The 144,179-nt window shown below is 39.1% G+C and overlaps 1 protein-coding gene across 2 annotated transcripts; it reads right to left on the bottom strand.

The window, feature by feature from the left end:
- Positions 1–17,483: 17,483 nt before the first annotated feature.
- Positions 17,484–121,277, bottom strand: HIBADH (3-hydroxyisobutyrate dehydrogenase). Of its 2 annotated transcripts, none has more exons than XM_065883929.1 (8): positions 121,086–121,277; positions 111,322–111,482; positions 99,894–100,003; positions 97,303–97,424; positions 31,973–32,106; positions 30,321–30,397; positions 23,097–23,253; positions 17,484–18,445 (listed from the first exon to the last, which is right to left on the bottom strand). In XM_065883929.1, the coding sequence occupies exons 1-8, from the start codon at positions 121,174–121,176 to the stop codon at positions 18,287–18,289; spliced, it is 1,011 nt and encodes a 336-aa protein (XP_065740001.1). In that variant the 5' UTR covers positions 121,177–121,277; the 3' UTR covers positions 17,484–18,286. The 2 variants fall into 2 exon arrangements, with proteins under 2 accessions (XP_065740001.1, XP_065740002.1); XM_065883930.1 differs by having other exon boundaries at positions 111,322–111,472; positions 121,086–121,234.
- Positions 121,278–144,179: the final 22,902 nt, after the last annotated feature.

Consider the following 144,179-nt stretch of genomic DNA (forward strand, 5'->3'; position numbering starts at 1 on the left):
CACCAAGCCTGTGAGGTGGGTTCAATTCTTGTCTTCCTTGACGGATCTGGAAGCTGAGTCTGGGAGAGGCCAGTGACTTTTCCAAAGCTACGCATACCACAGCGAGTGAGTCCACCAGGAGTGTGAATTCTGGCAGAAGTCGGAGTCCAGATGCTACAGGCCTTACTCTACCCCTCCAGTTTCCTACCATGCACGCTCCATGTGAGGCTTAAGGTCCCCACTCTCAAGGGACTTCTGACCCAACAGGAAAGGAATGTCATTTTTTGAGTTAAAGTTGAACAACCCACAGAACCCAAAAGGGAAGTGACGTGTGAGAGTCACAGCTGCTGAGAGGAAGAAAACCAGGAGGGGGATCTTGAAGGGGCAGCATCGGAGACCCGCTTTGAAAGGGGGCAGCATTTGGGTAGATGAAGATCAGAGGAGATTCTAGGCAGGGACATGCGACATCGGGGCTGGAAGCCCTTCAGAATGACAGGGGCTGTGGTCAGGTGAGCAGAGGTGGGATCGTGGCTGGCCTGGGGCAGTGGAAACGCCTGCTGCTGCCTGGCAACCTCTGAAGGCTGAGCAGGTCAGGTCCAAGTTACGGCTGTGCTCCAGGAAGGCCGCAGGGGCGACCATGGGTGGGATAGGCGGAGGGGAGAGAGCGCAGGAAGCAGGATCAGTTCTGCTGCCATCCTGGTCCAGGCTGAGCCAGGAGGGAGGAGGGGCCCAACCAGCAAAGAGATGCCCCACAAACCAAATCACCCCCGTTCTTGGAGCCTGTAACCAACTCCAGGCGGTGCCTTTAAAATGAGACTGCAGGGCTTCCGCGAAGTCATGTTACCTTGTTACGGCGTCAAAGGGGTTAATTTTTGGTCCCCAGATGGCTGACATATCTGCTCTGGGATTTACAAATTTTCTAGAAATACTCAAGTTCCTGGAATTCTTAAAGATTTCAAATCCTTCAGTAATAACTTTTTTTTTTTTTTTTGGTACGCGGGCCTCTCACTGCTGTGGCCTCTCCCATTGCGGAGCACAGGCTCCGGATGCGCAGGCTCAGCGGCCATGGCTCACAGGCCCAGCCACTCCGCGGCATATGGGATCTTCCCGGACCGGGGCACGAACCCATGTCCCCTGCATCGGCAGGCGGACTCCCAACCACTGCGCCACCAGGGAAGCCCTTTCAGTAATAATTTTTAAACATTAAAATTTTCTCCGGCAATTTCTTCCAGGCTTCATAAAGTCAGCTATGCTATTAGGCTCTCGGAAGAGATATAAGGGGATGGCCTGTCTTCTGAATAATCACCCAGCAAATCTCAACCAGTGCGACTGTCTCTCACCAGGCTCCCATGTACATAGTTTTGTATCTTGTCATGATATGTCTCTAAAATGAACTGGCCCACAGAAGATCTTAAAATTAATGCTCAGTTCCCCATACACATCTTTCCCTCCTTCCTACCCTAGAACAGGTCTGGCAATAGATGACTTAGGAAAGTTTTCTATCGTCTTGGCTCAGACTGACATTTGCCTTGTGAAGCAGGTAAGTGCTTTTTTCCAAGATGCATTCAGAATTTCATGCTGTGTTTCTTAAAAGCTGTGATTAGATTGATGGGTGGTCAGGAGACCACCTCTCAGGACTCTCTCCCTGCCTGCCGGTCAAGGAGCAGCCTTTATGCAGACCATTTGCCTCCCATTGAGCTGATCAAAGAGTCCAGTCCATAGGCTGGCCAGTGACTACGGGTGGCTGGGAGCAGAACACTGAACTGGGCCAATCAGATTCTAGCTCTTGAGAATTTGATCTGGCAAATATGGAGGAAATCAGGCACCAATATGAGCTGAAGTTGAAAGGACGTGATGATGGAACAAAGTATTCGGAGAGGGACCATGATGGGCCAAGTGGAAGACAAAGTTACAAGGCAGCAGAAGCAGAGGGCAGCCCACTCCCTACAGCTGCCTTGGGTCTTGATTTCAGATTCCAGCTCGGGTCCATGTATATCCCATCAGTAAACCTTCTGCTTTTGGAAGTGCTCTCAGTCTGTGTTTTCTGCTCCCAAAGAATACCCCTTCAAACTAAAAGCTTACTAATTATAACCTAACACAGTATCCCCTAACACAGCATGGGCTGAGCCCTACTCAGTCACCAGCTCTTCTCAGACCTGAATGTGAAAAGATCCTGTTATCTTGCAGATTCTGATTCAGCAGGTCTGGGCTGGGTGCGGCTGGGGTTCTGCTCCCGGGTGATGCCATTCCTGCTGGTCCTAGGGTCCACAAGAGCCAGGGGATAGGTAACTGTTGTTACTTATTTGGAAAGAAAGAAAAACCTAAACCAAACAAAGCCAGCAAAGACTGGGTTTCCAAGCTGTCCAAAAGTTAGGCAGTAAAGAAGCAAAATCAGTGATACTTCCTAGCCCTTTTCCTTTCTATGGCATTTAGAAAGAGAGTGGATGTAGATGGTCAAAAGTGACACGACTAAGGGCCTCTGAAGTTTCAGGATGCTGTAATATTTGAGGCAATCTTTTTTTCTTTAATTTTTTTTTTAGAGCAGAACTCTTGGGTTTTTAAATAAATCTGTTCTCTGGCATCAATAAATTCCATCATTTGCTAAACGGATTGGTTTTGAATAATGTCTATGACTCTTACAAGAAACTGTTACATTTCACTAGAAGGGAGTATGATGGAAGTTGGTAATCATTCTAAACTCAGCAAGTAAGTTTCCTGCTGCGTCGTTTCCAGCAATGCTGCTTTCCACTGCCGCGGAAGTTTGGGATACATATTTTGTTATCGAAATTAGAAGGCTAATTCTTGACTGAATGCAAACATCATCTTCCTCACAGGTATTTTCCTGTTCTAACTGCAAGATGGACCAAACTGCACACCCTCTTCCAACACCAAAAAGCCCCGCTGGGGTAGAGGTAATAGTGAGATGGGAAATAAAGGGAAGACAAGGGGTACATTACTGCAAACATGAACGTCAACCTTGGAGCTGGTTTAATGAAATCCAAAAGCATAATATAAAAATGTGAGCTCTAAAAATATCCAGTAGACTACATACTTATCTTAAGGGGAAAAAAAGGACTTTGCCTCGGTGGTATCTTGGGCAATGGCTCTTTTAGTCCATTACAGTTTGTGAGCCTTTACTGCCTGTGATAAGCTGGAGCCTCACCATGAATTTTTAGTGCTGCAGGTAGGGTGATCACAGCTTTCCAAACTGTAAATTACTTTAGCAAATACTCTGGACAGAGGAAGTAAAACAGAAGACTGAAGCTGAGAGGACCATTTTTTATACTCCCTCAACCCTGCTGCTTATCTGCATGGGACATTTGGGTAAAAGCAGGTTTTACGCCACCCCCAATCCCTAATCTGAGCAGCCTTTTCAGTTGGATTTTGAGTAAACTTCAAAGCCCTCTGTCAGTCATGCAATAGATGTGAACATAACTCACCACGATGATAAACACAAGTGCATACTGCAGGCCTAACTAAGCACCACCTTTCATGAGATCACATTTTTAAAATGTTTCTCTTGGCCTTACTAATCTACTTCTTCACTATTCAACCAACTTCTGCTTGAATCAATCAACAACAGGGTCTTTAATCGACAAGGTTAGTACAAGGGTAAATGCTTTAAAATCTCACTAGGATAATGAAAAGTATGCAAACTATATAAACCAGACCATTCACATCTGGGACATAAAATAATTTTAAAGATGTTACATTGATCATGTCCTCTGAATTTGAAATCAACGCACATTGTACAGCACACAGTTTTCTTGAGGGGACAACAGGACCAAATATTTGAAAGTGGAACTGAGTTTTATCGAGTATCTTCCATGGGTCAGATGCTTTATATATACTCTTTCATCTCATTTATTTCTCCCGAAAGCTCTATGAACTGCTTTTCCATTTCAAATATAAGAAAACTAAACTTTAGAAATGTTAGTGTGCTAATGCCATGCTGGTTTTCAAACATAAGTCTGCCATACTCCAAAGCCACTATTCTTTCCCCTGTCTCTCTAGCTGCCAAATAAAGGCAGCTCTCTCTTTACTTCTCTCTTCTCCCCTGTTCCTGACCCCGTCTTCTCCTGGCTGCGCACAGTAGCTCTATTTTATTTTCTATGGCTCTATTATTTATTCTAGGATGTTTGTCTGCCTATGTACAATCATTTGTACTCCCTCTCCAATAGCCAGGAGGGCTATAGGTAGCTAGAAGCAAGGATGGATGGATAATTTTCACTGGCCATGCTGTGCCTCCATTGACAATTTAACAGATGTAGGGAGCATTCAGGGGTTCCTATAGTCCTGTGGTAGCTCTTCATACCTTTCTCCCACCTCCAAAGCCAAACCTCTTCACCAGCTGACTCTGGGCCTGACAAAGCTTGGCTGGAAAGAGCCCGAGAAGGAGGCTAAAGCACAGAAAAGGCACCGAACCACTTGTCAACACTATAAAAACAAGCTAAGGGGCTTCCCTGGTGGCGCAGTGGTTGAGAGTCCACCTGCTGATGCAGGGGACACGGGTTCGTGCCCCGGTCTGGGAAGATCCCACGTGCCGCGGAGCGGCTGGGCCCGTGAGCCATGGCCGCTGAGCCTGCGCGTCCGGAGCCTGTGCTCCGCAACGGGAGAGGCCGCAACAGAGAGAGGCCCACGTACCGCAAAAAAAAAAAAAAAAAAAAAACAAGCTAAGATGAAGCAGTACACTTGTAAATATATCTCTGTGTGCTCAATTACAAACAAATGTTTCATTATTTCTTTAAGAGGCATTACTAGGAATGAAATGACTGGGTCAAAGCGTTTACTCTGTGGCAGGCACTGTGCCACGCGCTGCACATATATTGTCTTTTTAAAGCCTTTCAACTCCCCCATAAGGTAGGTAATGTTAGCATCCCTATTTTAAGATGAGAAAACTGAGACTGAGGGAGGCTGTCGCCTGTCCAAGGTCACATACTAGGAGATGGTAAAGCAGGGATTCACGCTCAGGCCTGACCTCTTTATGGCCCAACCATCCTGCTTCAACGTTGCCATGTTAAAAGATGCAGGAGGTGAGTGAGGGAATGAAGGGTGGCTTTCATCATTATTTTCCAAAGTTTGATTACAAGTTTGTAAAATAAAGGTGGGTTTTTAAACCTAAGTCACTCATGTATATAAACCCAGGAAAACGAGAATAAGCAAAGCTTCTGGCTTTCTGCTACGATGTTTCCATGTTCCCTAAGCTTGGTGATTAGCCAAGCAGCATTTCAACAAAACGGGCCTGTGAGTCCAGTCGAAGCTTTTACCTGCCAGCATCCAGATACAGCCGTACCAGGACAGGGACATTTACTGAGTATCTGCTGTAGATCAGAGGCTGGGCTAGTGGTTTTACATGTGTAATCCTGATGCCTTGGAATTGGCCTTGGGGCCCTTAATAACAGGGGCTAAGCATTGTTGCTAACTCAGGAGAGCTTCCCAAGCTTGGGGCAGCACCCAGATGGCGCCCCCTCAGGCTTCCTGAGACCTGGCAAACCTGCCCCACCACAGCCAGTCCGCTTCCCTCCAACCCCTCCAATCCCTCGTGCTCAGAGCCCAGGGCAGCAGAGCCCACAGGAGCTTTGGCTTTGGCTCTGTTCCTGGTGTTCCAAAGGAGGGGGAGTGTCAGAGTATTACTAATAAAAACTGGGGATGCTTATAACAAAAAACTGGTATCTCATTAATTCATTCATTCTCCCAACAAATGCAGTATCTAGTGAGTCTATACTATGCGTCAGGCACTGCACTGGGTGCTTGGGACACATGTAACCACAACGGACCTTGTCCACATGGAGCTGCATCTGGACATCTGCTCAGGCACTGGTCTTGCTGATCTGCCTCAGGCTGTTCTGAGCTGGGAAGAAGTGAGCTGGAGAGAGATGTCTATAGAAAGAGGGAGAGGAGCCAGGATTCCCACTGTTGCGCGTCTAGGATGCAGGTGTTGCCACGTGTCAAAGACTCCTGAATGGCAGGTTGGAGCCTTCTTGTCAGTAACCACGTAGAGGGCTCCCCCCAGGCAAGTGCACCTGCCTGAAAGACGCCATCAGGTGTATTCCCCCATGGAAGCTGAGAGAGATGTAGAAAAGGGCAAGTTGGAGGGGGATCTCCCTATGAGGAAATACTGTGTGTGTGTATGTGTGCGGGTGCGGGGGACGGGAGTGTCAGAAAAGGGACCTGTAAGGCCCTCCAAGGCCTCATGTGTGTTCCCTTGAGAGATACAGAATGCACGTGACCCAGCTTTCCTAAGGAGTACAGGTGTCTTGCTTGGTCGCAAATGGATTTCACTGGAACCCTCTCCCTAGCAATCTTCACAAGCAGGCAACTCAACAAGACGTCCTCTTCCTCCTCAGCCTAATCAAACCCATCTGGAGAAACACAGGGCACGGCCTCCCTTTACACCCCCTATCCATCTGAATTACCTGGACAGGACCTGGAGTCCTGGCCAAGTCAGTATGAAATTGTCCCCGGCCTTTTTTCTAACACTTCCCAGAGCTGGAACTTTTTTTTTTTCAGAGTGGAATGTCTCCAAGGTGACATTTATACGAGTGTGCTGATTTGATCCGGCTTCTAGGAAGCAGGGTAAGGATGAGGTCCTTGGCCTTGACAAGGCCAGACACAGAGGCTGAAGGTTATTATTTAAACCCAAGTTCCCAAATGAGCAAGTTAGTGTCACCAATGTTTACAATGCTTAAAAGCATCTCTCATAAGCAGAACGGCGCTGCTGCAAGCCAAAGAAATAGACCACTGCCCACCATCAGTTCACTGCCCTTTTGGAAGGTCAGAGCTGAAAGCTTCCGATATCATTTCATTTTCTTGAGAAACTGTTTATTTTCAGAGTTCTCAGTTGTCTCTACTGAGCTGCCCATTTGTTATCTATTCAAGGGTCAGAGTAAGCAAAGGTTTTCTCTTGACATTTTCTTCACTCCAAAATTTAAGGAGAGAAGATATTCTTGATTTCTGATAGCAAGGCAATTACTAGTTATTCCCAAAATCAAAAATAAAAGTGCAGTTAGGCTGATCAGAGGATCTTTTCTCTCTGGGAATACTGGTCTTGCCATCTCTCAAGCAAAGGGCTGCTAACTAGCGGAGATTTTAGAACATGTGTTTCCTTTCCTCTACTGTTCCCATTTCACCATGATGGTAGGCTCTAGAAGGTAGGCTCCGTGAGGGCAGGGCTTCTGTCTGCCTTGAGCACTGAGGGAGGGAAGCCCGGCCCATAGAACACAGCCTGGCTCCAAAGAGGTCCTCCAGAAACTTTTGAAGGTAGATAAATATTTGTGGTCTGAGTCTGCAGCCCCATGTTACCTTTTCTGTGATAATTCAGATTAATCCTCCTTTATCTCTCAAATAACATAGAAAGGGAGAAAAGCCTTTTTGTAACCCAATTTTAAACTCATAACCTACATCCTTCATTATATCCTTCACCATTTGGAGCAAGCAAAACAGGTCATCATTTTCCCATTAGCTGCAGACAGCAAGGGTTCACTTTATATGAATATTCTTTCCCTTTCCCACAAAATAATTACCTAAGATTTCTAGCTAGAAAAAAAAAATGGTGTAATTTCTAACCTGAAACGGCATTGCTCATTAAGGTTGAAAAAGTGACTGGGGCTTGCTGAATCCTATGCAAATCAGTCCTGATGAGCCCTTAACTAATCTGTTTACAAACCAGACCTGCTAGACAGGCCTCAGTGATTTTCTATCAAAGCAAAGCACTGCTCTTTATGGGCATCTGGCTGTCCCTGAATAGGGAGTTTAAACATAGACTCTTTCCTTCAAAGTAAGATCAAAGGCTTTATTACTCTTAAATGAGTGCATTATTTCCACTTACTACCTTCTTGTTTGTAATCTGTGTTTATTAACAGCACTGTCTCAGGTTTACTTTGTGAATTACTAGTTTTTGAAAACAGTATGGCAGTTTTATGGACCACAGTATACATTGGTGGAGATTGGGTAGCATATAATACATAGAATGGTCCATCAGATAGGACATTACGCAAAGAAAATTCTCTGCAAAGATGACAATACCTGACCATGCAGAATTCATTTATGATTTCTTTTTTTAAGAGGAAACCATCTGGGGACTTCCCTGGTGGCGCAGTGGTTAAGAATCCGCCTGCCAATGCAGGGGACATGGGTTCGATCCCTGGTCTGGAAAGATCCCACATGCCGCGGAGCAACTAAGCCCATGCGCCACAACTACTGAGCCCACGTTCTGCAACTACTGAAGCCTGTGCGCCTAGAGCCCGTGCTCCGCAACAAGAGAAGCCACCGCAATGAGAAGCACACACACTGCAACGAAGAGTAGCCCCTGCTCGTTGCAACTAGAGAAAGCCCGCGCACAGCAATGAAGACCCAACACAGCCAAAACTCAATCAATCAGTCAATAAAATTAAAAAAAAAAAAAAAAAGAGGAAACCACCTGGCATAACAGGGCTAACATAAGAAAAGATTCCCCAACTCTAAAGAGCTGGAGATTAGGTAACTCTTTGACTGCCTTGAGGAGAATTTTCTTTGAAGTTTTATTTCTTCCGAAGAGAGCAAGTATGCCAAGCTGTACCATAGATGAGGGATGCTATCAGTACTGTTCCAGGAGAAGCACAACCAGGTATTTTCAAAAGATAACATGCAGATTGTTTTTAAAAACCAAAAATACCAGTGTGTGACTAATATCACTAATGGAATCCTTCTTTCAGAGAGTCCTTCAAGCCAGCAGTCTCCCCAGGGCCCGAGTGAGGGAGGACAGAGGCATCTGCCCTCCCTGGTCTTAACTTCACTCCTACCCTCCAATTCATCTTAGGAGGATGAAGCTGCCAAGAAAATTGCATCTTTTAAGATTTGTGGTGACACAGGTATACAAGGTGTCACTGGGTGTTGAGGGTGTCATTGACCTACAAAAGGGGCCAGACTAAACTGCTATGAGCACAGCGCAACTCAAGGAACATGCAACGTCAGAAGAGGCAGCTTTTAATGCCGCTAGTTGGACCAGCCAGAAATTAAATGGGATGGCCGGGAAAGGCCATAATCAGGGATCAAGCCACTGTTCAAAGTCATATCAATTTTTAATAGTGTTTTGTTTTGGACACTGAAGCAAGCATAAATTCACAAGGATAAAAATACATTTGTCAGAACCCCATGGTCAGACCCCTACCAACCCAAAATGAGTTGGGCTGAAAGTGGAGAGGCGGACAACAGGGGAACTAAACCTATTGTAAATCTCTTTAAAAGTCTCTTCCTGCTTATCACTTTCCAAGCGTCCTTGATGGCCCATGTATGCCGCTGCAAAATTGAAAAAAAAATCAGATAATATGTATTAAAACCATGTCAAAAAAGCATTCCCGGGCTTCCCTGGTGGCGCAGTGATTGAGAGTCCGCCTGCCGATGCAGGGGACACGGGTTCGTGCCCCGGTCCGGGAGGATCCCACATGCCGCGGAGCGGCTGGGCCCGTGAGCCATGGCCGCTGAGCCTGCACATCCGGAGCCTGTGCTCCGCAATGGGAGAGGCCACAACAGTGAGAGGCCCGCGTACCGCAAAAAAAAAATAAAATAAAAAGTAAAAAAGCATTCCTGCACACACAAACAGGATCAGAAATTACGTTACAGAGACTGGAGAAATAAGACATTCAGACCGCAAAGTCGCAAGCACAAAATTATTTAACCTGGAGACATGACTCCTACAACTCAGAAGAGGAAAGTGGTTCTGTGAAACAGCACATTAGGGCGTAACTGCACAATAAATATGTTCTTAATGAACGTTTGTACTGTTATCTATAACATGGTACACATATTTGTGTGCAGAGGCACAGAATACAAAGACTCCCTCCTTCTCCAGCAGTTTGCTTTATCTTTCATTCCTGGGTAGTGTCTGTCTCCTGACTGGCTTGTTAATGTTAACTGTTTGCATCTCCTTTGTCTAAAATATGGACTTTTCATCTCTGAGACAAAGGGTCAATTCTAGGCAAAAGTAAAAGCCAAATAAATGAGTTAGAAGTTAACTAGTAGAGCATACTTATATTAGCACAAATAAGCTATCAGGTCTCCCCTGGTCATCTTGGCTCATTAAAGGGACAAAACTAAATCAAGCAAGGAGAATGAATCATGTTTGGCACTTATAGAGAGCAGGCTTGGGGTCAGGGTTAAGGTCATTAAGAGGAGAGAGGGATTAAAGCTACATTTGCCCTTAGGGTCTCTGAGATTGGAACTCTAATGTGAAATTTCTGGAGAAAGGCTTCAAATTGTCTAAAATTACCATAGACTATTTCAAGTTCTATCCATAAATGGAATGAAAATTAAGTTCAACAGGCATAAAACAAATGCAAAAGAATAGCGAAATTGATATCATCTGAGCTCTGCTCAGAGGGGCTGAGAAGCTCCATCTGGAGGTGAGTTAACCCTTTCAGGGCACAAAGCTATCTCTTCTTAGAGTCAGGAGGAGTAATCCACCTCCAAAAGGGCCAGACTGTACATTTTTATAAGGAGAACTGGTGACAATTATGCCCAATTTCCTATGATTTAAAGGGAAAATTATGAAGGATTTTTTATTTTCTGATTTGACAATGTCAGTGAGGAGTTTTCTACCGTAGGATAGCGTTTGGTCCTGAAACAATATTTGTTCTAACCTACAATAATCCCAACTCTCAAGCATTTTAGGCATTTATCATTTTTAATGACTATAGCAAATGCCAAATTTTGTCCTTTTGAAGATAAAATGCTACACTCAAAAAGTCACAGGATTTGCATATACAGCCAAGGCTAAGAAACACACCCCAAACCTGCCCTTTGATTTTATGAGTCTGGCTGTGAGGAAGGTTTCCATAGTCTCTCCCTCTGCCAATGTCATTATTTTACAGAGAGGCCTGCCAAAATGCAGCTCGGAGCTAAGCGTGTGTGTCAGGTTTATTCAAGTGGCTCATTCTAGATGAGCTCTCTTGCCATCTCTTTACCAGGCATGACGGACTATCATTAATAAAAATGTATTGATCTCTGAATCTATTCCCAGCTATATATAAAAAAAAACCCTAATACATGAAATGGCTATATGATCAATAAATAATCCCTAACCAGACAGAGTCCAAAAACTGTCAGAAGCACATGCCTCACATTTTCTTAAACCCTTAACTAAGAGGAATAAGAATTTTAAGCTAAAACAAACCTCGGAGATCAGTGCAATGCCCTCATTTTCAACAGAAGGAAACGGACCCATGATATTGGACAGGCGAGTGCTGACCCAGGGCTAGAACGCAGGTCTCCTGTCTCCCAGCCAGGGGCAACTCTGGGAACCAGGACACTTGAAGTCACTCCCTACAGGCTGCTTGCAAAGCGCCTCAGCTTTACTGTATTTTCCTGTTAACATTCTGAGAGAGTCAAATTCTAGTCTGAATGAAGAAGTCTTCATCCCTTTTAGGTATTCTTGAATTATTAAATGATGAATACAATTAAATAGTAAAAGGTCATCTTCAATCTCTCTGCCACCGACGAGAGACGATTCCCCGTGCACATCGGCGCGATGGACGTGCTGGTTTATGGGCCTGACACCTTGCATGGAATGTTACAAATCCCTATGATGTCCTTAAGCTCCCTCTTCAATTGAACTAAAGATGGCTAAAAACCCTACTCAGGCAGATGACTCCCCATTGGCTGGCCATCTGAGAATGCTCAAGGGGTCAGTTACTGCAGCTGAGGCTGGTGGTAACCTGTGCGCTTTTCCTGAGCAGCAGAAGGCTTCTGACAGTAGCCTGGGTAGGATTTATGCACCTGGATAACACCGCCCCCCATTCTCTGCCCGCGTTTGCCTTTCTCTCTCACCCCACCCCCACCCACCATAGGAAGCAGACAGACCGCACACATTTCTGAGTGCTTAGAAAACAAGTCAAGATCAAAATCCCTGCAATGAGAAGAATGGCCAAAGAGTAGACCCAAACCATCTGGGGTTCCCTTACATATGTACCCAGCTGTGCCTGAGCATATGCTCCATCAACATGGTGTCAGATCACTAGGATGGCAAAAGAGTCTCTCAAACACCTAAGTATTCACAGAACCCCTTGAATAAATCAAACTTGTGTTATTATGAAATTTACCTTATGCCTCAAGGCCTAGGCAGCACGGTATAAAAGATCCCATTCGGAACTGCTGTGCTCCTTAAAGGGGAATACTTTATCTGCACGTAAGTTGACGTTTAAAGTACATAAAAACATGAGACTAAAGCTTGCTATCAAAAATGTGTATTTTGACCCCGTAAGTTTCTTCAAACAGCATATGCTAACCTTTTGACTAAGAAACCTTTGTAAAAGATCCACACTCTGCAAGACTTCTGTGTCTAGCAAACCGCATCATTTATAACCCAAAGGAAAATAAACTTGATCTGCTAAGGAAGCATCTTTCAGGGAAAAGTTCATGCAGTTTGTAGTTGACCTAACACAGATGCAATGCCGCCGCTTCCACTCACTTGGTCATTTATTGAGCTCTTCTTCAATGCCAGCTGCTGTCCTCAACAGGGGGACTCAAAGCTGAATAAGACACATTCTGTGCCCTCAAAGAGCTCACAGTCTTTTATAGAAGACAGATGAACGTAATGCAAACATAATGCAAGAAGTCCTATGATGCAGGCTTGTATCAACAAAGAGCTATGGAAACATAGGGGAAGTGACTCAGCCTGAGGTGGCCGAAGAAGGCCTTTCAGATGATATGGTGCCTGAGCCAGTCGGCCAGGAGTGGAGGAGAAGGGTGTTTCAGGTGAAGGAAGCAGCACGTGCAAAGGTCCTGAGGTGTGAGACGCATGGCATGCTTGGGAAATGGCAAGTACTGTGATTCACAACCTGTTGCCCACAGGGTACCACAGAGGAAGCAAAGGGCAACAGCGTTGGTGAAGTAAAACAGGAGCCAGAGCGTGAAATTGAGGGGTTCACACTGCACCTGAGACTAAAGCTTGATGCACGTGAATTTCAGCCTTCCACTTTCCTTGCAGCGGGGTGAAAAATGAATTGTGGAAGAACCAGACTGGTGCCCAAGAAGCAGCTGCGAATCTACAGAGGCAGAAAGATCAGTGGTTGCCTGTAGCTTCGGGGTTGGGGGAGGGAGAGAATGCGAGTGACTAAATGAGACTTTTCAGGGAGGGGGTGGCAGTGATGGAAAACTGGATTGTGGTGATGACTGAAAGTCACAAAATCATACATTTAAAATGAGCAAATTTTACTGTATGTAAAATTATACCTCAGCGAAGCTCTTAGGAAAAAAAGAAGCAACAACAAAGAGAAAGAAGTATTCTAGACAGGAATCCATGAGGGTGTGAAGTAGGCACCAGAGATTTAGAATTCACTTTGGAGAGTGGGTGGAGGAGAGAGCAGAGTCAGGGATGGCTCCTGGGAACCTGGATGGGACAGGGACCAGGAGGAAAAGCAGGTCTGCTGGGGAGGATGCAGAGCTTGGGTTCTGACACACTGAGTTTAAGATACTTGTGGAATATACACCTGAGCAAGGTTTCTCAAACTCCCTGTTATTGACATTATTCTGATTGAGGGGGCCTGTCGTGTGCACTGCAGGATGTTTAGCTGCATCCCTGGCTTCTACACCACTAGATGCCAGTAGAATCCCCTCCCCCAATGTCTCCAGACATTGCTGTATGTCACCCAGGGCAAAACCTGGTTGAGAACCACTTATCAATAGAGAAGGATCTTAACTCATGACTTTTCCTTAGTCTTTCTTTTTCAAAGTTATTTCACACACCATAAAACTCACCATTTAAAGTGTACAATTCCGTGGTTTTCAATGCATTTGCTAAGTTGTGCAACCATCACTACTAATTCCAGAACATTTTCATCACCCCAGAAACCCCATACCTAGTAGCAGTCACTTCCCATAGTCCCTCTCCCCTAGTCCCTGGAAACCACTAATCTACTTTGTCCCTGCAGATTCACCTTTTCCCCGACAGTTCATATAGAATCACAGTATGTGGCCTTTTGTGACTGGCTTCTTTCACTTGGCATCTGTTTTCACAGTTGATCCATGTTGTAGCGTGTATCAGTACTTCAATAAATTTATTTTTTATTTTTGGCTGTGTTGGGCCTTTGTTGCTGCATGAGGGCTTCCTCTAGTTGTGGCGAGCGGGGGCTACTCTTCGTTGCAGTGCACGGGCTTCTCATTGCTGTGGCTTCTCTTGTTGAGGAGCATGGGCTCTAGGCGCGGGCTTCAGTAGTTGTGGCACGCGGGCTCAGTAGTTGTGGCTTGCAGGCTCTCAAGCGCAGGCTCAGTAGTTGTGGCGCATGGGCTTAGCTGCTCCGCGGCATGTGGGATCTTCCCAGACCAGGGCTCGAACCTGTGTCTCCAGCACTGGCAGGCGGATTCTTAACCACTGCGCCAACAGGGAAGTCCCTTCATTCCTTTTTATGGCCAACCTTCCATCGTATGGGTATACCACGGTTTGTTTATGCAATCGTCAGTTGAGGGATGTTTGGATTGGTTTCCACTTTTTGGCTATTTTGAATAATGTTGCTATGAACATTCATGTACAAGTTTTTGTGCAGATGTATATTTTCATTTTTCTTGAGCACTTTCTAGGAGCAGAACTGCTGGATCATATGGTAACTCCATGTTTAACCTTTCGACGAACTGCCAAACTATTTTCCAAAGTGGATGCACTGTTTTACATTCCTGGCAGCAATGTATGAGGGTTCCACTTTCTCCACATGCTTGCCAACACCTGTGATTGTCTTTGACTCATGTTTTGTTTCAAGTTTCCAAAAGAGCACTTAATATTAGGCTACACTGTTTATGATAACTTTATACATGAGAAAACTAATGGTCAGGAGGGTGACCTACAGGGGTAAGGCTTAGAGGTCAGTAAAGTACTTTCCAGCACTAAGATTTATTATTCTCTGTTGAAAAACTGTATAATTAATTACAATACCACTCTATCATTCATATAAGATGCTGGCAGCTTGACATATGATGTCTGTGCCGGGTTTTAGTTTTTAAAGCTCCATCCATGCTTCTACCCTTCCTCTCTCTACTCAAAGATACCACTTAGCAAGTATCCTCTTTTGTGCATCATTGCTTTTTCCCTCTGTGATCATTCCACCTCCATCAGCATAACCCCATAACATCTCCCATCCTAAAAATATAATTAAACTTCCCTTGACCCCATGTTCCCTACCAGTATCTATCCCATTTGTCTGTTTTCTTTTTACAGCAAAACTTGAAATTTGTCTCTATTCACTTCTTCCAGTTTCTCTCCTCCCATTCATTCCCAATCTCGTTTCTAACACTCCACCAAAGCACCTGTCAGAGTCAACGACTTCTATTTCACCAAATCCAAATGACTGATTCTCAGCCCTTATATTACTCAACTTATCAGTAGCTTTTGATACAAACTTGCATTCAAGCCCTCCTTAAAGCCTGTCTTCATTTGGCTTCTAGGACACTGTTCCTAGAACTGTTTTTTACCTACCTTACTGGTCACTGAGTCTCATCTGCTGGTTCTGCCTCATGTTCCCAACCATTAAAAGCTAGAGTAACACAGGGCTTGGTCCTTGGACCTGTTTTTCTCTACCACACGTCTATTAGGCACCTCAAATAAACCCCTCATTTTTTTCTCCTATACCTCCCCCGATCCTCCCTCAATTCTTCTCCTACAATCTTGCTCTCACAGAAGATGGTCTCCTTTCTTCCACCTTCTCCACCAACCTTGGAGTCGTCCTTGACTCTTCCTTTTCTCTCTCTCCTCATCCATCAGTTAGTGGCTCTATCTTTTATGTTCAGAATCTGACGACTTCTCGCCTCCCATCTTTATCATTCTGGTCCCAGCCACCATCACGTCTCACCTAGATTATTATAACTGCCTCCTACCTGGCCTCCTGGCTTCCACCCTTGCCCCAGGGTCTATTCTCCACACCACAGCCAGAGTGATCCCTCTAAAAAGTAGCTCAGGGGGCTTCCCTGGTGGCTCAGTGGTTGAGAGTCCGCCTGCCGATGCAGGGGGCACGGGTTCGTGCCCTGGTCCGGGAAGATCCCACGTGCCGCGGAGCGGCTGGGCCCGTGAGCCGTGGCCGCTGGGCCTGCGCGTCCGGAGCCTGTGCTCCGCGACGGGAGGGGCCGCGGCAGTGAGAGGCCCACGTACCGCCAAAAAAAAAAAAAAAAAAGTAGCTCAGGGCACATCAATCCTCTGAACAAAATCTTCCATGGGCTGACTATGATATTACAGTGTTTGCAAAATCGCCCCCCTACTGCCCCCTCTGTGTCCACACTCTTACGTAATCCCTGTCCCATGCTAACTCTGGACTTGGCTAGGTGACTTACTTTGACCAATGGGACAATACAGCCATAAAGCAAGCAGAGGCTTAAAAAGCACTTGTTCATTTGGTCTTGTTCTATGTTGCTGCTGGGAACCTTCTGCCACCAGGTCAGCAAACTTGGTTAGCTTCCTGAAGGATGGGTGACCATGTGGACAGAAGCCCCAACCATTCCAGCTGTCCCTGCTGAGTGAGGCCAAACTAGATAGACCCTTCAGCTCCAAATGAGTTAGCCTAGTCAGATGAATAACACGGCCCATCTTGAGAATCTTGAAAAATAATAAACGTTTGTTATTTTAAACCACCAAACTTGGGGTGTGGCAGTGTATCAGTTAGCTTTTGCTTTTGGTAACTGACACACTGCCTGTTTCACTCAGAATAAAAGCCAACATCCTAACATGGCCTCCAAGGTCCTACACGATCTGGCCTCCCTCATTTTATGACACTTCACTAACAGCCTCGTTGGTCCTCATATCTAGTATTATCCTACCTCAATGCCTTTGTACTTTCTGTTCCCTATGCCTACAGTGTTCTTTCCCCAGATATCTACATGGCTTGTTCCCTCACTTCCTTCCTATCTCTGCTCAAATGCCACCTTACAAAGATAACTTCCCTTACCACCCTAATAAAATACCCCAGGACTCCCCATCCATCCCCCTTACCCTGCTTTATTTCTCCTTTTAGTCCTGATTATTACCTGACATACACATTAAACATTTATTTCTTGTCTGTCACACCTCCTCACACACACACATGCGAGACACCAGAATTTATGGTCTACAAGGGCAGGATTTTATCTGTTTTGCTTATCACTGCAGCCCCAGCACTTATACTAATGCCTGGAATTTTTGATCACCACGAAAATGATGGACATAGCAGTCCTTCTGCTAAATCTGGTATCTAGGCCTATCGCCTGAAGTATTTCTAGGGGCTGTGGTGAGGAAAGTGGCGACTATGCTCCCTACTGGGACATATTTCATTTATTGCAGGCCAAATTCCTACAGCACCCACAACCCAGAAAACACTGAAACAAATTCTTGTTAAGGATGCAGGCAGAGCAGTAGGATGAGGGCTGGCCACCGGTCAGTTCACACTCGGTTCCTCTCGACCTCCCCCCTCCCTTCCCTTCCTTCTCATCCTTTCCCCATTAGTCTGCAACACCAGTTTGTCAGATCATCTGACTGTTCACCAAATGGTTAGGAAGACACAAAAACTCCAAGAAAGTATCAGCATAGAAATTTATTTGAATTCAAAATAATATGGTTATATTTAGGATAATATAATAATTATCTAAAGCACATATCATCGTAGGCTCTGAAACAGTTCTAAGGATGTCATTCTTTTGAAGTCAAAAAATATGTAGTAAGAATGTACAAGGAAGCAAAAATATAAAAAATAAGTTTGCTGAGTATTGGGAGTCGTTACAAGAGCGGCACACCATGGTAATGTAACAGAGTCCAAATTACACAGCATGCGGCAAGGAGTTCTCTTGCTTTATCAAGTCCTGGAAAATAAACCAGTAACCTCAGAATGCAAGAATACCACCACTGGGTTAACAGGGCAAACTTTCTGAGGGACACAGGGAGTAATTCACTATACTTCCCCTTTCTCTAACTCCTTTCCTCACACCCATTTCTTTTCTTTCCTCCAGAAGAGGTTTTATCCTGTGGAAAAAAAAAACTGGTTTTATTTGTAAAGTGGAGTAAACAATATCCTGATTGAAGTAGGCAATATTTTAGCTAATGATGCTCAGGAATCAAACTTCTGAAAAAGGTCAATCAGCTAGCTAGCAGAGACCATCAGTGGCTTGCAGGAAAAAAAAAAAAATTCAGATAATATGTGTTTGCTAAATAGGTAAAAAGAATAAGCAGTTAAAAATGGGTGAAAAATCCCAGGGTTTATTGTAAACTAGACAAACAAAAGCAGACAGGTGACCTTTGATTAAGCCCATTTACTTGTGGAGTGAGCTATAAGAGGCTCCAAGATAGAGTTTGGTTCCCAACAGTGTCCACAGCCAAAGGGCAAACTCAGAACGTCTCCTCCTCTCGTAGAAACTGGAACACGGATGAGAAGTCTTTTTTGGAGTAGCCCTTCGCACACATCATCCTGTAGATCTGATGGGCCTGACTGCCCAGAAGGATTGGGCTCTTCGTGCTGGTAGCAGAGTCTTGTGCTAATCCCAGATCCTAAGTCAAACAAGGGCGGAGGGAATACATTGAGGTTGGTAGTTAAGGCTCACTTCAGAACTGTGGCTCCTAATGCTTGGGTTTCAAAGAAGAAAAAATGAAGCCTGAAAAAATAAGATACTTACAAGCACGATGTTAAGTTATATATATATATTTTTATACGCCCTTTCTTATAGCTGCAAAACTGCTCCAGAGAGAAACCTTGATTTCTGAGTGGCCTCTCCACTCCTCCACCCTCCACAAAACCTATCTGTTTTGTTTTGACTTCGGCCAGGTGTTCCTATCCAGGTGAGATCCCACAGAGAAATGCTTTTTCAAATCTACAGAAGCCTGTAAGCCTAAGACAAACCCCATTATGAAATTAAGCATGATGAAATTATCAATGATGAAAATATCCATTCAATCTCTTAAGTCAACACATATTTAACAACTGCTATGTGCTGGGCACTGTTCTAAGTCCTGGTGATATGCAGTCATGATAATAAAACCAAGTCACTGTTCTCAGGAACTTACTATCCAGCGTGTAAGATAGACAGTAAAACAAATACTAAACTTCCAGACAATGACAAGTGCTCTGAAGAGAAATAAAGCAGGGTAAGGGGTCAGAAAGTCATATATAGCAAGGGGTGGGGTGGAAGGAAGAGAGTTCTGATTGATGAGATGTTTAGGGAAGACCTCCCGAGGCAAAGACACTTGACCTAAGATCTGAATGTGAGGGGGCAGTGAGTTCTTTGGAGAGCTGGGGGAAGAGAGTTTCAGGTGGGTGGAAGAGCAAGGGAAAGGCCCCCTGGGGGGGGCATGGCTTGGATGCTCAAGAAACAGTAAGAAGGCCAATGAGGCTGAACTAGAATAAGCAAGGGGCTGGGGAGGGAAATGAGACTGGGGATGGCAGAGGTGCAACACGGAAGCTTTATGATGTCTGGAGACGAAGCTGGATTTTCTTTCAAGTGCAACAGACAATCAGCTTCACAACAACACTTTAACATCTCTGAGAGCTAATGTTTCATTCAGAGAGTTTTGGAAAACTTATTATTGTCTATTGTTTAAGAATAGACAAAAGTTAACATTATGAATCTTTTATAGTTAAACTGTAGTTAATGGTATCCTCTACTATAAGAATGGAATCTTGTCCAACCTTGAAATATCTAGGGGTAGATGGAAGACAATGGAGGCATGGTTAACTGAAACAATATTCCCCACATTTCACTTGTGATTAAATAAGTGCTGCAAACAAGTGGCAAAACCAAGACTTCCTTCTTACCATTACCATCTTCATTTCCTCCACCAATGGAAAAGCCAGCAAGCCATGAAAGAGGAAGACAAGAAGCAAGACGAGGCCTCTTTGTATTCTTTGAGGAACACCCTTGATAACGGAGTAGACTGATACCATCCACTCAAAGGAGGAAATGATTCAAGGGAAAAATAAGCCAAGTTTAAAGAATGGATTAAATCTCTAGCCTCTTGGATATCTATGATGCTATAGGTGTTAACAGTATTTTGTGCTTACTTGTAGAATTTTCACATGTAAACCCACAGATCTGGAAAATCTACTTAACCTTAAAGTCTTCTATAGCTTCCACTAAAAAGCGAGTTTAATGATTACCCACACACGTCACAAATGTGGACAGCTACATTATTGCTCATACCCAGACAAGCAGATAAGCCTCTTTTGTCAACATCATTCTACTGCATATCTGCAAGATGCATTTATTTAAAAATGACAGAAAATCTACATAGAAAGACTGCCTATAATTTTTAACCTAGTAGTATAACTAGAATATAAGAACGTAGAGTAAGCACAACATATCGAGGAGAAGACAGTGCTATTGAGAAGAAAAGGCTATTAGAGGTTTTCAAAGGGGCAAGTAAATATCCCAAATAAGAGCTAATAAAACCAAAAAGGGGAAGCTAAAATAGCTTTGGTGGCTGCTACCTTAAAGGGTGGACATTCTAAAAAAGGAAAGGTGATTTAGTCTATAAAATCCTAAGTGGCTTGTCAATCCTGAAATGTTAGAAAAGAAGGTATCCTTTGAAGCTTGTAACATATAATTTAAAATAAACAAACACCCCACTTCACTAATCAAATAAAAATATTTATGAATTCATGAGCTCAGTGGGTGGTTCAGGAAAAAAATACAAAACAATTGCAAAAGGTTTCAACAAATTAATGGAGGACCAAATCGTTTCGTATTACAAGGACACAGGTACACTGGGTGAGTAATAAGAGTGGTCATAATTTTCCATAATTTGTTCCTTAGTGGCCATCAGAAACAGACTTCTAGGTTGTGGGGTTTAGAAGAAAGATCTAGTTTTTGTATTGATTATGTTCTGATTATATACACACAATATATTAGAACTTTATGATGTTAAGACCTAGAAATAGGGCTTCCCTGGTGGCGCAGTGGTTGGGAGTCCGCCTGCCGATGCAGGGGACACGGGTTCGTGCCCCGGTGTGGGAAGATCCCACATGCCGCGGAGCGGCTGGGCCCATGAGCCATGGCTGCTGAGCCTGCGCATCCGGAGCCTGTGCTCTGCGATGGGAGAGGCCACAACAGTGAGAAGCCTGCGTACCGCAAAAAAAAAAAAAAAAAAGACCTAGAAATAAATGTATAAGCCTCTACTTCAAGGACACATTAACATCATCTCCCCCAACACAATGAGATCTAATGGTAGTTGAGCAAAATATCTCCTAGTAAGTAAAGGCCTGATCTGCCCAAGCAGGTATGATTGCTTTAATCAATGTAGCACTGTTGGGGACTTCTTTAATCTCTATCAATTTCTGTACACAAGTCTAATTAGTTATGGTATGTTTTGCTAACAGCTATCTGAGGTGATGAAAGCGTTTTTAAAGTTCCTTTCTAAATGCTTTCATTTTAAGCAAAATTCAGAAATCCTGCTCTTTATAAGGGAAATGACAACTTATAAAGAGCAAAAGAGAACAGGAATGTCCATATGTTTTACTACTGTACTGTCTTATGCTACCTTTTATTATCAAGAAAATAATTTTAAAGGACCTCAACAGGAGCAGATTCTTCCTGGGCAGGGACACTGGAGAAAATGATGGAAGTAAAGGTGTGACGTAGAGGAGAGTCCCCAAATAAAGCCAGCACTGCTTACACGTTACTTGTTAGCTGCTTCCTCTGTTGGAGACATTAGCAGTATTGTAGGAACCAAATAAGCTAACAGGTCACAACTCACTTCATACATGTACATAAAGCAAACTGGGCATAAATGCGATTCTTTCACTCTTCTGTGTGCCCTAATAAACGACCCTGCAGCTTTGTGAAAACAGTCCACTTAAGGAGCTACTTTCTGTTTGCAACAAAAGCAACACAGCACAACTTACAAAAGCCTGTGTGGAGGATACGCAAACCTAAATACAAGGTACAGATCGGCATAAAAATAAATATTTTCTTAAATGAAACACGAGGAGAAATAAAACTACAAAATAAGAAACATAGTTTCAAACATTGCTTCATCCAATAAATATTTAAAGAGAGCCAACAATGTGCCAGGGGTCTGGCTGGAGGGGCAAGGAAGGAAGAGGCAGGCTGAGGGAAGAGCAGGCGTCGAGGGCTGCCAGGGAGAAGGGACAAGAGGCCAAACGAGTTCAGTGTGGCTGAAGCAGAGGCGGGTGGGAAGGCAGAAATGAGCTGGTGAGGAGAGCAAAGGCCTTTAAGACAATGTGCAGAGATGGACTTTAGTCTACAAGTAACTGGAAACCATGAAAGAGACTTAACAGGAGAGATGACATAATCAGGGTTTTACATTTTAGGAAGTCCACTCTTTACCACAGAAAATGAACTGGAGAAGAAGATGAGAATGAAAGGCCAGGAGACCAGTTAAGGGCAGATGTTGTTGAATCTAAACAAGGTTCAGCCAGGGTACTGGTAGTGGTAGAGAGGGCAAGTGGGTGAATCCGAGGCACAGCCGAGAAGTAGAATGGATGAAACATCCTGAGAAATGAAGGAGAGTAAGCTGAATACGGTATACAACTGTACATATTATTACTTCTGTCAAAAAGTAAATGGCAGGGGTGTGGGGAGTGGGGTAGGGAATAAGCTCTACACAAAATCTGCAAGTCGTTTGTCTAAAAAGTATTTTCTAACGTTGAGATCACAAATGAGAGGAGGCCAACAATTTGCTTTTCAAATGACTTTACACATAAATGTATATATTCTTAAAGTAGGAAGATGTATTTAGATATCTAGCATCATGCGAAAGGTCCTCTTTTTGTGATATGTATATCCAATGTCATTACATTATTAACCGTCGGAAAATGCTTATTACTGCTTCCATTCTAAGGGCTTGGTAAATTAATGTAAATTTATGATGAAGAACAACATTTTACCGGCTCACATTACAAACAAACCCAAGCACAAAAGAAAAATCCCAGCCTATTGTTCTCATCTGAAAGGCCAGGATTAAAAATGAACAAGATAAAAGGTTTTTATCCACGCTAAGTTTTAAATAATTTCCAGTGACTGGGTCACTAGTTTAGTAATCTTGCCTTCTAGGATAGACATATGCTTTGTTACGAGAGGGGAGAAGTGGGGGTAGGCTGAGGTGGGGAGAGAGAGAAAGGAGGGAAGGAGAACGAAACAACTCAACATTTCCCCGCTCTCTTGGGTAGTCTCTGCATTTACCATACCTTAGCCATGAGTGTTGTTCCGAATCCACCCTGATAGTTATTAGCCGAGGGAACTCCATCCATCACCCCAGGTACAGGATTATAGGTGTCACTTGACCAACATCGTCCTGAGCTCATATTTAGGATTTTAGCCAAGAGTTTTGGGTCAAGCCCTAACCTGTCAAAGAAGGTCAAAGAAAAGAAGTGTTAAATGTCAAAATATACAAGTCACGTGTGATTATTTATGTGTGAGGATGCTCCATCTTCTCTCTCCATTTATGATATGTCTTCAAATATCTAAGCAGACTGACTAGAATGAAGAATCCAATCTTAAATTATAGGGTATTAAAAGCTAGTGATTGAACATTTCTGAGCCAGGACATTTTGCACTGAGAGAAAACCTTCTGCACTACCCAGCTTTTAAGAAATAACATACGACTACATAAAAGTATTGTTGGTTTACCACACACATGGGTTTTCTAGTCTTTTGGACATTATTGCATTTATGTGTCACGTCAGAACCTTAAGCCAAGATGATCATCTAAATTCTACAGTCTTTACTCACAAGTGATGTATTTCAGAAAGAAATACTGACAGTTAAATTATGTATCATGGGAGTCCATGTGGATGCATTTATATGTATGTTTATTCCTTTAGCTCTTATGAGAGAATAAATGCAAGAGATGAACCACAAGCAGTAAAATGAGCTTCAGGGAAGTTATCGTTATCAAAGAAGACATTTCTTGCTGGAAACTTTTCCTTATTTATTAAATCTTCATTAGACATTCTTGCTTATGAAGCAAGTCTGCACCGAGTTGTGACATATGCTATCTATTCAGAGACATGCATTATAGTTCTGGGTCAACTGCTGATAAGGTTACTGATCCTGATAAAACAAAGCTTGCCCAAGCGGAAACATCATTTGTTCTATCACTGAGCTGATGGCATAAACGGCTGTTCAATGTGGACCCAGAAAAAAAGTAGAATTAAAATGCTCTATTACTTTATTCCAAGTATCTTAGTGAAGCCTGGGAAGCACAGTTTTGCTACGTATCTTTGAATCAAGTTTCAGATAAAACTTTCTGCTTTTTCTTAAAACCAATCCCTTCCAGAATTAAAAAAAAAAAAAAGATTAAACAGAGACACATGTAAATATTAAACGAACTGTGCATTTTGAGGTGCGGCTTAGTACTTGTGTGTTCAAAATTGTCTGTCTACTTCCAGATCAGAATAGAATGACCAGTAAAACCTTTTTCCAATGCTTGAGCAGGGTCTAGGGCTAATAGCAAGGATGTGTACGGACTTACCACATAATACAACTGTTATGTAATCAGGCTTTCAAGGAGAAGTTGTGGTTCAAGGAATACTATATGGCATGCCATGAAGATGAACTCACATGGTAGCCCGTGTTATAATGAGCGGTTTTTACTAAAGATTATAACAGATAAAGATTCCATCTAAATCAGCTGTCATACATTCTGTTCAACTGTACACTGCTGGAAAGAAACCTGATGGTTTCATTCATTCTTTTATAAAGATCCAAGTTTGTTACATGTATAATTTGCTACTGATGCTTCCTTTCCCCTTTCAAATATAATTAGGCTATCAGGATGCTATGGTAACAGATGACTTAGGAAAAGATAAAGCCAATGCACTTAGGCAAAAACTGTGAAAAGTAAAATCACAAATGAACAACTAGTTAATTTGCTATAACTGCAAATATATTGTCTAAGCACAAATATGCAAGAATGTATATGTCTAATGTGCTCTAGGAGCAGGGGATATTTTTAAAGACCCCAAAACACTGTCTTTACCTTCCATTTGGAATATAATTCAGGCTTCCTAATTTAGATTTTCTTTTAAAATGGCTCATTACATTCAAAGCAGCAGAGATACTCCCCCTCCTTATAACCTACCACGTTAGACTCAACAGTGCCTCACAACACTCTTTATTGCTAAAGAAATTCATACTCTGTCTTTAATACTCACCAAAATGGGAGCAAAGCTTATTATCCTTTGTAAAACGCTACATTTCATTTTTCTTGAATGTCAAGGAAAAATACTGGCGCTGATTTATGGAACCTTTTTTGGTGAACATGTTACTATTTAGAAGCATCCTGAGGGGCACACACAAAAATGAGGTGGCAGTTGTTATGTGCTCACTTTTCAAATCTGATGCTTCCCCACCATGCTGATTCTCTTTAGGAGATGGCTACTCCCTCTCCAGTCCTCCCCAACCCCCCAACAGCAAAGTGTATCATTAAAAAGAGCAAGTTAGAAGTGTTTTGCATTTCATCTTTCTGAGGATTCTTTCACTGGCATATATATAACTGACAGTTAAAATTAGACATGATATTAAAATCAGTTACTGAAGTCCTCTGTCTTCCACTGTGCCCAAGGCTTGTAATGGTCTGAAACCAGCTAGAATACACAGTAATTGTCATTCAGGGAGTCTATCCTAGAACGTCATGCTTCACTGGAGAAGACTGAGTTTCATTTGAAATCAACAAATTAATCCAAGACAGGTATCTGAAAGGGCAAGTTTAATAGGAAGCAGCTACTGGGCTCTCAACCATGATAAAATGTTATTGCTGTTTCCCTGTAAATTGGCTGGGAACATATGATACTTTCTGCATAAGAGCCCCATTGCTGTTCAGGAGATATACAGCTCAAGCCATCAAAAGGATGACAGTCTGTCAGTCCCCATAATAACTTGCCACTGGATGTGGTTCGAGAGTGTGTGCATGCATGCATGTGGCTTTACAATTGCTGGAATGTTCTCTGATATAAAGAGAATGAATTCATTGCTCTGACTGCATATATAACGCAACTCAAATAAACGTCACTGTGTCAAATCTACTCACCTTTAAAACACAAGAATTTTAAATGAACTTTTGGGAGAAGTAAAAATGATGCATAAACTATGAGAAAAATTAAAGAGAAGCCAAGTGTTTGCCTTCACTGTAACCAAGGCTTTTAAGGGCCAAAAAAGTTTGTTCACCTTATAGTCTCTGTAAGTATCTATACTGTCTGGTTTTATGTAAGAACAAAGCAAACAATGTCCCTAAACTGAGATGTTTGTATCACAGGAACCGATCTGAGAATGAAACATCTAAGACTATGTCAACTTAAATCAATCATTCCGTTATTCACCAATGTCTACACAGACCTGCCATCTAAGAAGAGGCTGTGCCTGCCCTCCAGGAGTGGGCCAGTTAAGACACCTGCCCAGTAACGTTTACCTGAGGCAGGGGAAGAGCCCCCCGACCCCCACCTCATTCGTCTGACAAATCTTCATTGAGTGCCTATTACATGCCTGGGATGTTCTTAAGATAAAGTGGTGAGGGACTTCCCTGGTGGCGCAGTGGTTAAGAATCCGCCTGCCAATGCAGGAGACATGGGTTCGAGACCTGGTCCAGGAAGATCCCACATGCCACAGAGCAACTAAGCCCATGCACCACAACTACTGAGCCTGCGCTCTAGAGCCCACGAGCCACAACTACTGAGCCCACGTGCCACAACTACTAAAGCCCGCACACCTAGAGCCTGTGCTCCGCAACATGAGAAGCCACCACAGTGAGAAGCCTGAACACCTCAACGAAGAGCAGCCCCCATTCTCCGCAACTAGAGAAAGCCCGCGTGCAGCAACAAAGACCCAATGCAGCCAAAAATAAATAAGTAAATTTATTAAAAAAAAAAAGATACAGTGGTGAGCAGACAAAGCTCATAGAGCCTGCATTCTAGTTGGGGAGACAGACAATAAACAAACAAATAAATATATAATGCTAGCCAGTGAGAAGTGTTATAAAGAAAAAAACATTAACGTACAATTCAATTCAAATACCAACCACCACCACCATCATGTCAATAACTACCATGTATTGAGCACCTACTATGTATCAGGCACTGTTTTAAAAGATTTACATGGATGACTTAATTTACTCTTCACAACAGATACTACTGCTACTGTGGATAGATACTATTATTTTTGTCATTTTACAGATGAGAAAAGCTTAAGTCTGTGGCAGAGCTGGGATGTGGTCATCAACAGACACCCACACTCACTGCCCTGAGTCTCACTGGGTCATATGGGTAGTCACTTAATCAGCCAACATGATGGCATCCTATCAGTTTAATAAGAAATTTGGCCAAACCTTTATTATAAACCTTTTGCCATATGTTATATCTATCAGGGTATACAACTAAGAGGTTTCAGTCATCACCTAAATGAAACGGCAACGCCTTCTTAGGGAAGTAACCAGGAAGCTAAAATTATGCTTGTGGGAAAGTTCTCATCTTGAACGGCCTTCTAGAAGTTTGACTGTTTTAAGCTTCTTTTGGTGGAAGGAGACAATATGGCTGTTGCTAGAGAGGCCTGGGCCCTGTTGGCAATGCATACAACTTGTTATACCACCCATATTGAAAAAAAAAGCAAACCAAACAAAAAACATAATTTCCGGCAGAACAAAAATGAAAACAAAAAAACAAAACTCGTATTACCAACGTTATTCTTATGTGGTGCACGGGAATAAAACCTCTCTAACGCAAGTAAGGCCCTTTCAGTACCATAAAACTATGTTCTGAGTCCTAAATAGATCCCAATTAGAAGGCAGAAAGTTCTAGTAAAAAAGAATTTCTAAATATGTTGTATACCAGTATTTTTTATGCTTTACTTTTTATAGCATTTAAAAATCTCACTAATATCCATAAACACTCATTGTAAAAGATCATAGGGTCAACAGTTTAAAACTATAAGGTTTTATTCTTCTATTTATAAAAGGGAAACGTCAGTGTTCAAGAAAAGACACTGACTTATGAGAATGAAATTAGTCAGAAACGATCACTTCATGGGAATAGGTAACTCAATTTGTAAATGTTGACATTAATTCTCTAAAAAAATTTTTACTTCAGAGTGAACAGAATATAAATGTGGCTGAACCACTTTGATGCTATTACTACTTTGTGGGAATTTACTACTTGGGAATTTATGCTTGCTGATGCCAATTTTCTCTTTCACCTTGCAATGCTCAATAAATCGTGGCCGCTCTCTATACTCTATTAGAGAACATTCCTGTCATTTTAAACCATGTCTGTAAACCATGGAGAAAAGACAATAGCAGAAGCAATCATTTTTAGGACTTTCAAACCACTGAGAATCTCTGTAAGATAAACCGATAAAATCCTAATGTCATGAAAATAAGCAATTCATTAGTACAATGTAGAGCACCATAAACTTACAAATTATTGTAACCATTAAGTAAAAACAATGAGTTCCTGCTTTGTGTTCAGACGTGTGTGTGTGTGTGTAAATATTTCATTTACACACATATACATCAGTAACAATAATAGAGTTTTGGGAAAATTAAACATTGAAAGTTTCATATTTCTAAATATTGTTTTTGTTATAGTGGATCAAGGCCAACAATAAGGGAAAATCTATTTATTGCTCCTGCTCTTAATATTGCTGTTTGGAATTTTATCACTTTCTTTTCTCTTTGATAATAAACTTACTCTAGTAGCCAATGTATACATTTCATTGTATACATTTTATTCATTTGATTCAACTGATTTTCATACTATTCTTTATTAGCTGGCTTTTGGAGTTAGACTTCCATAAGCACTTATTGTACGAAAACTTCATTTTAGAATGATCATCTAATAAGACTTTTGCTAGGAAAATTATTTGAGGAATGCTAGAGGATGCCTAAGGAACATTCGGATCCAGTGACGTTTAAAGTAAGCAGCAGAATATAAAATAAACTGGCAAAAAGAGGGAAACTTCAGTATAGTATAACCTAGGCTTTTACTTTTTTTATTATATACTCATTTATATCCAGAAAAATGAAAATAAAATTCTAAAGATGCAAATGCATACTAATGCTCTAATCCTACTGTCAACACCAATTAATTTTGTATGCAATTTTGGTTCCAGAAATTTACATTTTCCTCCTCCATAAAATTAATCTAGAGGATGAACATAAAAACAAGTTACTAGTAACCGACCCATAGCCTAAACTACAGACATAACATTCTGAACAGCTTCTTATATACCACCAGTTTTATTAAGGCTTTGTACAAATATGCCTTACCATCTTACAGACATTCAATTTTAAAATGTAAATGGTACAGGATATTGATAAACCAATTAGCGCTGATGCAAAGCAAATTCCTCTTTTGTCTCAATTACAACATGACAACTTAATAGGTCAAGACAGTTTAACATCTGAGACAAGGGCAATTCAATAAAACAACAGCATCTTGATATGGTAATTAAGAGGAAATGTGAATCCATTACTGTGTTTTAAAAAATATCTCAAGCACTTTGGCTCTTTTTATTGCTTTCATCAAAAGCTATGGTATGAAACACTACTCTGATTTGTGATATATTTGGCAAGCAGTTTGGGGATGTGTGAAGAAAACACCTCAGTAAAAGCATCTTTCTCATTAAGCATTTTCTAAAGTAAGAAATGTATATTTATTATATTCATGAAATGCAAAACACCCCAAAAATTAATTAGGTGATTAATCATATGTAGCATTCCTAACCCAAAAGATTAAAGGTTAAAATTAAGACATTAACCTTAAGCATTCTAAAGGATGATCACCATTGTAGGAAAAACTGAATTCCTGAATCACTTTCAGCAAAGTATGAATGCCATTTTATTTCAATGAAAAGATATATCCTTAATGTAAAGTAACAGAACGCTAGGGAAGTTAAAATGAAAAGAGTTATGCATACGAGTTGCAGCTTTATGAATGCCATCCAGTTTATCCTGAGAATAAACAACCAAGAACCCTTTTAGTGTAGATTTTGGGGACTATATTTAAAATAGATACATAAAACCAGTCACATGGTAGCATAACACCTGAATTCACTATACATTAAAACTGTGTTTTATACAAATGTGTCCTACACTGCCAGAGATTGTTTAAATTGTATAGTAAAAGTGTCTCTTGCATTTCGACATAATAGAAGAAATGGAGCTCCCATATAAAAAGGATAATGTAACTTCAAATATAAAGCACAATACATTTTATGGCTTATGGCAGAGAGCATTCATGCTCTCCAGGGTCCTATTGGTCGTCCAATAAGCAAAGTCTATTAAAGTTCAATAATGAAATACTTTCACAATGTTCCTGGATCAACTGATTTATCTCTCATGAACATTTGTTTTCAACATCAGAAAATCAAAACGGAAAGCTCATAAAAACTGTTAGTATATGAAAATGTACTATTCAACAAACCTGATTCCCAGATTCATAGCTTCAGCGGTTCCAATCATACTAATAGCTAACAGCAAGTTGTTGCAGATCTTCGCAGCCTGAAAATAAATTGAGTACATATTAAATATCTTTATTTTCAAGCTATAACTCACAGGAAGATTTCTTCACCCTATTCCACGTTTCCAAAAGTAAGAGCATTCAACTGTTGATTCTTTCAAAGGAGGAAAGGCACTTGGTGCTGCAAGCCTCCCTCTGAGCCTAACACAAGATCCCAGAGCAGACTGGGAGGGGGTCCTCTTCCCCTAGGGAAGAGCTCTGCAGTGTGGCGACTGAGCTACTCCTGTGGGCGCAAGCACAACAGGGAATACTGATTGATGTGGCACAACTGCTCCTTCAGGAATGAGGCTGACATTCTAACTGGGGAAACAGGAGTAACACACCAAATGAAAAGGCAATGAACAAGCAAACACAACTAAGTGGTAAACTGTATGGTACAAACTGTAAGACAGAGACAGTTAGGAGTTCAGAGAAACCAGATCACTGAGGGCAGGTGCAGAGAGGAAGCAGAACCTGAAACCATCTCTCAGAAGGCCAGGCAGGATTTAAATAGGCAAGAGAGGGAAAGAAGGAGAGCAGGGAAAAAAATAAATACGCAAGGGCATGAGATATTCCTGAGAACAGTAAGAAAATGGACTCATGTGCACTGGTTTTAAGGAATGAGGAGAAGTTTGATAGTTAAGACTAGGTCAAGAGCTACGGAAGCTAGTGTCCACATTTGACGTGGTACGAAACAGGGATCTGTGCAAAGTATCAGAACTGGGAAACCTATGATGATACAAGCATCTTGATGGAGTTGGCTTTGGTTACAATGTTGGCAAAGTGGTAAACCTGGTATCCAGAGATTTACTAGGCCCTGTGAACAGTAAACAAGGTGTGAGATAATGAAAGATTGAACCAGGTAATGCATGGAATGAACAAGATAGCCAACAATGAGAGCCACTGAAGCAAAAATCAATAGAACCTGGAGACTGACTGGACCAGGGAATGGAGACAACAGATATAGCAAAGATCATACCAAAGTCCTGAATAAGATAAAGCTGGTACCAGTGACCAGGACAAAGCAGGAAGAGGAGTGAGTGATAGTGTGTGTGTGTTGGGTGGGAGGGGGACAACCAGTTTGATTTCGGAGTTCATTGTAGTCATTCACCTCTACCTGATCAGAGAATCGATATAACACATTTCTTAATGAAAATGATCTGGTTTTTTAAGAAAAAGATTAAAGTGCATAGGTTACTTCTACCCGACAGTACTACAAATAGAGCTGTGGAGAGCAGTTACAAAATTAGAGGGAAGATAACAGCAAATCAGATAACACAAGCACTTCATATAGAAGCTGTTTTAAGGATAATTTCTGTGGTCACTGGGATAAGGATGTCAAAGTCTGAAACGATGGAACTTTTGATGTCTTTTTAAATTACCGGTTTATCTCTGCTTACTTCCAACAGGAATGATGGAAAACTAACTCATTTCAAATTAATTTTAGAAAATCTGAGCAAACAAAGAATCCACAGATTGACCAGAGTAAGGAGGAATCAAATTGTGATCAGGAAAGAAAAATGAACATTAGCTGATTCTACATCATCAAGTCAGTGTCACTGCTGTGCAAACGTTACCTGCCCAGTCCCGACGGCTCCACAATGCACCACATTGGAGCCCATGCACCCCAGAAGCTCTTGGGCAGCAGCAAATTCTTCTTCGACTCCTCCCACCATAAACGTGAGGTTCCCAGACCGAGCAGCTCCCACACCTGAATAGTTTGGGGGGTAAAGGGATAGAAGAAGAGGGTTACATTTCTTCAAGTGTTTAAGTATATTATAAAATTAGAGAAAATCCTCAAACCAAATGAAAACACCTTGCCTCCAAGTTATAATTATGTCAGGCATAAATTATTTATAGTACAGCTAGGAATAAAGAAACATAACTGGGGCTTCCCTGGTGGTGCAGTGGTTGAGAATCTGCCTGCCAGTGCAGGGGACACGGGTTCGAGCCCTGGTCTGGGAAGATCCCACATGCCGTGGAGCAACTGGGCCCGTGAGCCACAACTACTGAGCCTGCACGTCTGGAGCCTGTGCTCCGCAACAACAGAGGCCGCGTTAGTGAGAGGCCCGTGCACTGCGATGAAGTGTGGCCCCCGCTCGCCGCACCTAGGGAAAGCCCTCGTGCAGAAACTAAGACCCAACACAGCCAAAAATAAATAAATAAATTTATTTAAAAGAAAAGAAACCATAATTGTACTATGTATCAAACCTGGCCATTCGAATATACACAGCTGCAAGTAATGGCCTACTTTTGAATTTTATTTATTCAATGAATACACAGTTTTTAATACATAAAAAGCCAAATGAGGAGATCCTTATTTCATTCAAATTGTGAATATTTTGCTACTGCCAAACCAAGTAGCCTTTCTATTTTACAGTTCATGCTATTTTTAACTAATTATTAAAAGCAAAAGAAGTCAGCATTATGTTAGCCAAACAGTGTTGGTAGAGGAAGTGCCCACGTTTTGAAAGCCTGAGATGCTTATAAATGGTTAAATTACATTATTTCACAATATTTTCAGACACTGTGGAACTGGTTATGTACAAAAACCCAATTATAAGAAATGCTTTTAATTAACTCATCTGTGTCATTTGAACATTCTGATAATGCTGAAGTTTAAGTGACTGTCATTTCGTTAGTTTCTAATTTACCTCACCAAGATGGTGGGATCATTAATGTTTTACAATTATTTTTGCTCAATTTCTATGGCCATTTTAATTTGAACCACATAACCAACTTCACTCTAAATCCTGTTGCTCTGACCTGGAGAAATTATGTAGACAATATAAGTCAAAGCTTACAAACAAATCCAGCACCATCCATCATAGGTCAATAGCTTTGTATCTAGATTACAGGCTGCTAAATAGCTTCAGAGAGTCATTTATTAAAGGAAAATTAATGCCGACAATGGTTCTCAGCTGGTTAATCTTTTGACAGGTGTACTTTCTCACGTGTTCAAACATGCACTTCAAAAAGAAGAAATAAGTTACTTAAGAGAAGACCACAAAAGAATAATTCATCTTTTAATTCAGAAGTCTGTGGTATTTCCACTCCTTCCTCCTCTCATTATGGTGGTGTAATTATTTCCAGCTTTATCATAATCTACATTCAAATGTAAGGGTCTGACTAAACTGGGTAATTCTGAAGTTTTGGCATTCCCTGGGACCAAATTTTAACTTTCCATGCATATTCAACCATATGACACTATCAAGGCTAGTCCCATTGCAAAGGCAAAATTAAGAACTAAGTTATCCCCAATTAAATGCAACCATTTTGAGCTTTGAAATAACATAGAAAGCTAGAACGCTAAAGCTGTGTTAAGACATCTCATGGATTTCACAAGACATTGTATATAAATATTTTGATGTCTATGAATAAGAAACCATAAATTACATTGCCATGCCATTTCAATTCAGGTCCACTCCCCAAAACAGGAAAATACAGAATATATAATTAGGCAGCTGAAAGAATATTGGGAGAAGTATTTATTTTACCTTATATTTTAGTAATTGTACATACAAAACCAAAATATGTCCTGTGCTTAATTTTATTACAGCATTTATACACCTTATTAAATTAAAATCTTTGACTTTCTTACCCAATTCCTCCGTGACACCATAAAGCACTCACAAGGTGAGCATTGGGCCATATTTATGTCAGCATTCCCTTATCTGTCACAGTGCGTGATACATTCAATAAATAGTTATTCAGTAAATTAAGTTATGAGCACGGAACAAACAGTAAAGGATCTGGAGATGAAATTTCTGGTTTTGGGATGTGCTGGCTATGTTATTTGTTATTATAAACAAATTACATAACTTCTCTGAGTTGCAGTGTATAAAATAGGAAAAGCATTAATAACTTCTTCATAGAGTGGCTGTGAATATGTGATGCTGTAAAATATAAAATGCTATTTAAATGTAAGGCCTTACTACTTTATAACCTGAATCTGCAAAGTGGGAGTTTCATCCTCACCTATATAATGCCTTGAGTCCTTTCCTATTTGGTTACCTAAGCCACTGTCTTTTCCAGGATAATTTTAGCCTCTCTGGCTAAACACTGGCTGGCTTGAGCCAATCCTATAAATAATGGAAGCAGGCTGGTCCAGATTAAGAAATACGGGACTTCCCTGGTGGCGCAGTGGTTAAGAATCCGCCTGGCAATGAAGGGGACATGGGTTCTAGCCCTGGTCCGGAAGGTTAAGAATCCGCCTGGCAATGAAGGGGACATGGGTTCTAGCCGCAGAGCAACTAAGCCCATGCACCGCAACTACTGAGCCTGTGCTCTAGAGCCCACGAGCCACATCTACTGAGCTTGCGTGCCATAACTACTTAAGCTCGCGTGCCTAGAGTCCATGCTCCGAAACAAGAGAAGCCACTGTAATGAGAAGCCCGTGCACCGCAACAAAGTGTAGCCCCCGCTCAACACAACTAGAGAAGGCCTGAGCGCAGCAGTGAAGACCCAATGCAGCCAAAAATAAATAAATAAATCTTAAAAAAAAGAGAAATACTAAAGTGGTCCATAGCCAGTGATATTAAGATTACAGTGAAGACCTCTTGTAAAACCTTTCAAAAGCATCACAGCATGGGAAAATGACAAGAATGCTGCATTTGTTTGGTTTTATTCATTCAGCAAAGGTAATCTACTAAGAATCAAGCCCATGGTAAGCCCTAGGGTTACAGATGAATAACATATGTCCCTGATCCTTACGTTACACATCTGTGATCCAGCCCCTTCTCTCCTTAGCCATCACTACCACCTGGGCTGAGCCATCACCATCTCTCACCTGAATTACTGCAATAGCCTCCTACCTGATCTCCCTTTAGCTCTTGCCTCCAAAGTCTATTCTCCATACAGCAGCCAGAGGAATCCTTTTAAAATACAGCTGACCCTTGAACAATGCAGGGGTGAGGGGCACTGACCCCCCGCACAGGTGAAAATCTGAGTCTGTTTATGGTCAGCCCTCTGCAGCTGCAGATTCAACCAACCATGGATCGTGTAGTACAGTAATATTTACTACTGAAAAAAATCTGCATGTAAGTACATCTCCTGTTGTTCAAGGGTCAACTGTATAATCTAGTTCATGTTCCTACCCTACTCTCCAGACTCCAAAGTGTCCCATCACTCTCATATAAAATCCATAGTCCTACAAAGTGGTACGTGATGTGGCCCTTGGCTACCTCTCCTATCTCATTTCATACCATTCTCCTCATTGCTCTCTGCTTTCCAGCCACCCTGGCCTCCTTGCTGTTCCTGAAACAGGTCAAGTAAGTTCCCATCTCAAAGCCTTGCACTTGCTATTCCTTCTGCCTGGAATGTTCTTTTCCTAGATATTTATGACTTGTTTCCTTTATTTCATTCAGGTTTCTTCTAAAAATTCACCTCTTTAGAGAGGCTGACCCCTCAACCTAACAATCTAAAATGGCATCCTGCCACTCTCTATCCCTTTTTCCTGATTTAATTTTATTCACAGCATTGATTTCCACCTGTTTATATTAACACGTCTATTTGTTTCTGATCTGTATTCCCCACATGAAAATTAGCTCCATGAGAGCAGCGACTCTGGCTCATTCACCCCATATTCCCAGTGTCTGGTACATAGGAGATGCTCAGTAAATACAGTATGTATTCCAAGAGAGAAGAGGAAGCAATGGTGAAGGGAAAAGCAAGGAAATGAGTGACTGCAGTATGTGCGAGAGCTGCTCTCCTAGAGACACAAACAAAGCACCTGTCGTTCTAGCAAGTTTTTTCACCTATAAGGTGAGATGATTAGACAAGATTATCACTGAGTTACTTTTAAGCTTTTGAAATTCTGTAATTTGGGATTCTCAAGTTCACATACATACTTTCCCACATCATATTAATACACGAAACTGCAGTATGCTTCGTTTTATGCAAATAATATATAAAAAGTTCCAGATTAGAGAAAAGAGATAGAAAATGGATTTTCTCATGTAACGACGGTAATTAAATCTGACAAGCCTAAAGACTTGTGGTTGCCTTTAATGCTTTATCTAACGCCTTCCTGTGATGATGTCCCTGTCTCCCGTGTTTCTCTCTCATGACCCTAGAATCAGAAAAACTGAACTCATTTGTACAGACAAATGAAAAGGCAAATGCCCAAACCATTCAAAATGGGTGGCGGACTACCCTGCTTTTAAAGTGACAGACATCTATCACTTCTCTTGGTAGCCGTTTGATTTCAATCAACCTTACAGCAGAGAAGCACTTTAAATCTAATCCAAGTCTCTAAGTCTCTCCTCCCCTTTATAGAAAAGGTATCACAGGGAGCCTCCATTATCTAAACTACCTTCCTTCTTTCTTTCCTGCCACTCCTACTAATAGTTGACATAAAAAATGTGACCATTCGAAATCCATTCCTCAGTGGTTCTCAACCCTGAGAATGACAAAGAAACAGTCCTTGCCCTCAAGGAGTCTGACAACTAGTGTTTGTGGTGGTGGCAGTGTGTGGGTGTGTGTGTATGGAGATGGGAAAAGAGATAAGGAAAACACACAAATATGATGAATAATAAAAGACTGTTGGGCTTCCCTGGTGGCGCAGTGGTTGGGAGTCCGCCTGCTGATGCAGGGGACGCGGGTTCATGCCCCGGTCCGGGAAGATCCCGCACGCCGCGGAGCAGCTGTTCCCGTAAGCCATGACCACTGGGCCTGCGCATCCGGAGCCTGTGCTCCGCAAAGGGAGAGGCCACAACGGTGAGAGGCCCGCGTACCGCAAAAAAATAAATAAATAAAATAAAAGACTGTTAATGCATGCTACAGGAGAGGTATACACATAGTTGTAAGGAGGTTCAAAGAAGAAAATATCAGCAGCAAGTATCTCTTCAGTGCCTTTAACAACTTGCTAGATCTCTGTGCTAGGTACAATCATTCAGGGAATAAGCATATTTTCTAAATCAAAAATTAGGACCCGTTTTCTGATATTAGGAGACATATACTCAGAAGTAAGTGCCAAAAGGTAGCGTCATATACCAAGTGTCAGGTGGATGAGGACAATCTCTACCATATCCCGATTCCCCCTTTCCTTCTGTTTTTCAACCTCTATCATCAAAAGAATTATGATTCTCAGAAAGAGAAAGGGTGAAGAAGCAAATAAGAAATTGTTCTCGGAGAGTAATGGTCTTACTGTTAACTGTCGGTAGGTTTGTGAAAACTTTGATAAGAATACACGTATTATGAATCCACTTGTAAATTGTGTTCAGAGCAGTTTCAAATAACATGAACTGAGCAAATAATTTTGTCTGTTTATACAGACACTGAGTTCTGCCTGTTATCTAAATGTACATAATGCCCTACCTCTCTTTACAACAGATTTGAGTTTGCTTACTAGAACAAAACAATCAGAAAACTGAAAATCGGAATTAAGAACAAATACCAAAATGAAACCATAAGATTTCACAATGAATTTCAAATACAGATCTCAGTTTTTTTGCAAACCCTATTTGGGAGAGAAATAAAGCAGTCTCAAGGAAAACATAACTTATCCTTGAACTAAATTACATGCTTAAAATATTATTTGGAACTTTATGCAGGCAACCGTAAATGAAGTAATGGACAATGTTCTTCATATTTTTACATCAAAAGCAGTGATAATTTTTTCAAGTTAAACTGAGCTAAAACTCAGTTCCCACTTTACATCATTTTCCGGCTAATCTTAGCCTTGTACCTGTAATATAAGTCAATATTAATAACCTCATTCTAATATTTATGTTTATCCTAATCTTTGGCATTTTTATTTGACAGAAGAACCAAAACAGGCTGAAGTCTTAAGTTATGCATGAACATGAACATGACCGGCAGCTGAAGACAAGACATTATTCATTATTCCTCACCATTTCTATATAGTCTCACAGTTTCTATTTTTTCCATTAAGTTATTTTCTCTGAAGTACTTAAATGTTTATGTTTCGGCAAAAAAGAGACCTACATGATTCACTGTATCTTCCCCCCTTGAGTTGCAGGAGGCAATAACTTTCTCTTCTTTCTCCTTAAATGGTTTCTGATCATTTCATTTTTAATATTCTTCTCAATGAACTCCAACCACTTCTCTGGTTTCCTCATCTACCCCCTGCAACAAAACCCACTATGCAATGCATACTGGAAACCATTTACAGTGGCTGTCATGTGCAATGACTTTTCATGCATCCATGCCTTTCCTGGGCTGTTCCCTCATAAGAAATTCCCTTCCCTTTCTTCTCTGACTAACTCCTGCTTATCTTTCAAGACTCAACTCAGGTCAACTCTGAGAAGCAGTGCATGACCATGACCCCCTTCTTCTATTCTTATAACATTCCTAGTGATACCTCTAGTAAAGCACTGATACTAATCAATGGTTTTTCTGGTATCTTGATAAGATCCTTATAGGCATGAGCTGTTTGAATCCTAGCATCCAGCATGTGTCTGATAAACATTCATTGTCTTTTTAGGAGGTAGGCAGAGAAGAAATCAATGATCAATAAAATGACCAAGGATAGTAAGGCACTGTTTTCTAGCTCATCAAAAAAGCTCAACTTTGGAGCAGCATGCTTCTCCACATGTGATAATGGCATTTTCACTTATTGCTGAATGAACATGCATGAGCATAAATGCACACGTATGGAGACATTATCATGAAGACTTAAAAAATGAACCTGTGATCTGAGTTGTGACCTGGAGTGAAGGTCACACCACCTGGACCAGTTACAACACCTCTCAGTCTTGGTTGCTCCATCTGAAAATGGGGATATAAAAACACCTGCCATACTTAATTTGAAGCTCAAATGAAAGAATACATTGGAAAGATATTTTACACAGTTATTACCCTGGTATGATAAAAAACTTAAATATAACAAAAAGTAGATCTACTCGGCTTGAACATGTCGAAGACTTTAGCCTAGCAGTAGCAAAGAACTGAAATATAGAATTTAGCCTTACTGAGAAGCTGAACCAAGGGATTTGACAGAAAAACTATTATGCAAGTGCAGGTAACTTAGAATAACCATTTATAAGTCACAAATAAGGAGATCACTTTCGATCCTATGACTCTTGAAAGAAGTCTTCAAATCCAGAGAAGGAAGAGATGGAAATCTAAAAAGTACAATCGAGTTAGATTTGTCTTTAATACTGTAAAAATCCTGCCACCAAAGCACTCTCATTGATATATAGCAAAACATAGTAAATCACTTAATTTACTCAAAAGAACTTAAATGTTTTAACCAGTCTGCCATCAAAAGAGATCAAGAAGAGGGCCAATGGGACTTGGGCTGCAATGTGAGCCATCTTTAAAATGCAATTGTTCTAATCATTTTCTACAGATGCAGCCTCACAAGGGGCTGCTGTCACAGGGACCATTTACGACTTGTTATGGTGTCTCTATTGTTTACCAGCGACATTCGCTGAAAAAGGCGACAGCTGGGACAGAAAGCTGCTACTCAACGAACAATATAATCTCGTGAAAGTAATCAACAAATTTAAGGGTGTTAATTAACTTTACACTTTATCATGTTCAATTAGTTGTCCTTTCTAGAAAAGATTGCCGTGTACAATCAGTTTAGAGCGTGCCATGTTTGATTTGTAAGTGATCACTGTTTCTGTTTCAGAGTCCATGTCAGATGTTCTCTTGGGTTTTGGTGACACAGATGAATGGCTCTGCACATGTTAGGGGGTGATCTGGTTTAACATAAGCCAGCATAACATAACCCCTTGTTAACACTATTTCTGGCATTATCCAGGCTGGAAACGGAAAAGCCAAAACGTTCACTGCACTGTTCTGGAGCCAGATAAACAAAGTTTAGTTAGTTTTTTCCTGAAATAAACATAGACACAAATACATGGAGAAATAATCAATTTTTCATCATTATTTTTCAAAATAAGACTTTCCTTTTGGGGGCATGTTTGGGATCATTTCCTCCCAGCAAGATCTCGAAGCTCTGCTACATTATGCACAAAGCACCACTGTATCCTCAGCCTTTACAAAGGCAGATAGCCTTTTCCATGGCAGGTGAACAAATGCTAGGGATGTGTTGTTAAGTACTAGCTGGTGTTACATTCTAGAATGTGACTTTTAAATCCAGACGCTCTATTTTATAAGTGTGGGAAATCTGCAAGGGAGTATATTAATCTATGAATGCAATGTGTTTTTCTCTTACCTTTAATGCACCTGTTCCTACTTGCTAATAGCATAAGGAAAAGTTCATGATGCAGTGACAATATATTCAGTACTGCATTTTAATGAAAGTCACTGCAGTTCCTCTGAACTGATAAATAAAGCTTTGTATCAAAATATTTCATAAGTCATTGATGCAGTGAACAAAACCCAAATCTGAGGTTTGGCAAAAGGTGTCCATCTATAAGAAAACAAGCAACGGACATGCATCTTATCTCTTTAAAAACAAAACAAAACAAACAAAACACCCATCTACACAGGATTTTGAAACATCTTCATAAAGCTGCACCTTGCTCTTTCAGGCTAGCTGTTTCCCACATAATACAAATTAAATGCATACAAATAAACTACAGCTGGTCAGCTAGCTACAGCACACAAGGACAAAGCTGAACTTCTTCAAAATAGAAAAGTTGTTAACTCTGAAAGCTAATAATGTCCTAAGTTAAATATTAAAGAAGGAAATTATAGGCTCTATCTGAAACAGCTGAAACCACAATACACAGCAGCAGAAAACATTAGTTTTCTGCAGAAGATCTGCAGGGAGAAGGGAAGTGGTCGATAGATCCTTAAATTGGAAGCAATAGCCATTCTTCTATCCCAAGTTGGCAGCTGCTACATTTGCAGACCTGGTTCATTATTTACCCATAATGACCATCAAGCTGCAGTCAAAGTCAGATCACAACAACTGTCAGCAGCTCTTTTAATTAGCCTTGTTTGAATTCAGATAAATATCACAATAGACCTGCTTATGCTGAAAGAGAAACAGAATGTTCCGCATAGAGCTGGGCTGGTTTGAGAAGGACCAACGCAGAAAAGAAGCCATCAGAGTGGGGTTTTTAAAGGGTGGGGTAAATCAGAGAATGAAATGGTTTGCTTTTATTTTGAAAATCACTTTAAAAAGCAATTCTCTGACATCCACCCCAGATTAAGATGGTACATAACATTGGATTTGCTATGAAACGCTAGCCTCCTAAAAGCTACATATCTGGAGCCCAAGGAGAAAGTTAACGATGTCTTGGGAGAATGTAATTTTTAAAACTCCATCTTGCAGATAATGTATCTTTCAGCTTTAAAAAAATCATTTTTAAAAGCCAAATAAGAAATCTGGTATTAAACAGCTTGCAGCCTTTACGTCCTTCTATTTTACTTTCTTTACGAGTTGCATAATTTGCAACATTTTTCTGTGATAGGAGTCAGATACCTCCCTGTACATTTTCTATACATTCCTTGCATTCAACATTAACAATCACAAAGTATAGCAAAGGCTAATAAACCAAACTGAGTAATCCAATCACTGCCATATTCCACAAACCTCTGGGGTTCCCCTCCATCTCCAGTTTGCTTGAGAAGAAACACAAGCATAATGATCATCCGCCCTCTTTTTTTTTTTTTTGCGGTACGCGGGCCTCTCACTGCTGTGGCCTCTCCCACTGCGGAGCACAGGCTCCGGACGCACAGGCCCAGCGGCCATGGCTCACGGGCCCAGCCGCTCCGCGGCATGTGGGATCCTCCCGGACCAGGACACGGACCCACATCCCCTGCATCGGCAGGCGGACCCTCAACCACTGCCCCACCACGGAAGCCCCCCCCCCGGCCCTCTATTTTATAGAGAACTGATTGTTCATATGAGTTCTGCTATAACTTTGGGGGAAGGTAAAAGAAGTGATGGTTGACAAAGAAGAGAGGGTAGACAATAAGGAGGAATAAGCAAAAGGCCAGGTGATAACCTGGCAGCAAATCAGAGTAAACTCAGGATAGCAAGAAACTAAAGATTATGAAGGCTGTGCTAACAAGCTACACTCAGCTAACTGGGAATTATCGTCTCCAGAACCCACTGGGGAATCCCTTGAGAACCTGGACTCTGGAATTGTGGGGCAGGCATAGTTGAAGAGGTGGCACTTCCAAATGTAAGCCAGCCGTAGTCCACTCTGCCATTCTTTCCAGCCCCTTAGTTATTCAGTACCCTTTTGCCACCACTTCTATGTTGCATGATATCATATTAAGAAAGGGTAATTATCAGATCTGCATGAGGATCAAGGACACATTATTGTTTATACAGAGTTTAGATCTCACTTACTATTTCCTTATTGAGTAGAGAAACAATCCTATAGGAAGTAATAAAAATTATTATATTTGTGGTCAACTTCAAGTACTAAAACCTATAGAACAAAACTTTTACTGAATACTGTGAGACCAAATATGTGGTAAAGCCCACTACTGAATGTTGACGATGTAAGTGGTATGAGAACTCTGCACCTGGTTTCATGAGAATGAATCATGGCAGAAAGGAATGTTTCTTGCCCTACCATTTTTTTCCCTGAAAGTAAAGAATAAGCCATATACATCATCCTATCACAGATGACACGACAGCCTTCTCCCTCCTCACCTCTTAATACAAACCACCTCCTGACTACACTCACAGCCAGCAGCTTCATTTCGTTCAGGATGCTGAATACAAAGTCAACTTGTCAGTTCCAAGTCTGGCTCAGTGTACCTGAACCAGGATCTATTCTGTAAGAATACCAAAGAAAACCTCACGTCCGTTAGGATGGCAACTCTAAAACAAAACAGAAGTATAACAAGCAATGGCGACAGTGTGAGAAATTAGAAACCCTATGCGTTGTTGGTGGGAATGTAAAACGGTACAGAAGTACAATGGAGTATTATTCAGCCTTAAAAAGGAAAGAAAGGGGCTTCCTTGGTGGCGCAGTGGTTGAAAGTCTGCCTGCCAATGCAAGGGACACGGGTTCGAGCCCTGGTTTGGGAGGATCCCACATGCCGCGGAGCAACTAGGCCCGTGAGCCACAACTACTGAGCCTGCGCGTCTGGAGCCTGTGCTTCGCAACAAGAGAGGCCGCGATAGTGAGAGGCCCACACACCGCGATGAAGAGTGGCCCCCGCTTGCCACCACTAGAGAAAGCCCTTGCACAGAAACGAAGACCCAACACAGCAAAAATAAATTAATTTAAAAAAAAAAAAAGGAAAGAAATTCTAACACATGCTACAACATGGATGAAACTTGAGGACACTGTGCTAAGTAAAACAGGCCAGTCTCCAAAAGACAAATGCTGTATGAGGTACCCAGAGTAGTCAAATTCATACAGACAGAAAGTAGACGGGCTTTCCGGGGGAAAGGGGAAGAGGGAAATAGGGAGCTACGGTTTAATGGGTACAGAGTGCCAGTTTTGCAAGATGAAAAGAGTTCTGGAGACCGATGATGGTTTAGTATTTGCAACCACTGTACGTTTAAATTAAATAAGCAAATTAATTAGAATACCAAAGAAAATTTTTTAATTGGTGGCATTCTGATTCTCACATACTCCAAAAGATCAGAGTATTTCAATGAGATGCTATTAACTTCAATATAATGAATTTTACAAATCATTAATGCAGTTATGTAGAGAAAATTGAAGACTAGAGTCTTATAACCTCCATTTAAAAACTACATAACCGTTAACAGGAAATAAGTAAGTGTACACAGTTGAGCCAAATGGCTCAAAACTAGGATCCTCTAATTTTCAATATTACGCTCATTTCACTAGGCCAAGTTGCCCCCCCAAAGAAAAATGCACAAATTCTGATGAGAGGTCAGTTAGGAGTTAAGGTGAAAAAGGAGACTGATCAAAGCACAAGGTCTAGGATCAAGAACTGGTTAAACTAAAAGCATAGGCTAAAGAAAGAAGCAAATGATTTTAAGTCCATGCAGATTGGTACTTAAATTTAAACCACAAAATGGGAGCAGGGAAAAACATCCCAATGTGTCATACATGCCATATATACACATGCCATCATACATAAAAATAACACCTAGTGGCTTGACTTAGTTGGGGTGAAGGGCAGGCATGTGGAACATGAGAAAATATAAAACAAAGTGAAATGGCTTCAAGATTCAAGAGAAGGCAATAATCCCAACATAACACTACTTGGAAGCAGAGTGACAGTTGTCTGATTTGCCTAATTATGAAGCCAGATTTAGGCCAGTGGGTTAGGGTTACTTAATCTTCTTCTAACCCAAAGGTATGAGACATGATGGTGCCTTTGTGTGAACTGTGAAAAGGTACCCTTCAGGGCAGATGACCCAGAAAAAGGCAGCCCCTTTGGGTGGCCAAATCAGAAAAAGGCTTTACCTTAAACAGACAGAAGGAGGTGAGAACACCAAGTCTGGCATGTGGAGAGTACACTGAATTTCACCCCCAATTCAGGTCTCCTCAGCAGGGCACGACCTTCAGAGCGGAACACCTTGAGAAGGCACGCCAGACCTATGTTCCAGCTCCAGTTCTGACAGGACAGGGTTATTCTGGGTAAATCAATTGCTTTGAGCCTTAGAGCCCTCTCCTATAAAATGAATCTCATCTCCAACTGTACCAATCTGTGACAATGACAAGTTAATCACAGGTAATCCACATATCCATTCAGCATTACTGAACTCCTACTACAACCCACAGCATTAGGCTGGGCAACTTCAAGGCAGGGTTACAGTTCCTTGGCCCCAAAATCTTCCAATCCAAAAATGTCCAATCTAACGAGCTCAGCACGTTTCGTCCTCCCAGCCCTCCTCTCACACAGACCCCAACCTGGTTCTTCCTTCTGCACGTCCTTTCTCAGTTAAGACATTACTACTATCTGCATACATTAGAAACCCCACGGCAACATTTCTCAAGGCCAGTTCCTCAGAACACTACTTCTACAGGATGTTTTTGGATGTTTACAGTGATGTGGTAGCTATGTTGTTTGTTTCTGGCCAGTAAGGTTTCCCATTCTCCTTCTGTTAACAAATCCTGCCTCTCTGGCCAAAGGGTTGCGCTCATAGACAATAAGGGTGCTTCATCCTCAGGAAAACAGTACCTAGTCCACGGGGCCAAGGAAATACAACAAAACCAAGAGTTCTGTCCTAGGTTGCTAAGCTAAGGTTACTGAAGGCCCAGGTGAACAGTGTCTGCAGTAAAAGATAATGAGGTTGACAAGCAAAAGCACAGCAGAAACTAGCAGATAATAAAGACAAAAAAGAGTGTTTTAGCCGCATGAGGTGCTCAATTCTAGTCACTAAAACCCTGGCTCTTGAAGCTCTTCTTTCAATTTGAGAGCTACCCCAGTAATTTCCTACCCTCCTGCCCCTAGTCTGTCAAACTGATTAAAGGTTCTGTGGTCAAATACATACTGGGTTAAACAAAGTTAAACAGATACCTAAGAAGTTAAGGGCTTACGTTAATATGCAGATATGCACTTTGAATAGTTCCAAAAGGGGGACAAAGAATGCATCATTTCTCAAGTTTATTTGAATACAAAAAAAGAGACCTCCTCAGAATTAGTTTTCTCAGGAGCTATGTCTCAGGAAATGCTACTTCAGTCATCTGACTTCTTTTTAACTGTCTATATCCAGCTACTAATTTCTGTCGATTCTGATCTGAAATTTGTTTTGGTTAATATTTTCTCAGTGTGCTTTCTCTCCCCTTAATGTTTAATCTTTTTGTATAGCTTTTTATTTCTTACTTTCTTTCCTTTTTTTTTTTTTTGGCCACGCAGCTTGGCTTACGGGATCTTAGTTCCCAGACCAGGGACTGAACCTGGGCCCTTGGCAGTGAGGGCATGGATTCCTAACCACTGGATGCCAGGGAACTACCTGTTTTCTTTTTTTAAAAGATGTTTGGTACATGACTCTTTTTGAATTATGGTTTTCTCAGGGTATATGCCCAGTAGTGGGACTGCTGGGTCATAATGGTAATTCTATTTTTAGTTTTTTAAGGAACCTCCATACTGTTTTCCATAGTGGCTATATCAATTTACATTCCCACTGACAGTGCAGGAGGGTTTCCTTTTCTCCACACCCTATCCAGCATTTACTGTTTGTAGATTTTTTGATGATGGCCATTCTGACTGGTGTGAGATGATATCTCATTGTAGTTTTGATTTGCATTTCTCTAATGATTAATGATGTTGAGCATTCTTTCATGTGTTTGTTGGCAATCTGTATATCTTCTTTGGAGAAATGTCTATTTAGGTCTTCTGCCCATTTTTGGATTGGGTTGTTTGTTCTTTTGATATTGAGCTGCATGAGCTGCTTGTAAATTTTGGAGATTAATCCTTTGTCAGTTGTTTCATTTGCAAAATGTTCATTGCAGCTCTATTTACAACAGCCAGGACATGGAAGCAACCTAAGTGTCCATCAACAGATGAATGGATAAAGAAGATGTGGCACGTACATACAATGGAATATTACTCAGCCATAAAAAGAAACGAAATTGAGTTATTTGTAGTGAGGTGGATGGACCTAGAGTCTGTCACACAGAGTGAAGTAAGTCAGAAAGAGAAAAACAAATACCGTATGCTAACACATATATATGGAATCTAAAAAAACAAAAAACAAAAAAAAACAACTGGTCATGAAGAACCTAGGGGCAAGACGGGAATAAAGACACAGTCCTACTGGAGAATAGGCTTGAGGATACGGGGAGGGGGAAGGGTGAGCTGGGACAAAGTGAGAGAGAGGCATGGACATATATATACTACCAAACGTAAAATAGATAGCTAGTGGGAAGCAGCCACATAGCACAGGGAGATCAGCTCACTGCTTTGTGACCACCTAGAGGGGTGGGATAGAGAGGGTGGGAGGGAGGGAGACGCAAGAGGGAAGAGATATGGGGACATATGTATATGTATAACTGATTCACTTTGTTATAAAGCAGAAACTAACACACCATTGTAAAGCAATTATACTCCAATAAAGATGTTAGAAGAAAAAAAAAAAGATGTTTGGGTATGTCTCTTATAGGGGGTTGACAGCTGAATTTTTAAATTACAATCTCATGAGAAATGAATTTAATTTGCTTATATTTATTGTAATTAGATTTATTCCTAACACATTTTTTGTATTCATTTTCATTTTTCCTTAATTTTTTTTTTCCTCTTCTCTCCCCTTCTGTTGGATTGAAAAAAGTTTTCTAAGATCCTTTTCTTCCCCCCTGTGGGCTCTGGAAGCTATGAATCACTTTTCTATTCTTCTGATAGTCCTCAAAAATTTTACAGATACAAAATTAACTATAAAATTTTCTAAGAATATCTGAAGGTTTTCAGTGTTTCTATTCTCTTCTCAATTGTGAACCTTAGCATGCTTTAAGCCAGAGGACACCTCTCTACTCCCCCACCACACTCACACCTCAAATCTTAGTGTTGTCCAGTTTTAGTTTTATCTTTTTTTAACACACAAAAACAGGTTTTTTAAAGTCAGTCCTTTAAGTTTGTGATTTGATTTTTAAAATCATTTCATGTTCATGGTTGTTTCTTTTTTTTAAATTAATTTTTATTGGACTATAGTTGCTTTACAATGTTGTGTTAGTTTCTGCTACACAGCAAAGTGAATCAGCTATACGTATACATAAATCCTTATATCCCCTCTTTTTTGGATTTCCTTCCCATTTAGGTCACCACAGAGCACTGAGTAGGGTTCCCTGTACTACACCGTAGGTTCTTGTTAGTTATCTATTTTATAGATAGTGGTGTATACATGTCAATCCCAATCTCCCAATTCATCCCACCCCCGACCCTTCCATCTCTGGTATCCATACGTCCATTCTCTATGTCTGTGTCTCTGTTTCTCCTTTGTAAATAAGTTCATCTGTATCATTTTTCTAGATTCCACATATAAGCGACATTATACGATGTTTGTTTTTCTCTTTCTGACGTACTTCATTCTGTATGACAGTCTCTAGGTCCAATACATGTCTCTGCAAATTGCAGTTTCGTCCCTTTTTATGGCTGAAGGTTGTTTCTTATATTTTATGCCTTTCTCCTTAGATTCATTTTTGTTTCTTACTGAAGAATATTTAAAAATAATTTCTTAGGTAAGGTTATTATTATGATTATTTTCTTTCTTTACATGTGTAGAATTCCAGTTTGCAGGCTCACAAGAATGAGAGCTTTTTGTTTAATCCCTACTCCCCACCCTCCCACCTCTCCCTCTGGCCATCTGTGCTCACTTCTCCCTGTATATTTTATAGTTGACTCTTTTGGCCTCCCAGGCCCCCAGTTTAAGACCAGTTCTTACACTGGTGGGGGTTGGAGCTCCTGCTCTGTGGGATATTAGGGACATTCCAGAACCAGGCATGGAGTCAGCAGGCAGCTTGGTTCAGTGCCCGGTCTTACCATTGTAATTGTGTCTTCCCATGTCCTAGGTTCAGAACCTGCTTCTGGACTCAGAGCTTAGCTGGCTGATGGCTGTAATGCCACTCAATGCACTCTATTTCCACTCTATTTTTGGTCCGTGGAGACATGTATCTTATCTTAAAGCACAACTATGTCTTACTGACTTTCTCATATATTTGATTACAATATTCTACTATTTTCATGCACTTGGAACTAGTACATCAAAACATGAAGTTAGGGTTTCCCTGGTGGCGCAGTGGTTGAGAGTCTGCCTGCCGATGCAGGGGACATGGGTTCATGCCCCAGTCCGGGAGAATTCCACATGCCGCGGAACGGCTAGGCCCGTGAGCCATGGCCTCTGAGCCTGCGCGTCCGGAGCCTATGCTCTGCAACGAGAGGCCACGACAGTGAGAGGCCCGCGTACCGCAAAAAAACAAAACAAAAAAACCCCATGAAGTTATTCTACCATCTTAACAAAATACATTTTATTTTTCTCTAATTGCTCTTTTCTTTCCATTATCATCTACTACGCTGGCTACGACTCTGTTCATCTCTCACCTAGAATATCGCAAAACTTAGGTGGTCTTCCTCAGTCTGCAAACACTCCCTTGAACCCAATTCTCACCAATCCATGAGAGCCATTCATCTTATTTGTCTCCTTGAAATCTTTCAATCTCTCTAATTTACCTCAAAATTGGAGTTTTCTTAGTATGGCATGCTAAGTCCTTCAAGGTCTGATATCGCTCACCTTTCTAGATTAATTTCTCAGCCTCTGACATCCAACGCCTGACACTCTAGCCAAACCAGATGACTCTTTCTTTTCCCCACTAGAAAAGATGAACATCTTTCTTGCCTCCCACACTCACGTGGTCTCCTCTTCCTGGTATGTTGTATCCACATGCACTCCCTACTCCAGCACCCATCTCAGGTTCTGCTTAGCCAGCAAAACTGTACTTACTCCCCAAAGTTCAGGTGAAGGGCTATATGCAACCACCATCCCCTAAAGTACTCAGTGAGCCTGTCTATGCATCCTCCTCAAGTGCTTTATTCATCCCTATGTTCTCAATCACATCACTCTGTTATACTTGTTTACCTGTTTGCTTGCCCTAGACCATGAGCTCTTTACATAATGGCCATTTAACAAACTGACAGAAATTTTCAGCAAAGAGAGGTAGAGGAGGTCTTATAATGTAGAAAATAATGACTAAGAGAAATAATGAATAGCATTTTATTAAGAATTTTTTTTCTTGATTTGTCAATGAAAACAGAAGGTGAGGAAAGCCATGGAAATCTGTATGATACAATGTATAAAATACTATTGAGTTCTGGTCACTGTAATATCAGAAAGAAAGTCATTACATACTTAAAAAGAATAAAAAAAGAGGGTTTGCTCAAGCACTGTTGGTGGGAATGTAAATTGATACAGCCACTATGGAGAACAGTATGGAGGTTCCTTAAAAAACTAAAAATAGAACTACCATATGACACAGCAATCCCACTACTGGGCATACACCCTGAGAAAACCATAATTCAAAAAAATCATGTACCACAATGTTCACTGCAGCTCTATTTACAGTAACCAGGACATGGAAGCAACCTAAGTGTCCATCGACAGATGAATGGATAAAGAAGATGTGGCACATATATACAATGGAATATTACTCAGCCATAAAAAGAAATGAAATTGAGTTATTTGTAGTGAGGTGGATGGACCTAGAGTCTGTCACACAGAGTGAAGTAAGTGAGAAAGAGAAAAACAAATACCATATGCTAACACATATATATGGAATCTAAAAAAAAAAAAAGGTTATGAAGAACCTAGGGGCAGGACAGGAATAAAGAGAAGATGTAAAGAATGGACTTGGGGACACAGGGAGGGGGAAGGGTAAACTGGGATAAAGTGAGAGAGTGGCATGGACTTATATATACTACCAAGTGTAAACTAGATAGCTAGTGGGAAGCAGCCACATAGCACAGGGAGATCAGCTCTGTGCTTTGTGTCCACCTAGAGGTGTGGGATAGGGAGGGTGGGAAGGAGACGCAAAAGGGAGGAGATATGGGGATTTATGTATATGTATAGCTGATTCACTTTGTTATAAAGCAGAAACTAACACACCACTGTAAAGCAATTATACTCCAATAAAGATGTTTAAAAAAAAAAAGAGGGTTTGGTGTTAAAAAACCAACCAACAAACAGAAGTTAACTGAATAAATTTTAAAGAACTTATTGGATTTATCCAATGCTTCATCAATCAGACAGCAACCAATCTAAAAGACAGAAAGGAGTTCTAAGGAGCTATACAAAACAAAAGATTTTACAGGAGGAAGGGAGTGGGAACAAGGAACTTATACTAGACAAAACAGCACATTGGTTTTTGGAAGGTCATTTTCCTTTAGGTGATATCAGGGCTGCACTGGGCAGATTACCTAACTAGTGCTGATCAGGCAATTCCTGATGGACTGGTTTAAGATTACATTTCTGGGAGAGCTGAAACTGTAATTAAGGCAAGTCTCAGTTTGGAGATGTGGGGCTTCGCATCAGTGACTCCATTTTGGGCCTGTTGTCTTGTTTTTAACAATTGCTAATCGTAGGATTAAAAAAATAAAGAAAAAAAATTTTACCCACTAAATTTAAAAATACACACACACACAAACACACATATATAAATATATACAACAAGAATTAAGTACACTGTTCAGGAAAATACTTTTTACCAAAGAAAAATGATAAAGAAGCCATATGTCATAAAATAATCAATTGCATGACTCCCCATCAAGCTTCCAAAAACAAACAAAACACTGGATCATCAACTGAAAGACGATTCAATAAATATTATATACCAGGAAGTATCCACTATGCTCAAATCTAGAAACTAGATTCAAGCAGTATTCACCAAAATATAAATACATCCTTGCAAAACTCATGTTTATCTTCTCAAGTCAAATACATGTGTGTATGTGTTTGTATGTCTTGAAAGCTTGACTAGAGGGTGAAACCAAGAGTCACATGATCAAAGGTGTAAACTGCATTTCTTTCCTTGCCCTCTTCAGGGACTCTACTAAATTATCACCAAAAATGTATTCTGAAATAAAATTTATATTAAAGATAACCATAAATTAGAGAATATATAGTTTCAATTTAATGGAGAAAACAGTCCACTCTCCTTCCATAAGCTGCAGTATTGGAAGAAATGTCCATCAGTAAGTTAGTTCACTAATCCTAAGACTCAGTTTTCTCTTTTGTTTCTTTTTTTTTTTTAATTGGAGTATAGTTGATTTACACTGTTTTTACTTTCTGCTGTACAGCAAAGTGAATCAGTTATATATATATATACATATATACATTCTTTTACATTCTTTTCGCATACAGGTTATTACAGAGTATTAAGTAGGGTTCCCTGTGCTATACAGTAGGTTCTTATTAGTTATCTATTTTATATATAGTAGTGTGTATATGTCAATCCCAATCTCCCACTAACACTTGTCATTTTGTTTTGTTTTTTCCATAGTAGCCATTACAATGAGTGTGAAGTGGTATCTCATTGTGACTTTAATTTGCATTTCCCTAATGATTAGTGATGTTGAGCATCTTTTCATGTGCTTATTGGCCATTTGTATACCTTCTTTGGAGAAGTCCACTCAAGTCCTTTGGCCAATTTTAAATTGGGTTTTCTATTATTGTTGTTGACTTAACTTTATTTTTCAAAATGTGTTTTGAAATTTAGGAGCTCTTTCCTATACTCAGCTTGCTTCCTTATAAAATACTTTCAAAATCTATTCAAAATTTGCATTTGCATTCTCCCAGAAGTCTTACTTTAGCTGCATCGCAGTTGAATATATATTTTTTCCATTATTGTTGAGTACTATTCTTTTTCTCTCATATGACTTCTTTGAGTAAAGAATATGAACTCTTTAGAAATGTGATTTTAAATTTCAAATGTATAGAAGGTTTTAACTGTAATTAAATTGCATTGTTGTTAGACAATGCAGTCTATAAGATACAGATTCTTTGGAGTTAGAGACTTGCTTTATAGCCAACTTTGTGGTCACTTTTTAGTACTTTTTCCGTATGTCTTGAGAAATACATTTCTTCTTCAATTTCTGGGTATGAGGTTCTATACACGTCCTCCAGATCAAGCTTGTTAATTGTGTTACTCAAATCTATTGCATCTTTTTTTTTTTTAATTGATAATCAATTGCTTAAGAGAGGTATACTGAAATCCGCTATTATGGTGGACCTTTACCAATTTCTCCCTGTGGTTCTATTCTTTTTTGCTTCACAAATTTTGGACGTTACTTTATTACGTGCAGTACATAATGTTTTTAAAGTAGGTCTGCGGGAGATAAATTCTCTTAGCTTTCCTTTAGCTGAGAATGTCTCTATTCCACCTTCATTCATGAAGGATATTTTGCCATATACAGAATTCTGGTTTCAGCACTCTAAAAATGTTGTTCTACTGCCTTCTGGGCTTCATGGTTTCTCTGAAGTCATTCAAATCATTGTTCCTCTGTAATGCATCATTTTTCTCTGGCTGCTTTCGAGATAATTTTCTTTTTCTCTGATTTTCGGCAGTTTGGTTATGATATATCTGGGCATGGATCTCTGAGTTTATTCTGTTTCAGGCTCACTGAGCTTACTGGATTTATAAGTTTGTCTTTTGTCAAACTGGGGGCCCTTTCAGTCATTTTCTCAGTCATTTTTTTCTTCAAATATTTTTTTCTGCACCACACTCTCTCATCTCCTTTTGGAACACCAATGGCACAAACATTAGACCTTTTGATGTGATTTCACAGGATCCTAAGGCTCTGTTCGTTGTTTTAAAGTCTTTTTTCTCTCTGTTGTTCAGAACAAATAATTTGTATTCATGTCATTTCTATCTTTGAATTCACTGACTCTTACCTTTGTCATATCCACTCTGCTTTGGAACACTTAGTGATTTTTTCAAATTTCTAGGTACTGTTTTTTTCAGTTATAAAATTTCAATTTGGTTCTTTTTTATAGCTTCTATTTCTTTACTTCTTGGAACATGGTTATGATAGCTATTTTAAAGTCACTGCTTGATATGAAACATCTGGGTAATCTCAAAGTTGGCATCTTGATTGTCTTTTCACTTGAGAATTTATCAGATTTTCCTGCTTCTTTCCATGTCAAGTAATTTTTCATCATATCACAGACATTTGGAATATTATATGCTATGGGACTTTGGGTCTTGCTCAAATTCTATGGAGAATACTGTGCTTTGGTTTTTGTCTGTCTGTTTGCTTTAACAGACAATTGGCCAGGTTAGGGTCAAGCTGCACACTGCAAACCTTTTGTGGGTTGTGGTTTCAATGTGAGTTCAGCTTTCAAAGTCTCAGTGGTGCTATTTGAATTGTACTACATATGCATTAGCAGGGGCCAGTCTGATCCTTAGGAGATGGTCTACCCCATAGTTAAGTTCTTAAAGCTTTTGGTATGCTGCTTAGGGTGAGATCCATGCTGTATGGCTCTGGGATGGACCCAACAGAACAGAAAGGTAGAGATTCTTGGCAGAGAAATATAGACTATTAAAAAGGACTAGGGCTTCCCTGGTGGCGCAGTGGTTGAGAGTCCGCCTGCCGATGCAGGGTACACGGGTTCGTGCCCCGGTCCAGGAAGATCCCACATGCCGCGGAGCGGCTGGGCCCGTGAGCCATGGCCACTGAGCCTGCGCTCCGCAACGGGAGAGGCCACAACAGTGAGAGGCCTGCGTACCGCAAAAAGAAAAAAAAATAGAACTCCTGTATGATTTACAGGAGTAAATGATTTATGTCTGTTTTTATGCCAATACATAATGTTTCGATTACTATGGCTTTCTAATAGTTTGAAATCAGGGAGCGTGATGCCTCCAGCTTTGTTCTTCTCAAGATTGCTGTTGCTATTTGGGGTCTTCTGTGGTTCCATACAAGTTTTAAGATTATTTGTTCTACTTCTGTGGAAAATGCCGTTGGAATTTTGACTGGAATTGAACTTAATCTATAGATTGCTTTGAGTAAGATGGATATTTTAACAATATTAATTCTTGCAATCCATGAACATGGAATATTGTTCCATTTATTTGTATCTTCTTCAATTTCTTTCATTAATGTGTTATAGTTTTCAGTGTACAGGTCTTTCACCTCCTTGATTAAATTTATTCATAGGTATTTTATTCTTTTCAAAACAATTTTAAATGGGATTGTTTTCTTAATGTGCTTTAGGTGTAAAATGAACACCAGATTTTAAAAACTTAGTGTGGAAAAAAAGGATGTAAAATACTTCCATAATTTTTATATTGATTACATGTTAAAATGATAATATTTTAGGTACACTGGGTTAAATGAAATATTAAATTATGTTCCCATGTTTTTAATGTGAGTACTAGAAAAATTTTAATTACCTATATGGCTTGCATTATATTTCTATTGGACAGTGCTGTTCTCAGAGTTTAAACCTAAAATTTAAAAAATTTGATACTGTATTGTAGCACACTATAAATAGAGAATCAAGAGGAAGAACTTGTTTTATAGAAAAGATGAGCTTGACTGAGAAAATGAGTTTAACTTAAGGAGTCCAATAGATTAAAATCCAGGTCTAGAAAGTAAAAAACCTGTGATGGAAATACAGAATTAGGAAAACACTTCAGAGATGAGCTACTTTAATTTTGGAAGAGTAAATAAATGCTCATAGGAAAAGTTAGAGCCCACAGCTTAGAAAGAGGAAGAAGCAGCAGTAGGCAGATTTTCTCAAAGAACAGGAAGGGCTGGCATCCTGGCTGGCATTCCAAGCTGGATCTCTAAAATCACTTCCCACAGAAACATGGTACTAATCGTAACTTAGGAATATTGTGTTGACTACATTTGAGGTAGAAAAATAGGGACCTAAATATATTAGAAAATGTGTCCAAGGAAAAGTATATTCCAAATTCAAACAGGTAACATTTTACCTTTTTATAAACACTCTGCAAGTTAGTGTCTATCATAATAAAGTACATACTTTATTCCTCTTATAATATGGAATTTACATATGTATTCAGTCACTGGAAATAATAATTGAAAAGAGCTGGAGAATACAGTTCAAGTTCAAAATGCACATATCCTCCAACTTTTTAAAATTTTGATAAAAACACAAGAAATTTGTAGCTGTTATAAGCAAAAGGTTATTATTATTATTATTATTTTTTGCGTTACGCGGGCCTCTCACTACTGCAGCCTCTCCCGTTGTGGAGCACAGGCTCCGGACGTGCAGGCTCAGTGGCCATGGCTCACGGGCCCAGCAGCTCCACGGCATGTGGGATCCTCCCGGACCTGGGCACAAACCCGCGTCCCCTGCACTGGCAGGCGGACTCTCAACCACTGCGCCACCAGGGAAGCCCGCAAAAGGTTATTTTTAACTAAACTCTCAATCTCTGTATAAATAGAGCTATGCAAATATGAGAAGCATCATTTCAAAGAATTAAATACATTTTCCTCTCCCCTAGGTGACTTAATAAAGAACTATTTGTACTTAATAAGAACTGTTTGTATTTTAGTACTTTTATTTGCCAATTTATTTGCCAAGAATCCTTGGACTCAATGGATCTGCAATGTGGCTGAGGAGAGAACACAGGTACACAAGCCATTCCAATGCAAGGTGGGATAGTAAGTGCCCTATATGTTACGGTGGTTCACAGGAAGGGTGACCTACCTCTACCTAAGGAGAGTATCACAGGAGGTGGCATCTATGTTGGGCTTAGAATTTGACAGACAGGAAATGAGGAAGAAATTAAAATCCCAGTAAAAGAAAAGTATAAACAAGAACCGGAGACTTGAGTAAATGAAGTATACATTTAAGAAATAGTCAAGGGTCCAGTTTGGCTAGAAGTTAAGGCATGTGAAGAGAAGTAGTAAGAAACAAGCGTAGAAGAGTCAGTTGGCTCCAGACTGTGGAGGACCTTGAATGGCAGGCTGGGAAGACTGGGCTGGCCTGGGTGAACAATGTGTCAGGTGCAGACAGAAGCAACCCTGACAACACTGAGTGGATACAGGTGGCACCTCCTACCTGTGAATGCGGAAACTCGGGTACCGAGGACCGACTGTTCTATGCCTTTTATATAAGAGACTTGGGTACAGGTGGATTTTGGTAACCTCAGGGGGTCCTGGGACCAATCCCCTGTGGATACTGAGGGCTGACTGTATAAGCACTCAGCAGTTGCCTAGAAGCAGGGATAGTAAGGGCAACAAGAAGCAGAGGAAGTCTGAGCAGCAAAGCGCTGAGGTACCTGCTTTCTGAGCAGAATGCACAGAATTGTTTTCAAGAAAATGAAGCACGTGTGCACGTGTTCCATTTTCTTCCCTGTGATTAGCAGCTCCTCTTGGGCAAACAGCCTCGTCTTTAAGGAAGAAAACAAATTTTTATCACGAGCGGGGAAACCTGCCTTTTCCTTAATGGATTCCGAGCTGGACAGGCTGAGGAGAGACATCTGCTTGGAGCAGCGGTGGCGGTGGCAGCAGCAACACAGCACACTTGCTCACACGCATACAGTCTTCCCTTTGCTGGCTGGCTCAGTCCAAGTCGCCCACCCTGGGATGCCTTTAATATATGCTGTAAGAGTCACATTCTACTACTCACTGAATCAAGGCTGGAAAGCTTGAGGAGAAACAGTCGCTGAGTAAATAAACCAGCTGATTCACATTAAAGTAGAAAAGGAGCCCAAAGGAGGGAAGAAAGAAACCAGGTGAGACAAAACAGAGAGCAGAGATGGGATCAAGAGAAACCAAGAATGAAGCATGAAGATTTGCGACAGGGGAAAGAGGGTGGAATGGACCAGAACCATTACATCTACGATCACATAAATGGATCTTTCATTTACAGTGGAACTTTAGTTCAAAAGAACCTTTGGTCTATGAAAGGGGTGAAGGTGATAACAAAGTTAATTACATCTCATAATTAGTAATTAAGACTAGATAACAAAGCCTTTGGCAATACTACTCTAATGATGGAGGACCAGCATCTCAGAAATAGTATATTAGCATAAGCACATATGCAAAATACATAGAATCACTGCCACAGTTAACTTGTCATTGAATGATTAAATATGAATTCATAATTAGAAAAACCCACACTGTAATTTATTGGCTTTCCTGACTGTTCTGGTTCATTAAACGTTGATTACTAAACAGTGACCTCTAGTGGCCTGTAATTTTCTAACGCTATGTTTCTCTTTGAATCAGCATAGATTCCAAGAACGTGTTTATTCTAAATAAGGCTGTTACTTTAAAGATGTTAATATTCCTTTTCCTTATAAAGGGAAATATTTCTTTTACCGTCTCTCCTTAAAAAACATTCTGTGTGACAAATACAAAGTGCTAAGTAAGTTTTTCTGCTTCTGCCCAAGTGTCACATATTCATTAACAAATCGTTACTGAGCACCCATCTATATATGACCCTGAGCTGGGTGTTTGGGGTATTTTATTACTACTTGGAAACTGACTTCATTCATTCTACACTGTCCAATCAGAAACTAAATTAACATTAATACAATAGTAATGCTACTACTATTCATTGCCTATACACACACGGGACATGCTGAAAACACATTTTAATTTAAAACTCAAAGAGACTAGTAACTTCAGAGTCACTGCATACTGAACTACTGAAGTTTATCTTAAAAGGTAGTTGCTTAGCAGCTGTTCTTTAAAAATCTAGCCCATTTCTTAAAATTTTCTTTAAAAATCGGTTTTTCTAACAATGACACTTCTCAAGAAATCTACTTCCATAGTACATAAGTGAACTTTCCAAGTATCACCTCTCCCTTAAAATGAATACATCTTTTAAAAATATCCATATGCCTAAAATTTTAAATTAAACCCAACTTACTAGACTGTAAACATACTTGCTTTTATTAGTTGCTATGCAGGTATACTCATTCTTCAGACAGGTTCACAATATGAAGAGAAGACTTTGGGTATGTTATTAAAAGAATTCTACATCCCTTTGTCCCTTCAGATCAGTCAAAGTATTGATCCCAGTTCTCTAAAGTAGTGGCAATGCTGCAGCTTCTTTAGAGAACATGATTAAGCCTCCAATAAATTTAAGATGTATCAATAAACAAAAGAAAGACATACTTCCTCATCTACTATTTCTACAGAACACACTGGTGTGGGATACCAGTTGTTTTCCATGATGATTTAATATAGTAGCTGGATAATGAGTTGTACCTTCTGCAACAACCGAATCACCATTTAATGCTATTATCAACAGTTCATGACCCACCAACAAGAAATGTCAACCTGATTAATCTAAACACTGCTGACCTCAATAAAAAAAAAAAAAAGGAAAAAAACTTACTCCCCACTGTTATTAACATCTACTGTTCCTCAGTATGAAAATACAGAAAACAAATCTTTAGATGAAAAAAGTATTTTTAGAGAATGTGGTATGCAAGTTTTGCTAAGTGAAAGTTAATAAGAGTTCTGAAAAGGTAGAGCTGAAGACAATACTTAAATATAAACATTTGTTACAACTAAGGGAACTATTTTTTTGGAGATACCTGTTCTTATAAGTTCAATATGTTATTTAAAATATTTGCTTTATTTTCTTAAACAGAGAACATCCTAAACCAGGGTTAGAGTAAGATGTCATTTTGGTTTTAAAGTTCACTGTTAAACTCTTACTTCTTATACACAAGTTTCAAAATTAACCAGAGACAAGCCCAGAATAATCTAAAAATACAGATTTTGGAATGCCATTTGCTCCCATGAGCATAAGGTATAAGAGTGCTGGTATGAAATACTTATTTTCTTGGTATTATTGTAGTATACCCGCTTGCATTTCAGCCTGTTTCCGTTTTACACAACGGGCATTTTTGATGGGATGTAAACCTGAAAGGGTTGCATTTCAGAAGAATTTATTTAATGCTGCTGTTCTAAGATTTCTATCAGGTAACAGAAAAGCACACACCCTACCATCAGGTTTCAGAAAGGCTCATTAGATCACAAATTGGACAGCTGATTTTTGCTTAATAAAAAAACCTTTCTTCTTCACAATATGCCAGGTTTTCAGTATCTACAAAAAAACAAATTCAACTGTTGCTTCCTTGTACCTGACTGAGACGCTAAGGAAAGCACCTGAGAATAGGCAGAACAAGTCAAGATTCTCTACAATTGAATGTCAACTTTTTTTTTTCAAATCAAACCCTGTACGGTAACTAAAAAGGTTTAACCTGAGACCAATAATAAGGAAATAATCAGACAAATCCAGAATGAGAAAAATTTCCATAAGATGACTTATCTGGACTCCAAAAATGTCATCATGAAAGTTTTTTTTAAAGGAAGAATATGGGAACTGTTCTAGATTAAAGAAGGCTGACAAAACATGACAATCAAATGTAATACATGAACCTTTATTAGAAAGTGGATCACAGAAAAGGAAAAGCCCAGTTATTTGGGGGAGTAATTGAGAAAATCTGAATATGGGCTATATGTTAGATGACACTGAATCATTGTTAAATTTCTCGGATGTGATAGCAGTCTTGGATTTATACAGGAGAATGTCCTCGTTCTCAGGAGATTTATGCTAATGGTTTTTAGATGGGAGTGAATGCTTCAGCCAAAAAGAACAAAGTATGAGGGGCTTCCCTGGTGGCACAGTGGTTGAGAGTCCACCTGCCGATGCAGGGGACACGGGTTCGTGCCCCGGTCCGGGAAGATCCCACATGCCGCGGAGCGGCTGGGCCCGTGAGCCATGGCCGCTGAGCCTGCGCGTCCGGAGCCTGTGCTCCGCAACGGGAGAGGCCGCAACAGTGAGAGGCCCGCGTACCGCAAAAAACAAAACAAAACAAAAGAACAAAGTATGGAGGGAAGAGTCTACAAATTGAAATGAAAAACAGAACAAACACAACGTCGTAAATCAACTATACTCTAATAAAATTAAAAAACTGAACAAATAAATAGCACTGATCCACATATAAATGGCATGTCTGTATACTTATTATTTAGAAATGTTTCACAAATTCTACTTTTACTGTGTCTTTTAAAAAGTCAGGAGGTGAAGGAGGAAAAATTCTGATGGAAAGACCAATGGAGGTAAATACTTGCATCTTGATTTACAAAAGATGCTTTCCTAAAACATCTGAGTCAAATTTCTATAAATGGAGTAATTCTTCATTAATTTACTTTATTATATTGCTGAGTTACTCTGTATCTCCATTTTTACAATCAGGTTTACATATGTGCTTTCTGTCCCTAGTAGCTCTGAGTCTACCCTGGCAATAGCTTCCCAAGTAAATGACTAACCACACTAATGGCATTTGTTCTAGGCTATCTACCACGGCATACATATAGAAATTACCTGAGTGCCATTTTATGTTTGTTTTACAAATAAAACTTCAACTGCCAAAAAACAAGCTATCTTTATCCTAATATTATCTGACTGACATCAGTAAGTAAACAGGGCTCAGGGACTATTTCTGTAACATAGTGCCATGCTGTTGAGTTACAGTCCATGAAAATCCATAATGCTTACTTCTGTACTAAACCACATGCATGTACATTGCACATGTACATTTTCAAAATACACAGAAGTCCGAATAGCCACATTTCTATAAATTAGGATTTAGGGAAAAGAGATATAGAACAAATTGAAATATGTGTGGCTGTTTTTCCTATGAGTTTCATGAAACAGAGGTGTCAGGAAAATAAACACTCCTCTTCTGATTTTAATCAAAGGAATTCAATCAATTAGATTACGGCCACAATAGAATCTGCCTCCTTAACAGGAGACAAAAAGGATGGAGCAGGCATTTGAACCCAGGCCTCCTGAGCAGCAGATTTATACAGATCCACTCATTTGTGGAAATGCCACCAATGAAATCCATTTGAAAAGGCTTGAGCACTTAGATATCAGAAAAACCTCAGCTCTCAGTAACCAAAAAATATCCAAATAACTAGAATTATCTGCAAAAAAATTCTAGGAAAAAATTTCAGATAAGCATATTCGTAGGATCTCAGTAGAAAATTCTTTAAAGCAATTATTTTTTGGTGAACAGATCTGAACTTCTAATTATAAAACATAGGGAAAGATCATTTATTAGGTATGTATGTTTTGTCCTTTTCAGAGCTTATAATTTATATCTTTCTTCTTTCTAGAAAGATTCATTTATCCATTCAACACAAGTCTGGGTGCGTAACTATTATGTGTTATGTACTGTTATAAGCACTGAACAGAACAGAACAAATCTCTGCTCTCAAGGAGCTTATATTCTAATAGAGTAGTTCTTAACTGCAACCGCAAAGAACAACTGCTAGAGATTCTGATTTAATTGGGGAGAAAGCAAGAGGGGTAGAAATCAGAGCAGAAGTACAGAGGTAAACTTTAGATAGAGCCCTCAAGGTTCATTCACTGCGACAGGAGGGAAGGCAGAATATATACATAATATGCATGTAGGTTAGTAGATGTGGTGCTGGGATCACGTGGAAGTTCTTTCAGGACTGTCTATTTTCTCAGTGAAAGTTAAGAAGGAAGCTCACTAGCTGACGTTGGGGAAGGGTCCCAGAAGTCTGAAGAGAGACGAGAAGGTATGAAAGAATTGTTTAGGTAATGGAAAGGGTGGATGAACTGTGGAAATGAAGAACTGCCAAGCAGCCTTAAGGGCCCACTTGAGATTAGTGACAATTACTCAATAATTTAAAAGTGAAACCAGGCCAATATGGGTATCCATTTATTCCAACCATGTTCAGCTCCTCAAGGGCAAGTGAATGGCAGAACAGTTGGATTTGGCCAGGGATGGGGTAAATTCAACAGACGGAAAGAGGAGCAAGGGCGCTGATCGTGTAAAATCATGTATCATGGCACATAAACTGAGTAGGAAAAGAAGTGAGACTTGAGGAAGACAAGGATAAAGAATACGCTGTTTGGGGCTTCCCTGGTGGCGCAGTGGTTGAGAGTCCACCTGCCGATGCAGGGGACACGGGTTCGTGCCCCGGTCCGGGAAGATCCCACATGCTGCGAAGCGGATGGGCCCATGAGCCATGGCCACTGAGCCTGCGCGTCCGGAACCTGTGCTCTGCAATGGGAGAGGCCACAACAGTGAGAGGCCCGCGTACCGCAAAAAAAAAAAAAAGAATAGGCTGTTTTACTATTCTGCTTCAGTTCTTGGTTCCACCAGGCACAGCCAGTAACTATATTGCTTGTCTTCTCAACATCTGAAACTCCCTTCTTTTAAAATTACTCAATTCTTTTTCTTTTACAAGAGGTAAATTTCTTGAATACTACTGTTTAGGAATAACCAAACATAGCCTATAATCTTAGTCTTTTTTACAGGTCAGGAGAATTTAGTATTTGCAGGTCTTTCAGTATTTAAAGACCAAGACACAGAATATCATTTTTCCATTCTCACCAAAAAGAGAGAGGGAGACACTTTTTTAAGGGAGACTTCCTTTTAATCATCTCAGTGTGGAAAGGGTCTTTCCAACTATGACACAAAACCCAGAAGCCACAAAAATTTATTTTACTACACTAAAAAATCTGCATAGCGAAGTTAAAATGATAAACCAAAGAAAATACTTACAATTTACATCTTGAAAGGCTATTTTTCCTTATGTGTGAGTCAGGTACCAAAAATGAAACGGGCAAAGACAAGGACAGTTCACAAAAAGAAGACAAAGAGCTCTTAAACGTATGAAACAATGCTTGAGCTCTCTTGAAAGAAAAAGAAATACAAATTAAGCCTTCACCAAGACACCATTTTCTACTTAGCAGTTTGGCAAACATAAAACAATCTGGTACCTCACTGACTGGTGAGTGTTCTGGAGAATAGCCTTCACATGCCCTGTGGGAGGCTGGGGGGAAGGGCAGTACAGGCATAGCCCCAACAGAGGGACATCTGTCAAAGTTCCTCAAGATAACAATTTTGACTTGACCTTTGGCTGAACAATTCTTCTAGGAATTCACTCTGCAGGTATCTTTTCACATTTGAATAATGCTGTTCTTACAAAGTGTTAGTGACTCTCTGTAGCACTGTTTGGAATAGGAGCAGTGTGGAAACAAATGCCAGTCAATAAGAAAAAAGATATATGATAGTACATCCATACAGAGAAATACTATACAGCTGTCAAAAGGAATGTGCAGACAAGGAACCATGGGGGGAGGGGGAGAGAGGGAGGGGGAAGGGAGAGAGGGGGGAGAGAGAGAGAGAGAGAGAATGAGAGAGAATGAGAGAGAATGAGAGAGAGATTCTATTATAAGAAGAAATCTGGAAAGAAGAGACCAATCCAAATGGGTTTGGTTTCTTGTGGTTTTTTGATAAAGGCAGATCCTCTAGATGAAATACTGTACTTGAAGCATATTTATATGAGAGAAGATAAAAGAAGTGGTGTTTGTTTTCTTCTCTTTGGATACAACTAGTATCTGAGATTAGGGGCAAAAAAGACTTACTGCTTTTGACTTAAAAAGTCGGGTCTCTTTTGAACAGAACAACCACTTGGCTGTTCCTCAGTTGGTAAGGAAATCTATGCTTCTTTATTCTCCTTGAAACATTATATTGTATGCTTTGAGTCCACAATCCCATCCCTACAACTCTGTTCTACAAAACCTCTAAAAGCAAAAGTTTTTTTCTTCACTCATTTGACAGCAAAACTTTACCTGAACTGACGTGAGGTTATTTATATATTTATAGTCTTTATTTATCTCTCTATATTAATGGCACATATTATGCTTAGTGTGAATATTCATATATTTCACTGCAGAAATAATTAATGTGTTTGATTACAGAGGGTGGCCCTGCCCTGCTAGGGATGTTACGTAATATATGGTTAGGTATATAGTACTATCTTCCTAAAAATTTTAAAACAAAACTCATGGTTCCAAGGGTTTCAAGTAAGGGATTATGAACTTAAAGTGATATTTTTTTCTTTTCCTATTTTATGACCAGGAACCCAAATTCTGGCTTGGCCATGGAGTTATATCAGTAATAATTCACTTGCATTTACTGAATGATTATGATGTACCAGGCACTGTGTTTTACATATGTTATTTTAATTTAATTGAACACTGGGGAATAAGTCTTTAAGACCCAGAGATCTTGAAGTTTATGAACCTTAATCCAGGTTTTCCCCGCCTCAGAAACTCCCAGAGTGAGGAGCTAGGCTAGCTGTTGCTGTGTTCATCCGGGGGTTTTCATTTCTCCTTTATCAGAGGCAGCATATTATAGGGTTCAAAGCACAACCTTATAGGTCTGAATTTACTCCACCTCCACAAATGACTGAAGACATGTTCTGTAACTTCTTTGTTCGACCATTTCTACATCAGTAAAATGGGGTAACAACAGTCCTTACTTCACAGAGTTGTCGTGAGGATTAAATGTGATAATGTCTGTAAAGCATCCGGCTATTTTACAAAAAAAGTACCTGAGGACTTATGTAACTGCAGCTCATTAAATACTAGTTTCCCTTACCTATCTTTACCAAAAGGCATGTGTATGCTGCTATTTAGTTTTTGTATTATAGCTATTGGTCCACAGGTATTTTTTTTCCACAAAAATGACAGTCACCTGATATGCTCTTCTTGTTTTCAAAGGACCCTTATTTTGACTTCAAAGGAAGATTTACTAGCCACTGAATGTCACCGATACACCGCTGGCATACAGAATTTTGGAGCTGAGAGAAATGTTAGAGGGAAGTAAATACATGGGACAACTATCATATACCAGGCATTATTACCTCACTTAATTCTTTCAACAAACTTGAGAGGTAGCTATTATTGTCCTGATTTTTAAAATAAAGGGAAAAAAAGATGTGGCACATATATACAATGGAATATTACTCAGCCATAAAAAGAAACGAAATTGAGCTACTTGTAATGAGGTGGATGGACCTGGAGTCTGTCATACAGAGTGAAGTCAGAAAAAGACAAATACCGTATGCTAACACATATAAATGGAATTTAAGAAAAAAAATGTCATGAAGAACCTAGGGGTAAGACAGGAATAAAGACACAGACCTACTAGAGAATGGACTTGAGTATATGGGGAGGGGGAAGCGTAAGCTGTGACAAAGCGAGAGAGTGGCATGGACATATATACACTACCAAACGTAAAATAGGTAGCTAGTGGGAAGCAGCCGCATAGCACAGGGAGATTAGCTCAGTGCTTTGTGTCCACCTAGAGGGGTGGGATAGGGAGGGTGGGAGGGAGGGAGACGCAAGAGGGAAGAGATATGGGAACATATGTATATGTGTAACTGATTCACTTTGTTATAAAGCAGAAACTAACACACCATTGTAAAGCAATTATACTCCAATAAAGATGTAAAAAAATAATAAGGGGAAAAAATTTCAGGTTAGGTAACTTGGTCAGTAAAGAACAAGATGTTTTCATCAAAAGCCAGGAGGAAACAGTATCTCATGATGCAGCCTAACATTCTTACAACTTTTTTAGACTTTTTCTACCTTCTTTCAACTGCTTAATACATGAGTGTTACAGAATACATTTGAAATAAACATATTATATATTTATAATAATTTTTAAATGGAATATTGTATACATTGTTTTATAGCCTGCTTTTCTTACCTAACAAAATACTGTAACATTTTTTCATGTCAAACATTTAACATTTTGATTCATATTATGTAATCTCATCAATTCTCCCCTACTGGACATCTGGGTTATTTCCAAGTAATCATTATTTTAAACCAGTGATTCTTAAACTTTCTGGCCTTAAATATTGAGGACTCCAAAGCTTTTGCTTACGTGGGTTATATCTATCAGTATTTACTACATTAGAAATTAAAATTGAGAAAATTTAAAAATATTTATTCCTTAATTCACTTAAAAACAACAATAAAGCCATTACATGTTAACTATTTTTATGAAAAATAACAAGACTTTCTAAAGCAAACCGTGAGAAAAGTAGCACTGTTTTACAATTTTGCAAATTTCTTTAAATCTGCCTTATTAGAAAGCAGCTGGATTTTCATACCAGATTGAATGCAGAAGCAGATATATGTTGTTTTGGTTGATGAATATAAAGAAAAGTGGGCTTCATATGGGTATGAAGTTAAAAAAGGGAGAAGTATTTTAAGAACATTTTCAGATAACTGTGGACATTTTTCTTTGATAGTAAACCAAAACTTTGAAAAATCATTGGCAACAAATACTTGAAGTAACAGGCTCACTTTGTTCTTTTTCTGTAAAATGTCTTATCAGTCACTCTTTTAAATAAAAATGATATTCCATGGAAAAACAGATAGTTCAGCTGGCAACTCAATCACAAAAGTACTTTTCCTTAAGACAATCACAGTACCTGTCATAGCAGAAGTGTTTTATGTATGCTTTCCGTTTTATCACATGGAATATTAAAAGAAACACATGTATTCAAAGATCAAGATTTAACAAAATTAATAATTTGTATTGCTTCATCAAGGCCATTCTTATGTGAAATTGCATGCAGGTGGCAGCGAAAAACATGATGCCAGTGTCTCGATTCATGCTGAGGGCCAGTACTTCTACCCACCATTCCTTTTGCACTGTAATATTAGTATTACTACGAAAATAATTTTGACCTCATGGTCCCCCTTGGGGTCCACGGATGGCACAACGGGAACCAGTGTTCTGAACAACACTAAACGTGCATTCTCACAGCTAAATCTTTACATACATTCTGAATTCAGGGGGATAGATTCTTAAAAGCAGAATAACTAGATAAATTACTTTACATACTTTTATTAAGCTTTTGATGCATCCAGCCAAACTGTTCTCCGAATTGGTTGAAATAATTTACATCCACAATAGCAGTCAGTGAGGCTACATATTTCCCGTCTTAGCTAAGAACAGACTTTTCTATCTTTGCTAATTTGAAGGTTAAAATGGTAACCTTCTGGACTGTTTTTAATGCCATAAAGTCCAAGTTGCTCCAGTATGAACTGTGCTGTTTCACTAGAATTCGGTTGTACTGAAAGTAAATGAACTTGGGGCTAGTAACAGCAAATTTCTCATTTTACTGAAATTTGCTTCTAAGTCGAGTTTTCCTGCCCTTAAAAAAAAGTTGTATTGTCTAGTTACATGTTTTTTTAGAGCAGAAGTGTTATAAGACGGCAAAATTCTCAACTTAAGAACACAGATGTAAACTTCATTAATAGCAAGCACAGAGCTGGCCTTCCTCCATGTTTGGTCTAATCTGAGAAGATGGGTGGTTATATAATTCTTCCACATAAATGCAGTCCACCTGGACATAGGACGGGGGGGGCGGGCGGCGGGGCGGGCGGGTGGTGGCCTAAACAAACTAACTTCATACCAGTTCACTCACTTTCTCTGCAGCTTATTCTTGAAACATATGGTTTTTTCCTATAAGCAATAAATCCAAGATAAATCATTAAAATCACCAATTTCCCCCCAAACAAATATGCCCTGGTTACAAGTATGCAAAGACAGAGGGAAAACATAAAAAATAATATTCTCTTCCATCTCGACTGACAGTCAACATGTGCTCCCAGGAAGGTGGCCACCTTGGTTTCAAGGTTTTAAGAATACAACATAACCCAGAATGACTGCAGTCTACAGCAAACGTGTTTAAAAAAAAAGCCTGTCCTCTTTGAAAAGGAGGGGAATCGCCCTGGGAGGCGTTAGCTTTGCGGCTGCGACGGTGACCACCTCTACTTCCCTGGGACAGATTTCTTCAGCTTAACAACCCTCACTGGTGACTTGTGACATTCTCCTGCCAGTCCCTGCAGGTCCCGTACCCTGACAGGCCATTATGAAAAGGCTCTCTAACAGGGCCACTGGCTGTCAGAAGCCACCAGCTGGCCTGCCACAGCCCTGCAGTCGCCAGGGTCCAGCTGCCAGTCTGGGCGGTGCTGTCCATGCTGAGCAACGTGCCGCCCAGCTGCTGCGTGGTCACGTCCATCTGGAGCTCGCTAGCTAGACAAATCTCTATGCCTGTCAGATCTCCTCAGCAAGCCTTATTATGCAAATTCAATTACTCAAGTGTGCCCTATTACTGCTGGCTAACTGCTCATAGAACCAAGCTCACACTGACAGTCAGTTCACATTTTTTGCTCACCAGAAAGTACCTCATTTATTCTTGCTTTGCTATTCCCTTGTATCATTAAAGCTGAACAGCCAAAGTCCACGGTATTCTAACCTCTCTGCAGTGGGCTACGGTTCTCCACAAAAAGCTCAGAGGAAAATTAATTACAAAAGGAAACCTTCTAATCAGACATGAAGTGGTGTTAAAGCTATAGCCTCCTTACACTTGACAAGGATGATTTTACTACTAGAAATGTGAAATTTAAATCTTAATGACCGAAAGAAAAATCTAGTTTAACAAGTTATACTGGGCCAAAAAAAAAAAAAAAAAGAATTATTAGGAGAAAAATGCTGTAGTAGTACTTTTACTAATATCCACTTTCAAATAAAAAGGAAAGAAGTGACAAGAAATTTCATCAGGTACAGTTCATGTTGATGGCTCACTGCCTTGTCTACATTCCTCCCTCCCCAGCCAGGCACCCCGGAGACATGCACACCCTCCCTCCTTTGCCTGCACCCCCTTCACCTCCCCTTTCAATTAGGTTTCTTTCTCTTTTAAAACCTCTTTTTAACCAAGCAATAATTTGAAGATTATTTGGGATGTGAGTATTCAAGGGCATTTAACTATTTCTAACCCTTTCAAAAAGCACCTGAGAAAATATTCCACCAGGCTAAAGCTATAGTTCAAAGAGTCTCACCCAAGTAATGTCATTATAAAATTAGACATTTTAAACAAGTGAGAAGGTAAGAGAAAAAGATGAGTTTATCAAGTAGCTGTACTTCTAAACTAGTGGTTTCTATGCTCTGAGTACAGCAGTTTAGGAGGCAGAGGGTCTAAGTAAATGTTTGTTTATGAATCATTCAATGGTACAAATACCAACAGAAACTTAGCTAAAACAGATATTGCAGAGTGACAGAATGATATCTGGACCTCAGTCCCCAAGGAATGTTTCTGGTACAAGAAAGTTTAGGGTCTTTACTCTGAAAATAACAATTTACTGTTGCCTGCAAAACTGAAAGAATGAAGACACAGCTGGCCAGGCACAAGCCACATTTAAAATGTATTTCAGGTTTAAAGCCTAAAGACAAGGGAGGGAGGGTTACTACTGGGTTTTGTTTTTTTTTAATTTTGGGTGGGGTTTTTGCTTCATTTTCTAGCTAAGTAAGGAAATAAGGAAAGACAGTCCAAGATAAATGCAAGGCAATATTTTGGTAACTATTGATACAGATATAATATTTTCAATATCAGTTATACAGTATTTTTACATTGGTATATACACTATTTTCAATATATATAATAAAATATATAGTACTTTAAAATATATCTCAAAACTATCTTGTTATCTGATAAGATGATTTAATTCATAATTCTCTAGTTTTGCTTCTAGGAATTACTAACATTTCCTTAATTATAGCTGAAGAATAAACACTCTAAAAGCATATAATAGGGAATTCCCTGATGGTCCAGTGGTTAGGACTCCTCGTTTTCACTGCCAAGGGCCCGGGTTCAATCCCTGCTCGGGAAATTAATTCCGCAAGCCATGTGGCGTGGCCAAAAAAAAAAAAAAAAAAAAATTAAATTAAAAAATAAAAGCATATTATATTCTCTAATTATTTTTACTGCTTTACCTATTCTTGATCAAATGGGGAAAGCACAGTGCCTATATGCTTGGCCTTAAAGCCCTAAAAATGTATTGCTTAAGAATCATTTCTCAAATGCTTCATTTGTCATGATTTTAAAAATCAAGTATCTTTTAACTTTTGAGAGACAAATTTCAAAAGAAATTTACACAAGTTAAAATTGAAATGGAAAACAAATGATTTCACTGAAGTATATAAAAGTATAAATATATTATGTATGCAAATTAGAAACCATTTGTATTCGTAAGAACAAATAGCTATCCTATAGTCATGACGTTAAAAATAAACACTGTAATGGCAATATTAGGAAATAAAGGTAATACTGAAAATGTATATTTTTATCTAATGAAACGTTTTTATCAACATGCTATATTTCTACTTATAAATTCAAATTAATAAAAAAGGGTAAGTATATTTCTGTTACATTTAGAAATCATTAAAATGTATATATTTTGATTAGGAGAAACCTAAGATTTATTTTAGTTGTTTTCATTTTTATGGTGGTGATGGGATTCAGAACACACTATCCCAAAATATGGCACCCTGATACACTGAATATTTTAAACTGGAGGAATATGAGAACAGCAGGTATAGGAAGGACTCTCTGACCTTCCCTTTTCCCTAAAACAGATTGTAAGACCCTCACGTGAGAGGTGCCCTCCCTATATCCAGAAGAAAGGAGCATCCTTATCTCCAAAGACAAAGAGACACAGAGGAAACGGAATGAACAGGCTTTGCTACATTTACCCCAGTTGACTATCCTTAACTCACACCCTTTTGTCCTATCATGTTTCTCTACGATTTTCCACTCTTCATCAAACTTAGTATAAAAACAATCAGGTTTAAACACTTCTTCAGGTCTTCATTTCCTCATGAAGGTTCTCTATTTCACAAAACTGATATTAAAGAAATGTTTGGGACTTCCCTGGTGGTCCTGTGGTTAAGAATCCGCCTTCCAATGCAGGGGACATGGGTTCGATCCCTGGCTGGGGAACCAATATCCCACATGCCACGGGGCAACTAAGCCTGTGTGCCACAACTAGAGAGAAGCCCACGCACTGCAACGAAGAGCCCACGCACCTCAACGAAACATCCCATGTGCCACAACTAAGACCCGACACAGCCAAAATAAATAAATAAATATTTTTTAAAACAAATAAATGAAGAAATGCTTATGTTTATCTCTTGTTAATCTGTCTTCTGTCAGTCTCATTTACAGGGCCCCAGCCAGAAAACCTAGGAGGGTAAAAGGGGAAAAAAAGACATTTTTTTCCTCCTCTATAAAACCATTTCCCCCAAATCTTTGTATACAAAGCAGAAAATCAGTAACTTGGATTCACCCTTAAACTACTCTGCTCAAATTCTTATTAACTAAATGAGAACTTCACCTTTTTCTCCTTAATACAGAAAGTTCCCAGCTTAGTATGGTTCGACTTAATATTTTTCAACTTTACGATGGTGTGAAAGCAATATGTAATCAGTAGAAACCGTACTTCAAATTTTGAATTTCTATCCTCTCCCTGGCTGGCTAGCAATATGCAGTATAACACTCTCTTGTGGTGCTGGGCAGGGCAGCAACCCACAGCTCCCAGTGAACCACTTGATCACGAAGGTGCACTAACAACCCTTCTGTACCCAAACCACAACTGTTTTTCACTTTCGGTATAGTATTCAATAAATTACATGAGATATCCAACACCTTATTATAAAATAGATGCTTTTGCCAACTGTAGGCTAATGTAAGTGTTCTGGAAACATTTAAGGTAGGCAAGGCTAAGTCATGATGTTGGGTAGGTTAGTTGTATTAAATGCATCTCAACTTATACTTTCAACTTACAATGGTTTAACGGGATGTAACTCCACGTAAGAAACATCTGTGAAAGATCTATAATTCCAATGTGATTTTAATGATAATAGGAGTAACTAACACTATTGAGCGCAACTATGGACCAGGCACCTTTCTCTAGAAGCAACCCTATGTGGTAGGTATTATTTATAACATCCATTTTATACACGAAGAAACCGAGGCACAGAGATATTAAATAACTTGCTCAAGGTCATATGGCTAGTACGCAGCAGAGAAACTGACCCTAAACTTCACCACCTCCAATTTATTGTAGAAACTGAGAGAAAAATAGAAATCAACCACTTGGTGTAAGACAATCCTAAAAACATGATCTGGGGAAATACTCCTCAGCACATAAATTAAATTGAAAACAGTTATGTTCTCTGAGCAGTTTTCTCTATGGCAGAGATTTTATGGTTCACTTCTGGAAATGTGTGAACTTGAAGTCCAGACATCTAGTAAGCAACCTGAACTTGAATCCTGAATCCAAATCCCATGAAATTTCCATCGCACCATGTTCCCTCTTCTCAAAGCTCTAGAAGTCCTGTTTTGTGAATCGGAGTCAGATATCTGATTTGGGATACAACATACCCAAATAAATAGCAATGTGCATCCTTCCTTCCACTCTGATTACATTAGAACATTCTGGTAAACTTGACCCTGAAGTTGGAGTTTTGGTGAGGAAAAAAACAGGGAAAGACAAAAATCTCATTATTTTATTTTCACAAGAACCACAGACCTTAAAAATGGCATTACAGAAAGGAATGTGCTCACTCTGGAAATTCATTGGTTTTATTTTTATGGACCAATAAGAGTTTTCATCTCATACAATATTTCACTTAAGCCTCAAAATAAATAACATATATAGACTCAGTATTAATACTCTCACCACTTTTATATATACCCAGAAAAGCCGAGGCTCAGAGAAGTCAAGTTATTTTCCCAAAGCTACATTACAGGTGGTGGAAACAATGGAACTTAAACCTGTCTTCAGATTCCTCCTAATATAAGTGTTCTTTCCACTATACCCAACTTGCTTTCATACTGTTATTAAATACTCTGCTGCTCCACTATAGTAAATCAGAATTTCTTTTCTATGCAAATCTGTCTACTTTACAAAGCAAAAATACTGGTCTGCAATCATGTAAATAGTTTCTTGATTCTTTCATAAGCATAAAGGTTTCCCACAGAATCAAGTCAGCAAAAAACAAGCACCATTCTTAAAAGACCTCTGGTTTGAAGAGTTTAAAAGGAACATCTGCTATTACTTAACTACCACCCATCTGATCCCTTTAGAGCTTTACCTCTATCTATACCTCAGTTGTAGAGCATTCTAAAAGTATCTGTTAATTCCTTCAGAGTCCTAGATAAGGATCTCACTTAATTCTGTAAACTAGCAATATCACTTTCCTCAAAGTCTGGGCATAATACTAGCACCTGGAATTAGAAAAGTATTTTCTTATCACATTTAGAAGATACTACGAGAAACAGTTAAGTGAAATTATATTTCCAGCCTTTCAGTGAAGCACTCTGCTAGTATCAGTGCTTGAAGAGCTCTTTCAAGGAATAGAGAAATGGTTAACAGGAGAAAACAGCTCAGGAAAAGTGCTAATACTGCAAGAGAACTGCCTTGGTTTTCCTTTTCATAAGTGACTTAAATGATAACACCATCATATTTTGGTATCAAATGGTCTCATCTAAGGTTAAATTTTTTTTATAAGCTTAGCTTTCATCTTTTCTGAATAGAGGCATTATCCAATTCGATTAACTGAGTAGAGTCAAAATTATCATTTAAAAGACTCTCCACAAACCTCAAGTCTCTCCACGCCCTGAGCCCTCTCAGCTCACTCAGATATCCCTGAGTCCACTGCAAGTTGTGACTGCGTCCAGTCAACGACACAGGCATTCTCATTATTTAGTTTTATTACCTGCAAGCATTTATAGTTAACACAGCATTTACAAAGATGATATTTTCTACAAAATACAATGAAATGTGCCTTCTTGAAACTCAGTTTAACAACTTACTTGTTAACTAGGTAAAAAGACATTTTTTAAAATGAAATCATGGGGCTTCCCTGGTGGCACAGTGGTTGAGAGTCCGCCTGCCGATGCAGGGAACACGGGTTCATGCCCCGGTCCGGGAAGATTCCACATGCCGCGGAGCGGCTGGGCCCGTGAGCCATGGCCACTGAGCCTGCGCGTCCGGAGCCTGTGCTCCGAAACGGGAGAGGCCACAGCAGTGAGAGGACTGCGTACCGCAAAAAAAAAAAAAAAAGAAATCATGAGCTTCTAAAAACAAAATATTTTGTTATGTTAATTTCTCAGCTAGCCTTTTCTACTCCCCAGTCAACACAAATGCTTTTCTGAATGCAGTGATTCTGGAAGAACCTTCGCGGTGAATGTCTTGCCAATCTGGCCCATTTTATCTCTTGCCAATTCCCCCTCCATTTACAACCAGAAACGCCCAAATCCAGAAATATCAAACTGCCATATTTCAGTAAAAACACTGTGCTATTTCAAGTTTCTGTGTCCTTGCACATGCTATATTCCCTTTGCCTGTTCTCCCCTGGCAAATTTCTATTTATCTTTTAAAATGTAATTTAGACCTCACCTATTCCAAAAAGCCAACCATGAGCTCCTCCCCGCCGAAAAGGATCAATAACTTCATTTTGCATGTTTTATGTTACATTTAGTACCATGTGTTGTTTTATGAATATGCATCTGCCTCATCTAATACATTATGATGACTTTGAGGGCCCACTCATCTCTTTTCCCAGCACCCAGCAGAGAACACAGCACATGAAATGCTCAATAAATGTTTGCCGGATGAAGAATGCTGAAGAATAAAGGAGAGAAATCTGATGAAAAGAGACTGGATTTTCAAGTCAGGAAACAAAAGAGTAAAGATGAGAAGCAATAGAAGACAAGGGTAGAAACAAAACAAACCACTGGGATGAACATGGATATTTTTTATTCAAAAGCTGCACCTCCGCCTGGCTTCCCCCCATCCTGAGTTATTCTTGGTGAATTTTATACACTGACTTCTTTTAATGCCTAAATCTAAGATACTTTTAGGAACACAACCAAATGAACAATCAGTTAGGTTACCATTTTCTCTAACTCCACTACCACAACTCTAAGCTCAAACTGCAATCCCCCTGTGCCTGGCCTATTGCAATAGCCTCCCAATTAGTCTCCCAGCTTTTACCCTCACCCTGCCTCTAAAATATTTTCCACACTGTAGCTATTGTGATGCTTTAGAAATCCAAATCCGATCTGCTGCCTCCCTGCTTAAAACTTTCAATGGCTTCCCATTCTCCTGAGCATAGAGAACAAAATGAGTAGCATGACTGAAAAGGTCTTGATAAGTCCAACCTAACTCCTCTCTCTTCAGCAATGTCCAACACCATGCTTCCCTGCAAATGTGCCACCCTCTGCTTGGGATGTTCTTCCCCTGTGCCTACTTAATTCATTCCCTTATCAAAGATCACAAATCAGTGGCTACTTTCTCCAACAAGAAAATCTCCCTATTTATATACTCCTATAGCCCAATGTATCCCCGCTGTACCACAGGAGTAAAAATACTGTACAGCTTTTTGTGATCATATGACTAACATCTGACTCCCCTCAACCAGATTATAAATTTCGTGAGGGCAGGGACTGTGCCTATTCTGACTGCTTACTCTCCAGTACCAACGTAGTGTCTGACCCACACTAGAAACATAATAAATATCTGTTGAGGAAATGAATAACGAAAGCACACGTTAAAATAAGAATGATGGAATACTTCCCTAACATAAGTTTTTCAATCTCCCTCAAGCCAAAAGCTGCCATTGTATTTACGATCAAATCCATAAAAGCATTCTCACTAACGTCAGAAACATGACAAGGGCACCTGTTACCACTACTGTTATTCAAAACTGTTCTGGAAGTATTAACCACTGTAATTAGTTAAGAAAGAAATAAGAGATCCGAAATTTGGAACAGAAGCAAAATTATTATTTTAGAATTGGAAAACCCAAAAGAACCAACTGAAAAACCACTAGAAACAGTAAGAGAATTCAAAAGGGAAGTGGAATTCAAATTAATATATAGAAATCAATACTTCTCATATTTATGAACAAGTTAGAATTATACAAAAAGAAAGGGCTCCATGTTTGCCAACAACAATAACAAAGATAAAAAGACTTTGGAGGGACTTCCCTGGTGGTGCAGTGGTTAAGAATCCACCTGCCGATGCAGGGGACACGGGTTTGAGCCCCCGTCCGGGAAGATCCCACATGCCGTGGAGCAATTAAGCCCGTGCGCCACAACTACTGAGCCTGCTCTCTAGAGCCCGTGCTCCGCAACAAGAGAAGCCACCGCAATGAGAAGCACACACACTGCAACGAAGAGTAGCCCCCGCTCACCACAACTAGAGAAAGCCCGTGCACAGCGACGAAGACACAACACAGGGAGAAAAGTGAAAAACGACTTTGGAATAAACTGCATGAGAAACATTTGGTGCACAAATAGAAAACTTTAAAATCCTAATAAGAGACATAAAAGAAGAAATCAATAATGTGTAAATCTTACTCTTCAATAGTTTTGTAACTATATTAATTTTTCATAAATTCATCCATAAACTCAGCACAATCCCAATCAAAATATTAACAGAATGTTTTGGGAGGAACATGATAAAATGCCTCTCATGTCTATTTGGAACAATAAACACGCAAAAGTAGTCTGGAAAATTCTGAGAGGGGAAAAAAAAGACTAATGAAGGAAGACTAACCTCCTAGACAGGAAAATAAAGCAAAAGAAAGTTAAAATGTCCTACCTAGGAAAGAATCAACAATAAGCTATCAACAGAAGAGTATAGAGAGCTCAGAATAGACTCAAATACATATGGGAATTTAGTGCATGAAATTAAGAGTATTTGAAATTAATAGGGAAAGATGGATTTTTCATTAAGTGAATTAAAAAAAGTAATTTGGATCTCTACCCTCATTCCCTCCACCATAATAAATTCTAAATGAATCAAAGATTTAAATTTTTAAAAAATGAAATCATAAAATAACTAAAAGAAAAATGTGAAATTAAAAAAAAATTTTTTATAATCTTGGAGAGGGTAAGTCTTTTTTAAATAGGACATAGGGAATTCCCTGGCGGTCCAGTGGTTAGGACGCCACGCTTTCACTGCCAAGGGCCTGGGTTGAATCCCTGGTCGGGGAACTAAGATTCCACAAGCCGCGCAGTGCAGCCAAGAGAAAAGACAAAAGAAAAAGAAAAAGAACTAGGACATAAAACTCAGAAGGCATAAAACGTAAGACTGACAAATTCAACTACATATAAATTCAAAACTTCCATATTTCAAAAGTACTATAAACAAAATGAATAAAGAAAGGACAAACTGGTAAAAGATATTTGCAGAATATGTATCTCCCTACACATATTCACACGCATTAAAAATATAGCCTAAGAGCATGTGTGTGTCCACACACATGTGTGTGTTTTCTCATTTATGTATTCCCAGGCCTGGACTAGTACTTAATATATGGTAGATGGTCAATAAATATTTGCTGAATAAATGAACGAGCATCTGACATTCATACATATCAATTAGAAAAGATCAATGCCTAGCACAGTGCCCCACACCCTCTAAGTACTCAACAAACAGCTGCTGAAGGAATGAATCCAATAAAAACATGCCTAAAGGACAGGAAGAAGCAATTACTGGAAAAAAGAAAAACAAATAAATGGTCAATAAACATTCTTAAAATGCTCAAACGAACTCATAATTTAAAAAAAAGAAGAAAGCAAGAAAATCAAGGCCACACTATGACATTTTTAAACAGATTAAAAAAGAAATGTAAAGATAGTGTTGACAAGGGTGTGAATAAATACTTTCCTACATTGTTGGTGGAAGTACAAACTTTGGTGGAAAAACTGGCAATGTCTAGCAAAACTGAAAAGACACATACTCTTTGACCTAGCTATTCCATTTCTTAGAATTTCTCTGATAAATGTGCATATACTGGAAAAGACCTACGTTCAAGAATATTCAGAGTAGCTTTTTTGTAATAGCAGAAGTCTGTCCACGTAATAGAATACTTTGTAGTAATTAAAGTGTAAAATAAATCTATTACATATTAAAAGATACTAAATTACATTAAATTAAAAATAAGCTGCAAAAAAAGAATCCCATTTTTGTTTTTTTAACAAGTGTGCATATGCATATACATGCACTAAAATATTTTTAAAATATTAAGATGCAGTCTTCAATTACAATATACAGAAGCTTTGAGAAGAAACGGGAGAGAGCCTTCACTTTGTTTTAAAAAACTGAGGGGTAGGGGATTAGGAGGTACAAACTATTATGTATAAAATAAACTATAAGGATAAATTGTACAACACAGGAAATACAGCCAATATTTCATAGTAACTGTAAATGGAGTATAACCTTCAAAAATTGTGAGTCACTGCACTGTATACCTGTAATCTATATAATACTGTACATCAACTATATAACTCAGTAAAAAAAAGAATAAGAAAAATAAACATTTTTATTTTATCTTTAAAAAAATAAATAACTTAAGAACAAAATAAGCAAAAACTAGAAAAGGCAGGAATGAAAGTACACAGAGGAAGATTTTAAAAAGAGAGTGAGAGAAGCGATAAGAAAACCTTATGGCCCTGAGTCCATATTTATGACTCATATCCTTACTTCCAAAAAAGATTTTGAGATAGTTGATAAAATGACACAAACACACAGATCATAAGCACTAAGAGTAGGGAAAGCAGGTCTCTCATGTTCACCATTGTCCCCAGTGTCTAGCAGCAGACAGTACGGACCAAATAAATAAATATGTGTTAAGCTAAAGCTACAAGTGAGAATGGAAACCATATGGAAGAAGGAAACATTGGGGAAAACAATGATTACTACTGGGTACCTTAGCTCTGAGTCTCCTAGCAACCTCAGTAAAAGGAAAAATATGATGCTGCGAGTCAATAATCTTCCAACAGGTACATCACGGTGGGAAGTACTGCCAGGATCCCCCAAACCAGACTCTTTTGCATCCTATACCTCAGATGCAGTAACCATAGTCAAAGACCTGTGTGCACTCCAGACACCACTGAGACCACCTAGTATTCTTATTCTTTCCCCCAATACCAGTAAAAAGAGGGGCTTAAGACTGTGGACACCCTTACTATTATGCTTTGATATGTTGCTCCGGACTATTGAAGCTATGAATACGTTAAGAGGTAGAACATAAAAGATAAAGGAGCTGGAAGAGGGAGTTTCGGATCAAAAACTACAATCTATTTTTAACTTCCTATATTAATGTAAGGAAGGAAGTATTAATGCAAATAACTGAAATGTGAAGATAATAAAAATTTGCAAATTGCCCCCACAGACTCAGTTCAGGCTCCAACTTTACTCCCAGATGTGTCACAGCCAATCTAGAGTACGAATCACCCAAGAAAGAAATAAACTGTCTTCATTTTTTTTTGGCCGGGCCACACAGCTTGCGGGATCTTAGTTCCTGACCAGGGATCTAACTCGTGCCCTTGGCAGTGAAACTGTCTTCAAATGCCAGGTAATTTGGTTAGAATCTCCTGTGTTTTTAGCTACAAGTTTATTTGTAAGGAGGATTCAATCAATCAAAATTTACTTCAATACAGTAGCTAGGTGGTGGACAATATCTTTCAACTCCACTGTAGATAAACCACAGATTTGCATAAAAGCTAGAACTACACAATTATCTAAAAATACTACTAGTCTAATTAATCAGAATTAAACTAAAAAAGTTGTGGCCAAAGAGGGAAATAAATGCCTCTTAGAATATTAGAAACAAGCACCAGGAAGTCTTTTTAGCCATAAAACTAAGGATAGCTATGCTATAAAGACTTCAACACTGTGTCCCATGAATAATCTTTCTATGAACACAAGGGAACTGCGTAACTGCTTTGCATTCATTCTTCTTTTATAAAACAGGAACAATCCTTCATTACAGCCATCTCTCCCTGTAGGCTCTGAGAAAAAAGGTTTGACTATTTTTATCACTTATTTTAGTTCAGACAAAACTGATCATCATGTCTAGCTTTTATTCCTAAACCTTCTTTTTTAAAGGAGGGGGAAAAGCCACAAGCATCGATGAGAAGTACACATTATTACTGTTGATCTGCTGATGGGCTTGTTTGCTCAAGGGTTTGAATACTCTTGATTCCATTTTCTTCAGGAAACTGAAAGAAATAGTAATCTTTCCAGATCAAACTTCCACCAAGCAGTTTTAGTACAACATTTATCATACCTAGCAAAACCACCAGAGGACAACTCCATCTGCTACAACAAAACAGAGAAAGATAAAGGTCTCCCAACACTTAATAGCACTTTCCAAAAAAAGGGCCATAAACCTAACACCACTGAAAGGGAAATGCAATCTGCACTTTGCAGACCTAGACAGGAATTGCTTCAATACTATCTTTTTCCCTCTTCCTCGCCATAAAAACTACCCACCCCTAGTTGTGATGTACAAATCTACATCCCAAGGCTCTTAGGAGATTAGGAACCCGCAAGCACCAACAAAGACAGGAAACAAGGACTTCTTTCCCACACAAGCTTTATCACCATTTCATTTCAATAATTACGTAGAGTGAACATTGAAAAGAAAAGCAAAAACTATGCCCACTTAGAAGCATAGCCAAGACAAAGTGGGTACAACTCAAACTGGACATACAACATAATCACCCCTGTCAAACAAAGGTTAGATGCAGAACACCTTAAGAGAATATGAGATTGATCCCATCCATTTTAGATCATTACTGAGAAGGAGTCATTAAGGAGCCCTTCAGAATCCAAACACTGTATCAAAGATGTGTGTTCAGATATGAGTATATATACACCAATAAGTCAAAGTTTGGGGTCCAGAGGGAAAAAGTTAATGAAATGCCTTCCTTGGGTTTAATTTAAAGCACGGTTAAAAGGAAGGAAGTTTAAGAAATTTCAGTAGAAAACACAGAAAAAAACAGATGCAATTAGATAAATTTTTCATCCTAAACTTTATTTTGAATCCTTTACATTTACATTTTTAATTAGTTTTTAAAATTATGATTAAAATTAAGCAGGAGAAAGGATAATAATGCAAATAAAATTAAATAGCAATGACTCAAAAGATCAGGGGTTTTTTTTGTTTTTGGGAAGGTTTTCGAAAAGTTTTTCCTCAACAAAGGTTTGCATGAAAAAATCATACATAAAAAAAAAAAATCATACATAGATACTTGTTCCTTTCTAATTGTGTACACTGTGGTATCATCATACAAAAAAATTCAAGTACATTTAAAATTCAGACATAAGTAAAAGGAAGGTATATCACCTTCATTTTTGTTGCCAAGGGAAAAAAATTCAGAGTTTAAGTTACTAAAAGATGTGGAGGACATAACAGAGAAAAATAACCTCTTATTTCTTGGACATTCGGAAATAATGTCTTTAATTGTCTTTATTTGGCCAGATAGGGGAGAAGAACCAGATGAAGATGCACATCCACACAGATGCACATCTATCATTCTCAATGGAAAGTAAGTGGGAAATAGTAAATGGTTAGGGCATGAAACCACAAACAGCTCATTTTCACAGTACCTTTTCCCAAAACTCATTCCCCAGTTGTGACTCTCATATCCACATGACACATACTACAAATTAAAATAAAAGTCAACAACTCCTTATTTTGGAATTTATTTGAAGTTTATTCTGGTGTTCAACTGTACTGCAAATATACTTAATAAGGGGTAGACGTCAAAGTTACCCTTACAATGCTGTTTTTCTCCTATTGTTAACTTTACATCTACATATAATTGATAATATATACAAATTCCCTAGTTCTCTCCCTTCAACAACAAAACAGAATAGGTATTGTTCCTTTAGGTTCCATATTATTTTTTACCTCATTACTACAGTTTTTCCGTATCACCTCCCCTTCATGAAAACACTGTCATATGTTCACATTAGCATACTTCCTGAAATATTACGGTTCACTCTTTTAAAGTCACAACCTCTATCTTCAAAAAACACATCACCACTTAAAACTGATGCATAGATAAAAAACAAGAATTCTTCATTTTTTCTCCATGAAGAATCTCATTATCACAGGCTGCTTTGGTTAGAAAAGATAACATCACTGAAGTCAGGCAAAGCTAATCTTGACCTTACCATAATCAGATGATCCACTAAAGGTCCCTTCCAGTACAACCAACAACAGGAAAAGAGAGCAAAACCACACAAAAGTTACATTTGACTAACTTCCAGTTTTCATCACTATCCAGTTGGACAATTTTCTGACCAGCAATAATCATTATTCCCTTGGAACTTCAGCCCAGTAAAGAGCAGAGTCAAAATATCCTTAAGAAAAAATTCTTTCCAGAAATTTCTTGCCAGTATTCTCTACTCTGCCTTTTCTATCCTTGCTTTTCACATCAATCCATCTAGTATGCATTTCTGGAGACAACTGGGTAATCCTTAGAATAAGAACAATCTGAAAAGGAAGAAGCTTCACATATGGCTTCCAAAATAACCTGAGAACTGGTACAAGGCTCTTCTTTAGTGTTCTGAGCTATAGTAACAAGAATGGTTGTTTGTTTTTTCCCTGTTTAACACAACAATATAAGGGGAAGAAGGGCCTACTCATCACTCTTCTTTCCAAACTACTGCCAATCATGCTTGAAGCTAGAAATCTATGAGGATGAAACCAGACATATCACACTTGAAATTCTCACTCTTAGCATATGCAAAGTAAGAGGTTAGGCGAGGTTCAGTATGTTTTCCAAATATATACTAGCATTTTGCACTTCAGCACACTTGATCTTTACAAAATTCAGAGAGAAACTGGCAAAGCAAAATGTCATAAACATCGTATTTTTTTATGGCTTTCAATGAAACCTATGTTTTATACTTAAGCTATGAGGAGTACGGGTTTGTTCATTTTTTTTTTTAAACTAATCTGAATTAGGTATAGAGTTAACTTTAGAATAAAACTATCAAAAGACACAGACAAACACACACCCAACACTACTCCTAAAGGCCTTCTATAAAAGCTGTTGGGACAGATTTCTTTTAATAATATGACTGAAGAATTGTGCATATTGAGAGGGGTTAAAAATATGACAAGATAAAAACCATTAACTCCCGATACATTATAATTCTTTCAGTAAAACACATAATGATAGTCATAATGTCAAATCAGACTAAATACTGTACCTTATTATTATCGAGCAATAAACTTTGATACACTGTTAGTCGTTAAGTCTTAATGTTGAATAATATAAACATACTAAAAAAAGTATACATGAACACTGAAACCCATTATTTTTGTAAAGGCCAATTTTGGGTATTTAAAAAGTTGTAGGGCTTCCCTGGTGGCGCAGTGGTTGAGAGTCCGCCTGCCGATGCAGGGGACATGGGTTCGTGCCCCGGTCCGGGAAGATCCCACATGCTGCGGAGCGGCTGGGCCCGTGAGCCATGGCCGCTGAGCCTGCACGTCCAGAGCCTGTGCTCCGCAACGGGAGAGGCCACAACAGTGAGAGGCCCGCGTACCGCAAAAAGAAAAAAAATAAATAAATAAAAAGTTGTAAATTGTGCATTTAAATAATTTATTTTTGAAAATAAAAATTTTAAAACACAAGTTAAAAGAGTAAACACATGTGAAACTGTCCTGTGTACTCAATACTTCAACTCCATAGCTAAAAAGATAGCCTCTGGCTCCTTTTAATATTCCAAGGAGGTTATTTTAGAGGGTTTAAAACTTCTGGTTTTCACTTCTGGTTTTGCATTTTCTTGTCCCTTTTATTCTTGTAGTTGACTAGATTCAAGCATACAAGACCAAAATCAAAATTGGTTTAAATTACCTAAGTTGACTTTCAGTTGGTTAATGATTCCTCCTATATCGGGGGAGGTGAGGGGGGGCGGGGTTGTCACTGAATGGTGATAGCAATGGAGCATGAAGAAGTATTTCTGTTGATTTTGTTTTTAAATTACAAAAAAACCCCAAAGTCTTCTTCGTTATTCTAGCAACCAAAGAAATTCCAAACTTGGAGGTACTGCTCCTTTCATAATATCTTAAAATCCTCTACCTAAAATGTTTTTTTTTTTGCTATGTATCAGGCTAATTCTTATAATAATTCCATGTTGTCATATCGTCCCTTCCTAAATGAGCCTCAACTTGCACACTAAAAAAATTAGGAAAATCTGCATTTCATGAAGTTGCTATAAGGATTAAATGGTTTAAAATACACAAATCACCTAACATGACAGCCTGACACACCAAAGGTACTTAATAAATATTAGTTGCCTTCTTCTAAAAATTTCTGTATTATGAATTTTAAGGTGATTAAAGATATTCTGAATCTACTTATCGATAAGGCTATGTGTACTTTTATGCTTTCCACTCCATTAAGATTGTCAGGTTTTTTCTAAGGAAGTGGGGGAGGGGAAGCAGCAGACAAAAACTGAAACAGAAAAACAACACAGATGCTGTTGCCCTTACTTTCATTCTCATTTTTTTTTATAAACTTGACTTTTTATCCCTCTCGTCTATTTTTTCAAGAAATAAAATTTTTCTTTGTCTTTTTGTTAAGAAATCAAGTCTACAACTAGGCTGACATTTTATGTCAAAAGTACACCTAAAAGTGAGCATGGTATATCTTGGTGGCTGAATATTTTATACTGTAAGGGCCTCATGCAGTCTCTTAAAAAAAAAAAAATCACACTGAAGATTACTGACGACTAAGCATTCTCTCTCAGTTATGAATTATTTCACACCACTTGAAGGTTTCACTTGATTAATTTTATATGAAACATACTTTCTCCTTCTTTACTCTCATTCCCCTTGTTTTTTAAGCCACAGAATCCACTGATGACTAAACTCTTTGCATTCCAGTTCATTTCTCAACACCCCAACACCCACCCACCCCAGGAGATGCCAGCATTGTTTGTGAGGAGTTGGAAACAATACACTTCCACTGCTGGTTAATTTACATCAGATTCAGCCAGGCCTGGGGAGCAGTGTGCGGTCTTTTCCCCCTCTTCTTCCTCCCGTTCCCCCCTCCCTTTTTTTAAATTTAAATTACTCTTTTTAATTTAAAAACTTCCGGATGTTTTATTACCTTGGCAGCTTTACTTTTTCTCTGGATAGACGAAAAAGGTAAAGCTTAAACAGTTTTTGTCAGGTTAATGTCTTTTCTTTTTTTTACATATGTATCTGACATCCAGAATCCATAGTGTATAAAACTGCGATAATGATGTTGCATTTTCCACACTAACTCATGTTTGGCACAATTTCATTGGTTTTTATAACATAAATATCAGCAGCCTCTTTTTCAGCAGCTACCCATGTGCTCCTAAATGATATAAAAGGATTTGATGCTTGCTTTTTGCTATTTTCATTCTTTATTTTAGAAAACCATACAATATTATACATGCAAGTACAGTAAGTCATTGTTTCCTTGACCAATATTTATAGAAAAGTACAAACTTCTTTAATTAAAAAAATCTAATATTAAAAATACTATGAAGTCTAAAAGCCAGCTTTTCTTTGAAAGCCACATTAACTGTCTCCTTGTCAGCAAAGTTATGGTTTAAAAAAATTTTTTTTCAGATATCTGGAAAAAAATTATGTTAAACTCTAATAAAATTTATAATTAAAGCCATCTCAGAGACTGAAATCCTAACTTTCCAACCAAAAAATTTCACTGAATTAAATATTTTATCTAAAAATCTAGTAAGTTAAACATGTTCCATCAACACAGTTTACAAATAAGGTATGCAAAGACTCCCCAACATATGCAAGTGATACAAATAATTAAGAATCACATTTCATCCATTTAAATTTTAAAATACTTCTACCTATGAGACTCCAAAAGTATGAGTACATGATTTTAACTTTTAATATTTACTTTCTGCACTACTTTCTCTTCCCTTCTTATCCTAGCTCCCCCTAAACCCCCAGCACATACAGAAAATAGATCATTTAGGCCAGTGGTATCTGAGTACATTGCCCCTCCTCCTCTACTTAGACAGTCTTGCCTTTTATATCTATGTGGAGGTTCCCATGGCAACACTCACTTACACCAGCAGTATTTCCAACTGAAATGAGAGAAGCCAAAATCTTAATGCTTCATTACTAAATTACACACACCCTAACTAGCAAGGATTTTTTTCCATTATTTTTAATAAAAAAGTAGATTTCTAGAATTTCAGCAAAAAAAGTCATTTAATATTTTAGAAATAAGTAGAAAAAGTCACTGTAGGCAATTATAAATATATATGCATATTATTACATGAGATTTGCATGTGCTTATTCTTATTACATAAAAGCTGACTCAATTATAATTATAAATGGTAAGTATAATTTTTACTAATCCAGCCTACTGTATCAAATTCTTTTTTTCCCCCCTTAATGTTGGCTACATAGCTCACAAAAACCCTGGTGAGAAATTCTAACAAAAAAAGGCAAGAAGCAATTCATGGACAGCAGGAGGCAATTCCAGAACACAGGCACAATCTTTAAAGAAAAACCACTACAGCTTTTTGATGTTAAATAAGTAGAAATATCAGTATACAACAAAGCTAAGAAGCAGACTGTTGTATCAAGTTTAAAAGTAAAATATTCAGTGTCAAATGTCACGAGCACCTTTGTCTAGACTACTTTCAAATGTGAAATTTTCCTAATTTTTAAAACAAAGTTTTCTTTGTAATACCAAAGGTTCGAATGTATTTAGTTTTAGTACAACACACATTACAATCGAGTTATTCAAAATATAGGGAAGGGGAGGGTTGTGTGTGTACAAAAGCGGGAACAACAAGGTGGGAAGTCAAACATTTACTTTGAAAACATATACATTTCTTAATCAGATTGTACACACTAAGAAGCCTCAGAGGAAGAGGTGAGAGTATAAAATGAGCAACATTTCATAAAGCCTTTTGATAAATAATCAAAGCTAATCAAAGCTAAGCATTAAACATCTCTCTGTACAGTGAACACATTTTTTAAAAGGATAAAAATCCATAGAATGTACACTGAACCTTATTTATTCTGACAAATACTGTAGCATCTGAATACTTGTATTAAACAATGTTTTCTGTACAGAGTTTATTAACTTATATATGAGTTCATAAAATAGAACATTAATATGTATTTTAATGAAAAAATCATTTTATCAATATTTATAATGAGCCTTTTTTTCCTGCTTTTACATTATCACTTTCTTAAAATGAGCTGATTCAAAAGACTTCCTCAAAACCAGTACAGGAAACTGCAAGAATTTACTTTCCCAAAAACAGCCTTTAAGACATGAACATGAACTGCCTAATGAATCTCATAGTTGGGCTTGTGAAAAGGACCAACTTGCACCTTTCAGAGCTCTTTCCCTCTTTTTAAAAATTCCCATACAGTGAAACCTGCTGACACTTTTTTTTTTTATAAGGGCTGGGGCGGGTGTCGAGGGGAGTAGGGCAGTGATTTGCTGCACTGGGGTGGTTTCTGCAACATTTGTGAGGGTTTTATAGGCAGGATCCTCTCTCGAGTGTTTAGACAAGTAAAACAAAACCAAAAAAATAACCAACTGTTAAATGTTCATTTTATTTAAAAAAAAAAAAAAGGCAATCCTCTGCAAATGTTTCAACATTTTAATTTACTTTCATTTCAGTATTAACCACCTAAAAGCAAACACTTGCAGAGTTCAGAAATCTTTTTCAGTTCTTTGGAGAGAGACATTTAATCAACCTTGATATTAGATGTATTTTTAAGCTAACTTAAAAGCAAAATCTAGAAAAAGTATTATGACCTCTCCTGAACAAAAAAGAATGTATTTTAAAATCCTCCCTTTATCACAAGCAGGTTTGGATGCAATGCCACCTGGTGGCACAGAAAAAAAAATTTTTTAACAAGGCTTAGGTTTTTAAAAACTGAGCTGTTCTATGAAACACCAACCATCCCTTTTGACTACTCTGCCTTCCTCCTAAACAAGCTATTCATCCCATAGTTTAACAATAACAGCTAATTTTTATTTTCAAACTTTAAAAATTTTAAGCAATTAGCTGCATGCGACAATTTCCTTAGTGTTTAAATATCATAAAGGAAGCAAAACATTTTTTTTCAAAAACCTAAATTGTACGAAAGCTTTAATTTTTAAAAGGTGAAATTCTTAAGAATCGGGGGTATAGGGACAGAGTAACCAAACTGCTTTGTAAAATTACACTGTATAATTAATTCCATGGTAAGAATGTTTTTATGGTGTGTTTTGGTGACCTTTTATTACCATCAAGTTCACAATGCTGGTGGGCTGCCTTTTAATCCCTCCGCAGACAAAGGCCCTAAATAAACACAGATCCCTTCCTGGGAAAAAGTCCACTCTGGTTAAATGGTAAGGAAATGAGTAAATCATTAGTAATCTTTAAAGCCAAAGCTATAAACTCAAGTTACCTTAAGTTGAAATGAAAGTGTCCTGCAAGAGTTTCAAAGTTCTGTCACAGATAGAAATCTCCAGCTCTTGACTCCAGACTAGGCGCCAGCTGATAAACAAACAATTTAAGTCAAGAGCTGGAGAATTCCCAGCTTTTTCATTTAATGGCTTTGGCCCAGAGTATTTACTGCCTCCAGTTTTATTCTCACTTAGCTCTAAGAGGAAATTTAAACTCATCATTATCTTAAAGCCCCATATGGGTAGCAGTCAGCTCACCTGATAGAGCTCTGCTTACTCAGTAGAAGTTTGAGTCTCAACTAGAAGTGATGTCATAATGTAAACTAATTAACTAGAGTTTTAGGTTGACTTTTTAACAGGCTAAATAAATTTTGTTCAATATAGTTTATATTCCCACTTGGGGTAGTAACAATTCCAAAAAATTTAATTCTGCAGTTTTAATCCAAACTACCAGCTAAAATGGAGGACAGTGTAATGGCTCTCTCACTCCCCGACAGGCGCCCACCCTGCCTCCCTCTACCGCCACTCTCACCCTTGTCCACTAGTCCTTGAATATTATATAAAGCAACTTTTCTGCATAAAATATAGACTATTCCTATTAACTTCAAAATACCCAGTGTTGCTGGGTGTGTTTCCTAACAGAGCAGTGTGTAAGATTTAAGATGTAAATGCTCAATCATGAAAAGCTGTTGATTTTATACGAGTACTAAGAATATAAAAGTACAGCCCAATGAAAGCCCATGAGATACCATCAAATATTTCTGAATGCTGTTTTTAAAAGTTTGCTACTAAAGATTATAGATCTCAAAGTCAGAACTATACTGTTGCTCCTATTCCTTTCTCAAAATTATCATTTACTTTTAGAGAAAAATCTCATCTCTACTCAGGATTTTATGTCAAAATTATTCTTTCAGCTATCTGAGTGTTTGCAGATATTTGACAATTACAATAAATCAACTATCCTTCCGCTAGCTGCTTATCTAATGAAAAAATGCTGCAAGAAAATTTTTATAGCCTAAGGTAAAGGGTTAATGTGGCATTAATGCAAGGAAAAATTCTTTCCCACTTCTTAATTTTCAGAAAGTTTTATAAACCTACCTTGGCTGGAAAAGCAAATTAACTATTTCAGTGTCTGCCAAGACTATTTTTCTACTCTTTAATATATGTACATAGTACATTAACAATGTTGGCTACTTGAGACCAAGTATTACCCTCACACGTAAGACTTAGTGGAAATGAAATATAATTAATGATAAAATCACTTGTATGCCTGGCCTCATATTATATTTCACTTTAAAAAAACTCCTTACGAACAATGTTACCTTAGAGACTGCAGTGGATAAACATTCTGATGACCACAACTAATAGTCAATAACTCAATAAAAAAAGATGTCAGATACAAATCTTAAAATTCTTAATACTCTTCTAAAAGAGTCCACATTTCTCCATCGCTGGAGGTAATCTCAGCTAAATACAAAACAATAACAAAAACCCTCTACCTTCAGGTCAAGTTAAATTACTTAAGGCAGAAGGGAGATGGTGAGTCGGCTATCATACCTTCATTGGCCACGTGGGGAGGACGGCTACTATGAAGTGTGCACGTATGCTTAAATTTTTCACAATTAAAACACCCCAAGTAAAACAGAATTGTATAGCAAATATATACAGAGAAGGACCTAACCTCAACTTAACATACTTTTCAACTGCTAACATTATCAAACTTTCTTCAAGAAAATCAGACATCTAAAACACTGCAAGTAAGTCTGATAATGGTTTGATTGTGATGACAAGGCCCTTGTCAAATTCATAATTCCACTGCATCCTCCCACTTCACCCCCAATAGCTATCCAGGGATCACAAACAAAACACAATAAAGACATAAGGGATACTGGAACTAATTTCACACTGCTTAGGCATCAATAGATGTTAATGAAAAATAAATTATATACAATTAATAGCTTTAGAAAGTTTATTTACTAAATCTACTTCACCTTTATATAAATACTGCTAGGCAGTCCTGAACTATGTGACCAGACCCAGTTGTGTCTGGTCTGACTTACATCCTGAATGGCAATTAAAGGACATTAAAAATACCCTGGGATTACTTGAGGCAGGACCCCTGCCTTATCCACGCTCTTTCCAACAGACCCATGTGAGAAGAACCCTCCACCACAGGACAGAGCCTGGCAAGAGCAACTCTGGTAACGGTTAGTTGACTGGAAATTGCAATGCAGTTAAAATGTGGCCTGCAGATTTGGAGATGAGGGAATCGCAAACTGCAAGAGAGTAAATTCTTAGAAATAAACTAGGTTCTTGTTAGCAATAATGATTATTACTAACAATAACTGATAGCAATAATACAAACACTGAGTGAAGTGATCACTTTGCCTTCTCTAGCCCACTCTTCTACTATTTTCTGAGGAGACAAATTATTAAAGCTGCCTCAACCATGTTATCTTGGGCAGTGAGTCAACAGTCTTCTCTAAACATGCTAAGAACTCATTAACACCTTATACAGGGACTCTTGTCCCTGACAACTGTTGTAAGGGAGTCTCAGGCACGCCAAAGAATGTAAAAAGAGGTTTTTATGGGCACCTCTTCTTTGGGACTAATTTCAAAGAAATCCTTGGAATTTATTTACCAAACATTTCTGAACCACTTTGTGCAAACTGGAGAAAATCCCAGGCAAAATGTATTCTCCAGAGACAGAAAGGATACTTAATGGATCAGGGTGATAAGTAAAATTATGGTTAAATGTAAGTGGATATCATAATTAACCCATTTCTGGGTGTACTGGTACTGATGAATCTTATGTCATTTCTGAGGAAATGGATTTGTCCATTAAATCAAGTTAAAGAAAATGTTAATTACTTGAGCTACTAACGCTTTAAATACCACAAATCAGACCAAGCAGAAGCTCACTTTAATATTTTTCAAGATAGAATAATCCAAGTCTCTGAGACAGAAGTCAATGCCACAAAGTACTTTTAAATTTTATAATAAATAATAGAATTGATCATTTTAAAAGAACTAAAAAGCATCATAGTAGTACAATTCTTTAAAGGGAAGAACCCATGAAAATGAATTATCTTAATCATGTTAAATCAACTTATTTCAAATCATTTAAAAAAATAAAATGTTACTGATGTAAGACTAAAATCTAAGAATAAATACTGCACACAATACTACTGTGTAATCAAACAGCTTGTGAGAGCATCAAAGACCTATTGTGATAGCCCGTTCCCCTCCATACATTCTAAACTATGGCAAATTCAGTTATATGAAATTTGATAAAAGAATCTGCTTTTGGACAGAAATAGCAATGTTTCAGCCCAAAGCCAAGTAAAATTGCCAAATTATAAACCTCTCTAAGAAAATGTTTTAATGGAAATGCCAATAGACCTTTAACCATAATGGTGTTAGGTGCCAAAATATAAATAATTTTTGTTTTCGTGCTCCCTTTACCATAAATTAGGTACAGGTCAAGTGGAAAAAACAGTAGGTATCCAGTTCAGTGAGCAGTTCCAGTTCAAGGCCAAGACTTGCACACTTGATTTTAAAAACAATAATGGAGTCTATATGAGACTTTCATTGAAGAATTTAGCAAGCAAGTCTATCTCTCTAAGAGAAAGTCCTTAATAGGTTTTCTGCTTACTATTCCATATTCTAAGAATATCTCAAACAAATTACTAAAACTTAACCCAGCCAAGTAAGTAGAGTACTAAATCTGGTTTCCTGGTAGGGAACTGTTATACAAACACATACACACAAGTTCAATTATTTAATTTTGATATTAATCCCTAACCGGAGCAATATTTTAGCAAATCTATGAGGCTTGCCAGCACAGAAAGCCTTGGGCTAACTACAAGGGCCACTTCAGAGTCTCTTCAACTCAAGGTTTCTATGCAAACCTACAGACATGCTAGGCAATCAGTGAGCTTATTCTTCAATGATTCAAGCACAGTTAAGTGCTGTAGTTATGCCCTTGGAGCAGACTGAACAGTAGTTAGTCATTAGTCTCAAACAATAGTTTTTAATTTGCTTTATGTCTAGCATTCATTATACAAGAGAGCTAATCAAATTGGAACATTGTGATAGCAGACCCATTCCATACTAAAAAAAAAATGCATGTGTCCAAATTGGTGTGACTAAACAACATTTCACATTAAAGGATTACAACTTTCATAAAGATGTGATTTACACAAGACAGATAAACAGATTAGGGCATTATACTTATGAGGCCAGTGTCATGGGCTACTAGAGAGCCTGGTTAGCTTTAGTTTGAGAACCACAAACGGTTAAACAAAGGCACGGTATTAGACATATGGGGAGTCAGTGTAAAAGATCATTCAGTTTAACTAACTCTGAGTGAAACTACCTGCTAAATCCTAGGGATACAAAGATAAATGTTCCACAAACATACCAAGCTTGTTCATGCCTCAGAGCCCTCACAGAGCACCTCCATCTACTGAGAACACTCTTTCCCTTGACCTGCACATTCAGATCTCTGCTTAAATGTCACTTCCCCAGAGAAGGCATCCAGTCCACTCTATGTAAAAGAGCCCTTCCCATAGTCTCTGTCTCCTTAACTGTTTACTCTGTTTTTTTCCTTCATAGTACTTATCATTGAAATTATTCTTGTTTACTTGTTTATTCTCTCTATTCCTACCAAATCATAAGCTCCATGAGGCAAAAGATGTTCACTATCTTTAAAGCTCTAACTCTAGTACCTAGAACATACCTAGTATATAAGTACTCAATAAATGTTTATTATATGAAATCAGCAATCAAGAGCAATTATGCTCTCAGCATAATAGGATTAGAATGTATAATCAGAAAACAGTATATAATCTTGTAAGAATTATATAAATACAATAATTTAAGTATAAGACATTTCATTAAAGAAAAAATGAAGATCTTCATTTTTAGAGTTACTTTTAAAGTTCCAGGCTCTCCCTAATATCCAAGTAAACTTCTTTTAACTTATTCACAGAAGTACAGCTGAAAATGAAACTAAAGGTGGTAGGAGAATTATAGGAACTAACCAATTTCCTTTCTTCCTTGCTTAAAGAATATTTACTAAAGAACCATCAAATCTAATTCCAAATTCCACTGGTTCCCCCTCGGATATAATCAGGAATCATCTGTAAGATTTCTAGTTGATCTTCAACATAAATTTTCCATTTCTAGAACTAAAAATCCTTCTCTAGCCCTAGAATCAGCTGTATAAATCAGATCTGGTGTTACTCTCTCTCTTTAAATATCCATAGAGGTGAATATAAGATAAAAGTCAAATTAAGTATTAATAGAGTAGAAGAAACACACAAGGTTAACAGTAAGGCTCTATTTCTTAAACTGGGAGGAGAGTACACATGGGCCTGATGTATACTTATACTTGGTACCTTTATAATTTTATAAATATTTTGTATATAAATTCAATATTTAACAAAAATTGAAAAAAAAAAGTGTTAACTCCCTGCACTCAAAAAGCTTAAATTCTACAGGAGGAAGTGAATCAATGCCTATAAATATAATGTAATGTGGGCTTTGATAAAAGCATGTACAGTTTGACAGCTTCAAAAGAAAGCACCAAACCGGCTGAGGCATGCCAAAGTACTTTATAAAGTAATATCTATGCTACAAAGTGTTAACTGTACAAGTATAAAAGTTACTCACATTGGTTTCAGGATGATAATTATAGCAGTTTAAGCATCACTTGCTTTTGATTTTTTTAAAAAGTCACATGGAATTTTAAAAAAAATTACATTATTTGTAATAAGGATGAGGTATAAAAAGCTGCAATAATGAAACCTGAGGAAAACCTTCAATATATTACTCCATGGGCTAGTAAAATGATACAGTAAAGATTCTTTTCATTGCATTCCCCAGAATAAAAGTTAGTAGAAAGCAGAGGAAGGGGCTGGACTAAAGAAATGAATCACTATCTCAAAAATCTATACAACTTCAAATTCATCTAGGTTAAAAAAAAAGCTTCTCCTTAAAATGCTAACCACAGAATAAGGAGTATAATATGTTCCTATTTTAATTTTTAGAATACTACTGTATTTGTAGGTAATAGCTCTATATAAATACACAAAAATGCATTTCTTTAAAATCTAAGATAAGGAACAAACGAGGGGTGAGGGAAAATGGACAAACATGGGGGAAATTTTTTAAGGTTTTATTCAAATTACCTCAAATAATCCATGTTTAAGACTGACAAATATAGAACCTCTATAAAATTGTGGTCCCATCTTGGGTATCTATGCTTTTTCCAGGTCCCTTTTCCTTAATTTTATTTAGTTAAAATATAATGATTTTTAAACCAGTCAACTCTAACTTACAGAAAGTTTCCCCTATTTTAACTGAGAAAGTAGAGACATTTTTAATCCATCATATTAAAAATATAAAGATAATAACTATGAGAAGACAAACATAAGCTTCTATTATATACTGGCTAATCTCATAATGATCGTGTCAACTGATAAATTATCACAAACCACCTCTACACAAAGCTTCCAGTCTATAATACAGCACAGATTCAAGTATTCACTATTACAAATTAACATTTTTGCATTCTTAAACTACAAAAGTGGGTTTAAAAACAGCTTGATAAGAACAAGGAGTAATTTCAAAGTTTTACCCCAAGGAAGACTATATTATTTTTAAAACTTAAAATAACACTTAAAAAATCAAGTTGGAAAAAAAAAAAAAAAAAAAAAAAAAAAAAAAAATCAAGTTGGTATTCTTCATTATCAAATGATAATTTCAGGCTATACTCTTGAAGCAAAAGATCAACCAACAGCAAGACCATATGTACCATGTATCAATTTTTTAATTAAATCACAGAACCACTCAAAGAAGAATTGTTCACTTTATTAAATCCATTCTACAAAAAAAAAATACCAACACCAAGCTTAAAACTGCTTATTAGTATTTTATGATCAAAGATCCATACCACATTATAAATCTTTACACCCCAAATCCTACTTAACCAAGTCAATATAACAATTATAGGGGCTAAAAATTATTTATACCTCCACCTATACTCAAAAGTGGTTTGGGATATAAGATACCTTTACAAGACAATTAGGTTCTTTATGAAAAAAATAAACTGATTTAAATCATTATATATATATATATATATTTTTTTTTTTTTTTTTCTTGCGGTTACACGGGCCTCTCACTGCTGTGGCCTCTCCCATTGTGGAGCACAGGCTCCGGACGCGCAGGCTCAGCGGTCATGGCTCATGGGCCCAGCTGCTCCACGGCATGTGGGATCCTCCCGGACCAGGGCACGAACCCATGTCCCCTGCATCGGCAGGCGGACTCTCAACCACTGAGCCACCAGGGAAGCCCTATTTTATTATTTTTTAATCCCAAAGCCAACAATCGAGTTTAATATAATAGGAGTAAAATTGCTACTCCATTGTCTACTGCTATAATTACATATGTATGTATGTGTATATGTATGCAAATACATATGTGTGTATGTATATATATATTATATTCGATCCTGCTATTAGTATTTTATATACTATTAAGCTTTTAGAATTTTATTAGTGGGTCTCCTTGTCCTCTGATTGAGATGATGATGATTTCTAAGTATGTCGATGTTGTGAAATTTATTTATTTATAGACCTTCTAATATTAAGCCATCTGTACATACATGAGATAAACCAAACTAGGTGGTAGTGTTTGATCTCTTTCATATGCGGTTGGATTTAGTTTGCTAATATACTTTATAAAGTTTTTACTTCTGTATTCATGACTGATGTAGACCTACAGTTTTTCTCTCTCATAATGTTTCCGTCTGGTTTAATTATCAGAGTTATACACATCTTACAGAATGAGTTGGGGAAGCATTTCCTCTTTTTGTATTGTCTGGAAAAGTTTGTATAAAATTGAGATGGGGTTCGAGCCCTGGTCCGGGGAGATCCCACATGCCACGGAGCAACTAAGTCCATGCGCCACATCTACTAAGCCTGTGCTCTAGAGCCCGTGAGCCACAACTACTGACCCTGCATGCTACAACTACTGAAGCCCGCGTGCCTAGAGCCAGTGCTCCGCAACAAGAAAAGCCACTGCAATGAGAAGCCCACGCCCTGCAACAAAGAGTAGCCCCCGCTTGCCACAACTAGAGAAAGCCCGCACGCAGCAACGAAGACCCCACGCAGCCAAAAATAAATAAATTAAATAAATAAATTTTTTTTAAAAATTGAGACAATCTGCTCCTTGAAAGTCTGGTAACCCTCACCTGTAAAATCACCTGGGCCTAATGTTTCCCTTATGAAATTATTTTTTCTTTTTTGCCACTTCTTCAGTTTCTTTAATAGTTACAAGATTATTCAGGCTAATTATTTCTTGAATCTGTTCTGAAAAGTTAAAATTTTCTAGGAATCGATCTATCCCTGCCCACAGTAATTTGGACCAAAAATTCATAGCTCTTCAAAGCTGTAATATCCTATTATCTGAATTTAGAAAAAGCACTGTATTTTAAGAGTATTAAATAACATAAGTCAGTTTTGCTTTGTTTTTATTTTTAATGAGGAAATTGAGAATCTGCAATAGCTCTAAAAATAACTGGATATATCTTGGGTAGCACAAAATCATAACTGTTACTTATGACAAACAGAATAGATGTGCATATATTTTAGCTACCACTTACCACCAGAAACAGGGGCATCCATGAAAACTGCTCCCATTTTCTCAACTTCTTTGGCCAATTCTTTTGAAACCATAGGATCAATAGTACTGGAATCTATTAATAGTGAGCCTTTCTTCACTTTTCTAAGTAAATGAACAGAAATATAGTTTTTAAAAACTATAGTTTTATAATTTAAAAAATATAGTTTACAACTCTGAATAAGCATTTCATGCAACTACCTATATCAGAATCTGCTAAAATTCACCAGATATCAAGGAGGTCTTTGGTTTAATACTAAAAACATTATTAGAACTGGTTCAAAATCTCAAATTCATTTTCAGATCAATTATAGTTCAAAGTAAACTCGAACTATTTCAAAGAAACCAAAATAATCTAATAGTCTATATGGTATAAATTCTGGTTTCAGGTGAAATACTAACCATAATAATATAGGTAAGCTAAGATGTAAGCAATTTAAAACACCTATTAACTTTAAAAGGGCTATTTAGTAGGATTTAAATTTTTGTTTGTAAAGTAGCTGGGTCTCTTTAAAAAGTAATTTATTTGTCTTTAACAAGCCATATTGCAAATTTCACATATCCATTTTCATTTCCACTAGGTAGAATAAACACAAGCAGTTAAAATTTAGCCATTTGCTTTAGGATGGCATATTCTTTAATAACTGCCACTTTGGAAAGACAAAATAAGACATCAAACAGGCAGAAAGGAAAACACAGGAATGGACCTATAAATCTCACAGAGACTTTGTGTTCTTTACAGTAAATTTATATACAAACATTGGTAAAAGGGGGAAGCAGTCTTTTCATATATCATATTTTACATCAATATTTAAATGGCATTCTTAAAGTAAAACAGTTCTGTTTGCACTATAAGTGCAAACAGAACTGTTTATATACCTTACAGTCTATAATCTATGCCTATCTTCACTGGCTTGGAAACCGACCTAAATTACAATTTATTTAAAGGGCTATGGCTAACCTCGAATTCAAACGTCCCAAAATTCTTACTAGATAAACTAACCCAGAGGACATTTAATCATAACCATGATTGGAAAGTTAGAACTGAATAAATAAAAATATTGAAGGGGAAATAGAAAATCATTGCTAAAAACTATAAAAAAGAAATTTTTTTCTACAGAAAAAAATAGCACGCAAAATGCTTTAAACAACAATTTTAGACATATGAATTGATCTGGTCCAAATGCAACGGCTGGGTATGTTCCATAGAAAAGAAATAGCACACTCTGTTATATAGATCACCTCAGTATGTGGAATTCCACTTTACATACCCTAAAATATAAGAATTAAGTTTACCAGTCTTCTGTGATATTAATATTTTTAAGATCTTAAAGCTTTAAGCAAATGGGAAATGGTCTCAAAAATTATACACGCACAGGGTGTGGGGAAATGATCCTGACCCAAAAGAAAATAAAGAACTACCCATAAGAAGCAAATTACACTTCAATGTAAAGCCAAAACCTTTCAAAGCACTCCCTAGACAAAATTGCCCTGGTTGTTGGCCACCATATTCCGAGTAAAGGGTATTAATAAACGTAGAATTTTGTCTCCACAAAGCTTTTAGTAACTTTTTCTTCAGAGGTAAAACAGGGCCATAATTGGAACAGACTAGGTAATGAGACAGCTAGGTCACCTCAGGACCACATACACACTGTGGGTCTGAGGGCTCCATCCAAAATGAGAATCTTTCAACTTTCCCTGAAATCTAAACATTTATCTTATCAGTTTTCTGCCTAATATTCAAGTGTCTGTTGCTTCTAAGTTTGCTAGTTTTCCAAAGCAATTCAATTTCCCAAAACCTCAAATTTCATGTATTACAGCTTCAAGAAATTAAACCCTTTCTTTTAGCCCTTCATGTGTCTACAAAGCCTACCAGTTTGCTCTAGCTCTCTGCTGAACTTCAACAACAAAACAAGTTAGGAACAGGAATCAGTAAGACCAGAAAACTAAATTCAACCACTGTCATCCTAATATAACCACAAGGGTTTGGCAATAGGTAGCAAGTAACCAAAAGGTTCTCAAAGCCAGGGAAGCTAGTTACTGGTAGGAAACCCTGACCTAAATTATATATTATTTAAAGAGCTACTGCTAATCTTTAATTCCACCCTCTCAAAGTTCTTACTACAGATGTACTAACCCAAAGGACATACAATAACTTTTTATTTTATAATAAATTTTAAATAATGGTGTTCTTTCCAATGCTTCGTTTTATTTTTCATAGAAATCTCTTCCTGAATTTCTATAAACCGTTAGAAAATTATGCTTGTAACATTTGTACAGTTTAAAATGCAAGCTTTAAAAATCTCTTAAACAGGTTACCAATGTATGTTTAACGTTAGATTAAAGGGAAGGAACAGAAAGCAAAAACAATGTATTCCCAAAAGTCACATACTTGACTTCAGTGAAAAAATAAACCCTTTACAATGAGAGAAACCACACCATTCACTTTTAAGACATAAAAATACAGTACAAGAAGGTTTAACAAACATAATTGTAATTTCACAATAGTTCTAACAAATGTGAAATTCATAAACTACCATAACAAGAACATATCTACAGTTGAGAAATACATACTTTAGAATTCCATTTGCTCCAGAATAAGCTTCTATTGCATTGATGCTGGTGGGCAACATTGTAATAATTCTGTCAGCTTTTTCAGCTACATCTGCTGGGGAAGACACTACCTTTAAAAAAAAAATTGCAACGGCACATTATTTAAATTAAATGCAAGCAGCTCCTACAGTACAAGTAGGATCCACTTTTTATGCATGCCCATAATAGTGACAGTGAATAAAAACTAATCCTTGTTTTCAAATGACAAAAACAAAAAACGAGCAAAAAAACCCGTTACTGCCTAAAATAGAGTCCATTCCTTCACACATACAGATGCAATTTCTATGGAATCACATCCACTGTTTACTTTAAAAAGTGTGAAGTGAGTTGAGGGGGAAAAGGGCAAAACCCAACAGTCCTGGGAACGGACACACTTCTCATGGATTCCTCTAAGTTGGATTCTTAAACAGCATACTTTTTGGTAGATGCTCTAAGAAAAACATTCTCGTATATCAGACTTGGTAGCTGAACTACAGGATACACCAATTATTTCATGGGCAGCAAAATCCACAAGTAAATGCTCAAGCCCCCATTACCACTATCTTCCAGCCTCTATTTTCAAGAAAAAAAAAAAAATTAAGCCTGTTTTATAAAAAGTCAAGACAAGGACATAAGCATGTACTGCACTGAATGTGAGTACCACCATGAAGTCTGAGAGCATGAGCTGTCAGGTCTCCTGTGGAAACCATATACACAACAACGACATACGAACAGGCATCAAGGTACGCTCTCTCTGTCAGAAGTCAGAACCCTGACTTCCGCTTTAATGATGACCATGAACATACTGTACAAGAAAGCTGCTCTGCCCATCCTCTGTACATATGTTTACACGTATGGGTGTACATACCCTCACTCACATTTCCCCCACCCCCTGCTCTCTCGAATATATACAACATGATACACCTGGCCAGCTGGTCAGCAACCAAAGAGGCCAGAAGAGACCAGGAGATCACTTCTTGACTGAAACTCTCCTTTAACAGAAAGAATCTATCGCCCCAATTATCACGAAAGCTCCTTTCCAAAGCCTTTTCTCTCTTTAAAGAAAAGACAAGGAACTATCAGGAGGATAATCAAAACTTTCTCCATAGGAGAACTGGCACATAAGCATCTTAGGAATGGGAATGCCTCTGCTTTTCAAATGGTGGAAGTAAACGAAACACTTTCTTTCTGTCCTTGATGTACAGCTGATGAAAGAATGAGAAACCGAACACAATGTGCAATCTAGATATTATGAGCTAGAAGCAATTACATTTCATTCTTCCGTAAGAGACTATCAGCTTCTAAATCAAATTCTACATAAAGGCAGTTTTAACATAATTTCATAAGTTGTATTCTAAAATTTCAGATAATCAAGTATCCTGGCACTTTGTGTACTAAGTGATAATATTAAACACCTCAGACTCTAAAGCCAAAAACAAACAAACAAAAAAAAAAGACAGTCCTGGGCTTCCCTGGTGGCACAGTGGTTGAGAGTCCGCCTGCCGATGCGGGGGACACGGGTTCATGCCCCGGTCCGGGAAGATCCCACATGCCGCGGAGAGGCTGGGCCCGAGAGCCGTGGCCGCTGGGCCTGTGCGTCCGGAGCCTGTGCTCCTCAGCGGGAGATGCCACAGCAGTGAGAGGCCCATGTACCGCAAAAAAAAAAAAAAAAAAAAAAGACAGTCCTTTATCTAAAGGCAATACAGCATTTTAGAGTCTACAAAGTGGCACATTCAACAATATGTATATTTTGATATATAGTGGGGATCGGCCACAAATAATTCTGGAAAAAATTTTTTTTCCATCAAATTACAAAGTAATACTTAAGTTAGGTGAAAACCTTTCTTACACTCAAACAAATACTGAGATTTGAAAAGAGGCAACTATTTCCTGGCAAACAATTCAAGTTTCCTTAAGAAAAAAAAACAGCTCAGTAAGATGAGAAGAAAAGGAAAAGCTATAGGAGTCATAATTCTCTACTCTTGGACTGTGTCAAGAATATGGGTTACATAGAGAGCCCCATCTGTTCATCCTATTTAAATGAAGTAATAAAGGCATGCAAAATGGTGGCATACTTTTCAGTTGCCTTTCCTTCTATCTCAGCTCCAACTCTCTTGATCTTTCAGAGACTGTAGTAAGCCAGCCCTGAGGTCTAAGAGTCAACTTCAGACTTTCTCTTAGGAATTCAGAGTCTCTTCCACTGAAGGAAATTCAATTCCATCTAGATAACTGCTTGAGACATGCCCTCAGGGGCACCAACAATTAGCTCACAGATCTAGGAATACTTCACACCTCCAAGCTTCTTGTGCCAATTCATGCAACTGCCAAGTGCACGGGGTGGCCAATCAGCCCCCTGCATCCCTAGCATCTGCTTCTTGGGATGCCTGGGTTGCCAGAGTATGCTAACCCCTCAAATATATAGGAAAGTAGTGTCAAAGCTCACAGGTCCGGAAAAAAACACACAATGATAGTGATAGCTGGAATGTCACCACTGTACTGGCCACAACTGCTCCACATGTGACAACTATATACATTTGGTACATTATAATAACAGTCTCTAATTTGCACTACAGAAGGCATGTTTATTAGACAGACAAGTGTGTCCAGTTATTCAAATCATCTTGCCTTCCATGTGATGACTTCAAGACTCTGAAATAACTGACTAACAAAATTTGGCCATGACTCAAAAGCTGGCAGGAAAAAAACAAACCTTATTGCCAGTCTGACACTCACCACAAAAGCCTTTAGGAGCCAACCTAATTAGAGTCCCTTCAGTTACATTTGCTAATTGAATGGATAAGCAAAGACAGCATGGATCAGGGAAAGGAACACTAATTTGGGAAGCCAGAGACTGGGTTTAGTTATAGCTCAGCCACTAAATCATCTGTGGTTTTGTGCAAATCACTTAACCTCTCTGGCTTCAGTTTACGAATCTACAAAATAAGAATAGTGATTTGGATTATCTTCAAGCGTTTCTATCTCCAAAGCAGAAAGGAAACTTAACCAAGGGAATTTTTCACATTTAGTAACCTTAAATTCTAGGAAGGCACAGACTCTGTGAAAAAGGGCTGATGGTATAGGGAAGCATCTGCAATGACTCAGTACAAATGTAAAGCATTAGCAGGACTCTTCTACACCTCCACATGTGTGGACGGTCACTGACCTGGCTGACCCTGGAACATGGCTCTGCTCTGATTGCCATGGCCATGCCAGAAAAATCTCTAGACAATTCCAACTGCCTCATTCTTACACCATTGTGAATTAAGGTGACCCTACTTTTCCATTATTTTAATTTTGATTACAGGAGATTGGTTCCCTTCACAATATCTACAGTCATTAAGAATTTCTGCAACTAGATTCATCTGTATGCTAGTAAGCACCAATGGCAGGTGTACAATATAAAGATTAGACAACTGGACAGATTAAAGACAAAATCTGCTTTGCTGGGTGGGTGGCAGGAGGAATGATGGGGGCATCAGGGCCCAGAGCAATCTGAAGTAACTGCACCTCCTTTTTACATATCCAATGGAAGGAGACAACAGTTAACCTAGTTGTTTTACATAAAGAGAAAAATCTCGCTGTCTCTGCTAGACAAAACAGTCACATAAGTGAAGCTCAGCATTGCTTCCACATAAACCAAATGGGTAAGAGAAACTTGCAAAGAAATAAGACGAACATGACCTTGGTTAAACTTGCCACTCAGTGTATTTTAATCTTTCCAAGTAGAAAAGCATACTGTTGCTTCAAAATTGCACTACCCTTGGGCTTCCCTGGTGGCGCAGTGGTTGAGAGTGCACCTGCCGATGCAGGGGACACAGGTTCACGCTCCAGTCCGGGAAAATCCCACATGCCGCAGAGCGGCTGGGCCCGTGAGCCATGGCCGCTGAGCCTGCGCGTCCGGAGCCTGTGCTCCGCAACGGGAGAGGCCACAACAGTGAGAGGCCCGCGTACCGCAAAAAAAAAAAAAGATTGCACTACCCTTAAAAAACTGACCGAAACGGTTTTTGCCTACATCTTGAAACATGTGGTCAACAATGATGAAGCCCACTGAGCAAGAGACTTTTAAAGTTCTCATCTAACAAAACCTGAGTGGATGCCAGACTAGATCTCAGTAGAATTACTTAACCAAACATGTTCAGCCTTATAACCCAGGAACAAGATGGTTCCCAAGGTTTTAGAGAGAAAACAAGAGAACCCAATTAAGCCTAGTTCAACCAGAAAACTCACACAGAAATGGTGCATAAGTCCCAAGACTTTTGGCACCAATCAGAGGCATCTCCAAGGAAATTCCCAGACAATGAAAATGAAAACGAAGCACAAGTCACATGCCCTGGATGCTACCGCTTAAAAAGAGAAATTGGTATCTTCTGTAAAATAAAAGGAGGACACAAGGAACTCTGCAGAATATGTTCTTAAGCAGGGATGCACTCAAATCACTTTATCTCCTAATTTGGTTTTAATTTTTATCATCATTCTTTCATTTAAAAATATGTCTAGGGCTTCCCTGGTGGCACAGTGGTTGAGAGTCCGCCTGCCGATGCAGGGGACACGGGTTTGTGCCCCGGTCTGGGAGGATCCCATATGCCGCGGAGCGGCTGGGCCCGTGAGCCATGGCCGCTGAGCCTGCGCGTCTGGAGCCTGTGCTCCGCGACGGGAGAGGCCACAACAGTGAGAGGCCCGCGTACCGCAAAAATAAATAAATAAATAAATAAATAAAAATATGTCTACAATTCTATTCCAAACAACTCTGGACTCAGTGACTCAGCCAACACAGTGGTGCATTTATATGTGCGGTGTTGGGGAATGAAGATTTGGGAGAAATATGGTATAGATACTAAAGCAACAACCGTAACAGTAGTAACAGTAGTGGTAGTAGTAACAGCACTTTCTACGTGCCAGGTTCTGTAGGGCTAAGAGGAAGGTATTATTACTACTGCCATTTTATAAGATGAGAAAATTTAAGTAGAAAGAAGTTAAATAATCTGTCTAAAAGTCACACGGCCAGCACATGATAGAGCTGAGATCAGGCAACCAGGTTCCTCCTGGGTTTATGCGTTTAAACCACTACATTCACAATTTATTGATGCATGATTTCTAATACCCAAAGTCCTGATAATTATCATGGGTTACATTCTTAGAATAGATGCTAGAAGTTGAAATGATGCATTGTATGTTAAACCCGAGTTTCCAACAGAAATAAAGATATAATAAAGGGATACGGAGAGAGGAAACCGTAAATTTTTTATGGGAGTGACCACAAGTAACATATTAAACCAATTATAAATGCCCTAATAGAATTGGTTAACATGTAAAGGTATAAATAAGTTCATTAAATACAGTCAGGCACGTGAAGCATTTTAACATGTCCAAGTTTTCATTTCCTTCGTAACCCACGTAGTATTTTTTACTACTAGGTACAGCTGGAAGGAAAACCTCCAGGGTAGTAACACCCTAAAGCACTTCACCTGGAACTGCAGGTGGACCTTGCACCTTGAGGGGAGGGAGGAGCCGGCCCGTGGAAAGCAGAGCCAAGAAGCAGACAGAAACGGATCTAATTACATCTGTGCCCAAAATTCGGCTGTGCCTGGGTTCAGGCCACTCCCCAACTCTTCAGTTACATGAAACAATAAATCCCCAGTTTTTGCTTTTAAAAAAACAAAAAAACACTTCTTCAAGGAGATGTCCAAAGATCTTTAGAACTAGTTGATTGCTTTTTGATCCAGATGTGCCTAGTTTGGTACTTTCTCTCCCTGCAAATTTCCCACTGAAAGCACAGTTGACATTTGAAATCAACTAGCCATGCTTTCTGCAGACTTTGAGGGAAAAAAATTCTGTTTTCTTTGGCTGCCATTTCATCGACTTCACTTGAGATAGTAACATCAGGGAAAGGAAGGGACACCTGTCCTTAAAATATAAGAGTCAACTCAAATATACTCTGAATTTTTGAACTCTTAATCCATTCACCGCACTATTGTGCACAATGGCAAGAAGTTTCAAAGTTTTCACCTATATTTTTCCATTTCATCCCAAGTCTTCTCTTTATCTTTTAGTAGTAAAACGAAACTCACTTTTTCCTTTGTCAAACATTTTAAAACTAAATATAGCTATGAATTAGTACTACTGACATTTTAACACATCAGAAGTCACACATCCAAATTAACATTTAAAGTAGGGGTCTTAGGAAATTACACTTGCTCAAATGACCAAAACGGTTTTTAAGCTGCTGGCATAAAAATCATTTATCAACAAATGCTTTCATTTTATTATGACAGAATATTTCCCCTCAGGCCCAAAGCTTTTTTACCCTTTACCCTTCTCCTGTCATTTATCTCAATTTCACGTTCTCCTGCCCTCCACTGCTGTTGTAATCAATACTCAGAGGACCTCTTAGAGTCAAGACTCTGAGAGGAAGCAGAGCGGTGAGGGAGATGGGACGTGGGAAAAGAGGGTTCTGCCTTCCAGGCTTTGCCGCCCCAGTGTGAACCGCCCACGCAACTTTCCCACTGTGTGCTGGGAGCGGGGCAGGGCTGGGAGCTGTGGGCAGAAGCTAAGAGAGTCTCACGCTTCACTAATCTGGGACGGGCAGCCACCCAGAACCCATCCTCCTTCCTTCCCCACACCCACTTATGTATCTCAAGGAAGAAGAAAAGAAGGAAAATCCAATAACTGAGTCTGGGTCCTAGAACCCTCTGATTTCTATCCAGGAATCCAAGAGATCTCGTCTCCATGACTTTCATTTCAGGCTACAGCAATTCTGTAGGTGAGTGAAGATTAAGCACGATATTTATGTAGCTCTCTATCAGAAATGAAACGACTCTTAAGAGTTACTTATTATTTTTCCCCTCAAAACCTGCTTCAGCACTTTATTACTGCCAAGATACAAATTTAATAAATTATTTTGTCTTGCCACCTGAGACACACCTAATACATTGCCACATCCAACTCAACCTGTTTTATTCTCCACAGCACTAGGTGGACTGCTAGACACATGGGAGGTACTCAACCTGTATCGGTCGACCTAAAGTAGAAATCTCTAGAAACCTGGAGAGACAGGCTTCCACTTTTAAAGAAAATTGCTCCTTTGTCCCCATTCTTCGCCTGGATAAATCCTTATTCTTGTGCTATCTACCTAAATTGTCTAGTCTTCAGAGAACGTCCCTGACTGCCCCCTCAGCCAACGTAATGCAGATTTTACTGAAATCTGAGGAGACTCTTCTTTCCACATCACAATTTGGAATCACACATTTGTGTGATTTGATAATCTAACACCTCCTGTTGGTTCCCAAAGGCAAAGACTGTAACTGTTTTGTTCTGGGCTATGTTCCCAGTACCCAGCACATAGAAAGTACTCAAGAAACATCAATCAAATTAGTAAATTAATGAACGTCCTATCCCGTTTTGCTAAGAGATTCTAAGGCAGCCTTAACCCATAGTGATCAAAGCAATAAAAAGTAACTTTTCTTCACAAAGAAGTGAGAGACTTTGACATTGTCATGTGAATAGAAAGCATTAGAAAAGGAATAACAGCTCTGTAGAGCAGAGGTGAAACCAAGACTTATGAGAACTTACTTAGAGCTAACACACACACTCCTTACTGTGCCAAACACGATTTTAAGCTCTTTACATATATGAATTCATTTAATCCTCGTAACAACTCCCTGAGAAAGCTTATTATTATTATCCTTATTATTTCACACATGAGGAAACAGATACAGAGACACTAAATAACTTGCCTGAGATTGCAGATACTAAGTGGAAAGGGCAGGTTCTAAACCCATTTTGTAGATTCTAGCTGTACTGGTTTCCAGTGGCAGCCACAATGTTACCCCAAGCATGGTGGCTTAAAACACAGAAATGTATTCTCACAGCTCTGGAGGCCACAAGTATGAAAACAAGGTGTAGGCAGCACCACGCTGCCTCCAAAGGAAGATCCTCCTTTGCCTCTACTAGCTTCTGGCTGCCCCTGGTGTTCCTTGGCTTGCCACAGTATAACTCTGAAGACTGCCTACGACTTCCCACGGCCTTCCCCTTGTGGCTCTCTGTAAGGACACTCATCATTGCCTTTAGGGCCCACCCGAAATCCAGGATGACCTCATCTCAAGATCTTAAACCTAATTACATCTGCCAAGACCCTGTTTCCAAATAAGGTCACTTTCACAAGTACTGGGGGTTAGAACTTGGACATTTATCTTTTTAAAAATCACTTTATTGAGATATAATTCACATAACATATAACTTGCCCACCTAAAGTATATAATTTGATGGTTTTTAGTGTATTCACAGATATGTGCAACCAACACAATTTTAGAACTTTTCATCAGTTCAAGAAAAATATCCCATATCCATTAGCTATCTCTCCCCTATGCCTGCCTCCCTCTTTCCCCTCCTCTCCCAGCCAGCACTAAACAGCCACTAATCTACTTTCTGTCTCTACAGATTTCTCTGTTCTGGACTTTCATGTGTCAGTGCTTCACCCCTTTTTATGGCTGAATAATATATCATTGTATAGATATACCACATTTTGCTTACCACTAATGGGACATTTAGGTTGTTTCTATCTTTTGGCTATAATGAATAATGCTGCCATTTATATACAAGTTTCTGTGTGGGTATGTGTTTTCATTTCTCTTTCATATATACCTAGGAGTAGAATTACAATCTCATCAGCAGTGTGTGATAGTCCAATTTCTCCATACTTCTTGTTATCTGCCTTTGTAATTCTAGCCAACCCAGTGGGTGTGGAAATCTCATTGTGGTTTTGATTGCATTTATCTGATGACTAATGATATTGGCATCTTTTCATGTGTTTATTGGTCATTTGTACCTTCTTTGGAGAAATGTCTATTCAGATCCTTTGTCCATTTAATTGAGTCACTTGTCTTTCTGTTTGAATTGAATGACTTCTTTATACATGCTAAATACAAGTCCTTAGCAGATATATGATTTGCAAATATTTTATCCCATTCTGTGGGTTACCTTTTCACTTTCTTGCTGGTGTTCTTTGGAGCACGAAAGTTTTCAATTTTGATGAAGTTTTATTTTTAATTTTGTTGCTCATGATCTTGGGTGTCATATTTAAGAATCCTTTGCCAAATTCAAGGTCATGAAGATTTACCCCTATGTTTTCTTCTAAGAATTTTGTAGGACATCTTTTGGGGGGCCACTATTCAACCCACTGTATACCCACTCACTATACAATCCATCATAATAGATAACTATTATTTAATTCCAACAAATTTCATTGGTGCAAAACAACATATTAAACAAGGGTGTGGTATATAATCATTACTGGCCTGACATTAACTGATCCAAAAGAAATCTAGGCACTTTATTTTCTAGTAGACTAGTTTATAAATAGGTAACAGGTAGCTACATTTCAGAATCATCAAGGAAGATGCCACACATACACTTAAAAATGTCTCATACATAAATTTCATTAATTAGTGACTACATATCATGTAATTAAAAGAGCTAAAGCTCCAAAGTCAAAGACAGACCTTTGTTCAGATCCTGGCTCTTGCCATTCACTCACTGTGCAACCTTGGGGATGTTATTTAACTTCTCCAAGCATCAGTTTCCTGAAAATACTTCTGTTACAAAGATAAAATTAGATAATATGTACAAAATATTTAGTAAAAGACCTGACACGTAGGAGGTACTCATTAAATATTAGTTTCTTTTCTCTCTCTTTTAAAATGTAAATGTCTCCTTCACTCAAGTGTAAGTCTTATTCTTAAGGTGGCCTTCCTTCACACCTACCTAAGCAACACTAAAAAAATAAGAATTTTGTTGGGGAATGGAGGTAAAAGGATAACTTCAGAATATGAAGTAATTCAGGCAGAGCATCAGAAAGCTCCGGAAATCTGGCAAGCAGCAGAAAAGAGATTCACAAAGGTATGATGTCCATTTCAGTTCTCCATAGGCAAGTTGTTAAGTGCTACAGGAATAGAGGGAAGAGTAATGGCATTGGTCACAATTTGAAAGGCCCTAAGCTTCTGCTTTGCCAGTCCAGGGTAAATCAGTTTCCATTCAATTTCCACCTCTGTATTACTAGAAGGGGTAGAAAGAGGAAGAGAAATTCATGTGATCTTTCATAAACACACACACACATGAAAACTTCGGGAACATTATTCTCCAAAATGCCAGAAGAATATGCTGTTATTACTTTGATTAAATTCTGTATTTCATTGAAGATATTTCCTCTGTTTAGAGACCAAGTACCGTTTTTACTCTTACAAATAAATATATAAACCACTGTAAAGTGCCAACATCAAATAGATGTGTTATCCCAAAAAGTAATATCCATCTCCTCAAAAAAAACAATCCATCCCAGACTGAATATCAACTTGGAACTCCTTACCATCCTTGAAGATGGTAAAGCCACCTTTCCCAGAACAAAGAACTGATCAAACCTCTCCAACAAGTCTAAGTCCCTAAGCTACTTAAGGTCATCAGTAAACCTGCTGCACTGGTGGTACAGTGTCAATATTCAGAGACTATAAGGGCATAATCAGCCACAACCCTACCCTGAAAAGTTCCAAGATGATACTCACACATCCTGAAACAACACTGCTGCCACCCCCAGATGGCATACAAACCATGATGGAGAAGGAGATGGAGGATATCCAGATCTGCAAGGAGCCTCTAAGTTGCTTAAACCTGTTCTTTATGCACGCATTGCATTTTCTCAGTATTTATTTCAAGGCTATTACCTAAAAGTTGACTATTTATTTGTTCTCTAACCATTTTCTATATTTCACAGGAATTTTTTAGTATTCACCCAGTTCTGGGATTACATTCAGCCCCCAATTACCACTCTACAACTTGTACAAGAAGAATTTCCTTCATATCTTGAAAAAAAACTCTAAATTCAGTTACTAGTAAACGGTCTCGTGTGTGTATGTACACATATTTTACATATCATATAATATATACATATATAATATTACATATAGAGAAATAAAACTAACAAGTTAACTTTACAAATCCATTGTGTATACGTCTAAGAAGATGTCACTTATTTGAATGTGGAACATCAAAATCTAGAAAACATTTTTAAACATCAAAATCTAAAAGAATCGGGGGCCTCCCTGGTGGCGCAGTGGTTGAGAGTCTGCCTGCCAATGCAGGGGACACGGGTTCAAGCCCTGGTCTGGGAAGATCCCACATGCAACAGAGCAACTGGGCCCGTGAACCACAACTACTGAGCCTGTGCGTCTGGAGCCTGTGCTCCGCAACAAGAGAGGCCGCGATAGTGAGAGGCCCGCGCACCACGATGAAGGGTGGCCCCCCGCTCGCCACAACTACAGAAAGCCCTCGCACAGAAACGAAGACCCAACACAGCCAAAAATAATAATAATAATAAATAAATAAATAAATAATTTTTAAAAATCTTAAGAAAAGGTCTTACCTGTTCACCTGCATCTAGAAACTCTTTGCTTGCATCAGGGAACACATCATAAATAATGAGTGGATAGCCATGTTTCATGAGATTTTTTGCCATTGGATTCCCCATGTTGCCTACTCCAATGAATCCAACTGGAGTCTTAGAAGCCATTGACCTAGAACACACTGATTTCAATACATTAGTTTTAACAGGAGCAGATAACATGTTTTATTGTAAATATTCACTCAATATTAAGAAGTCATTGTGATTTTGATATTTTCTATTAAAAAAAACTTTTTAAATATTAGTTTTAAACTAATGATCATTTAAAGATATCAACAATGTATAGGCAGACTAACTTCTGAGTATATAGTTCTCCAGGAAGCAATCATAAAATTTTAAGCATTCTCTCTTCTGCTTTCTATCTCTATAACATCCCCTTACTATTTTTAACAATAAACTTAATGTTATCATTTATTAAATACCTATTATATACTTTACCTGTTAAGTGAAGTATCCTAGATTCTCTTATCTATATTACCTTCTCTAATAATGTGTATTAAAAACTGGAAGTATTCAATAAAACCTGTATCTTGGACAAGGTCCAAGAATGGGAAAACGTTTTACCTTCCCACTTCCACATTTATAGAAACCATCCCCTCCAATGGTATAAAAAACAATCTTAATAAAAATGTTAAACCCAGACGAATGTATTTCAACCAGAAGTCACCAGTTTATAAATGGGGGGGACACTTCCATGGGCTTTCCATGGCCAGGGTAACAGTCTCGGGACCCTGAGATGACAACTCCGCGCACTTTCAGAGAAGAGGCATCTCCATTTACAGAAAAAGAAAATTGTTCTTAAAATGCTATATGCAGTGCTTCCCTGGTGGCACAGTGGTTAAGAATCCGCCTGCCAATGCAGGGGACATGGGTTCAAGCCCCAGTCCGGGAAGATCCCACATGCCTGCCGCAGAGCAACTAAGCCCATGAGCCACAACTACTGAGCCTGTGATCTAGAGCCCGCAAGCCACAACTACTGAAGCCCACATGCCTAGAGCCCGTGCTCTGCAATAAGAGAAGCTACCGCAACAAGAAGCCCGCGCACCGCAACGGAAGAGTAGCCCCTGCTTGCCGCAACTAGAGAAAGCCCGCACACAGCAACAAAGACCCAACACAGCCAAAAATAAATTCACACACACACACAAAAAAAGCTGTATGCAGATTTTGTTTGATTTGATTTTCTTCCTTTTTACAAAAGGCTTTTTGAAATCACACTGGGGCATACAATTCAAGGTAATGCTTTTTGCAAGAGAGCAGACAGGCTTCGCATCACCATGAAAATAATATTAGACACGATTTCTCTATTTCTAGATTTAGAACTCCACTCAAGTATTTACTGCATGAAGTACTATGACACAAGCATGATGTGGTCCTTGCCCTCCAAAAGTTCACAGTCTAGTGAGAGAACAAAGAGAAATAACTCCACTTGCCCATTTCCGTATCATTTCCCGGCTTTATTTTTCCTTTTTCTTTCAAGGACTCCAGTTTTAAAACACTGTAGTGCACCAACTAATCACAGTCACCCTTTTTCAGATCCTCCCAACTAATGGATCCCTGCTCTTCCTTCAACTTAATCTCAATGTAATGAGATTTCCTAAAAGCAAATGATTTGAAGCCCTAATGCTTAAGAAATAGAGGTCTTCTTGGGTCAGAAGCACATTTCATTCCTATGAACTCCATGACTGTCTCTAACATTTCTGTTAAAGAGGGTGTCATTCCCGTGCATCATCGCCTTACCAGTGCTGAGTTTAATATGCTGGGTATGACAGGAGTCCTGTGCCTAACTTTCTGGTTCACAAGGGGTTTAATGACAGAGAAATGACACCTCACTGAATTTTTATTTTGATATTAAGCAGAATGAGAAGTATACTTTGTAAGAGAACTCTAATACTAACACCTAGCATGCCTGACTACTGTGTTAAGCTTGAAAAGGTATAATTTAACTAAGAACATTAGAAACTAGGAATATTATTATTTAAATGCAGTTAATTTTAACAGGGAGCTCACTCTAAGTCAAACACTTAACTATGGCAAGGTAGAACCATAATTCATTCACACATTCAACAAGTATGAAGCAACTATCATATGTACCATGGCAGATGCCATCAAAGACACAAATGACATACAGTCCTTGCTTTCAACCAGCTTAAAACACAAGAGGACAACTATGTACACAGACACTGAAACATGAAAGTGAAGGATAAAGTATGAAAAATAATGCTGATACTAAAGAACTCATCTGGTTTGGGAACTTGAAAAAGCTAGCATTTGACCTGAGTATTCTAGGATGGGTAGGCTTTCAAGTGGAATCAGAGTAGGAACAAAGGGAGCTCCGTATAGAAAAGGAACGAGTATGCACATGAGTATATGCAAGGAAATAGGAAAGCCAAGAAAACAATGAATAAAAGTTAATATTTGTGGCAATTTTACTACATGCCAGACACTATACTCAGTACTTTATAAATAGCACTGTCATCCCATCCCATCATTAAGCCTATCTTCCAGCTCAGGTCCCTGACACTTGGTTAGTTTAAATAAAATGCCCAAGACTTTATAAGGTTGTAATGCCAAGATTCATATTCAGCCAATCTGACTCTAGGTTCTTCATTTTTAAGTGCCCTCCACTCTTCCTACAGGACGCACAAAGAAACAAAACAGCAAGATTAAGATTGCAAGAAAAAAAATGCAACCATAATGTGGAAGGCTGGGAAGTATGCTCTAAACAGTTTGAGTGTATTTTGTAAGCAAGTGGTGGTACCACAGACTGAATGTTTGGTCCTCCCAAAATTTCTACGTTGAAAAAATCATTCCCAGTGTGAGGGTATTTGGAGGTGGGGCCTTTGGGCAGTGATTAGATCGTGAGGGGAGAACCCTCACGAACGGGACTAACGCCTTTACAAAAGAGGCCAGAGAGAGCTCCCTCATCCCCTTCCACCATGTGAGGACACAGGGAAAAGATGGCTGTCTTGGAACCAAGAAGTGGGCCCTCACCTGACACTAAATATGCCAGCACCTTTATTTTGGAATTCCCAGCCTCCAGAACTGTGAGAAATAGTTCTCTGCTGTTTATAAGCCATCCAATCTATGGTATTTTGTTACAGCAGCCCAAATAGACTAAGATAGGTAGTTACTGAAAGGTTTGGGCAAGAGAAATGACCTGACCAAACCCATGCTTTAGGACAGAAATGAGGCAGCAGTGTACAATGGATGAACTAAAGGAAGAGCCTGGAGGCAAAAAGACCAACATAAAAGTGACTGTCTAGGTCTGTCTTAGTCCATTCCAGCTGCTGTAACAAATATACCATAGTATAGTTGTTATGATGACTTAAACAACAAGCATTTATTTCTTACAGTTCCGGAGGCTGGGAAGACCAAGATCAAGTAGGCAACAGATCCAGTATCTGGTGAGGGCTCACTTCCTGGCTTGCAGATGACCATATTCTTGTATCTCTGGAGAGCAGAAAGAGAGGACAAGCTCTCCTTCCTGTTTTTAGGACACTAATCCCATTCATGAGGGCTCCACCCTCATAACCCAATTACTTCCCAAAAGGCTCCACCTCCTAATACTACCACAGTGGGGATTAGGATTTCAACACATGAATTTTGGAGGGTTACAAACATTCAGTCCACAGTAAGGGCAGAGTTAATAAAGACTGGTGGCTATAGAAAAGACAGATATGAAAAATATTTCAAATACAGTAGTAAAAGGACATAGCAATAGGTTGGATTATAATATAATTACAGAAGAAAAGGATAGTGACCTTAAAAACAAAGCAACAGAAACTATCCAAAACAAAACACAGAAAAAAGAATTTAAAAAATAAAAAGAACATTAGTGAGCAGTGAGACAGCTTCAACCAGCCAAATACATAGTGAAACTGGAGTCCTCAAATGAGAGGAGAGCAAAGTGGGGACAAGAAAAATATGTGAAGAACTAATGGGAAAAATTTCCAAATTTGATGAAAACCATAAACCCCATGCATCCAAGCTCAGTGAACCCCAACACAAGAAACACGAAGAAAACTATACCAAGACACATCATAATCAAAATGCTCAAAAGCAACTGGCAGAAAAAAGACATTATGTACAAAGGACCAAAGATAAGAATGAAGGCAGATTTCCTGTCAGAAACAAAGCCAGTGAGAAAACAGGAGAGCATCATCTTTAAAGAACTGAAACAAAAAACAACTGTCAAGATAGGAATCTATCTAGCCAGTGAAACTGTACAATTATAGATGTTTGAGTATGTAGAGAGGCATGAGGAAACCGATGGGGGAGGGGTGAATGCATACATTCACTGTCTTGATTGTGATGATGGTCTGATGGTTTCACAGGTATATACACGTCAAAACCCATCAAACTGTAAATGTTAAACAGGTGCAAACTGTTATTGTAAGTCAACTATATTGCAATAAAGCTGCTTTTAAAGAGTCAACATGTTTACAGAAAAAACAAACAAGAGAAGACATTTCTCAATCTAAAGATACTAAAGTGATATATCAACTGAATGCAACATGTGAAGTTTGAATGGATCTGGATTTGGGTGTTGGGGGTGAAAGTCTTATGACATTCTAAGGAAAATAATGAAATTTTAAATATGAGCTGTATATTAGGATGATACCAGGGAAGTGTAATTGTCTTAGGTAATGGTAATTTGGTTATGTAGGAGACAGTCCTTCTTAGGAGATTCACAATGAATCATTTAGGGTTTAAAGTGTCATCGTGTCTGCATTTTAATTTCAAACGATACAGGTGGGATATGAATATACTTGGAAAGAAATAAAGCAAATATGGCAAAAGGTTGGTTAACAACCGTTGACACTGAGCAAAGAGTACACAGATGTTCATGGCATTATTCTTTCAATACTTTGTTTGAAATTGTTCACAAAAAAACAAGGGGGAAAAACTTAGCACATCTCAAAAAAAAAGCACAAACATGACAAAACACAAATAACTAGGAAGAACACTTGCAACACACGATAGAAATAGGGCTACTTTACTATATATGCAAATAACTTTAAAATCTGGAAGAAAAATGTAAATAATCCATTGTTTTAAAGTATGCCAAAATCACAAAATGACAGTTAACAGAAAATATTTTAAAAAAACTTTGAAAAAATGCTCAACTTCTGTCATAACTAGAGTAATGCAAAACAAAGCAATGTAATACCATTTTCACCTATCAGCTGGACAAATGTGTTTCTTTGATAAACTCACACCTGGTTAGAAAGGACTGATAAAACATATACACTGTATATGTATTCATACACTGTAGAACTGTATTTTATGTCATCCTTTTAGAGAGCAATTTGAAAAGGGATCTACATTTGAATTTTATTATAAAATTTAAATTTAAAATGTACATACTCTTTGACCCAGTAATTCCATTTGCAGGAATTTATACTATATGTAAGGGGTCAGCACACTTTTTCTTAAAGGGTGAGGGGGTAAACAATTTCAGTTTGGGGCCACAAGGCCTCTGTCACAACTATTCAACTCATCCACTATAGTTTTAAAACAGCCATACACAATATAAAAACAAGTGGCTGTGCTTGTTTTCCAATATAATTTTATTTACAAAAACAGGGACCCGGCTACTGGGCCACAGTTTGCTGACCTCTACTATATATAAACTCTGAACAACACAAAAATATAGTTTACTATAGGAATGTTTGTAACAACAGAAACATTATAAATAACTAAATACACATTATTAACAGGGCACTTAATTTATAATAACTAAATATACATTAACAAGGTACTTGATATTTCATAGAAAATCAATACAATGAAATAGTATGTAACGTTCAAAAGAATGTGATATATCTATCTAAAAGTATAAGGAAAAAAATCTCCAGGACATGTTATTAAGTGAAAAAAAGCAAGACGCAGAGCATTATATATAATAACATACAGTATATGAGAGAAAAGAATACATATGCATTAAACGTTTTCAAGTTTCTGTAAGATGCTTAAGAAACAGCAGTTACAGCTAGAAAGTTGGACTGATGGGTCAGAGTTAGAGAAAAGACTCTTACTTTTCATTTTATAATCTTTTGAGTTTTTACCATGTGCATATAACTTTTATGACTACTTTTATAATAAATGAAATAAATAAATTGGCACACAGTGAGTGTTTAATAGTGTTATATGAATGAATTACTAACTAGAGAGAGTTTTCATCAAATGAGGATAAAAGTCAGTGCTGAAGCAAGAGTAAAGATAGTGATAAAGTGGATCCATCAAAGGTAATTTGTATTGCAGCAACCATTAAGCAAATGCTGCAGGTTGAGTCTCCAATATCCTTTCCTCCCAGACCTATGATGAAGTTCCAAATTACCTAAACCAATTATGGTACCTGCATCTCTCTGCAAATGACTGTTCACAGATTGGCAGCCCTAAGTAAAAGATTTAGAAAAATCTTTTTTAAAAATCTTTTTAGAAAAATCTGGGGAAAATCAGAGTATGTAATAGGAAATGAACTAGAGATTAAAGAAAAGATTGTATCTAATCAGCAAACTCTTGTGACTCTCCGTAACACTACCTAAGCGGCAGCCAGGAGGAAGAAGAAACCAGCCAGAAAATTTGGCAAAGTTAGTTTCTAAATATATAGATGTAAATGTACAGATTATAACCTTTTCTCCAATGGGACATGGACAAAGTTATCCATATCTTGGTAACACGAAGTGCCACCAAAAACCAGGCGACTCTAAGTTTCAAAATGCAAAAATTGGTAATGGGTTAATTATTTTACACTTCTAAAAGTTTTTTTTCTCTCATCAAAGTAATTCATTGTAGAAAACTGAAAAATACAAAAAAGTATAAAGTCATAAGGGAAAGTTAATCTCACTACACAAAAATAATCAGTTAGCGTTTTGTATAGCCCTTCCAGTCTTCCGAATGCATTTTTTCATTATGAGACTCTATACTGCATACACAACTTTGTGTCCTACTTTATCACATATTACGTCATAAGCATTCTTTTTGCTTTAATGCTAAGAGTTACTAAACTAAGGGTAGTGACTTACTCTATAAAGGCCTTTATTATTTGGGTCAAGTTATTTTAGAAATACAGTTGACCCTTGAACCATGAGTGGGGTTGGGGCACTGACGCTCCTCACAAAATCCAAGTATAATTTACAGTTGGCCCTCCACAACCTGCTCCAAATCTGCAGGTTAAACCAACTGTAGTACAAATTTATTGAAAAAAATCCATGCATAAGCTGACCCATGCAGTTCAAACCCATTTTGTTCAAAGGTCAACTGTATTCTCCTTATGCAATTTCACAAGTTTAAGGTCAACTTTTGGTCCCCAGAACCATGTGCATGCAGCTTTTCAGAGTTTCATGTGCAACCCTAGAAGCTAATGTAAAGAGGAAAAAAATGGCACATATTTGATTTATACAACAAGTTATGCTGTTTTGAAGGCAGAGTTCGTACACACACAAAGAGCCAATAATAAAAAAGAACTGTATTCCCATTTCTGTCTATAATGCTGGCTAATTTTCCCACTCCACTTTTGGTCAGGTGGTCGTTTTAAGATGACCTGTTACAAATTATTTTTCCTTGTACTTGTTAGTGAATCAAATGACTATAGAGGGTCAACATCTCATTTTTTTGTCTGTACAAAGAAGTCTGAAACTAAATTTAATTACCTTTTAACATAAAACATAAAACTTACTTTTATTAAATGGTGATGAAATAGTAATGTATGTCTAGTTTAATAGTTCTCATTTTCCTATTTCCTTTTCAATGCTTTAAATATTTTAAAAGTAAGACATGCTATTACCAGCAACTTTCAGATGTCATTTTTTTCAAACTGAAATAACTGTATAGATCTTTATAATATTACCCTCCATATGATATAAACATCTTAAACATACCATGGAAACATCCCACAGAATTCAGAACACTAAATAATGTTACTATTTGAACACAGTTCTTTTTCTTAATGTCCCTAGACTCCAAACTGGCACATAATTTTTCTTTTAAGACTCCAACATCAAAGAAGTTAACACTTTTGTAGTAAATTAAAATTAACAAAAATGTTTAAAACAATTCCACAGAGTAAAAACAATTACTGAAGCATTTTAAACAATCATCACACACACAAAAAAAATTTTTTTTAATTTGTCATAAATCTATATTCTTACAATGTATTTGGGTCAAAGAACAAGATTATATGCCAAAGTAGTCTACCAGCATTTCAAGGTAGGCCTTTCCAGTCTACAGAAGCATTTATTATAGTCACAGGCCTCAGACTCTTCTTCCATAAATTTTAAGAACCTTCCTGTAACTCTAAAAGGTACTTCAAGGGTTCATTAAAATACCGTTAGAACACCTTGTAAAACCACTCAACAGCACGTATGTCTTCCTTGACTAATCAAAACTGAAAGAATTGTGCATTCATGTGAAAACTGGTGCTACATTTACTACTGCAGAAGGGTGATTTCTTTTAAGTATCTCCAATGTAGGAGGCATTTTTTGTAGTTCAATACATGTAGCTCAAACAGTGGTTACACTCAAGTTTGGCAATTTCTGTGAGTTTGTATCTCATTACTGTGATTCTGTATCAGACATCTGTTCTCTCCCATCATATGAAGCTTTCCCTTTTAAAGCCAGAGAGGAAATTCACTCTTCTGCTTAGATTTTTACTGAGGGGGAGGAAGGGAAGCTGTTAAGAACTCAATTCCCAGCCTTTTTTTTTAAAGTAAAGATCAGAAAAAATTAATACCAAGGCTTTTTCAATCTCCCAAGTATGAGAGTGCTAAATAGTGCATTTTCAAAACTAAAAATTTTACAGGAAGACAATGGCAGTTTCCCCACAAATCAACCTATTTTCCAATTATAGAGGAATCCTGCTGTAGAAGAAAAGTGCAGGAATCATAAAGAATCAAGGACTACTTTCTAGATCCTGCTGTAATATCCTAATTCAGTTATCCAAGGGGCTTTAGGTTCTTCCATCTGAAAAATGAAAGATTAGTTCTCTGGGGGTCTAAAAACTGCCTCTTCCTAAATCGATGGTTAGCTTCCATAACTTATAATGATATGAGGGGTGGGAGGGGACGGAAGCAGGATAGTTCAGGCCACAATTTTGAGAACGTTGAAAGTATTCTGGTTAATAATTTGACAGAAGTGCCATCTTCAGGTAGCCCAGTTACAGAGAAGCGGTGGAAGCCCGCCTGGCCGGTCAAGGGTGACTTAAAACTTTGCTGGAAAGACTGATCACCTGATTTGTAAGACTTCACTTGTGTAAAAACATCAGAAACAATTAAGGTGATTAAAACAAAAATCAGGGCTGCGGCCGGAGAGCGCGCCCACCCGGCGCGCTGCAAGGCCAGCCAGCGCTGCAAGGCCAGGGGTCGCTGGGGTGGGTAAGGGGTAGCCCCTGGGGCTGGGCCCTCCAATTGTCCTCAAAGCCCTAACTCCAAAGAAGCAGGACTCGGACCCAAATACTCCTCTCTCTACCCCAAGCTCTTCCCATTCCTTCCTAAGTCCCAAAAAGGACGCCGAACCCCATTCATCTAGATCTGGGTGGGGAGAATGGGGGGAAGCACTAGTGGCGCGGGCCGCAGAAGAGGCCAGGCCTTGGAACCAGTCAAAATGTTGGGTTTTAAGCCCCGATCCAACCGCAGCGCCTCCGGTGAAAAGACCTCTTCAGTCATCAGGGCGCGCGAAGCGCGCGGCCGGAGGAGGGACTGGGGAAGAAGGCGCGAGGTCCTTACCCGCTGCAAGGCTGGCCACTGCCGGTTGCTGCCGGCGGCTCCAGTACCGGAGGCCGGAGGCGGCTCCACGGAGCCGTAAGGAGGCTGCCATGCTGCCCCCGCCCCGCCTCCCCACGGTGACCTCCGCGGCTCCCAGCTCACCCACTGACTGCTAGGGTGCGTGGTGCGGCGGGCGGGATCGGCAGCGGCGTGGGGATGCATGCGCACGCGCTCTGCCGCTCGGGGCGGGCACCTACCCGCGAAGGGAGGAGCGCGGCCCCGAGAGGCGCGGCCCGGCGGGACATTGGACGTCAATCCCCTTACGGACAGGGAATCAGACCAATCAGAATTCCCACATCCTCCGCCCTTTGCGAACCACGAATAGGAGGCCTTCTCGAAGTAGCACATCCGGAGCCCTGGCTCCGCCCCCAAGTTCCTCCCTCATTTACAGGCTGAGGGCTGGAGTCTCCTTGTTTACCAAAACGCCAAGGGTTTGTGGGAGGCGGCGGCTGTCACTCACGACCGCCTCCTTGGAGCATCTGACCCTCAGAACCGCCCCCTTGGAGTGTTGTAACTGCATGTGTTGCTTCCTCGCAGTCAAGGGCATAACTTTGACTCGCGGCAGCTGCTGCAATAGTTAAGCAAGAGCAGAAATTCCCAGTCTTTACAAGTACAGGGATCCACTTTTAACCTCAGTAAAACGTGGGTCTCTTGATGTTAGCATTTGTATTTTTAGTGTCTGTTCGTTGAGAAACATTCACAGAAATCTACCATGAATGCAATAACTGTTTTAAATTATTTGATTTTATTTTACCCAAAAGTTTCTCCATGAACTTGAAAAATTGTAGGAAAACAACTTAATATTGTTTTCTTTGAAGGATAGAATTGCTAGAAACTTGCACTCTCTATTCCAGTATATATTCCTCTGATGTTTGAAAATCCTGCACCCATTTCATAAGTAAAAACTAAAGGTAAATGAAAATGCAGAAGGTAATGTATATGTATGTGTGTCAGAGAGAAGGAGACATTCATTTCTTGTATCTGTGCTTAGTGTACATATTTGAATCTTTGAACCCTTGGGCGACAGTTAGCGGGGTTCTCATCCTCTCTGAGCCCATGAAAGGGTTGGGAGCCATGGGCACACCAAAGAAAGACTTGCAGTTTTTACGGAAAGGTAGTACAGGAGGAAAGAGTGAGGAGTGGCTAGGGCAATAGGAACCACTCCCCTGAATTCATTTTATTTATTCACGTGCCTAGGTTGTTCTTAACCTTTTAATCTGAGTAACAGAATCAACAGAGTTGACTTTAACCTTTTTTAACCTCTGCCCAGTCACTCACAGGTGTTGAAAGTACCTTAAGGAATTGGATAATTTCCAAGGAGGCTCTCTCAGTGCTCTTGACATGCTAGCAATGTTTCCAAAAACTGGTTCAGAGTGCAAGATCCGCATTTGTAACTGATAGAGAAACAATTTCCTTCTTTGCCTTTCTCTCCACCCTAACCCTCTACTCCACACAAACCAAAACCAGAGGAAAGGAGGAAGACAAGGAAGAAAAAATTATTTCAGGTATTGGGGACAGTCTCCTAGATTTGGGTCCCTGCCCAAGTCTATTTATTGCTTTCTGGAGCATTTCCTACCTGATCCTCTCTTCCTGGTTTATTGAGTTTTAGCTGGAATAGACCTCCTGCAACCAATAAATGTAGCCCTACAGGTTTCTATAATTAACTGCTGAAATGCTGTCTGCCTTTCAACTATGTGAACCTACATAGCAGAGCTATTTACAACACAGGCCGACATATCAATTGATCTCCCAGCTCCTAAGGTTTATATCCCTATCCTCTTGAGATTTTATATCCGATCAGATGGTTTTTGTCATTTTTATTGTGAGCTACTGTTTTTGTTTCTCTAGGTTGTTTATAGGGCTCTCCTCTCGAAAATAAATATTTCTTTACAAAAGTCTGCCTCTTATGAACAGCATTCTCCTAGGACTGGAAGGGAGAGAAGAAGGAACTCAGAAAGTAGAGGAAGCAGAGATAAAGCTGCACATGAGGCCTTTTCAATTTGCTTTTCTTAAAAAACAAAACAAAACAAAACAGATGTGCTGGCTTTGAAAAGGGAGTGAGCAGCATTGAAAGTTTGATGATTTTGGCTCAATTAGGGCCAGGGTATAAGTTACAATTTCTCCATATTCCTACATCATGTGTTTTAAATATCTCCTCGTGGTAGCCCTATATTGATTCATAAATTAAGGCTCTAAGATTTTCATAAAAGTTTTCTCATAAGTATTATGATTTTTTTAAGTAACTGTTACTATTTGAAGATGCTTACAGATCTTATTGGATCTGAAAAGGCAGTTACTCCTTACAGCTGGCTTTAGTTGATTGCCTTCCTGATGTCTTTGTTGGAAAGGCCCTGTAACTTCTCCCTAAGTCACTGCCAAGTAGTTTTGCTTGAAATGGTGTTTCAATGCATTATAGGCTCTTTACTTCTGCTTCTGGGAAGAAGTAGTGGATATATTTTTCTCTGTTCCTCCCACTAAGTACAACAAAACTCTGGACATTATATCTAAAATAAACATAATGAAACTGAGTCCCTCTAAAACCAAATTCCCTTAGTAAGTCTATGATTAATCTCTCTACGCAAACCTTTATTCCCTTTCTTGTCCCACCCCTGTACCCCTCAAGATTGAGGAGTATCAAAGAAAAAGGGGAGTTTGAAACTGATCAGGACCCTGAGGGGCCTTCGCAGTTACAAAAGCCCCTCTATGTCTTCCATTTCTTGTTTGTAGGAAAAAAGGCTTTAGTCTCCTAGACCTTTCCTGTGTTCCAAAGAGCAGACTCAAGCAGTTAATGATTAGGACTGTAGAATCACAGGACCCCCACCTAAAGGGATATAGGTAACAATCTGATGCATATCTTTAAGTTGCTCTACAGACACAAAGACCTTCACCCAGGTGGAGGATGGTGACTACACCCTGACGGCAAGCAGGTAGACCCCAGACTGGTTGGGATCAGAAAGCTGAGATTCCCAAAACATCATCTTGTTATTTCACCACCAACTGATCAGAAGAAGCTGATCATGCATTCTACAGCCCTCTACCCTAACTGTCTTTAAAAACCCTTGCCTGAAAGCCATCGAGAAGCTCAAGTCTTTCGGAGCATGAGCTGCCCGTTCTACTTGCTTGGCACCCTGCAAATAAACCCTTACTTTTGCTGCAAACACCCACCCAAGTCAGAGTTTGACTTTCCGCACTGTGGGCACACAAGCCCTTGCTCTGTAACAACAAGAAGATTCTGAAAGGCGGAGAAAAGAAGGCATACCAGCTACAGACCACATGGTCCAAAGAGGAACACAGAGGTAAGTTCTTGGGTTTTCATTTAGCCTTTTATATCACATACTAGGTACTGGAGAACCCAAAAACCGTAAACCCAAAATTGCTAAGAGGCACAAACCAAAATGCCCCAGGAAAAGGCTACTCTCTTTAGCCAACGGACCAAAAAGGGGCAGCCTAGCAAGACAGATAACCTTTAGAAAATAATCACACTACTGTAGACAAACACTGCATAATAAAAACCTATGGCCCCACTCCCACCCATGCCGGCAAAGGCCAAGTGAGGAGCCCGCTTACACACGCTAAAGGCCATAATGAGACACCTCAACATCCTAACGCCTCAGTCCCCCTACACCTCAGTCCCACTGGTGTGGTATCAGAGAAGGCCACGTAAAGACCCAGGACTTTTCCCGTTTCTGGATGGTAACAAGTACCTATCCACACATACTCGCCCCACCCCTGTCCCCAAGGTGTCATTGGAGACCACATGGGGAGCCTGGCCTTCCACCCCCAACTGACAGTAATGAGGTACCCCTCCCTCTCCTGGCTAGGGTGGAGTCAGAGTGGCCTAGCGGAGAGGCTGGACTTCCTCCACTACCCTCTCCACCATGGTGTCAGTGGAGGCCACGTGGGGAATGCTCCTACCCCTCTTAGCTAGGGATGCCTCAGTGGAAGCCCAGTGAGGAGTTGAAACTGCCACTCCCACCTGCCAGTAATGAGGAGGCCCACCCCCACCCCATAGGTGTCAACAGAGGCAAAATAGGGAGCCTAGACTTCTATCCCCACCTAGTAACAAAGACAATGCCGTGGGACTTCCCTGGTGGTCCGGTAGGTAAGACTCCACTCTGCCAATGCAGGGGGCCCAGGTTTGATCCCTGGTCGGGGAACTAGATGCCTCATGCGTGCCGCAACTAAGAGTCTGCAGGCTGCAACTAAGAAGTCTGCAGGCAGCAACTAAGAAGCCCGCATGCCGCAGCTAAAGATCCCACATGCCACAACTAAGACCCAGTGCAGCCTAAATAAATAAATAAAGACAATGCCCTCCTCCATGCCCTTGCCATAGCAGTGTCAGAAAAAGCCAGCTAAAAGAGGGGATTAAAATAAGATCCAGAGTGCCATAATATCTAAAACATCCAGGTTTCAATCAAAATCATTCATCATGGGCTGCCCTGGTGGCACAGTGGTTGAGAGTCCGCCTGCCGATGCAGGGGACACAGGTTCGTGCCCCGGTCCGGGAAGATCCCACGTGCCGCGGAGCGGCTGGGCCCGTGAGCCATGGCTGCTGAGCCTGCGCGTCCAGAGCCTGTGCTCTGCAACGGGAGAGGTCGCAACAATGAGAGGCCCACGTACCGCAAAAAAAAAATAAATAAATAAATCATTCATCATACCAAGAACCAGGAGTTGTGTAAACTAATGAAAAGGAAAATGTCAATACAAAGGTGTCACAAAAGTTAAAATTATCTGACAAATGTTTTAAAGCAGCCATCAGAAAAATACTGTGATGAGCGGTTAGAACACACTTAAAACAAATGGAAAAAAAAATAGTCTCAGCAAAGAAATAGAGGATGTAACAAAGAAATAAATGGAAATTTTAGAATTGAAGACTGTAATAACGAAAAAAAAATAAAACAGTGAACAGGAAACTAGAACAATAGAAATTACCCAATCTCAAAAACAGAGAGAAAATAGACGGAAAAAAACCCAAAAAAACAAAACAAACAAAAAAACATGGCCTCAGGGGTGAACGTGACAACAAAAGATCTAACATTCATATCCTCAGAATCTGGGAAAGAGAGGAAAAGAGACTTTCCCGACAAGGCCCATGCTATCTAATCATTTTTACATCTGTCCCCAAGCTATTATTCTTTTTCACTCACCTCCACGATAAAATGATACTATCTCCCTTGCCAGATCTCTCTGAACTCCCAGGCTCTCGCTCTCTCTCTCTTTCTCTCCCTTTCTTTTCCACCACAAGTTCTGGTATCCATTCTCTACCCCCTACTCTTTAGGACTCAGTTCTAAGTGACCTTCCTCGTACAAACTCCCAGTTATAAAATATTTCACAGGTATGAGATGTGCAGTGTGGGGAATATAGTCAATAACAGACCTTATGGTGACAGATGGTAACTAGATTTATCATGGTGATCATTTTGAAATGTATAGAAATATAGGATTACTATACTGTGCACCAGAAACTAACATAATGCTGTAGGTCAATTATGCTTCTAAAACAAAGTCATAGAAAAAGAGATCAGATTCGTGGTTACCAGAGGCAGGGGGTGGGGGGGCAGGGGAATTGGATGAAGGTAGTCAAAGGCATAAACTTCCAGTTGTAAGATAAATAAGTACTAGGGATGTAATGCACATCTTGATAAATATAATTAACCCTGCTGTATGATATATATGAAAGTTATTGAGAGTTCTGAGTTCTCCTCACAAGGAAAAAAATTTTTTTTCTTTTTCTTCTATTTTGTATCTATATTAGATGATGGATGTTCACTAAACTTACTGTGGTCATCATTTCATGATGTATATAAGTCAAATCATTATGCTGTACACCTTAACCTTATACAGTGCTGTACGTCAATTATATCTCAATAAAACTGGAAGGAAAATAATAAATTAATGACCTTCCTCAAGAAATTTTTTTTGGGGGGTGGGGGAACGGACAATAAGCAAGCAGTCAAGAAAATGATCGAGGGACTTCCCTGGTGGTCCAGTGGTTAAGAATCCACCTTGCAATGCAGGGAACTACGATCCCACATGCCGCGGGGCAACTAAGCCCTCGGGACACAACTACTGAGCTCCTGCGCCACAACTAGAGAGAAGCCCACACACCACAAGGAAGAGCCCACATGCCACAACAAAAAGATCCCGTGTGCTGCAACGAAGACCCGATGCAGCCAAAAAATAAAATAAACATTTAAAAAAAAAGAAGAAAATGACAAAGTTTGGTTAAAAAACTATATCTAAAGGTACTTTCAAAAATTGTACCAGTTAGCATCAGGTTTAGCTGAATGAAACAGAAAGGCAAATGATAGCAGTCTGGTTTATCGTCACGTAAAAGAAGTCTACGTGTAGACAAACCAGGGTCATTATGGCAGCTCTGAGTTATCAAAAACCCAGGCTCCTTTTTTTGTTTTACTATCTAGCACTGGTTTCTAGCTTCATGATTACTTCCCCATCCATGGTAGCTGCTGGTGATCACAGATAACAGAAAAGGAGGAGAAAAGGTAAAGGAAAGGGACATGCAGTGGACTGTCCTCATTTTCAGAATTCTTCCTTGTAAGTCCCACCCAACAGTTTCCCTTCCCCACTGGCCAGAACTTAGTCACTTAGCCATTCTTAACTGCAAAGAAAGATTAGAAATGTAGTCTTAGGGCTTCCCTGGTGGCGCAGTGGTTGAGAGTCCGCCTGCCGATGCAGGGGACGCGGGTTCGTGTCCCAGTCTGGGAAGATCCCACATGCCGTGGAGCGGCTAGGCCCGTGAGCCATGGCCGCTGAGCCTGGGCGTCCGAAGCCTGTGCTCCGCATCGGGAGAGGCCACAACAGTGAGAGGCCTGCGTACCGCAAAAAAAAAAAAAAAAAAAAAAGAGAGAGAATACAAAAGAAATGTAGTCGTTTTAGCTGAGTGGGGCAGGGCAGGGGTTCGGGGGTGGAGGGAGGTGGAAGGAGAATGGATTTGGAAAGACGATGACCAATCTTTGCCACAGGCAGTTTCAAAAATATTTTGGAATATAAAACATTGATAAAATAATCGCATTGTGTCCCCAGTTGAGAGCATATCTAAATACATACTGTTACATTTGTTTAAATGGATTAGAGGGGCTTCCCTGGTGGCGCAATGGTTAAGAATCCTCCTGCCAATGCAGGGGACATGGGTTCCATCCCTGGTGTGGGAAGATCCCACATGCTGCGGAGCAACTAAGCACGTGCACCACGACTACTGAGCCTGCACTCTAGAGCCCGGGAGCCACAACTGCTGAAGCCGGCGTGCCTAGAGCCCGTGCTCTGCAACAAGAGAAGCCACCACAATGGGGGGCCCGCGCACTGCAACAAAGAGTAACCCCCACTTACCACAACTAGAGAAAGCCTGTGTGCGGCAGTAAAGACCCAACACAGCCAAAAATAAATAAATTTATAAAAAATAAATAAGTAAATAAATGGATTAGAGTTTGTTACATATATACATATTTATCAATATGTATATGTATACACAGGTTAGTATATACATATACAACTCCTTGTTCTGGCATCTGAGAGGGCCTAGAAACAATGATATTCCAGTAGTAAAGAGCATACCTAGTATTTTGTGTTTTCCAGCTACATGTCTACCTTTGACTGTGGTGGTCAATAACTATCAAACCTTATAAATATGGACTACACAAGGTTATTGAATAAATCTAATTACAAAGGTAGGTACTATTTTTTTTTTTTAACTCAAAGAAGGATGAAAAGCTACAGAGTAACAACAATGGCTGTCAACCTCAGATAGTGATGGAGCAAATTAATACATGAACACAACTCTAGACAGGTTACTAAACTGGAGCTCCAAGCAAAATATGGTCCCTGAAATGTACTACAGTGCTTTTTTTTTAAATTTAGTTTTTAAATGAAGTATAGTTGATTTACAATGTTGTGTTAATTTCTGCTGTACAGCATAGTAACTCAGTTATACACATATGTACATCCTTTTTTATATTCTTTTCCATTATGGTTTACCCCAAGATATTGAATATAGTTCCCTGTGCTATCAGTAGGACCTTGTTGTTTATCTATTCTATGTGTAATAGTTTTGTTTGTTTGTTTGTTTGTTTTTTGCGGTACGCGGGCCTCTCACTGTTGTGGCTTCTCCCGTTGCAGAGCACAGGCTCCGGACGCGCAGGCTCAGCGGCCATGGCTCACGGGCCCAGCCGCTCTGCGGCATGTGGGATCTTCCCGGACCGGGGCACGAACCCGTGTCCCCTGCATCGGCAGGCGGACCCTCAACCACTGCGCCACCAGGGAAGCCCTATGTGTAATCGTTTGCATCTACTAACCCCAAACTCCCAGTCCATCCCTCCCCCACACCCCTCCCCTTTGGCAACCACAAGTCTGTTCTCTATGTCTGTAAGTCTGATTCTGTACGGTGCTTTTAAAAACTGGCATCAGAATGCCTTTGAGCAAGTCATGCATTCACCAATATTCACGTCATATGCTTATATAACCCACTGGCCCTTTTGTGATTGAGGATGCAGCACATCACCTTTGTTCTATATCGAATATATCAATTATAACAAAAATAACAGCGGTTTTCGGTTTTACTTTTGTTTATTTAGTTTTGCTTAAGGCTATAATTACCAGAGACCCATGACATAATTTTGGTAGCCTTTGGTCACTCTGTTTCCTAGTCAGATTATTTCTGTATGGTCCAGTTCATCTACGAAGATCATAAAGCCGTGGTTTGGAGTCCCAAATGCATGTTAGAACTTTTCCAAAATACCAAAGCCCAGGCCTCATCCAAAAGCAATTTCTGGGGTGAGTCATTAGGCAATTGGATTTAGTTTTTTAATTTTCTCAAATAATTCTGCTGCAGAATGAGTAGTGAGAGTGGCTGCCATATAAGGTAAAACTATCTTAAAACATGATAGATGCTCAGGAACTAGTCATGCTGGCAATGACAGTGGGCATACGGAGAAAGAGACAGGTAGGAGAGATATCTGGGAGGCAAAATTGATAGTACCAGTTACTTCCAGAAGTTGAAGGAGACTTGAAAGAGAAGAAATAATCGATGTAGACTCCTAGGTTTTGGGCTTGGGTGACTGAGTAGATGAAAGTGCCATTTCCCAAAACAGAGAACTGGGTTATGCTGTTTGAAGTGGACGTGTCCGGGGCAGCTGGCCAGATGCAGAGTTGAAGTTAGGCGTATATATTTGGAAGTCATGGGCTAATAGATGAGAATGAAAGTCATGGGTGTAGATGGGGTCCCTCCAAACATTTCTACAGTGGATAAAACTCCAGAGAACACTCTAGGGTATGGGTGGAAGAATTAGAGCATATAAAGACCAAGAGGGAGAGTCCAGAGAGGGAGGGAAATGAGGACAGAATGATGTCAGAGAAGTTAAAGTAGGAGAACAGTTCAAAGAAGGAATATTTCCAGTGCCAGTTCTTATCAAGTGAGGGGTAAGATAAGCACAGAAAAGTCTTTGAAGGCTTTTGCAACTAAGAATTACTGTTGCCTTTAGTAAAGGAGAGCAGGTGCAGTGAAATGGTGGGACCAGATCACAATAGATCGAGGAGAGAATGACAAATGGCAAAATGGACAAATAGAGACAATGAATATTGTCTTTTTCCCCCCCCACCCCGGGAAACTTGGCCTGTGAAGGAAAGGAGAAATTAGCAGGAAGTAAATTCAAGAGAGTTTTTAATTTGTTTTCATTTTTTTTTCTTTTATTGAAGTATAGTTGCTCTACAATATTATATGTTTCAGGTATACAACATAGCGATTTACAATTTTTACAGGTTATACTCCATTTTAGTTATTATAAAATATTGACTATATTCCCTGTGTTATATGATATATCCTTAGCTTATTTTAGATCTAGTAGTTTGTATTTCATGATTCCCTGACCTCTAACGTGGCCCTCCCCACTTCCCTCACCCCACTGGTAACCACTAGTTTGTTCTCTATATCTGTGAGTCTGCTTTTTTGTTATATTCACTAGTGTGTTGCATTTTTTAGATTCCACATATAAGTGATATCATAACGTTTTGTCTTTCTCCGTCTGACCTATTTCACTTAGCATAATGCCCTCCAAAGCCATCCATGTTGCTGCAAGTGGCAAACTTTCGTTCTTTTATATGGCTGTGTTTGCTTTCATTTTAAAGAGAAAAGAGATTTGCATATATTTAAATGCTTAGGGGGAAGTCAATAGTGAGGCTGAGTTGAAGGAGGGGAGCTGATGCAAGACAGCTTTGGAGGTTATTAATGAAAAATCCCCAGGATTCTTCCTCCTTAATTCATTTAACTTAAAGAAAAATACTTCCCCATTTAGTTTGTACATGTAAGACCTATAGTCAGAGAGAAAGCACGTAGAGAGCCTCAGTTAATAAAGCTGTGGGTTTTCTTTCCAGCAACCCCACAAATTTGGAATGATACCAAAATATAAGCATAGTTATATATAATAATTTTTTAAGTACAGATCAAGGCAGGAACTCACAAACATCCAAGATGACTATTTGGCAGCAAGAATTTTAGAGAAAGAAAGTTGCTGTAACCTTTTCTCTTATTACTGAGTCAGACTTCCTCTGTATATAGCTAACAGTTCACTTATAGTTCGAATCGGAGGGAGAAACTAGTTAATAGGTCTTGTTATCTCATGGTTCCCCTTTTCTAGTACCAGATGATATGGAAATAACCAGTAAGTTCAACTGAAGCCCTGGATTAATTAATGACCTTCTGCTCCAAGTACTCATCCCTTAATGAATCTTGACATGCAGTAGCATTCTGTGTGCTCTTAAGCACGTTTCTTCTTCAGATCTCTGTATAACTTCGATCAAAGCACATATTGAGAATATGTTTATCCATTGCTCCAAGTTTTTTGAAAAGCACTTTGAAAAACTTTTTAAAAAACCACACCCTTTGACCCAAAGGATACAACCCTAAAAACTGATCAAAAAGAAATAATGGTAGATATAGAGAGAGGTGTTCACAGAAGTGCTATGCATAAAAGAGGAAAACAATTCCAATGTACAAAAGGAAGGAGTAGATTAATGCATTCTGTTACATGTACTGCAGAACACTGGCCCCCAATGTCTGTTCTTCGCTTCTTCCAGAATAATAGAATTTCTAGCTAAAAATATGGTTAGTCAGCATAAAAGCTAAATTGCCCAGCTTCTTTTGCAGTTAAGTGTGGCAATACAACTAAGCTCTGGACGTTGGGACATAAGCAGTATAGAAGCCACCTTTAGTAGGCACTTGGTATACACTTTGTCCCTTCTTCCTTCATCCCGCTAATTGAAACTTTGATGTGACAGCTGGCATGCTATCCTAGACTATGAGCACAGGCCTATGACAAGGAGTGGCAGAGCAAAGAGATAAAAGGAGTGCCCAAGTATACCCAAGTACTGCATGGAGAAGAGCTGTCATACCAGCCTGAGTTGCCGACATCCAGATTTATACAGGAGAGAGAAATGAACTACTATCTTTTTTTAAATAGAACTATAGCTGATTTATAATATTCTGTTAGTTTCAGGTGTACAGCATAGTGATTCAATTTTTTTTCAGATTATATTCCATTATAGGTTATTACAAGATATTGAAAATAATTCCCTGTGCTATACAGTATATCCTTGTTGCTTATCTATTTTATCTATCGTAGTTTGTATCTGTTAATCCCACACTCCTAATTTGTCCCTCTTCCCCTCCCTCTCCCCTTCGGTAACCATAAGTTTGTTTTCTACATCTGTGAGTCTGTTTCTATTTTGTATATAGAATCATTTGTATTATTTTTTAGTTTCCACATATAAGTGATACCACAAAGCATTTGTCTTTGACTAGTTTCACTAAGCATAATATTCTCTAGGTCCATCCATGTTGCTGCAACTTCTGTCTTTTTCAAAGTCACTGTTAATTTTGAGATTTGGGTCACTTGCAGATAAACCTAATTCTAACTAGAATAACATCTAGTGATAACTAGAATACATCTATGAATGTTTATGAAAACATTTAAAATATTGTTTCCTAAGAATTTTTAGTAGTATAGTATAAGAAAAGTCTCATAATATAATGTTAAGTGAAAAGAATCAGGACACAAAACTGTTGTTGCAATATTTTATAATTTTGTATTTTATTAAATGTATACATATATGCATAGGGGAAAAAAGTAGGATTATAGATATTTTTTCTTCTCTCTGCTTTTCTTTGCCTCCTCTACCTCATTGTACACAAAACTCAATTCCAGACAAACCAAAGGCTTATATATGGAAGGCAAAACTTTAAAGTTATTAGAAGAAAATATGAGGGAGTTCCCTGTCTAGTGGTTAGGACTCTGTGCTTTCAGCACGGCCATAAAGAAAAAAAAAGAAAATATAGAAGGATGTCTTTATGACTTTGGGATAAGGAAGAATTTTTAAACAAGTCACAAAAGCACAAACAATAAAGAAAAGTATTAATATACTCAACAGCGTTATAATTAAGAACATCTGTTTATTAAAGATACCAAAAAGAAAATGAAAAAACAAGCCACTGGGAAAAGATATTTGCAACATGTAAAACCACCAAAGTACATTTTTAGAAATTCCACAAGGCAGCATGAAGCATAAGCAACCAACAGAACAGAAAAAGGTGAGAATTATAAACAGACATTTTATTAGTAATCATGGAATGCATATTAAATTATGATGAAGAGAGGAACAACAGGAACTTTCTTACACAGCTAGAAGGAGTGTAAATTAGTCAATGACTTTGGAAAATAATTTGATATTACTTAGTAAAGTTGCACAAACTTGGTACTTCCACTCTTAAATATTTAGTTTAGAGAAAAGCATTTATATGTTCATTAGGAGCCCTACTAAGACCACAGCACCATTGTTCCAAATGGCAAAAAACTGGAAACAACCCAACAGAACAGGTAAATATACTGTGGTCTGGGCATAAAATGGACAGTCATTACAGCGGTGAGAATGAATGGAAGATAGCTGTTCTTGTCAACATGCATGACCCTCAAAAGCAATGTAGAGAGAGACACAAAAGAATAGATAACTTTATATAGAGCTCAAAACAGACAGAACAGAAAGTGTTTCTTTTTATGAATATATACACAGGGAGTAAAACTATATGAGAGCAAAAGAATGATTAACACAGATTTCAGGGTAGAGGTTACCTCTGATTGGGAGGAAGGGGAGGCAGAGGTGACTGGGAGGTACACAGGGACTGGCCAAACTATTAGCAAAATGCTATTTATTAAGATTCATGATAGATACCAGTATTCGTTTTATTATTATTCTTTAAACAATAATAAGGTTATTGTTATGTTGTTATATATATATCGTACACTCTTTTGTAGGTATATTTTGTAATTTAAAAGAGTTTTAAAAAGGAACAACTTGAGGCTTCTCTGGTGGTGCAGTGGTTGAAAGTCCGCCTGCCGATGCAGGGGACACGGGTTAGTGCCCCGGTCCGGGAAGATACCACATGCCGCGGAGCGGCTGGGCCGGTGAGCCATGGTCCGGAGCCTGTGCTCCACAATGGAGAGGCCACAACAGTGAGAGGCCCGCGTACCGCAAAAAAAGAGGAACAACTTGTGCTAATTTTTAAAAACTAAGCCACAAGACCTTAGTGCGTCCCAGCAATGTAAATTTTTAACGAATTAAATTTCATGTCTCTACATGAAACCTGGGCCTCTGCTCTTGTGGAGCAGGACCACGAGGCCGGCCCTGGACTTCTTACCCTAGACTCTTGAAGTGACTATATTCTGGAATGTCTTTATTGCAGCAGCTTAGTTTGTACCTTGACTCATAAATCCACTGTCATACTTTACGTGTTCCTTGTAAACATCAGTAGAGAGACATGACTCTGAAAATGGAACAGTAATATATGGTATTATCTACAAGAACACCAGATGCCTCCACAGCCTAGAAATTTCCTTTTCTCAGTGTCTAGCAGTGATCAGGTCCCGAGACACTGGGACAAGTCTAAAATGCACAAGAGACCAAAGTAGACACCTGAATGCAAATTTATTAATTTACTGGGAGAAATAAAACAGCAACAGTCCTGTAAGCATAATTAACACATTCTCTCCCCTGTGATGAAACTACATAGAAATCCAAGTTATCAAAAGCCATTTCAGAAATGTTTAAAGTTCATGGAATCAACTCATTCTCTCTCTGTAGGCAGACCTATATGGAACTTAGAAGGTTGCTTCATGAGCATGAAATCAAAACAAGGAGAAACCAACGAATCAAATGTCTAGTGAATGTCCTTTCAACCTTGTGACCATAGTGACAGGAAGTACTCAAAATCAGATGCCTAAGTCTCCTATATTTACCTTCGCATTAGAAAAGGTGTTGCGGACTTCCCTGGTGGTGCCGTGGTTAAGAATCCTCCTGCCAATGCAGGGGACACGGGTTCGAGCCCTGGTCTGGGAAGATCCCACATGCCACGGAGCAACTAAGCCCGTGTGCCACAACTACTGAGCCTGTGCTCTAGAGCCCGTGTGCCGCAACTACTGAAGCCCGTGCGCCTGGAGCCCGTGCTCCGCAACACGAGAAGCCACCACAATGAGAAGCCCACACACCACAGCGAAGAGTAGCCCCCACTCGCCACAACTAGAGAAAGCCCGCACGCAGCAACAAAGGCCCAACGCAGCCAAAAATAAATAAATAAATAAGTTTATTAAAAAAAAAAAAAGAAATGGTGTTGCAACTGGGACAAGGAAAAGGTCAGAGACCGACAGTAAGGCTTCCTTTTCCCTGGAGAACAGGCACTACCAATATTTCCCTCTGTGATCCTTCTTTTCTTATCCCAAGGGCTGGTCCAAGAGAGTGTTGCTTGTCTTTAATGAGATTTTCACCTGTTTTGGAAGAAAAGAAAAAAATATCTCCCTGGATTAGTGGACTTTCTGGGAACAATTGTGTTTGTTCTGAGAATATGGTATTTATTAATTTTCGGTGGTAAACTTCTTTTCTTTTTTGCCATGATGGTGGATCTTTTTCATGCCGGTCTGTGGTAAATTGAAAAGTTGGCAGCACTTCATCAGATCCTCCTTTTTTTTTAAAAACTGAGTCATAAAGCCTAAAGGCCTGGAACTACTGTTTCATCCTCCCGCAGATGAACAAACACTGTTTTTGACTGATACATTCTTAAGATATGGTAATGACTTCAAACTGGTTATACTGAAATTTTCTGAGCCTTCAAGCTATCCTTTGGGTGATTCATTTTTTATTCATTTTATGGCTCTAAATTCTTAGAGGTTTTATTTTATCTCATTTACAAGTTAGCAGGGCATATCTTTATAGCCCTCAATTATTTAGAACATCCTATAAACTCACTTTCTAAGAGCACAAGAAGTATGTCGTATTACAATAATAACATCTACCATTTCTTGAGCATATACTATATACCAGGCCCTGTGAATTCTTTTCTTTATATGGATTAATTTAAGTAGCCCTTTCACAACACTATGAAGTAATTATAATTATTATTTGCATTTTAAGATGAGATGATTAGGGTGTAAAGAGTTTATTAATCTGTCCAAGATCACATAGGTAGCAGCAAGACCTAGAACTAAAAACAGGCTTCTGATTCCAAAGTCCATTTTCATATCATGTCTCTCAAAAAATCAGGGTCTGCCTTCTCATTAGGAAATTAAACCTTGGTTTCCTGTGAGATAGTAAAACTAATGAGGCCTAGTATATTTTTGAATATTTGATAATTTAAAAATATTTGGTGCTAAACCTAATTCACCCTATCCATAGAAATACATAAACGACTTGCATTTTCTGGGGAAAAAAATGAAAATACTTCTTAATAACTCCCTCTATCCTTTTTTAATCTTCTATTTGTGAACATTTTGTCCCTAAAATAACTTCTGACTGCAGCTTTATCAAGAACAGTATTTCTTTTTTATACATTTATTTGTTTATTTATTTATTTTTGGCGGCATTTGGGTCTTTGTTGCTGCGCATGGGCTACTCTTCGTCGCGGTGTGCAGGCTTCTTATTGCAATGGCTTCTCTTGTTGTGGAACATGGGCTCTAGGCACGTGGACTTCAGTAGTTGTGGCACACTGGCTCAATAGCTGTGGCTTGCAGGCTCTAGAGCGCAGGCTCAGTAATTGTGGAGCACGGGCTTAGTGGCTCCGCGGCATGTGGGATCTTCCCGGACAAGGGCTCGAACCCGTGTCCCCTGTATTGGCAGGCGGATTCTTAACGACTATGCCACCAGGAAAGTCCCAAGAACAGTATTTCTTAAGAAAGAAGTTTTTCCTTGTACTGATACTAGTTTTTTGTTTTGTTTTGTTTCAACAGAATTCCTGGTTTTAACCTACTCTGTCATTGTGACTGGGACAAGACCAGCCCTTGTCCCTCTATTTCCTTTTCTAGGACATGGCCTTGGATTCTGTTCCAGGAGGGTCCTGCCTCTGATTTATGTGTCTTTCTGCCATGCTGAATCCTCCAAAACTTCCTTGGCCTTCCTCCACTGACCTATCTTGAGTGTACCTTTCCTAGCAGGTGTCTTTTGAGAAGTTTACATCATCTGCCAATTTTCCACATACTGTTAGTCTCAGCTTTAGTGCTTTGGGTCTCCCAACCGCATTCTGAAATGTTAGGTGTATCGAAGAGTCCCAACTTCCACCTCTTTTTTTTTTTTATAATCTTTTTCTTTTTTTTGAATTTTATTTTATTTATTTTTTTATACAGCAGGTTCTTATTAGTTATCTATTTTATACATATTAGTGTATATATGTCAATCCCAACCTCCCAGTTCATCCCACCACCCTCCCTCCCTGCCACTTTCCCCCCTTGGTGTCCATACGTTTGTTCTCTACATCTGTGTCTCTACCAACTTCTAACTCTTTAAGAGAGAAAATCAAACCAAAACTCATTTACATTCAAGTCTTCCTCTAGTGGGTTCACTATATTACCTCATTGTCAAGGGATCTCCAAGACCACCTCTAGGTTTAGGGATTCGCTAGAAGGACAGGACGTAGCATACAGTCATACTCATGGCTATGATTCATTTCCACAAAAAAGATACAAAGCAAAATAGCAAGAGTAAAAGGCACATGGGGCAAAGTCCAGAGGAAACCAAGAACAAGCTTCTAAGAATCCTCTGCTGGTAGAGTCGCATAGGCCACGCTTAATTCCCCAGCATTTAACACATGTAGAATGTTATCTACCAGAGACACTCATTAGAGACTCTGTGCCCAGAGTTTTCACTGGGAGCTGGTCACAGAGGTGCTCTCTGCCTAACACAAAATTCCAGACTCTAGAAGGTGTTCAACATAAACTACATTGTTGGGCTTCCCTGGTGGCGCAGTGGTTAAGAATCTGCCTGCCAATGCAGGGGACACGGGTTCAAGCCCTGGTCCCAGAAGATCCCACATGCCACAGAGCAACTAAGTCTGTGTGCCACAACTACTGTCCTCACGTACCACAACTACTGAAGCCCACGTGCCTAAAGCCTGTGCTCCGCAACAAAAGAAGCCACCACAATGAGAAGCCCGTGCACTGGAACAAAGAGTAGCCCCCGCTCGCTGCAGCTAGAGAAAGCCTGCGCACAGCAACGAAGACCCAATGCTGCCAAAAATAAATAAATAAATAGATAAATAAATTTTTAAAAATAAATAAATAACTGATGACATACAAATAAAGGAGATCTGGTAGAACAGGTCTAAGGCAAAGTCCTTGAGGGAGGGCCAAGAGCCTGAAGCTGGAGCTTCCAGACATAACTGTCAAGTCCAAAGGTCTATGCTGGACAGTGAATGAGAAAGAAAACCAGAAATGGGAAAACAAGCAGGAACCTGATTGAAGTAAAGTCCACTGAGGGTTTTGATCCGAGGTGATTGATCCCAAATGCTGCCGGTGCCCAAGGGTACCCCTCCTGGTCCACAGCTGAATTAAATTCTTGAAGATACAGAGCCAAGGCTGGCAAGTGCTCTCCAGATACCCCCACAGCATGGCAAGGATATTTCAGGGAAGAAAGGCTGAGACTGGTCATTGAGATGTGTGCTTGTCTTGGAAAGCCAGTGCCATGACAATTTTCTGGGCCTCACTTTATCCATTACCCCAGCTTCTTTGGTGCCTGCCAAAGTCTAATGTCTCCTAAGTGACTGACACAGACCCAAGCAACCTTTCAGAAGTGCATCTGTGGCTGAGGCTGGCTTCTGTGGATATTGTCCCCACGACACACAGCCAGCTGTTCTTGAAGAAGGGCTCCCTCCTCAATTCAAATCAGACTGCCTGTGTCCCATGCTCCTTGTGGAGAATGAGACCGTATTTCAGGAATTCTGTGACTGCACACAGTGACCATAGGGCACTTTTATCCACTAACCTCCTTCTCGGCCAGTATTAATGGGCCCCGAAAGGCTCATCAGAGAGTTGGGTCTCCAAGGAGGATAGAGCCTTGGGCATGTCTCTCATGCCCAAATAAAAACATTTTTCCAAACCCAATTCAAGCTGTTTGAGTACTGGTTACAAATATTACTACTGTTTTCTTGCATTAATTAAGAATATGTTTATGACTCTCTGGATTAATAAACTTCTTTGCTCCCTGGATCTTGCCTCGCATGAGCTGAGGTGCTGAAAGTCCTGGAATGATATGGAGGCAGAATATTCATCTCTGGGCCAGTCCTGAGAAATTCACTTGTAGATGCCTTGAATGCCGAGGGAACCTCCTCAGACATGAGAAAGAGTCATAGATTTCGGATTTTCTAGGCTCTGGACACACTTTCAATAGTCTAACCATCTCCCTGACTTTCCTCAACAGCAGTACCGTGCAAAAGAAATATGATGTGAGCCACACGTCATTGTAAATTTTCTAGTAGCCACATTTTAAAAGAGTAAAAGAAACAAGTGAAATTAATTTTAATAATAAATGTTACATAACCAATATTAAAAAAATCATTTCCTCATAGGAACAATATTAAAAATTATTAATGAGATATTTCCATTCTTTTATCATGCAAAATCTTTGAAATTCGGGGTCTATTTTATACTTCCAGCACATCTCAATTTGGATCAATCTCATTTCAAGTGCTCAATAGCTACACGTGACAAGGACCTACCGGATAGCACAGGGATCTATACTCAATATCTTGTAATAACCTATAATGGCAAAGAATCTGAAAAAAAAAAAAAAGAATCACTTTACTGCACAGCTGAAACTAACACAACATTGTAAATCAATGATATTTCAATAAAAACTTTTTTAAAAACAGCCACGTGTGGCCAGTGGCTACCGTATTGGACAGTGCAACTCAAGAGAAAGACCAAGAGGTCACTCAGAATCTAGCTACTGCCAGAACAGTCAGGAGGCTGGAGATGCTGTAATGTACTCTACCCCTTGGTAGGGGTAATAGAGACTGATGCTTCCAATGCCTCTGTCCCAGGAAAATGCCTGGGCAGGTGCCATGATATACGTTCAGTACTTTCACGCGAACTTAATTACTAGGATAGAAAAGAAGCTCCTCACCATGAAGTTCACCTTTAACCCCTAAAGACATACTTCATGTTAGTATGTTAGAATGACATACTTAGTAAGTTCAGAATGAAACCCTGAACAGCTATTGCCCTTAGAAATTAAGGGCAAGGCTTAATTCTTCCAATGGTTAATTTTAGGTTTGAATGTGCTTTGAGACCAAGAAGTCAGAAAGCTATCCCATCCCAGATTAGCCATTCAAAAACCTCTGTAGTCCTGAGAACTCAAAAGGATTGGCAAACCTCATCCAGTGCCACCAAAAGAAAATTCCTACATCTGTCCATGCTCGGCAGAACTCTGGGAACACCCTGACAGTTAGCACTGTGAACTGGGAATAAGGAAGGCCTCCTGTGCGACTACAGCCAGTTACATTTACATGTCCCTGCAGACAAGCGTGGATCCAGGCCTTTCTGCTGTGCCAGGATGCAAACTGATAGGGCCACTGGGGACTTTTCAAGAGAACTAATTTGACTCATTAGGGACTCTAATAGTCGCATATGCAACATAACTTCTTTCATTAATCAGACAAATGCAAAGGATACCCTCAGCCAAAAGATAAGTCAGTGATCCCTGAGGAGCTATTTTGTTCCTTCTCCTGCCCCCTAAGCCTGCTATTCATGCAATTTAATCATAAACCTTCCTTTTTCTCTGTGCCATCTCAGGGTGATGGGGCTATTGGTGAAGAGAGTTTATATATCACCTGTGTCTGTTCACACAGCACTGGACACTCAAACATGTGCCTGCAAGATACCCCTGCATCACGCACTTGCAAAATGTGGTGGAATGGTACAGACTACCAAATACACTCCTTTTCTACAGAACCCTTGGGGGGCACCAGACTTGTAACACCTCCATAGGCATTTCAAATACAGGTCCAAGTCTACTTCTCATCACCTCTAAACTCATGGCCAAGAATCCATGAACCAAATACCAGACTGTTTCAGATTCAGGCCATCTTATTAATAGGGCAGTTATCCTTAATAGAGCAGCCTTCACACTATGAAATTTTTCTATGACTCTGTTCAACCAGTATTTAAATATCCACTACAGTTATGGGTTTCACTCATTATTCACTTTGATTACCTCTCCAGCAACCTACCTATAAGAATTCCATGCAGTTCTGGAGAAACTTTAGGCTTTTTGCGACCTACACAATTGGACTCTGAAGTCTGAAATATGGCGAAACAATAACTGTTTTGTAGATGGTGTGCATAAAATTGTCAGGTTTACTTGCACTCTGCAGTCACTCAGGAATATCATCTTTTGCTAGGCATACTATGAGAAACAGATAAGCCAGAATGTTCGGGATTGCTGTTCCTTCCCCTGAGAATACCAATAGCAAGGAAATATTCTATTGCTTATTTGTCAGGCTTTTTGTGGGTTTCTTACTATAACTTTTACACTGTTTCTTCTTTTTTAAAGAAAAAAATATATATGGTGTGTTTAATTACATTTCATAGAATTATTATCCCTGAATTATAATTCTGTTAGTACACCAGTATAGAGATTATTTCTTAATATTTAGGTGAGAACCATTTCCTTCTGTTTTTGAGAATAATTCTCTAAACTCAATTCCAGTAATGGCACTCTTCCCCAAGTCAAAGGTTTAACAAGGGAGATGCAAGCAGAATAATCATGAAAACACAAAGCAATACAACAGCAACAAAAAAATTCTAACTTCCAGTAACAGCTCAATTTAGAAGAGAGTTTATATCTTCAGAACAAAAGCATTCCTCCTTGACTTTGTAACCAGTCAAAATCTGTATTTTACAGAAAATCTGTGATGTTATTCCCAGAAAACTACCCTTTACTGCTTCTGCTTCCATTAGATTTTCTAAGCACTAGTGTTTTATTTTTACTTTTTATTTTTTCCAACTTTATTGGTGTGTAATTTTTTTTACATCTTTATTGGAGTATAATTGCTTTACAATGGTGTGTTAGTTTCTGCTTTATAACAAAGTGAATCAGTTATACATATACATATGTTCCCATATCTCTTCCCTCTTGCGTCTCCCTCCCTCCCAACCTCTCTGTCCCACCCCTCCAGGCGGTCACAAAGCACCGAGCTGATCTCCCTGTGCCATGCGGCTGCTTCCCACTAGCTATCTACCTTCCGTTTACATTGTTTCTTTTCAGTCAATCATTAGTGAGGGAAAGTTAAGTCTAATGAATTCCGCTTTGGAGTTTATAATTATTGTACATACATCATGATGAGCATTATTCTATATCCTCTCCAAGCCTGACACTCTTGAAGGATATAGTCCTATTCCCCCGAGGATTGTATTCTAAGTAATAGGATAATCTAACAAATGACCTATTCTATATCAAATGGGAGAGCTTCCTATAAATTACATCCTTTTTTTTTTTTTTTTTTTTGGCCATGCAGCATGTGGAACTTCTCCAACCAGGGATTGAACCCGTGCCTGCTGCTTGGAAGCATGGAGTCTTAACCACTGGACCACAAGAGAAGTCCTAAATTATATCTTTTCAAAGGATATATCATGATTATTATGGCCAGGCTTTACTGCATTGCTGCAGAAGACTAATTTATTTTCCTTGACAATAATTTTATGAGTTAGAATAATTTGGGGAAGGCAATAGTAAAAAGGCTTTTGTAGTAGCACTGAGGAAGATTAGGGTGGGAGTAATGGTCATTGTTGTTTTCCTGCAAGACACCCATTTCCATTTCCTTCTCTCCCCTTCCTAACAGCATCCTAATTTGGGTACCAGTAAGACTCTTTTTCATGTACGTCAGGGGAAACCGTCACACCCAACTCCAGAGAAAAACTGTTTTGAATTAAGGATGATACTATGTCCCTTGTTATACTTACTGGTGCTGGAACCCAGGCCTAAGCTGATCTGCACATGGCATACCTCTGGCCCCAGGGACTGGTTCAGGAAGAACATAGTAAACCTGTTTGGGCTGATAAGAAATAAGAAGAGACATGCAGAAACTTCTGAGAAAGAGTTTTCCTTGTTCTTGCAAGAGAATCACAGGAAAAAATACTCTGTCTTTGGACATTGAGGAGAGCATATGTGAAGGCAGCATTTTGCCATAAGAAAGCCAGTGTGAAGATGAATCCGACAAACATTCCTAACAGGCTGAACTAGGCTGAACCTGAAGCCCACCCTTCTCCAGACTTCCATTATGTGAACCAATGAATTCCCAGTTACATGAGCCAATAAAAACTAAGTAGAGTCTGGTTTTCTGTTACTTTTGGGCAAAAGTATCCTAAGTGAAAAGGTGAGTTAGTTTTAATTTTGTTTCATTTTCCAAATGTTTTAAACCTTAAAAACAATTTTTACAAGCAAGCATATGGTAAAATTCTAGCAGTGTAAAAAGACAAAGAAAATGTCCGTCTCATTTCAGACATCATTCAACCTCTCCAGAGTCAACCACAGAATAAGTTTCACAGATGTACGTGTGTGTGTTCTTGTTTCTACTCAAGCAGAAGCACGATGTACACATTTTTCTAACATCTTGTTTTTTGTACTTTCTATATCTTGGAGATTATTTCAAATCATACCTATAGATTTACCTCGTTCTTTGTAAAGCCTGTGTGGTATTCTATTGTATAGATGTACCACAATTCCTTTAACCAATTC

Source organism: Phocoena phocoena, chromosome 9 (assembly GCF_963924675.1).
Source record: "Phocoena phocoena chromosome 9, mPhoPho1.1, whole genome shotgun sequence".
Lineage (NCBI taxonomy): Eukaryota > Metazoa > Chordata > Mammalia > Artiodactyla > Phocoenidae > Phocoena > Phocoena phocoena.

Bases quoted from the DNA above. Each gene is read 5' to 3' on its own strand.
- HIBADH (XM_065883929.1), bottom strand. From the start codon at position 121,176: ATGGCAGCCTCCTTACGGCTCCGTGGAGCCGCCTCCGGCCTCCGGTAC. The intron at 100,004-111,321 runs GTAAGACCTTTT...TTTTTTTTAAAG, and splicing joins TTCTAGATGCAGGTGAACAG to GTAGTGTCTTCCCCAGCAGA. The intron at 32,107-97,302 runs GTAAGTGGTAGC...CAAACTATTCAG, and splicing joins GGATGCCCCTGTTTCTGGTG to GTGTGGGAGCTGCTCGGTCT.